Consider the following 141,372-nt stretch of genomic DNA (forward strand, 5'->3'; position numbering starts at 1 on the left):
ACAAAAGCAGAAAAAATGCTTCTGGGATGCATGGAGTTAAAAAAAAGTGAAACTTAACAATATAAAAAGAAATTCTTTTAAAGAAAGGAACTAAAAAGACCTCTGTAGCTAACAGCATTATCTGTTTGGTGTTACAGCTTGGTTGCATCATGCCTCTCAGAACAAAACTCCACACTCACATCTTTGCTGACAATGAACACTGAAGTTGGCAGAAATTTGCTGTGAAACGAGACAAAAGTGTGCAGTTTATGAAAAAAAGAAGTGAGGCAACCTCCGGGCCTCGGGCTTTTGTCAGTGGGCATTTCTATTCAATGACCTATCATACACCAAGTGTAGGCAATGATACGGCTTAGAGATGTTTCACACTGTGTCAGAAGTGTACAAGATTTTTTTTTAATGTGCAGCTGTTACTGGCCGGCCAGACTTGAATCACTGTCGCAACCTGCTTTGGACTGTGATTGTTTCTGAACAGCATACCGCCTAGACAAAGAGACCAAACCCCTAACGTTATGACCCGTTGTTTAATTATACAGTCTGAATGGAGATCAAGGATTAACCGATGCATTGTTCATGATGTGACAATGCGCCCTGTGTGTCATCCCTATCGGTTTAGACATGGGGGTTATTGATCAGGTACCCTGCACTCTTTCTCTGTCCTCTGTAAGTGGGTCATTTATTTTTGCTTGGAATTGGTTGAGTAAAAGTTTGCCAAGGATTTGCAGTAATTATCTCATCCTTCTATAGCTGGGCACAGCATGGGGCCTTGGTAAATTACACATCTCTCTCCTAACTCCTGGATGGTTTATGGCCGTGCATTATGCATAACTGTGCTGGAGCGCCTTAAACATCCCCCAAGTGGATTGAAATAAAGTTGACGCTGCTCTTTGTTTGGAGCTCAACATAGTCTTTATTTGGCAGTGCTGAATCGGAGATTGCTGTAAAAGCGTGCGTCTTAATTATTTTGGAGACTTTTTCCCCCCCTCTCCCCAATGGTTTGTGAACACCTGGAGTGTTTTTAGTGGGATGCCGGATCCAGATGGGCGGATGCGCGGGCAATCCACAGGGAAATGCCGTTTACATTACAGTGGAGTGTGTCGTCACATAAAGGGTTAAGCACAAAAAAGGAGAAAAGAAAGGTGCTGCATCTGATTCATTTGGATGCGTACAACACAGTCTGTTGTACACTGAATGACAAAGGGTGACTGGCTGCTCAAACGTCCCTGACGCCAATTAAACCTCATGTGAGCATTATCGTGCAGTGACAGTGGCATCGAGTGTATTCTTTTCAATCTCTCTCAAAAATGTATCGTGGGGTGAATGTATTTTACACTTCTCCGTTCAACATCATCAAAACAAAAGTATCAGATCATGGATCATGAGAAATTTACAAGATACTCCTCAAAGACTTTATAAAATATACAATCAATCAATATCTATCAATAGATGTAGAAAGGGAGCGAGGTCTTTAAAGTCTAAATGCGGTTAGTTTAGCAAAATATGACGAGGCTCTATGTTCCAATGTGGGATGTGCTGTGTGTACTGATTATTAACATTAAGCACTGACGAGCTCACCACTGATTTTACAGTCATATGAGTATCAAGCACTCATTCAAATATTTAATTGATATTTTCAGAGCATTTAAATCTAACTAGAGAGTCTGTGTGTTATTTTGTAATATTAAAACTACTACTGAAGATAAATTATATATTTTGAAAGGAGTTATACGTAGCTGAGGCAACACTTTCACTGTTGTCGTGTAAACTAATATATCTCCTGATTTTATTTTAAAAATCTGTCTTTGTGTCATGTGTTATCAGCTCAGCAAATGCTCCTTCTATGCCAAGGAGTGAACAGGATGAGAAAAGACGCAGAATCTGTGGTTTGGAATCACCACAAACAAAGTTTCCAAGGTGAGTCACAGACAGTAAATGCTTGTCCACAGCTCATCAAATTAATACTAACTTTCCCTCCAAACCAAGCACCATAAACCATCTATTAAAGGGTCAAAAGATATGTAAATTCACACCAGTTCTCATCTGCATACAGGGACGAAACAAACTACACGTGCAGTTCAACTTCTCTTCGATGCCCTCCGTTTATACAGAAGCCTGGCTTACTGATATGTTTCAAACTGAAAGCGCATGAAGTAAAACACAACACTAGTAGGCTGCAAAGTAAAAAAGACTGCATTTATTCTCGGCCAACTCTGAGAAATGATGCAACTGGGAGTACACATGCCTTAAATTAAATGCTAGGAGAAAAAACAAAGCATGCGTTCAATTAATTTTCCAGGAATCTTTCACTTTGCATTTCAATGAGCAATGTTTTTGTTGTTAAGTTTTCACATCACCTGACATGGACAATTTCACAGGCCTCCCAGCCCCACTCCTTCCAATTAATCAGTTATCCAATCAAAAAGTTTTTTGTTTTGTTTTTTTCCCAGGGAGGAGAACTTATTTTTAGAGGAAAAACATCTGCATAACAAGAGGCTGAAGTCTGTCTGAAGTGTGTGTTGGGGAGGAGGACAGAGCCTGCTGAGGAGTTCAATTGAGTTACAAAGGCATCACCAAGCCCTGCATAAAATGTCACAACGTGTCCCCTCTCGTGGCATTGTAAACATTAATACTCACACATCAAACACATCTGCCTGGTTGTGAATTATAAGCAAGGATTGAGAGTGCATTCACACAACTTCTATGCATCCATTCATACTCGTGTCAGGCTTGCAGATCGGTGATGTGCTGCCTTTCATGCAACAAGTTTTCTATGTGCTTAAAAAGTTAATATAGGCTACTGTAGTTAGGCTATAGCTATAATGTATCTGCAATTAGTCTTGATCTTTGTTTTTCATCCACCGTCTGACGCTTCAGCACAATAACAGTTACGGTCTGAAGCGACTATGCTATTAAACCGTTATGTAGGCTATGCGCAGATGAGAAAGCTCCATTTCGACCATGCACTGACATTAACTGAAAAACCAAACCGCTTAACAAGCACATCCACATGACATACGCTCAACTGACTGCCTGTAGACCTGCGAATAATAAATCTATTAAAGCTTTCATTTTTCAACAAACCCCCGACGGTGATTCGCAGCGTTCTCCATCTATGAAGTCAGCATACCTGCAGGAAATCTGGCTAAAAAAAAAAAAAAATGTCAAAGCCTGCCACATCGACCTGTCCGCTCGGGCCTAATTAAGATGTCGGTCTGTGTGCTGCACGTGTAGGGTCTGTGTGTTGTATGCGACGAAAGGCAACGAAACGACACACCGCTTAAATCGTGGAATATAAATTAGTTCTGAGAATTTCGGTGGGCTGGGTTTAAGGAACTGGTGACGTCGCAGCCTCGACGTCCTGTGACTGTGGACCAAACCAAAAGTTGGGGGGTGGTTGGATCGCTGTGAAACAATTTCCAGCTTTATTTTACAAAATAATTCTTGTTTTTTCACTCATTCAAACCCTGCCTTTACGCCGCGCTCACTGTTAAAGTGAGTATGCTCAATATATGTCAGAAGAACCGATTAGAAAAGAAGTTGTGTTCACCACAGGGTGAAAAAACGTCTCTCCCCTGCCCCGGGAAAGTGGTACGGTCTCAGGCTCAAATTCCGAGAATTGAGCTCGTCTGATTCTTAGAACTGGGGTTCTTAGAAGTGGTGATGCAAGAAGTTTCTAGGAAAGCGCTACCAGGTGATTTTTTAAATTCCTTTTTTCCTTTAATTTGGCGCGAAGTTCTTATGTACTGTGTGTTGCTGGCGTTTTACACATAGCTATTTGTACATTTGTGCTGTTTAAGTGTCTGTGTAGCCGGGGCTGCGTGTGGCTGTGTCTGCTGGCAGTTCGGACAGTGCAGAGTCGAAACTCTTGAGGTGGCTCCTGCAGTGACAGGCAGAGCGCCGGGCTCTTGACAGATCGGCTGCCTCGGCGCTGCGCTGTTAGAGCAGCGGGACGGACAGCAGCCTCCCTCCGCCGTAGCTCCCCATGCCGCACTGGCAGAGTCGTGTTGTGAAAGCTGTAATAACGCCTGTATTAGATAACTACAGTGATGAAAATGAGGATTTTGAGCGGTGTAAAGGCTGTCCAGAGCCCGGGTTGTAGTCGGCGGTTCTCGGGTGGACATAGTTGTCTGTGTTAACAGTGTCAGAGAGCGTTTAAAGCCGAGGCTGCGCTTTAAACGCTCTCTGACTTATTGCTACTTAAACGTTCAAGTGTCAACATAGCGTGGCGGTGGCTCGCGCGCGCTGTCACACGAACTTGTGCTGGCAGCATGGCAGCCTCAGGTTCAGGGTGCTTTTACTTGGCGGTCGCTGCGACGGTAATTTGCTCTAATGGAGCGCAAAAGGCTGCGCCGAAAGAGCCAGTCTGTTACCGTAACATTGTAGCGGAAACGTTGGCGTTGGTGTGTGTGTGTGTGTGTGTGTGTGCGTGTGTGTGTGTGTGTGTGTGTGTGTGTGTTTTCCATGGTAGAGCATAATACAAGACACGTCGTAGCGCCAAGTTGTCTCTTAATGTTTCCACTGTGACACTGCGCTGCATGGACTGTCGCCTTCCAAAGTAACGTTACAACAAGTAGAAAGGTTTTACCGAGATGCGCACAAAGTTGGTTTCAGCTTGACTGCAAAGTGTTGCCTCATTTCTGTCACGGGCTGAGAGTGTCGGTTTGACAGTATTTATGATCAGGAACATACAATTAGACCATGTGCAGGAGCAGTAAAAAAAATCTGTAAATAAAATCAAGAGATGTGTTGTGGACCTACGTTTTGGGCTGACATAAATCTGTGTGCTGTCACTTATACCAACACACTGTGAGAAAGCAGACTGTCAGAAGTGTAGCCTAGTTGTAGTCCTCATAATACATTTTCCCGAAAATGGTTAATTGTGTTTACAGTAGCCGCTGGTTGTTTATCGCCGTTTGGAGGTCATGATTCACCACCTTTTGAACAGATGTCTATTTATTTCGAGTCTGTTCTATTTTCGGACGTGTCCAGTTACAGACTTCAGTCTTGCCATTGAGTTGATCCGCGCGCGTGTTATAAAGCCAAGTCTGGCTTGGGTTAATTAAATGTTAGTTTTCACTCCCATAAAGTAATTGACCTCAGAAAGGCACCAGTCTCTGTCATATTGTCCAAAGCAAAGAGGATACAGAGCGCTGCTGGGCTTCACAGGACCACGCTGTCACACGTTTTATTATAGCAAACATGGAAAAACTGTTACTTGTAGTGTAGCCTGCAACTTCGTCAGCTGTACAAGTTTGTTTTGAACATTCAGTCAGACATCCTGCGGTCGAGATTAAAATTCATAGTTTTGATGTTGTGCTTGTGAGGGGGGGGGGGGGTCAGTAATAAGTGAGCTCCTTGCTTAAACAAATGTCCTTACTCTATCAGCTGGGTCATAGTGAACTGAACGAAAGTCCGACCCCGCCGTGCTGAAGGCAAAGACACTTTTCTCCGCTAGATTTAATGCAGAGAAATAAGTGGCCAACGAGTGCATGCTCATTTTGATATATAGTTAATAAAACCGCATTTTAAAATAATGCTCAGGGCATCTAGTGGTGTTTATTATTTAGAAATGTGCTGTTGTAAATGAATCACTGTGTTCAACTAATTTATTTCCAAAAAATAAAATAACACCTTTATTACAGCATGATATCATGAATACTTTTGTCTGCTCCAGTCAAATTATCATGTGCTATTTTAAATTTTTTCTTTCATCTTCATTTGTTACATTAACTTGTCAAGCAGTGGTTCAGAAAGAGAGAAAGCGAGGGGGGTGAGAAATTATTCCAAAGGTAGAAATTTAAATGTCTAGACAGTGTTTATTTAATAAATGGCGCCGCCTTCTGGAGGAAGGGCTGCATCTGTTTCTGCCACATTGATGAAGACCTTGTGAGGACCATAAATATATTTCATCCCAACTAATTTACTTAAAGGTTAGCTGCGCTTCAGCCTTACAACAGGGGGGTGAATTGTGGCATGGCAGTAAAATAAACTCATGCATTGCTATTTTCTGTGAAATAATCTTTGCTTCTTTTTCTGTTTGCAGAACTTGACAAAATGGCTTGCGCAGCAGACAGCTGCATACAATTCACACGCCATGCGAGTGATGTCCTGCTCAACCTGAACCGACTGCGTAGCAGAGATATTCTCACAGATGTCACTATCCTGGTTAACAGACAGCAGTTTCGTGCACACAAGACCGTTCTCATGGCTTGCAGGTGTGTGTTAGTTGTGTGAGCCAAAATTTTTGCTCCAGTTTGAAGACAAAGCGACTGATCTTTGTACCCTCTGTCTGTGTTCCTTCTTCTTTTACATGGCTGCAGTGGGCTGTTTTACACCATCTTTACAGACTCCCACAAGTGCAACCTTAATGCTATCAGTCTGGACCCAAAGGTGGACCCAGAGGGCTTTGCCATCCTGCTGGAGTTTATGTACACCTCCCGTCTCACACTAAAGGAGAGCCTGATAATGGCGATAATGAACACAGCTATCTACCTGCAGATGGACCATGTTGTGGACACCTGCCACAGATTCATCAAATCCAGGTTGGTGTGACAAGGCTGCGTTACAAATCAGTGAAATTCATCATTATCAGCATCTGTCATGTTTTTTACCTTCTTGTTCTCTTCACAGTGATCCGTCTGCCAAGCTGCCCAGAGATGAGTTTTTGGTCAGTCCCTTGGTTTTACCTCAGGATGTCCATGCTTACCGGCCCCATGATGTTGTTGACAGCTTGCACGGACGCGTGGCTCCATTCAGGGACGGGAGGCCCTACGGCTCAAACATGTTCAGCGGGGTCAGCACCCCCAGCAACTACCATCTCTATGGGCAGTTTCCCATGCCAGGATTCCCCTTCCCTCTCTGCAAGCTGACTGATGCCAAAAATGCTTTTGCTGACTTCTCTAAGAGCGGTATCCACCACAAGCATTGTTCTCCGCATGACAGCGCCAACATCATCAGGGCAGAATACACCAGGGCAGTTGGCACTAGCTCCTCCAGCATTATTCACTCCACCACCTACGCTTCAAGGGAGGTAGGGAGAGACGACGAGATGAGGAAGGAAAGCCACGAGGGGGTCAGCCAGTCTATGTCTCTCGGCACGAGGAAGCGTGCTTTTCCTGTGTTGACCCTCGAGCACCAGAAGGACTCGGGCAAAGATCACGCTCCTCAGGCAGAGGAAGACCTGATCCATCAGCACTACCCTCTTGGAATCTCCTCGGCGGGGCGAAAGAGCCTCATGAGCAGCCCGCAGAGTCCCCTCAAATCAGACTGCCAGCCCAACTCCCCGACAGAGTCCAGCAGCAGCAAGAACGCAAGCCTCTCCCAAGCCATCGGAGTGCAAGCCCCGCAAGGCACGCAGGACCCCAAAGCTCGCAACTGGAAGAAGTACAAGTTCATCGTGCTGAATCAGAGTGCAAAGGAAGACGAGGTGGGGCTGCGGGATCCCGGGCTTCGTTCACCTCAGCGCCTTGGCCTGCCACCCTACCTCCACCCCAGCGACTCAGAGAACCTCGACCCACAAACCACAAGCAAGAGCAACGATCACAGCGAGGACCTACCTGTGCCCCAGGCGAGCCGTCTCAACAACATCATCAACGGGTGAGGTTTTTCTCAAACACATAGCTGCATGTTTGGCTTAAGTGCCACATTAAAATGTCACAGTGACATGTGAAGCAGTTAGTGTGACGCACCGGGAGGTTTTTAAGGTAATGTAGGAAGGTATCATGTGAGCGGAGGATTTTATGGCCAGTGGGGTTTTTTTATGCGTTATTTACACTTCTGTTTTCTATAATCCAGTTTCCCAGCGTGATTGCCCGTATGTCTGATTACTTAAAACAAACCAGGGTTGGATTAGGATTTACAGGTCTGTTTTTCTGGACATTCAACAGGATAATATTAGGAACTTTATATTGAAATTCCGTTTGGTTTGAAGTATCGGCTTACGTCTGGTTTTGATGTAATCACTTATGTCTGACTTGAAGTATTTGTTTTTTGTCTGTAGTGCACTTGAAGGGTCACTGAGGAACGGTGACAGCCACCCTCCACACTACTTGAGCCGCCTGAACTGCTCATCCTGTGGCTCCCCGTCCCCGCAGCACTCAGAAGTCTGTCCCAACACCTCCAGGTCCCGTCTAACAGAGGACATGGCAGAGCTGCACTCTGAATACTCAGACTCCAGTTGTGGTGAGTTTATGTCAAATATTAAATGTCGTGATAAATCAAAAATTATTATGTTATGGGTACCATTAGCTATGATTTCTCCTGAACAGAAAATGGTACATTCTTCTGTAACGAGTGTGACTCCAAGTTCGCTGAAGATGAAGCGCTGAAGCAACATATGCTTCAAGTGCACAGCGACAAGCCATACAAGTGTGACCGCTGCCAGGCTGCTTTCCGCTACAAGGGCAACCTCGCCAGCCACAAGACTGTCCACACAGGTACATCTAAGAGGTTCATGCATTGTGTGTCAAGTCTACGCTCATTTGCTTCTGAAATCTTACGTCTTTATTTTTTTTTCCCTCCCCGCCCCCTCTGGTTTCCTCTTCACAGGAGAGAAGCCGTACCGCTGTAATATCTGTGGCGCTCAGTTTAACAGACCAGCTAACCTCAAGACTCACACTCGCATCCACTCAGGAGAGAAGCCATACAAATGTGAGACGTGTGGAGCTCGTTTTGTACAGGTAATAACACCCTTACATATAAATCTGAATCTATTGAACATTTTCCCTCTCCACTGTGTGTAATAACACTAAGACTCAAGTCTGAACTGTGACTATGTGAGGCTAGAGTTATTTACAGCTTTACCCATAATTACAGTGAAGAACATCCATAAGGTTGTTTTGGCTTTTCTACAATTTTCATAAAAGCGTGTCTGAGTAAAGGGACAATTCCCAAATAATAATTTGCATCAGTTTGAATGCTACTTTCATCAGTTAAATGGTTGGATTGAAGCTGACCGTTGTCCGTTTTTTGTTCACGTTACAGGTTGCTCATCTCCGTGCCCACGTGTTGATCCACACAGGTGAGAAGCCATATCCGTGTGAGATCTGTGGAACTCGCTTCCGTCACCTGCAGACGTTGAAGAGTCACCTGCGTATACACACAGGAGAAAAGCCCTACCATGTAGGTTGACATACTGTACTTCTGCCTCTTAAAAAGTGATAAAATACAATAACATGACCTTCTGAATCAAATTTCAGCTATTACAAGACAGTGAAATGCCTTAAGCTAATGTTGCGCTACTTTCCTTTTTCAGTGTGAGAAATGCAACTTGCACTTCCGCCACAAGAGTCAGCTACGTTTGCATCTTCGACAGAAGCACGGCGCCATCACTAACACAAAGATCCAATACCGTATGTCAACGGTAGACATGCCTACTGACTTGACAAAGGCATGCTGAACTGGAAGACGGGAACAATTTTTTAATGGAGGCAATCTGGACCTTGGCATTTGAAGACCCCAATTTGTACAATCATCCAAAATTGTAGTGCCACACTGTGTTCATTAGACATATAAATTGGCTGTGTACGCCATTCTAAACGGGTTTCCACTACATGTGAACGTAGAGCCACATACGGCATCTTAGTCACTTTATTGTTTCTATATAGATATAAATATATATATGTTGGAAGTGTTTCTAAGCTTTGAAGGTACGTATATAAAGCTTTATTTTGTTGAGAAGAATGGTGTGTAAACAATCAGCTTTTTGAAAATACAGTATTTTATATCAGAGAACTTACTTTTCTGAAAGTATTGAAAATTTTGATTGACGGGTGGTACATATATTTTAAGATAACAAGAATTGCGGCTGTATAGAGTTGTCTATACATTTTTATGTAGATGTACGTACATGTTGCACCATGACAAGTTGCCATTTTCATGTGAAGAGGAAAAACAATGACAGTGTAATTGGATTTAGTCTAAAACATATCAGATGACTGCTGCTGTCTGATGAGGATATGCATGAGGTACTCTTAACCGTTGCCAGTTGTCAGCGCACATGAAGTGGGCAACTGCATAAATATTGTGACATATTGTGTAATTATATTTGTGGGATTGCTCTCTGCGGGCAGAGCCAATCCAAGTGTTGAAATACATTTCAAGGTACTGCTTTGTTACGACCAAGAAAACATTTTGCTTCAAACGTATTTGTAGAGATGTGACTTTTGTTTTTGTTCTTTTGTTTATCATAAGTGAAGGTTTACAGTTTTGGTCATTGTTCTAGATCCTACAGTAAAGTTGTGTAAGTGTTATGGTTTTTGTTTGTAGATACACTGTGTATTCAATGTGCCTTTCTCTATGGTGACTGAATACTTCAACATTCAGCCCAGCTCTGTTAAGGTACAACTCAAGGACACTTGTCCTAGATCCCTGTGCGTGCGTGTGTGTGTGTGCGCGTGTGTGTGTGTGTTTGTATATATTTTTAAATGCTTGTCACCAACCTTAAAACATGCAAATTCATCATTGTAAATCTTCAGGACTTGTTTTTGGATTGGGCTTTTTTAACTGCATTAAAATTATTGTAAAATGTTATAGATGTATGAATGTAAAATAAAAAAATAAAGGTATTGGATTTCTATGTATCAACACCAGATTGAGTTTGTCCTGTTAAAGTGAGAAATTACACTGTACATAGGGGCTCACAGTTTTATAATTTTTCCAGACAAAGCCATTTTAACAAAAAAGATGTGCTGTATTTTTGGCCTATAGTAACTAAAACATAAGATGCAAAATAAGACTGACTACACAACTTAATTTGACTTGATGTTGACCGAAACTGAACCAGTAGAGGCCTGCCATCTTTCACAATCCCCATCTGTCACATATTCCTCCCTTCGCTCTTAAAAAGTGCTGTGAATACTGCAGAAAGGGAAGAAAAACGACCCAGTTCCTATCTAACTTTTACTGTTTACACCGTAGGGAAACATGGATTTTCCTTTATAAGATAAACATGAAATGTAACTTTGGCTGAACAGTCACCGTGACAATTCAAGGATAACTGTAAATGCTAAGACTCTTAAAGTCAAATAAATGAGTCAATAATGCCACATACACAGAAATATCTATCTCAAGTTTGCTGAAATTAGCTGCCGTACGCTACTGGTCACACCAGACCAAGTAAGGCTATTGCAACAAAACTGGATGTACTGAATTGAACAAGGGTGTGTTTTTTTTGCTAATGAATTTGACTTGGTTTGTAAGAGGAAGAATGTTATTTCATCTTTCAAAAGTTACAAAGTCTCGCATTAAAAGACCCTATGGGGAAACTGCAGTTCCAACAGCAGTTAAGATGTCAACAAACTAATTGTAAGAAGATGCTTATACAGAACTGATTTGCATAAACCATGTCACATGTATTAGACTTCTACAGCACACCCACACAGCATAAAAATGGATCTACGCTGTACTGTCATCAAGTCTTCACCATTATCTTGTGTATTTTAAGTTCTCAGTATTCTGATACGGACTACTAGCACAATGGCGCCGTGGGATTTCCACTTTTATTTCCCATAAATGCAGTCATTTACAAAATAGCTCTCTTCCATCACCACAGCATATGGCAATAAAGCTTTCTCCACTAACTTCAAATGCCAAAACTAAGATCTCTATAAATGGCAATAACATGAGCAAAATATAAATAAAATATTTTTTGTTTTATTTTGAAGTGGCATAAAAAAAAAATCCAAAAGTAATATTTATTTTAAAAGATAAGCAACAGTGCTTGTATTAACAACAGAAACACTACAACAGATCTTTGTCTCAAAACTGGATTCAGTTTCCTTTCTTTTAAACAAAAGACAGTATCAAATGCAGCCTCCTATCCGGCCGTGAGGTGAAGACCATTTCCAATAATTATCGTTTTGCATCTTACTGATCACTAATGTAAGGAATGCAATTCAATTCTCTGCATAATTACAAGAGCTGCCCAAACTGTATCACCTTTAAATGAACTTTACTCAAAACTTAAACTACTCATTATTCACCATAAAGCTCCCACCCCACCACCCGCCCCAGTCCAAAACCCCATCCTGCAGGCCGATCACTGCTTCTGCTGCATTGCCTCTTTTCGCGCAGCGTCTTGCAGGAGCTGAGTGTCAACTTCATCTGCAGGTAGCTGAACGTACCGGACCACGGATCCACGGATGAAACAGTTCTTCACAGAGAGCTGGAGCAAATAAAGACAACACATTGCAATAATCATCATCACTCAAAGTGCTGGAGAGGCATGAAATCGGCTTTCAGCGATACAGAATCGGTGAGACATTTCAACACTTCATCAGATAACGGAACTGATGCTTTTGTGCATCCCCCCCCCCCCTTCTCCAAGTTTCGCATTTCATGCAACATAAAAGTCACTAATTATCAAGGTGACGAAACAATGTTAAGTTTAGTTTTTTTGAGCTGACAGGCCCCCGGATGTCCAGGACCACAAAAACAGAACATTAGGGTCAAGACAGAGCTGAAGACCTGAATGGTGGTAGGTGCCAGACAGCTCAACCTACCATGTGGGGATATTTCTCTGGGTCAGTGACACTGATGTCTGTGAGCTTAATGTTCAGGTACTGAAAGACACAAGCAGAAGACATGGGACGTCAAAAGATTAGAAGTGGGCCGTCAGAAAGAAAATGGAAAAGGTTCAGAATAAGGACAAGAAGTCATTGTTCCCAACCTGGTCAACAGAATGAAGTGTCCCACAGATGCTGAAGAGAGAGACGAGGGATACAAATGGTTACAGGCATTTACAGACATCCCATCCTTAACTTACATCAAACATAGGCGGTGGTCAAAAATAACAACGATGCTTTTTGTTACATATTACAATCGAAAACAACACCACGGCGATAAATAAACTTAACTTATATTGTCAGTTTTTGAGTAGAGAGGAGCTCATTAGCATTGTAATTTTTAACCTCTCTTATGTTGCATTTAATTGTAAGTTGTGTGTATTATTTTGTGCGTGCTTACAGCTGTGTCACTTTTTCATTGCCCCATCTATACAACGTTAATCCAAAGCTGAAGTTGGAGCGTGTGTTTTTGAGCCTCCGTCGTTCACATCCTCCCGCCGCCGCTCGCCTAACTAAACAACGGAGGCGAATTCAAACAGTGTTAAAGTTAAAGTGAAAAACAAAACCCAACCTCAAGTCGTTTTTGAGCTCCACCACCACATCCTTCCCCACCAGCGACTTGAAAAACGAGTAGAAGAGCTGAAAAGCAGAGCGACATGGTCAGGCTAACGTTAGCAGCGGGCTAAGTGTCGGTCCAGGCTGCAGACAGGCAGCAAACTGAAGCACACAGAGCGACGCAGTCAGCTGCGACTCATCCCACGTCTCACCGGCTCTTCAGATAACATCTGTAAGCTGGAAAACCACATTTACACATTCAAACTGATTTCTTACCATTATTGCTGTTGATTTCTTGTGGTTAGTGCGTCCGGCTTTGATGATGTATCATACATGCGTGATATTGCTGCGACGGACCGGGGTGCAATTACTGACCAGCCCCACGCGGGGGAGCCAGAGGTGCGCTCAATGTTTACAGGTGTGAAAAGACGTAGAACTTTAGCACCTGGTTTATTGTAGCTTGTTATGTGAACGATGTGGCCACAAAGCATTATATCAGCACTGTGACGCAAAACATCAATATTGTGTCTCATACAGTCCGTGAAATGTCTCTCTCTGTTTATCTGTTGGTGTGGTATCCTTTATTAATGAATTTTTTATTTCCTATCTAATGAAGTGTATGAAATGAATTCTCCTAATGTACTTTATATATAGCTTTGGCGATATTGTTGCTATACATTCATGCCAATAAAGCTATATATATTGAATTTATTAAGTTCTTATGTTTGTCAGGTGTAATCAAAAAGTATAGAGGCCCAAAAGGCCTTTGTACCTATTAGGATTTGCTTGAGCTTCCCAAGTCTTGAGACCCCTTAAAACGAGGCAATGTCAACTTGCCACCCATTGTCAATGGTTATATTTCTATATATAGTCAAATGAAAAGTAAGTTTTAAGTTATTTATAAGCATTAGGAGGTAGAAGTATCCAGTAATATGTTAAACTAACAGCAAAGCTGAGAGGGAGGTCTGAAAATAAAATTTGTGTAGAAAATTTAAATCATCTTTTGTCTCATGATCCCTGAGATGTGTGTTTTGACCCCATGGAGGGTCCGGACCCCAAGTTTGGGAACCACTGTATTAGACAATATCTCACTGGGAAGAGAACTGCTTGGCATGAGCCCTGCTTTGACTGGAGCACCAATAATAAGGGGGGAAACACAGTCATGGTAATTTGATTAAATTTAAAGGAAAAATGTGTACATTTAAGAAAGTGTATGTAAGAAAGGTTTGTTTTAGAGGTCTCCTACCATTATAGCAACCATTACAGAATCTATGAAAGCAAAGTGAGGCTCAGTTTTACTCACATCTGATCAAACAAAATAACATAAAGTGTTGATGACTTGATGATTATATATTATTCTAATATTACCTTCATATATACATATAATACAGACTTAAAGAGGCATTTATTTACAGTTTCACAGGCAATGATAAATCAAAAAATTTATTTAAGCTGATATTTCAATTTATTTGAGCATTTATTGTACATCTACATTATTGCAAACATGTCAATATCTGTGCAATAACACTGTGTGGTAAACATTCACTAGCTACTATATAGTGTAAAACTCTATGAAATGTAACAGAATTATTGATAAGCAGAGTTTAAATTCAAACCTATTTTTAATGCGAGCTTAGCGGAAATTAAGTCTGAAATGTTTCTCTAATGTTTACATCACTTTAAAAGAAACATTTAGAAACAAAAAATGCTTTTTTTCTTTCTTGACGGAAATTAGATGAGAAGATCGATCCCATGCTCATGGTTTGAGCATGAATTATGTAACAACAGCCAGTTAGCTTAGTAAGCATTTTTAGAGCAGCTGGCTGCTGGATTTTTGTTTCCTTTGGAGAAAACCAGGCAAGCTGTTCCCCTTGTTTCCAGATTTCATTCTAAGCTAAGCTAACTGGCTGTAGCATCATATTTCACGTACAAACATGAGAATGGTATTGCTCTTCTCATCTGACTGTCAGCATACAAGGAATTTGGCACATTCCCCAAAATGTACAAACTATTTCTTCATTACAAACAAATCGTCACTCAGGTTGGATACATTTTTGCGGGCGGTGGGGGTGGGGGAGTGACTGGCCTTAACTCTTCCAAAAATGCAGAGGAAGAATCTTAATAGTCACTGCTAGTCTATCTTGGGAACTTCAGGATGCACTAAAGAAAGACAAAGAGTTTGCATCATCATGTTTTATATTTTTTGGGACTAAGACTAATACATCTTGCCATGAAGAGAAACAGAGCTGTCCCTACTACTTGTGAGGCTGTGGCTGCCCAGGTCTTGCTGGCGGCCTGTATTTGCTGGGGAGTTCAGAGCTGTCTCTGTAGTCTCTGGATTTGGGGTTCTGGGGCTCTGGCATGCCCGGCCTGGACTTGGTAGGTAAAGGAGGCCGGTTTTGTGACATCCCTCCTTCTGAGCGCGACGGCACCACTGGCTTCTTCTGCATCGAGGGATGCGAGGAGATGGGGGTTGGAGGCTGAAGTTTGGTCTCAGAGCAGGTAAAGGAGCGGTTGCGTGGGGTTGGTACCGGGGGGCGATCAGGGTCTACGTCTGCTGGTTTTGAGGCTGTAAAGGTAGGATCTGGAGGTATGAGGTGGTCCTTCTGGGGATGGTCTTGGTCCTTGCACCGACCATGTGGTTTTCCCATTGAACCATATAACGGATTGTCAAACATCTCTGACCCCCTGTCACCCTCACCCCTAGGAAACAAGGAATTCAAACCAGTCAGTTGTGTTTCTGTTTTACTTTCTACTGATTAATATCCATAATTAATGTTATGTTATTTTCAGAGTTTTTTCCTGAGATTGAACACTGAGAATCAATGCAACATGTTAGGTCACATTACCCCGGAAACAGGCACTTACATAGGATTTAAAGGTTTTCCTGTAGGACTGCGTGCGCCCACATCAAAACCACCCTTCTTGGATTCTTTATTTCCTTGGCCATGAATGGGAAGACTTTTTGGTGGCATGCTGTAACTCCAACCTTTATCGGTGCCCCGTGAAACTCCCATGTAATTGGGGTTAGAAATATCATGTGCTTGGGTGATGGAAAACCTGTCAACCATAAGACAGAAAATATTACACCCGGAAGTCATGTTTGAGATATTCTGAAGTAACCACAAGAGAAAATATCTCACTTGTTTGGGTCACCGCCTTTTCCTTTTGAGGTGACAGTGTCATCCTTTTCAACTTTGATGAAATCTGAAATCAGAGTAAAAAAAAAAAAAAAAGAATTGATGCTGTAAGAACTGAAGTAGAAATCATTTAATAAGTAAGTACTGGACTGATTTCCAGACTCACCATATAACTTCTCAGTGGGCTGCTTGCCCTCAGAGGTATGTAACTGGATGCCACCTGTCAAGGTGCCTGTCTTCTCTCCGTGGTGAGTCAGTGTGACCTGAAACTCTGTGTAGCAGAACTGGGCCGCTCGCAGCGCAACACATCCCTCTCCTATGGACATTAAAACACCAGCAAACTGTAAGTACTGCTCAGCTCACAATGCATGTGTATCACACACTGTATGTAAGTTCATTACCGTACGACTCGTCGCAGTCTGTCGACTTCACGCAGATGAGGATGTGCTGGTCCAGAAGGTACTCCGGGTCAGAGATGATAGGGGTGAGCTTGAAAAGACAGAAAAGACAACAAATTATGATCGCTTGCCACAACAAGTCATCTTCCACACTGAGAGCTCCTTCCTAATTTTCCTCTATTTACAAAAAAGTAGATCAAAATCTTCATTTGTGCCTCAAGCAATTAAGTTTTTAAACAGGTAAGGCACATTTATAGCCAAATAGGCAGGATGCTCAGCTAGTCTGGTCTGCCTAATCTAATCAGTAGCAAGGTACGGGGCATGTGTATTAGTATGTTTATTAGTATGTCTGCTGGTTATCACTGGTCTAATTTCCCTGCGGGGACAAATAAAGATTGATTAATTGATTCTAATTTTACCTCAACTATGTTGCCAAACCGAACTTTTATTGACCCATCGTGCTCCGCGTTCTCTCCCTCTGAAGTCTTGACTGCTTCTGTAGACATTTAGAGAAATATTTGTTTTGATATCCGTAGTCCATGTTAAAACAGAATCCAATGTGATACGGTCGATTACACAAGCGAAAAACATACTCTCCAAGCAGCTGGAATGGTATTCAATGAAGAACTTGGTCTTTGATTTTGTCAACAACGTTGCCACACAGTTCATGATCTGTATCCCACCTTGAGGTTCACTGTTTAGATCTGAAAAATGTAGAACATCACAACTGGTATTTTGGAGCGGATAACATAAAGTCATCTGCAGTGAGCCATAGCTGGCGATCATACCTTGCTTGGAGACAAATTGTGAGGCTACTCCGACTTCAAATGAGGCGAATACTGGTGAGTGGTCACTTGTCATGATGTCATTAGTGCACCCTGCAAGTTGGAAAGTTTGGCTGAATGAGTTTGTCTCATGAATCATTAAAGTGGCACTTCAGCAATTTTGCATTATACTTTCATTAAGTATGGGGACTCACATGAGACCAATTAAACCAAGAAAGGTCAAAATGTGCAGCAGAGGCTGAGATTTTTACTTTCACTCCCTAGTATGGGTTGTCTCTGTGCCTGGTAAATGCCACGCCTTTCAAACTCCACATTCCATGGATATTTATGGCAGATACCAAAATTGATATTTGAGTTGAGACCAAATACAGTATGTACTGAGTGAGACATTTTACAATTCAGGTGGAAAAAATCAGTGCTTCCTGGTGAACAAACTATGTATTTATTGGCCCTCAATATATCTGCAGTAAGCTAACATAGGCCAATATATCAGCCTGGCAGATTTATCAGTCTAGCTCAACTTTATGCAACTCATCAATTGAAAAATAGTGCTAAAAAGAAAGTGCTACCAAAAATGCTTAGGGGGAATTACTCACCATATGCTTGGCAGACAACATGAACCAGAGGGTATGACTTCCGCAGGACACGATCACACCATGAGGGCAAATTGTATTTAGTCTGTGAAGTTAAATTCATCATGTAAACAGACAGGCAGAAGACAGGGCTTCACTTCACTTTATATCAGTAAGCATTAAAAAGCAGCTGAGAGGTTATGTGTCAGAGGTAATATCATTTCTGGTGCCGGTATGGATTTAAATTCATGGGGTTCAATTTGTCTAAAAGGGAAATCTGTTGAATTTATCCTGGTGCCTGCATATGAATTGAATCATACATTCTCTATGACCTGCCACAGATCTTCACACGGACTTTTTGACATAGACGGCATGAAGCAAAAATACATGTTCTGTTTCAATTGAGATACATTATGTGTTCAAAGCTCCAGTTGCTTTTACTGTTTCTGCGCTCGAGTGACTGACAGGAGCCATACAGGGAAAAGACACCTGACTAAACAAAAGCTTACCCCCGTGGCTTTGGCCTTTGTGTAGGCATACTTCTCTCGCGAGTCTCTTTCAAAGCGGTATGTGGGTGCAAACGTGATTTCCTCTTCATCTACAATCAAAATAAATCAATCAAGAAGACAATTAGACAATCAGGTGATGAACAGAGCAAAGTTGATATAGAAAATCACATACAGCATCAGCTAAGTTACAGTAAGTTACACACTCTTCGCTGTATGTCTGTATTGACCAAAATTCTCCATGTGCCCAAGGCTCACCAAAATGCAAGAAGACCTTTCCATCATTCCTCTCCATGTTGAGCTGGTCTTTACTAAGGAGTTCCTGGTACTGCTGCTGTTTGATCTTTGTCACAATGTACTCAGCTTCCTGTGAAGGGAAACAGTGCAAAGTAGTGACTTTTCCTGCCTAAATGTGTTAGCAGCTGAGAGCTCAGACACCTGACAACCAGCATGTTCTTTTATGCACCGCACACTGAATTATAGCACTGCTAGATCTCCAATTACTTAAGTAAATGTAAAGACTAATTTCCATAATATATTTGTGAATGTGCATGTCGTTATTAGGAACATAGGAGCTCAATTAAAATATTATATCAGTAATTTGGTAGGTACGGTATGTCACATCTGATTACATTTGTTTTTGTGTCATTTCTATAAAGCGAACTGCATTCATTACAACTTACTGTAGATGGGAATTCAACACGGTAGTTCAAATCACCCAGCCAGAAGAGGTGGGTGAACCGATGTGTGATGTCAAATGGATTGAGCTTCTTATCTCCCAGATTCAGAAAACGCAGGATGTTGATGTAGTTTTGATTCCGTCTGCAAAAACAGACGTGTGAATTAATCACACATTTTGCAACATATTCCTGTATGTTATGTCTAAATTAGGTGTGGTTTCAGAAGGGGCTCATAGGCTCTTAAAAATAGATGAACAAATAAAAATTAAAACAATACTTCCTGCATTTATTTACATTTATATCAAGCAGCTAACTCATTATGATGAAATTGGTTGGGCTTAATAATAGTAGTTGAATCAAACTTTTATGTCGATTAGATAATGTTGTATCGCATATTTACTAGAAAGAGCACATACAGCCCTATCTTTGACTGATCTTGATCTTTTTTTTTTAACATAATATTAACTGTTAATTGATTATACATTAAATGCTACCCTCAAAAACATGCAGAGGAGGTGGCGGTATGGTGCCCCAAAAATCTACAAAAGGTTATCAAACTAGTCGAAAAATATTACAGAATAAATCAATAAATAATTTTTTTGCTTAAACAATCTAAACAGCGAGTAAAAATAAAAAATTATACAGCTTTATGTTTTCTTTAACCTCTAATCAGCTGGTAAAAAGCATGGTCTGTGTGACTAACTGTGAACTAGCTTAATTAAAAGCAGTGGTGGTTAAACACTGAGCACCAGGCTGTCAAGCTAGTGTGGGAGGAACAACCCTCAGGCCGGGCCAGGGGCCTTATGGGCCTCCACTCTCACACTCAGTTCTCTTGGATGTAACTGCAACTTTTAAGTCTGAGATGAATTGTAGTCGTTAAATTGTAATAGCATTTTTCAATGAGACAATGACTCCAGTAAATACAGATCAACTCAAGTTTAGTGATAATTTTAAACAAGTGAAAATACAAATACATGTATATCCGAGCTGGTCCCTGGTCTAGCTCTGCATTACACTGATTAATAAATCCTGTTTCGCTTCTCCTCTTGTGGGTCTTAGGGTCAGACCCACCTCCACCTTGGTGTCCACACATATTCAATATTAAAACAACAGCTCTACAACACTTCTACAAAAATAAGAAATAAACTAAAATGTGGCATCAGAAATAGACATCATTTTGACATTAGCAAAAGTGCATGTGCATATAAGACAAGTGAGTTAATATAAACATCTGCACTAACACAGGTTCGTGTGTTGTGTACTGCATCACATGATGACCTTCAGGGCCTTCAGAGTTGTAGCTTTCATGCAAAGGCCCATTGTATTCATGTGTCTAGTGTTGTGTTTTATCAGGCCAGAGTGCACGTGCTTGCAACAATTTGTTAAAATCCATAAGGGCCCCATTGTCCCTCGGCCAGGTATACTATGAAGTCTAAATTATGGCCTGAGCCTGAGCTTCTGATACAGCCTGCTTGCAACACTGTGTGTGTTCTTACAAAAATGTGAAGGCCGCAGTCTGAGAGAAACAGGATGAGCGAGAAAACCGCACCATACTAAATTTCAGTGTATCTGACAACTACACACTTAAACATATTCTAATAAACATGTTTATCGTTATCCTATACAAGCTAGGCATATCAAATATTCACACATCACGGCTTCCTGAAAATATTCAACACTAGCTACCTAGCTGACGCTACTTTTTGTCATGAAATTACACCAGCCAGTGCATGTAAAGTTAATCATACATATATTGCACAGCATAATGCGGTAGCATCGCTGCTCTTGTAACAGTAGCTAAAGCAATTTAGGCCACAAGCTAATGCTAACAAAGACAGTTAATGCTAATAGTTAGATAGTTAATGCAAACAATGTTCTCAGATATCATGCTTTCATCTTTGTTCACTTGTTTGAAATTGTCAATTATTTAACAAAAAAAAAAAAATTATTGGTGTTTTTCATTTTTGATAACCCTTTAGTACATTTTGTCAGTTCTGGGTAGAAGTGTCTGCAGAGCTTCCTTTCGGTCCCTTCTAGCTTTGTATGGCTCCCACAACCTTTACCAATCATAATGCCTAGGGCAATCTATAGCCTGACAGGTTAAACCTGGGGTCCAAAAAGCACTTTCAGTTGCTACTAACGCTCATTGCTGTGAGCAATGAGCACAAACCTCTCTTTTCTCATCTAGATTTTGTCGGCTGAACAGTCAGAGGATAATGTTTAGAGATATTTTAGAGAGTTAATCAAATTGAAACTATAAAAGTGGTGGGGACAAAAATGGGATTTTGAAAAGTGAGAATGCTTTCTAATAATATAGGTTGTATTTATCAGTTAACAAAATGCAAAGTGAGGAAGAAAAATCAAAATCAAATAACTAATTGGTTTGACAATCCCTTGCCTTCAAAACAGCATCAGTTCTTCTAGGTACACCTGCACAGAGGTTTTGAAGGAACATGGCATCTAGGTTGGCCTAAACATCTTAGAGAAATAAACACAGTCATTCTGTGGATTGAAGCAGCCTCAGTTGCTTCTCTCTCTTCATGTAATCCCAGACAGACTTGATGATCAGGGCTCTGTGGAGGCCATACCATCACTTCCAGGACTCCTTGTTCTACTTTACGCTGAAAGTCGTTCTTACTGACTTTCGCTGTAGGTTTGGGGTCGTTGTCATGCTACAGAATAAATATGGGGCCCATCAGATGCCTCCCTGATAGTATTGCATGATGGATAAGTATCTGCCTGTACATGTCAGAATTGAGGAGACCATTAATTCTGACAAAATCCCAAACTCCATTTGCAGAAATGCAGCCTTGGAAGGAACCTCCACCAAGCTTAACTGTTGCCTGCAGACACTCATTCTTGTGCCACTTTCCAGCCCTTCGGCGAATAAACTGCTTTCTGCTACAGACAAATATTTCTATCTATCTATTTTGACTCATCAGTCCAAAGCACCTGCTGCCATTTTTCTGCACCCCAGTTCCTGTGTTTTCATGCACAGTTGAGACCCTTAGCCTTATTTCCATGTCAGCGGGATGGCTTTTTGGCCATGAAAGCCACTTCTGACCAGACATTTCTGGATAGTAGATGGGTGTACCAAGGTCCCACTGTTTTCTGCAACTCTCAACGTGTTAGCTGAGTTTGGCTGTTCCTCACCCAGCTGTATTCCTCCTACACAGCTGTTTCTGTTTCAGGTAATGACGGTGTTTCAACCCACATATTGAATTAGTGCTCATTAGCACCTGTTTGGTATGATTGTTGAATCATACACCTAACGATATGCTTGCAAAATCCCTGACTTTGTGCAAGTGTACCTAGAAGAATTGACGCTGTTTTGAAGGCAAAGCGAAGTCACACCAAATATTGAGTAGATTTAGATTGTTCTTCTGTTCACTCAATTTGCATTTTGTTACTTTCTAAATATAATCTATTAACATGTCTATTTCTGAAAGCATTCTTACTTTACAGCATTTTTCCCAACTACCTGAAGCTTTTGCACAGTGCTGTATGTAATTAATTTAAAGATGACCCTTTTAACAAAGTGTAATCTGTAATAAGTTTTACTGTTGCTTACCTGAGCTTCTTCTCACTTCCAGAGGTCAAGTGACTGTTGACGAAGCCAAAAGATGTACCGTTGAACATAAAGGACACTCCCACTGCTCCCTTGTTTCCTACAGAACAAATATTACAGTAAGTACTGATGGGTTGCTCAATCAACTTTTATGACAGGTTTGTGGAGAAATAGAACTGCATACCCAGAGTGTTGGCGATCCCCGTCTTCACACTGTCCGAAAAAACGTGGGAGATCCTGTTTTCGTGCTCAGGCTTGGCCAGGACAATAATCCGAATGTTCCACAGAGTGTTGATCGCTACCTGGATGTTAGGAGAAGATATCATGCCTTACCGCTCTGCATCCAGTTGTAACTCTGTTACTTTGTCACAGTCACTCACCTGTTTAAAGCTGATGTTTGTGATGTTCCTCAGGGCACCTTTCACCGTGTCTGCCCACTCCCTCTCGCCCAAAGGATCCTCCTGAGTCCCAATGACATAAAAATCATGCGGGATGTGATCTGCGGTGTCATCTCGTGTCTTCCCTTGGCCCTTACACTGAAACCAGGAGTTGATGTTGTGGAGAGGACCAGCATTTCCTGCAGGTTTATGGAGTATTTTAGGTTACTGTTACGTTATCAGTCATGAATTCAAATTCTTTCAAATATTTAAGATGTTAACATTGTTACCCATGTTCCAGGTGCCAACAAACACTGTGATCATGTCTGGTTCAGGCTTTTCAGAGTGTTTGTTCTTCATTTGTTGAAGTAGTTGGCAAAATCCCTCTCTTTTCTGGTGAAACAAAAAAAAGAAGAATGAACACATTCAAACATTGTACCTTGTGAATTACATGTGACTGAAAACTTATTTCCCCTGAAAACTTGGTTTCTCAATCAGCCGACAGTTGTTTGAGACAAATGTTTTCATGTTAAACTACCACAATTTCTGATTTTTGTGTTCTTCTCATTGGTTTGAAGAGGGTAGGATAATTTGTAAAAATACTCCTCAATAAGAATTTAGCAACATTTGTATCAAAACGTGCTGACAGTTTTGGGTACGATGCTAATGAAATCCATTGCAATGTTGCCATGCCACTATATATCAGGGTCTGATCAATGAATATTTAATGTTATTGATTAAATACTTGATTTAAAAACAAGTTTTCAGGGGCCTTAAGCTAAATCAGAAACAAAATTGTCAGATGTTTGTTACCTTTGTGTCATTAAACACAAACTCTTTACGCATAATCTTCTCTTTCTCTGTCTCAGTCACAATGACAAGTTTGGTGGGCATTTTCTGGGCTTTCACCAGCTGCAGGACTGAAAAGTAATCACAGTATTCTTATTAATGAGTAGTGTTGATGGTTTACATTAGAGCCCGACCGATAAATTGGCGTGCCAATATTATCGACCAATATGAGCTAATTGCAGATAAATCACTATCAGTGTTTATAACAGCCGATGAATGACCATTAAAAAAGAAACAGAAAACTGATAATTAATCATGTTTATGAGTGTTCAGCTGACATAATCAGCTGTACTTTTGTACAAAGTACTATTTATAACAATTTAAATTGTTATAAAACATAACAATTTAAATTGTTATAAATAAATAAAAATTAAACTGCAGTATGTCATGTTATCTTGGTGGTCATAACTACACATAACAAATTTTAGGGATAATCTTTGTATATGTTACGTGTTATTGAAACAAATATGAGCAGATAAATCGGCACATCAGATTTTAAAATCCTCAATTATCAAAATCGGCATCTTTCTTAGGCCCCATCCACACTACTCCGTTTTAGTTTACAAACAGAGAGTTAAAACGAATACGATCTCCGTCCACGTCCACACCAGCGTTTTAGCTGCCCATCAGAGTTGATCTCCGTCTACATTAAAACGACTGAAAACGCACATCTATTTGCCGTTCACGTACACTGGGCATGCGAGTGCCGGTGTAAACATGAAGCAGATGGTCTATTCCGTAGTTGCAGAAGATTTGGCCAAAAAATAAATAAATGCAGACATGATGTTTTTTGCATGCACCAATAACGACCTTGGACTGTTAGGTACTGAATGATTGTTGCGGTGGAAAACAAACTGGGAGTCGTTGCAAAGTAAACAGCGCCATGCACAGTAGCCTACAAGTGTAGGCAGGCAGGCCTAAGTGTTATTTGCACGTACAGAATATTTTAATAAAAATACCAACTCAAAAACTCTGTCAGTAGCATCATGTTTCTGCTTTGCATGACCCAATCAGAGAGCAGAACGTGAGCGTCCATGTCATCGTTTCTAAAGTCCTCCGTTTTTGCCCGTCTTCACTAAAACGCCCTCCGGAGTTTCAAAACGCAAAACGGGGTCGGCAGCGTTTTCAAACTTCTCCATTTTAGGTCTTCGTTTTCGCCGTTTTAGTCTGGACAGGAGGTGCAAACGTTTTAATTCCAAAACTCAGTAGTGTGGATGGGGCCTATAAAATCCCATACCGGCTCTAGTTTACAGCAGTACAAACAAGACTAAGAGTCTATAGCCTGCTAGCAGCTCTGTGAAGTTGTACTTTTAACTATCACCAGATTGCTAAAGACAGATTGCCAATGTGCTCATAATGACAATAAGCATGCGGAATGTTTACTATGTTCACCCTCTTGGTTTAGCATGTTAGCATGCATACTTTTGCTAGCGCTAAACATAAAGAACAGAAATCTTCACCTGATGATGACGCTAGATGAAAGTTAAGTTAGTTAAGGGATCACCAAAGTCATTCATCCTGAGGTGGAAATGAATTCTAATTCTCATAATCGTTGACATTTCACTAAAAACAAAAATGTCAACCTCATGGTGCTCTAGAGGAAACGTCCGTCAGTCTGGACTAAAGCGGTGGACCGACCGACTGACCATCGCTACAGCAACATTGCTACCATGGCTAAAAATAAAAAGGAATGAGGCTACAGAGTAATGTGATTTCTTACTTTTGTTGTGCACAAAGTATTTGTCTTCAGGCCCATCTTTCGACTTCTTGAAGAAGAGTTTCCCACTTTCAACATCCACTTTCAGGAACATCTTCATGGGAATACCCAGAGATTCTTGCTTGACCTGCGAGTGAAAGAGAAAATTGATTAGATAAACCACAAACATCCAGAAATTTTAAATCATTTCATTTTCCTTCAGTATAATACAATAACTACTTTAGAGAAGCACCTCAAATGTAACAATGGGAATGAGAGATTTCCGGTGACCTCCTTCATATCCAGCAGACTCCAACACAGAACCTTTAGTCTAAAAAAGAAACAAAAGTGCTGTGTCATCTGTAACTGACATTATCTGTTGGTATGTTAATTACCAAGATTGTTCACAGTCAAAAAAATGAGTCACGGTACCTTACCTTATCTTCTATTGAGTAGAGCAGTTTTGTCAATTGCTCAAGTCTAAAGGATACAGATTGACCTGATTCGACAGAAATCTGAAAATAAAGGAAATGATACATGATGATGAGGACTTTTTTGTGTGAGCTGATAATGCTGCAGAGGATCAAGGGTGCAACCCACTTGTTTTGGAAACTGTCCAATCCCTGGGGAGAGCTGTTGGTCCAACGCTCTATGAAAGACCTCCAGAGCTGGCAGAATGCGGGAAATTTCACTGTCTCACAAAAAAGGGCAGAGTATGGTTAAATCAGCCCCATACATTGTGGTCTATATAACATATTCAGCTGACTGGTAGCTATACCTGTTTAGATTCTTGCAGATTGCCATTGTTAGCTTATTTAGCCCGGGGAGGTTGGGGTAACCGTTCTGTATTTGTTCAGCATCCAAGCAAATTGAGGTCCTGAAGTATTCTTGAATTGCAATTTGGTGATCCTCTGGTATTCTGGAAATATGCAACACAGGAGCTCTTTAAAACACTCACTGATTCAAATCACTGCCCATAATTGTAGGAATGATCACACTGTGCATACTGTACACTGGCAGTGTTTTATCATAAACTTTGCATGACGAATTATCCTACTGAGGACAGTTATAATTGTGCAGCATCAGTGCATATTTTGCAAATTTTGCAAATGTGACCATACGCAGACAAGTCCATATGCTGCAGTCTCATTAGGTAGGTGTCTGATAAGGACTTGCAGGCCTGTTCAGAAGACTTGGGGTCACTGTCTTTCACATCGTTTGCTCCAAAGTTCCTGGGTGGAAGCTGTGGTGGAAGATTATTGGACTCTGTAGGACAAAGACGTATAGGATGTTTAGAAATGCTTAAATCTTTGACAGTCACATATTTACATTGTAGCCAGTAGCCACTATTCAGATGAGGTGAAGTTGGGTAACCTTGTTCCTCGTCTACCTCCTCCTCCCTCTGGACAGGGTACTGCAGATGTGTGACCAAACCCATGTTGGGACTGTAATATGCCTCCACCAGCTCAGGCAGCATAGAGAAGAACCTGATAGGAACTCCTTCAGATGCCTGAAGAGCAGATCATAGCAAACACATAATTCTCCTTAAACCTCAGCAGAACTGAAATGTCATGTAATGTTGTTCTGGAAGAACATTGTTTTACTTTTATTATTAAATCAGGTGACACAATCCTCTGGGGTTTTACTTCCCATGTTATGTCAGATTGGTCTACTTGCACTGTTTGTGGTTTCTTCCTGCTGACTAGATGCATTCATGTCATCAGCTAAGTTCCTAAAGGTGCAGAAGTGAGACTAAAAAGCCCCCCAAATAGGGGCTAGCATAGGGGAGGGGAAGGGCGAAAGTACCATTTTTCCAAAAAACCTGATTTTAAGAGATAATGTTTCAGACAGAGATATATTTTTGCTGTGGTCACTAACTCACAGGTGTGGTCTATCAATATCAGGTGGTATTTTGCACAAATATAGAACGACTTCCGTATAATTTCACTTTAAACATAAGTGGCACATTACTTTACGTTACTTTCGACCCCGTCAGCTGGGACAAAAGTAAAACAACAATACAAGCTAGATTTACTTAGAAGTTACCCTTGTATTTAATAAATAAACATGCCTGTGACCTTGTTAATGTGTAACTGCAAAGATCTTTTGTCCTTTATCATAAAAAAACAAATTAAATTACATTTTTATTTTAAATATTCAGTCTCAAAAGTAACCTGACAGCCCAAACTTGAATTGTTTAGAAGATTTCATATTATATTATATTATCATATATATATTAAAATATATATAAATATGCAAATGTATGCACCTAAAATGGGGGGAAATGGTAAGATGGAGATTGTTTTTGAACCTGACATGATAAAAATAAAATAAGACTTTACTGATCCTGCACTGTGGATATTTGCATGTTGTAGCAGTTTCAGAAACAGTGAAAAAATGAAACATAATTTAGAAAGATAAGACAAAAATGATAAAATTAAGATAAAAATTAAAAAGCTATTTACAGAATAGGCCTATAGAAATTTCACATTTTGAAATTAATTTAAATTTGTTTTAGTTAGAACAGTATGAGTGATCTGCATTTTGAGTGCTATTTACTGACACGTACTATACTGACCTCCTTAGGAGACAGGCCAAAATAAATATCTGCCTTAATATAAGCATGCAGCTTCCCCTCCTAGTCCAAGGAGAAGACTTACTAATGTAATCTGTACCTGTGGTCTAGTCTTCTTCCCAATTATCTCTGCCCTCCTCCTGCATTCTCTGACCAAAGCGCATGGCATATGGCATGAGACTTTATCAGCTGACCTGAGACTAGAAGACGGCCGCAGGAAAAGATGACAAAATCATGCGATATTTGGCAGCTCCATCAAGGGTTGTGTGCTGAAGGTGCTGTCACAGCTTGGACTGGAAATGTAGTCAGGGCTCTAAGAAAATAGCCTTGTTACTTGCCCCGGTTTACCCCTACTATTATAGAATCCCGCCATTCCAATTTTTGGTGTTGTGCATTAGGTTTATGTAGCTACTGCTCAAAACCATAACAGTTAACATAAATTTCTCTCATTTTACATAAATTAATTAATTAATTATACATTTGATAATGTTAGATGTAACAACACTGTAATAAAAATTTTATTACACTGGATATTTTAACCTTACGCTTTGTTATCCCACCCTGCAGAGTGCATGCTTATATTTTAAACACATTGTTCTTCCATTAAGAGGATGAACTGAAACTGAAAATCTTTCCATGGTTCATCAAAGAAAAGGGCATTTCCATTTGATGGTACTGACGATGAATAAGGATTTAATAGTTAGGAAAACAATCAGTTGCTGGAAATCCTGCAAGAAAGGTGAAAGTGATTGTGACGATGAGGAACGCAGAACGCAGATGAGGAAAAGAGTGAGGATTAAAGTGCAGTTACAGGTATGAGTATAAGATATAGAGGAAACCTATTTAATGGCCTCTTTTCACTTATTGATTATGTGATAGATTTTGTTGACTTTCTATGCTTTGTCAACTTCAGTAAGTATTGAGCCAAAGACGGCTGCAAGGTAACACAGATCTGAAATGGTAGTAGCATAAATCAAACATTCTGGTACTCCATACCAGTGAGTAGTAGCCCAGTTCTAGCCCATCTTACCACTATAGGCCAGATGTTTGTGCGGTTGTTGCTTATGAAGTTTTATGCTTGTCCATTTCCCAAAACAGAAATCATTTATTATTAATGTCGTTTTTTGTGGTAAAGGCATATTTTCCCATATGATTACGCTTTCTCTACCTTCAATTCTATGCTGATGATACTATTTTATATCTGCCTATAATAACATCTAGTTCTAATGGAGACATTTGCGACATTAAGGCTTTTTTCATTTGAAAGTGGGTTGGACGTGTGCATGACAGAATTGTCTCATTTAGTGAGCGAAGAAAGTTTTACACATTCAGAGACATAGCTTTGTTAGTAGTAGTTTTGTCAGCCAGTGGTATTTACTGAATATGAATCTATATAAATAGATTATACTACATCCACAAGAGTTCAATGTTAAATTTGATTTAAAAGTTGTCTCAGCTCTGTTTTGATGAAAGTGATCGAGACAAAAGCCACATTTCAACCAAAGGAACCATACCCCGGAAGAAGAAACTTGGTGGAACTCACTGCGTTTCCACCGGAGGGACCAGGGTCTAAATTTATTTCTAGGGTCTTTATTTGACCTCCAAAAAAATCCCTGCTCGGGGGGTAGTACTTTCCAAAAGTACTGTTACTTTGGGGGTTGGGGCTGCCTTGCAGTGAATTTCTGAATGGGCGAGTAGAGGCTACTGGCTTTAGCTCAAGCATGTTGGGTGTTTTTCTGCTACTGCTCCTTTCTTTTCCACCGTTGTTTGCAAACCAGTAAATCACAATCAACAGTCAAATAGCACACAAGTCTCACCAATGTCCGCCTGAGATCAAACGTCAGCATTAAAGGTATTGGTCGGAAATAGCAGCCAGCGTGCAGTGGTGTGTTTACAGCGAACATCTGATGGAGTTACGATAAATACTGGGTCCAAAGTTGTTGTTTGAAGTTAGTAACTTTTAAGTTGTTTTAAGTTAAGAGGAACAGATGATTACAACATCCTGTTCCTCAGGCGGACACAGATGTGATGCTGCAGCTGATCTGTAGCTCTTGTTGGCTGGAAATGTTTTAATAACCTTCCAAACTGCCGCAATTTTATTTTTGTGTTTCTTTCTCTGTGCTGGAGTTAGTTTAAGAACTTGATGGCTTTACCCAGTTTGTTATTAAATTTGTAACAATCTTTATCATGTGTCTCTTCATAATACTCCCACACAAAAAAAGCTGTTTTTAATGGTCAAGCACAGCCTATAGTTTTTCATTATATCAAATCAAATCAAATATTAATTTATAAATTTTGCTCATGGATAGCAGTTACTAAATAATGATGCTTGTGCATCGCTGTGTACAGCGTATAGGCCTACAGCCCACGTCAGCTGGTTAATTTGCCTTATTTTTGCATGTCTTTAGACCGCGGTGGAAAGACACAACAATGGGCTGAAAGAACCTTTTAGTTCCTTGAAAAGAGATCCGGTCACTCAAAAGTCCCAGGTACTTTTGGTCGAAACACAGCTTAAGAGTCCAAAACCATGCTAGCGCCTCTGTGAGGCTGCTGTACTACTGACAGTTGGTCCATTGAGCTAAATGCTAATATCAGCATGCTAATATGCTCACAATGAAAATTTTAACATGTTGATGCTCAGCAGGTTTACTATTTACCATGTTTCCCATTTTAATTAATAAACCATAAACCATAGTATTAAACAAAGTGAATTTTTGATCTGATGATATAAAAGGTCAAGAGATCACCAAAAAGACTGCAATTCATCCTGAAGGGCGCATCGCTGAAGCAATGCTGTTAGGATGACTACAAGCTAATGAGCAGTTGTTAACAAGTATTAGTTTTGGTATTAGAAAAGAAATAGTCCTTTATCTTCGGATAGGCTGTAAAAACTTACAACCATAATAATTCATCTGACTTAAGACCACAATAATGGTGGCTTGTGTCAAACTGTCAACCTACCTGGACAGAGAGCTTCTTATCCTCATTTGGCAGGATTCTGTATGTGTACACACAGTTCTGGTATCTGTGGTTAAAATAATAAAATGCAAATGTCTGTCACTGGAATATGAAATGTATGTAGGGTAAAGAAACATGCTGGCTGGTTTATTCAATTTGTTTATCATACAATCAGAATAGTTTGGCTAACATTGTAAATGAAAGTTGCTCCAACACATATGAGTTTTAGAGGGCAAAGGGTGTAGCTTTTGTGGTAGCACAGTATGCAAATAAAGGGGAACTAGTCTTGCGTTGTGGTGCCTATGCTATGCCAATGCAAAAAATATGATATGGCACATTGAAATACATCAGGAGAAATTTTGCCTTTTTATGTTATATTAAATATGCCCAAATGACGATGTTTAGAGTGTTTTTCTTAAACCTGATGCCAAAAGCATTCTGTAGAACTGCCATGTCATGTCAGTTCTTTCTCCATTAATTAGGGATCATACACAGCTCACATTGCCAGTTATGAAGGGTTTTTGAACAAGGAACAAGAATCATTGTCCACTCTATGCATCAAAATAAACAAGTCAGTGCAATAGTTAGAAACATATAATGTCTACTTACAAAACACAGAGGGCATACGCTCCCTGTATGGACTCACTGTCCCGGATAAGGAAGCTTCCATCTCTTGCTGCTTTGGAAAGTAGATCCTCAGCTTTGGATCGAGTTATATTACCATGGCACCAAGGTTGATAACTTGGCATCCTGTCTCTCACCCCAAGAGTCTGAGCTCAAGAGTTTTGCATCTGCTCTCAAACTATATTCCAGCAAACCAAAGTAAACTCAGTTTTTCTTTCTGGCTATTTTCATCTTTTCATGGTGCGTACTCACTACTTAATGTTCTTTCTTTCACTTGTTCATCCACTGCCTCCGAAAGCTGTAAAAGGAAGCTGCTACTACCTCGGTTCTGAACTTCCTCATTTGAGAAGTTGAGAGAGGACGGCCCTGGTGCCTCTGCTCTGCCTGTTATATGACAGATCCACAGAGCTGTAAATAGAAATATAGACTTTCACTGGCTAAGTAGAAGTCTTTGTCACATTATTTAAATCATTAACCAGCAAACCACGTTAGTTTATGTGCCTGCTTGTTAATGTGAACTGTCCAGGAAATAGTTAAACTATTTATAAAAACTTGAGTTGAAAGAAGTGAAAAAGGGAAGTAACAAAAAAAGGCAAAGATGACTTGTTATAGTCAAAGTATTTACAGATAAATCAACTTGTAAATAATATGTAGATTGTTATGTGTATAACAAGCCTTATTTGGTTCCCAGATGTATTTTTAATTCTCAGATAATATTTTCCCTTTGATCTATAATAAAACAAGCACTCATATTCACCCAGAAGATCCGACCTGAGTCAGATTGTTAACTGTATAATCATCTACTATGAATTAGGAGAGCTAAGTGTTTTCTAAAATCTATACATTCAGAAAACACAAGTTTAGAATGGCTTGCAATGTTCATGTGATGGACAGGAAGTTGCAGAATTAAGAGGAGGAAAATAAGCTGCTCACAAACCACAACATGGGTCACATGATACAAAAAGAGAACTACACAGTGACAAGTCACTGCAGCCTCGGAGGTTTCTGTCCTTCACTTGAAATAGGTTCTTCACTTTCACGGAGAGCATGTCAAAGTCTCAGACATGCAGTGGCAATGTAGACCAGAGGATGTGAATTCATACATTTGCTTTCAAGTGACAACAATTGAAATGCAGAGTTAGCACACACTTTTTATATAACAGCATTGAAAAGCAGGTGGTATTGATACAAAAAAGAAATAAAGAAGGAAATGTGAGTTAGTTGTTAACATATAGCCTAAGTAAGCTGGTGTAGCAGCCATACAGTTTTTATGAGAGCTTTTTTTAGACTTAACATTTCCTCTGTAGACGACTTTGTAATAATTACTACAAGTTTATTATTAAGTCATAAGGATTATTTATAACTCACATCTTACTAATCTGTGTGAATCATGTCTTTCTGTTTAAAACATCACTTTTTTTGCAGATGATAAGTAGTCAAACTGACTCACGGTAGGGCTCATAGTTTGTCATGCAATAGTACAATATCATAAATGTGGACAAAGCAGTAAATGCATATCTGGATAATAATAAATGAATACAATGAAGATTTGTCTAGCACAAGCAAAGTAAACAATGAACTGGTGTCTTCAAGTAATTTCTAAAGGCCATGGAAAATATATTTGTAAGTGCGTTTAAAAATACATTTTATATTAAAAACAAGACTAAGAGTCTATACTCATGCTAGCAGCTCTCTGAGGCTGTAACTAGGCACAGTGGTGCTTTGAGCTAAATGCTAACGTCAGCATGCTCACAACAATGCTAACATGCTGATCTTTGTAAACTTACCATCTTAGCTTGGGTTGATGGCTTGCTAACATTCGCTAATTAGAGCTAAAAACAAAGCACAGCCGAGGCTGTTGGGAATGTAATTAATTTAGCAGGTATTGGTTAAACATTTACAATTCATTCTGAGGGGAACACGAATGTTGGTACCAAGAGATATTTCTGTCTGTACCAAAGTGGTAAACCAACGACCACCAAACAAACTCTGACCTACTGGTGATGCTACACAAAATGAGAGATCACCAAAGTTATTACAGTTCATCCTCTATAGATTATCTGATCATGTGGATATCTGTCATTTCATGGCAATTAATGCCACCCTGCTAGCATAGCTAAAAACAGCTTAAATTAAAAAATGTACATAAGCTAACTAATAAGTATTTATCACATTTGGCATACAAAACATTAACAGGAAATACATAAAAAGTTGACTATCTACATATTTAATCATTTGGTGTTTGGCACAAAAATAATTTTCCAACAACAGCAGGAAGCTTGTGGAAACAATTTGACCAACTTAATTCTTGTTGGGGTCACAGGTGGCTAGAGCCTCTCCCACCATGCACTGGATACCAGAAAGATGTTGCTAATACTATACATTATATGACATAGCAGAGGCAGTTATAATCTAATATAATAATATAATATTCAATTAGTGTTTTGTCCAAATTTCTGTCTCATGTCTAGGACAAATGTTTTGTGTCTTTTTAGGGCAGCAAGTGGCAAGTGGAACCAGTCTCAGACTTTGATGTCGGGGGCTAGTATTTAAGGGTTCTCTGGTTGACTTTCTGAGCTCTGTATGCACACTTTCCGTGAGTTTGCAATTCTGCAGACTTTGCTCATAGGAAATTTTGGAACCACAAAAACGAAACATAAGCAAAATATGGAAGGAGTTGGTATAAACATGTGTCACTAACGGGCACTACTTGTTTGTCTTCTGGTGGTATGACGGTGACTTTCAAATATGTTAATTTGGTCCAATAGTACCATTTTGGAGGAGAGCAAACAACATTCTCTCTAATTCATTACACATGGAATAAGAGTCTCAAACTTTACTGGACACAGGATGCCCCTGTCCAGGTAACATGACTTCACAAAGCGCTGTCCCAATCCTCATATGTCAACAGTCAGTTGATAGTCAGACCAATTTTTGTTTGTTTTTGTTTGCATCTGTACCAAACAGTGCTCCAGACACATTTCTCTTCCTCAAAACTCCGACTTGGCACTCACAGAGCTCTCATGTGTTACCTTTAACTCTCCACTAGTGGCTCCTGACATCCCAGCCTTATCTTTGCAAAACAATGTCATTAGAGTGCCACGGAACTTCTCTGCCCCAAAAAGGTAGATTAGCGGATCCATGGCGCCATTCAGACAGGTGAGAGAGGAGGTGAGGCGGTTGGCCAGGCTCAGGCCTCTGCGTGTCTGGCAGGAGACGTCAGGATGGCTGTAGCCCAGGATGAAAGTGGCTCTGCTCACATGATAAGGCAGAAAACAGACTACATAGATGAGCATGACCAGACCGATGGTGCGCAGGGCCCTCAGCTTGAGGGTCGGCTCTAACCTGGAGCCCCGACGCAGGCTGAGAATGATGAGCAGGTAACAAGACAGTGTGGCGAGGAAAGGTGGGGTAAAGGCCACAGCCAGTGAGATCAGTGCATTGCGCGAGGCCTTCTCTCTGTAGAGCTGCAAACACACGGTCATGCCGTCCACCTCTGCAGTCTGGTGGGTGATTAGCAGTGGCGCCATGGAGACAGTAACCAGGGCCCATAGAGAGAAGCTGATGATGTGAGCGTAGCGAGCACGACGAACCTTCAGTGACCTTACAGCGTGAACAACAGCCAGGTAGCGATCCCCAGCCACGCAGGCCAGGAAGTACAGGCTGGCGTACATGTTGACATAAAACAAAAAGCCTGCCACTCTGCAGGGCACCTCGCCAAAGGGCCAGTGGCCTCCAGTGAGGTGGTAGGTGGCCCTCAGTGGGAGGATAATCACGTACGATAAGTCTGCCACAGCCAGATGGATCAAGAAAATGTTAGCTGGAGAGGAAGAGCCACGCTGGTGAGAGAAGATCCAGAGAGCCAGGCTGTTACCGTTCAGCGCCAGAAAGAAAACAAGGATGTAGAAGCATCCAAACAACATGTTCTCAGCTGTTGTGTCCACCGCCGCACAGCTCTCTGATGACTGATTGGAGAGCAGGGAGGACAGCTCCATTGTAGCAGACTCCATTTTGGTAGCTGAGGAGACATAAAAGATGATTTTTATCCTAAAAGCTATTTTCAGGTATGAATAGAAACATTTCTCCTCTTATTTAAGTAATGCATGTATGTTTGCAGGATATATAGAAAATGATGATCAGGTCTGATTTCTGACCAGCATTTGGGTCATGACTTTTCTAAACAAGAGCTTTTGATTTCCAAAATGGTTCATTGTTAGTATTCAGACAGCAAACTAGCCCAGTAACAGGAAGCCATACGAACTCAACCCCTGTCCACAGTTCTCTCCACCCACCCACACACACACACACACACATGCACACACACACACACACAATACAATAGGCAGGGAAAGTGTTTGTCACAGTGCCAGTCTCACAAGGTAACAATAGATGTCAATGTCCCTGTCTAATGTGCACATTCCCTCATAGCGGATGATTACTTCATTCTGACCACTACAAGTAATAGACTTCCTCCACACACCCTTAAGTCCAGGAAGTCCACGTCATTAAATCTTCGCTCATCTTTTTTACAGCTTGTCTTGCCTCAGTCTGATTTGTCAGCAAGAATTCTTTCAGCCTTTCAGTTAGTTAAATGGCAAACTCTCAAGGGCATAAAGGGTTTTGCATGAAACTTTAGCTCATCACGGTAAACATGGGGATGTCAAGATGATACTGTGCTGTAACTATACACTAAGTAATGTTAAGGTGTAACATTCAATGTGAAGGGTAACAACTAAAAATATAAAAAGAGTTCAATTTTTAACCTACGTGGAAATATGTTTATTCACCTTCTTGTCGATAATTTGATGAGAAGATTGACACCACTCTCAGTTTTGTATACTAAATATCAAGCAGCCAGCAGAAAGGTTAGCTTAGCCAGGAAACAAAACATCCGCCTACCTAGCCTATCCTGCTAATCCAAGCTAGCCAGCTGCTGGCTCCAGTTTCATATTGAGCGGACAGATACGAGAGTGTATCTACATATGTGAGATATTAAAGGCAGCATGCCCAAAGTCAAAGAAACTTTTTCTTTAAAAAATCTTTACATGATTTCTGGTTAATGTACATTTGAGTCTCACTTCCTCAGTGACATTTTAAACATTGAGTATGAACTCGACTGAGAGAATTTCCAACATTCCTCATTGGACTGCTCACTTGTTTTTTCCAATCTAAGAGAACTATTTAGACACACCTCAAAATAATGACCACCCACTCCTCTGTCCCTGCTGCAACTCTGGCAAGCTCCAACTGTCCACTCCTCTCATTTTGTTGTTTGTTCTCCTGCTTCAGCCTAACATCTACACAAACATCCCTGGGGCGCGAACAGCAGTTCAGCATTCATCTCAGAAAAGGCTTCTCTCAAACTTTAACTTTGGTATTTGTGGAGGATCCAGGAACAATATCAAAACGTGTGTTGCAGAGATGAACTTGTCACCCTGCAGATATTTCTCTAGCTAAAGGGAGGTTCCCAAATATACAATGCAGATAGCTCACCAAACAGTGAAATGTGATTAAGTAATGCCGCACCATTGCATGGCCCCTTAACAAAAAAGGAAAGGGATGTCTGTCTCTCTTTATGTGACTGGGCTAAATCTCTGTTTCACCAGATCACTGTCCAGACTTTTGGCCCATTAAGAACCATCCAGATGTAGCTGCGTGACTCTTTTCAGTGTGTGTGCTATGCTCCTGCACTGACTGGAGCTGTGAGACCCACAACGAAGGGCATTTCTCAGCAAAGGCTCAGACTCAGAGCATTAAGGAGCACAAGTCGCCCCAAAGAAAAGGGTTGTATTCCTGGCAGGGATAACAAAACAGGAGCAGCACAGCTGAATGGAAAAGCTTTCATAAATACGGATCCCCGAGGGATAATCCTTAAGAGAGGCAATCCTGAAATATGCCTTCATCACAATAATCTGGGTAAGCAGATCTGTGCAGCCGTTCACATGTAAAGAGTGCTGGCAGAGAGGAGACTGAGCATCCTGGCATTGGTCTTTTCCAAAGATTAGTACGTAACGGTGTGTTGTGATAAAACTGTGACAGCTGTAATGCGTACAATGTGCTATTGTTAAAACTAGTCACGGTAAAACCCAAGTACAATAAAGCAAAAGTGAAATTTGATTATTGGATTAAATGCAAGTGCACTTGATATTCATCCTTCCAATCTTAAAAAGCAGATGACAGATTGTCATCACTGCATGTTTCAAAAAATCATTAAAAATGCTCATCTGTTTTAGGAATCAAATGACAAAAGTGACATATACAGAATAAATACTTACTACTATTGTTCAGTGAACTTTACAGTTCTAGTATAAAGGATATATTGTTTTACTGCAACAGTTTGAGCCACTTAAAAGAAGTGTACGCAAAGAAAACAACAGTGGGAATCACTCTTGTGAAGACAGACCGTAAAAGAATTATTAAAAAAACAATGATAAAATACATCTCTATTTCAACATCTCAGGTAAAATAAAAAGACTTACTTCAGAGAGTTGGGAAAGGGTTGTCTGCTGAAGGAACAATTCAGCTGGACTACAATCAGTGCAGGAGCAGATTGGAGCAAAGTGAAGACTTGGAGTTCAACTGCCGAGCTGTGAAAGAACTGTAGCGCTGACACAAAGAAAGCTGTCCTATAGCCCCCTCTTCTCTCCCTCAAGATGTTCTTGGGAATGAGACTGTTGCTCTTTTTGTGTCTCAACAAATTTGATAACAGAAAGGGAGTCCCAATGGGAGCCTTTCGTTTGAACCTTGACCCCACCCTTTCTTTCTCCATCCCCTTCTCCTCAGAGAGCCACTTGTGCGCTCCACAATAGCCTGAGTCAGAATAAGCAGCGCATTTTAGCAGCAGGGAGAAGAATGGCATGCCTTACTACCAATGAGTCGGGTATGACTCCATGGAAACGAGGCCTTGTGGTGCACCAAGTGCCTTTAACATGAACTCACTGATAGATAGAAGATGGACTGTGCTGTTAATTGAGAAGTTTATGACTGAAGTCTCAGAGATGATCTTTTGTAAATGGTCTGTTAAGTTCTACAGAGGGCCCCATTCCCTATAGGAGAGTAAGTGAAAAACAAGAGGGGGGGACGCTTGGGGGAAATAGACAGACGCCATTGTTGATCTCTTGCCTCCTGGGGGCATCCTGAAATGGAATGCCCGAAATAATCAGTCACATAGCCATCAGACAGATGTGGAGAGAGGTCCCACTGGCTGAGGGGGGATAATATTTCTTTCATACAAGATGACACAGCTGTGTGTCAGATACATCGGCTCTTTCTCTTCTCAGTTTCATCGATATGCAAATGGTATTCTGTAGACCTGAATGAAGCCACTATCTGTGCGGGACTGTGGAGAAGCTTTGACACCACTATCCCTGTTAATCTACTGCTAACTGCTAATTGGGACGGCCCCCGCTTTTGTTCGGCTTCTCAGCTCTGTCTGTTGTGCGTCTCGTAACCCTGAAGCAAAAACATTGCCTTGTGTAAGTGTTTACTATCATAAATACATGATTTTTCTTACTGCTATGAAGGAGCAGCTCCAGCTGCCTAAGGAGTTTTGATAGAAAATAAGAAGCTCTCAGCAACAGTTACACCCACCAACAGGCTTCCACTGGGAAAATGTTTTATTTGACAATTTTTGCAGAAACATTTTCTCAACAATAAATGTTTTATTCATGACCATAATCATTTTAAGCACTTTTTCTAAAGATTAGCTTATTTAAAAGGTACTCTGTGGAGTTTTTGACCACTATTCATAGTTTTCAGTCACGTGTCATGTGCAGTGACCTGGAGGGCAAAACAACAGACCGAAATGCGTTCAACATGTTAGGACTCCACCAGGCACCTTTAAAGTTTTTAAGGTAGGCAGATTAATATGGAGAGGTATTAATCTCAATAGTAGTGATTAATGCAACAAAACTAATATTTTTAGACATTTATCTATACAGGAAGTATTTCAAAAGAAAATGTTGTTAGATTAAATAAATTGAAACTGGAAATATGAATGAAGCTATGTCTATTTGTAAATTTGTTTTACAATTATTAAACTTAGGTGTTTTTTATGAATATGGAGATGCATTTAGAGAAACCATCATTTATTCACAAATTGTAAATCATGTTTTTAATTTGTGGATAATGAACCACATATATTTTTTATATATGTTTTTCATTTCATCTGACTATTTCTCTCCATAAATTAGAGGCTGGTGAAATTGTGTGCACTGACTTAGTATTACCTAGAACAGGGGTTCTTCACTTAGGATTATGTTACTCACATACATGCCAAAGATACATTTGCTTTAAATAAAAAGATCTACAACTGCTTTCTTTCATGCAATACATCAGTGTATTTTTTCACAGGGCATAAATAAAGCTGATTGCACTTTCAAAAACAAAGACCTGTTCCTGCATTGCCTCTTTGTGTGTGCATGAACTACACGTTGAGTGTGCTGGTTTAAATCTGCAGCTACAGGCACGTGTTGCGTCACACTCGTGCTACTGAGGCTCAGATGTTGAAGCGCTTGTTCCTGGTTTGCACTGCCCTCCTCTCTCTGTGGTACATGTTGACATACGAGGTTATAAGATCGTCCATCTTGTAGCCCTTTTAAAAGAAGACACAGAGGTAAAAAAGGAAATGAAAAGGAGTTTACTGACAGTTTGCCATTTGAAGCTCACGTGTCTACTGATAGATCTTACCAGTGAAGTTTCACACAGGAATTTGCTCCCCTTCACTAAACTGCCAATAGTCATGTGAAAGTAAGTGCTTCCACTGCACCAGTTAGCGATGCGGTTGAATGGGTGATTTGCCAGCACATCCTTTACATGAGAAAGTAATTGTTAATGGTAAAAAATAGTAGCAAGATGTTAAAGGCAATACTGTTAATGATGATTTTTTACCTTGGTTTTAGGGTGGATGATGGTGAGTCCTTGCTTGCTGACAGCTATTCGCACAATATCTGGGAAATTGGGTTCCGACGTTTGCTTAAAGGAAGTTAGAAAGGCAAATGAGAAAACTGTTCTTTACTGTGGTCATGACTATTTGCTTTCTGCAGACTTACAATTAGTATACCATGGTGACAGAGGGTGAGAGGGACAGAGAGCATCAGATAAACAAGCCACCCACCCAACCAAATGGACTATAGATAGCAAGATAAAGCATGCATTCACCGCAGCCCTTACCTTCACTTCAAAGAATGCACAGCCAAACGTCGGCCAGCGATGAACCACCTTCAGAAAGGCCACCTTAGCTTCTTCAACAGTCATACCAGCTTGTTTGTTAAAAGAGGCGACAATACTCTGAAAATTAAATATATGTATATATATTATATATATATATATATATATATATATATATATATATATCACAGTATGATACAACACTCACACTTGTTTTGTAAAAGTAGTGAGGTTAATGATTTCCCGACACCCCCACAGCCTTCAGGCAATATGCTCAGAGAACTGAGATGTTATCACAGGAATGGGATAATGGTGACATTGTTCATATGGGCAATTTAAAAGGACGAGGCTGGTTCTGTTCTATATTTTCCTTGTTGTCAACACATAAACTGGTAAGACACAAAGAAACAATAAAATGATCCTACAAGTGATATACCTCGATATACGTTCTGCCTCAGTGCCATAGAGTTCTGTTGTTGTCCAAAAATGAGAACAATCACATCAGTGAATCCTTCTTTTCAATGAACAGTGGAGTTAATTTTGAGTCAATCCCGCATACACCGTCTATCAACTGTCTATCAATCTGTGGCCAAAAATAGTCCCCACAAATGCACTATTTACCCTAGTTTGAGTAATGTTTGCAAAAAACTACAGTGCCCAGCTGTTTTGGGAAATGACCAAGCATTATCTGAAAGTTAAACTAGATATTTAAGAATTTTTTTAGCCATGCTAGCTGCTTGGCTCCTGGAAAAGCAACATCAGTCTGTCGGTCAGACATTCAAGTACACCAGAGGATGTGTCCTGATAACTTTGGTGATTCCCTGACATTTTCTCTAGCGCTCAAGAGGTTCACATTTTATGGTACTGAATGAAATATTTCAACAAATGCAGGATGGATCTGGACTAACATTGGTGATCCCCTGACTTTTAATCTAGCCCCATCATTAGCTCAAAATGTAACTTCGTCCAAAAGTTATGACCAAGACCTGCAAAACTAAAGACATACCCATCAGCCTCAGCTGTACTTTGGGCTTAGTGGTGATTAGCAAATGTTTGGGTGCTAAAATGCTGAACTAAGACAGTGAACTTGGTGAGCATTACCTGCTGATCATCAGCATGTTAACACTGTACTTATGTTAGCGTGCTGATGTAAGCATTTCACTCAATACACGTACTACTACAGCCTCACTGAGCTGCTAGCGTGGCTGTGTAGATTCCTGCTAAAGATTTACTTCTTCAAGAGGAGCGAATGCCATCGGAGCGTCACAGATGCATTGTGGCTTTTGGTCTTTTCATGAGATGTGATGACAATAAGAAAAACAAAGTGTAACACCAGCATTATCTTTTAAGCTATGCAATAGATAAAGGGACTCTTGAGATGAAATTAATGAAATGACAGCCCCTCATACCTTCTTCCACTCATTTTCAGACATGGCCTTCAGTTGGTCCGCGGGCACGAGCTCCTTCAGCATCTTGGGAATCATGACCAACTGGCTCTTGTCATTGCTGACCTTTACCCTAAAGAGCAGAGCCGCAATGTTGACCATGTCCTCTTTGGTGCAAGCATGATATCCTCTCAGATACTTAGGTAGCTCCTGGAAGACAGAAAGATATTTTATAAAGTCTACTGTTTTGGTAATTCACCAGCAGATTCATGTGAATCCTTCAAACTGAGTTGCTACTGACTTGTTCATTAGGGGAAAACTTTCTAATCTTTAACAATCCCACTGGTTGTAATGAAATCAGAAGGAGCGATCCTGGAACTAGTATTGATACTATCTCATTTAAATGTCAGGTAGAATTATGTTTAATGGAAAGTTTTAAATTTAATATCATGAGGAAAAACTAATCAGCCTTGAAATGTGATGATAGCTGAGCTGCATCATTCAAATGTACCTGAGGGAAATGAAAGATAAGATCTGCCTCTGTGTCTCTGCCTGGGACCACATTGAACCACAACTTCCTCATGAAGAACACAAGGTAGGGGATGTTGACCGGGCCGCCTGCAGAACACACACACACACACCAAAGAGGTTTTTGCAGGTAAGTACAAGATCAAAAGTCCAATTGGCCCTACAATCAGATAATGTTTGTACCGTCTTTAATCCTCTTGGCTGTCTTGGACCAGTCAGTGATTTGTCTCAGACTATCAAAGAAGTAGTCTGTGTCATTCAAACTGAGAACCTGAAATAAACATAATTACTGAATGTTTTTTTTGTTGTTGTTTTTTTTACAACCAATGTGGTGAAAGTTCAAGAAAGAGGGCTTAGAATTTATGAAAGTACACCAATTGTACAATTCGAGATCGAAATATAATATTCAATGCTGAGAAATGTCAAATAAACCTTGTCATGTGTTTTGACAAAAATGCTGAAGCCGTCTGCTGAAGCCAGGCTGAGCTTGTTGGTAATGTTCTGGATGAGATCCCTGATCCTGGTGCCTGTCGTGACCTCAAATACCTGAAGGGGGACGAGAGGATTCACTGGATCACTGTTACTAGTGTTTACTAGTTTTTATGTAGCTTTACATAAACAAGAAGTCTGTTTGTACCTCATCTGTGTCATTGGGGAAGTGGATTTTGTGGAAGATCTGGGTGCTGTTCTGTTGGATAGCATCTACCTCAACCTGGTGTGGTGGGAGCTTCCTGGGCTCCATCCTACACAAGGACAGCAAATGCTTTGTCATTTATTTTACTTTCATTTACTACTTGTTTTGATGCAAAGCCACAGATTCAGTGCAGATAAAGAAAAGAGGACACTCTACCACTAAAATGGCAAAACACAATACAACACCATGCACCAACTGTGCAAATCAAAAATAAGTATCTTAGAGCCTGTTGTCTTCGTATTAATTATACTGAATTTAAATCTAATGTATTTATAGAATGGGCCATGCAAATACAATTTGGTCAGAGTGAAGCTGAGGCAACATATTTATTTAAAGAGTTCTGCTGTCACTGTGAGCATAGCTGCAAGCATGTGCTGCCTTAAACTGTACAACTTATCCTCATCAAGTCTAGAATAAGAAGCCCATATACCTCAGTTTTCTTAGTTTAGTTTTAGAGAGCTTTTGCATATTCAGGGATTTAAAACACAAAGCATCACAGCTTGACATTTCCGTTTTTCACTATACCAGCTGTGGTGTCGTGTCATTCTCACTATTAACCAGTGGTTGAGTTTTGAAACTGCCCTGCACTTTTCTACAAATTTCATCTCTTTAAATCATTCTGTTGGTGTTTGCACAAACCCTGTAATTGGTACTATTAAATCAGGGAGGAGCAGCACACACTATCTGCTTTGTGTATCTTGGAGATGTACATCTTTGTACGTCTTGATTGTATCTACACATACATTCTTTGAAATGCGCGCTGTGTGTTGCTGACATAATATAATAATGCACATTGGGCTAACCTCAGAGAGCTCTGCAGCCGCTGCAGACAGTCTGAGGCGAGGGGTTCTCTGCGGCGCGACTCCAGAAATCGCTGAGTGTGTCTCAGAAGAGACTGACTGGGAGGAAACAGGCCGCAGCAGAGCCACAGCAGCTGCCAGCCCTGCTCCATGCTGAACCTGGGTGATGGACAAAAAATATAGTTAAAACACTATTAAGCACATGATAAAACTGAGTCTTTGTGTCTTGATTTGTATTTGAAACCATTCTTGGACACTGAAATGTGGGGGGTTGTTACAGTTCAGTTCCACTTCTGGAAAAATTAAAAAAAACCTTCTCTTATTTTTACTCTTTGTACTTTCTATCAAAATAAAGAAAAATAGAAAAAGGAATAGCAGTTGTAGATACTTAAATTCACCAGATTTAGCTTAAAATTGTTACATTATCTTTTAATAATTTTCAAGGGCTACAACTAAAAATTATTTTCATCATAAATTAATGTGTCAAACATTTTCTTGATTAATCAATCAACCATTTTACTTTATTTATTTTATTATAGGCAGTTGTTTTTTTCCCTGTTTGATGAAATAGGGAAAAAACTATGTAGTTCTACATTCTACATTGACATCTTTGCATGTCTTGTTTTGTCTGACCAATATTCCAAAAGTCTGAATATTTTGATTTTACAAAGAAAATTTGTAATGTGTCTTATCACTGGAGAAGCTGGAACCAGAGAATATTACAATTTTAATTGATACTCAAAAATTGTTTTCTGTCAATCAACTTATTGTTGCAGCACTTTACTATCTACAATAACAAAACAAAGTATCATTCTATAATAACAGTAACAGAATGGGCCCATACCTTTTAGCAACTGCCTTATTATCATTCTGTCATAAATAGAAATATTACTAAAGCATTTATAACAGCAGTGATGGGAAAATACTGTTTTCAATTTTTGGATGCATAAACTAAGAAAATTTTGTGTCATACAAAGTCCATCTCCAGCTTTTAATCTAAGAACAGGTGGTAGTGAAATAATTCAACCGTACCGGTTGTTATTGCTGCTCATCTGCTTCATGATCTGGCAATAGATCTCATCTCTGAGCGCCTCATTCTGAGTGGCAGGGCCGAAGATCTGGTCGGTGAGCTCAAGAGGACTCTGCATCTGCTTGGTGGGGTAATCTCCCATATATTTCAGGATCGGTGCACAACAGTCAAGGACGAATAACCATGCTGGTTTCATAAAAAAATACAAGCTTGGACTGATATTGAACTGTATTCTTCCATCGATGGCAACCCGCTTGTTAGCTTAGCATGTTAATTAGCGCAGCTAGGTTAGTTATCCTGGCCTTATTAATTAGGTTACTGAGCCACGTCTTTTAACATGCTCATGGCTATGTGGCTAAAGTGTTTGGTGGTGTTGGCTATAATGAAAATGGGGAGGCCTTTTGCTGGCACAGGTAGAACGCATCTCAAAGAGTGATGTAGCCAAGCAGTGTGAGCATGATGTGGTTGGCTGTGTTGAGTGTACGTGTGCAGGCAACAAGGGTGGTTGTTCTCACAGCTGTGGGCCTTCTGACAGGTAAAAACACAATTTATGTTACCTGGCTTCCATATGAATGTTCCTACAGCAAAGCATCCCCATCACTGCACTGGGATTTTTTACTAGGATCAGAGGAGAAGACACCAATTCCAACAGCAAATTAGTTTCCCCAGGAGGTCTCCCATCTTAGCATTAGCCAAGCCCAAACCTGCCTAGTTTCAGTCATTCAGTAGAAACAGGGTACATGTTGGTACGGCTGCTGGCCCATTCCACCATGTGTTAAAATAAATAAATATTTGTTGCAGCCAGTAGAAAACTAAACCCCTGAAATAAATAGTAAGTAGTAAATGTATATGTTTAACTACCATGCCAAAGGTTCACTGTTAAACACAAAACAAAAATACATAGTAAGAAATGTTACTTTTTCACATAACTCTGGTGTACAGGATATCAGTGAAGGCCAGACAGGCTTTGTGGCTGAGCTCTGAGTTGCCCAACAGTTTCTTGAGGAGGGGCTGTCTGATTGGCTCTCTGGAGTTGGCCCACAGCCTCTCAGGAGCAACATTCCTGGAAATCACCTGACGGTTCACATCCTTAGTGGGCTGTCTGTAGAATCAAGTAAAAAAAATTGGGTTTTCCTGCTGTCAGTACTGTTCCATTGAGCATTTTCCTGCTGATCAGCTGGTGAAAACAAGCAGAATGTAGTAAAGATACCTGAAGTACTCGAGGGAGAATTCTTTGAGCGTGGCAGGAGCTAATCTCTCCACTGTTCCTGTTTCTTTCTGGTTGGCCTGTATGATGTCCTTCCTCTGGTTAGGAGACAAATTGAGGAGGCTCTGAAATAAAGAAACATGCATCACATTTATTACTCCACACATTCTGAGCACAATAACTCACCTGAGAAGAACGTGTCATTGACTTCTCCGTACCATGACCTCCTTGGAGGGTTTGCTGAGTGTTGGCAGGATTAGGATGGCCTCAATGGGCACAGCTCCGGTCTGTCTTGTTCTCTCATTTTCACCCTTTATCCAGCCACGCTGCTGAGAGAACTCATCATCTTTGATTATTATAATGAGCTCTCCTTTCTTGAAGCTGAGTAATGTGGGGTCATCTGTAGAGAAATGGAAGACAACACAGTTAGCAGTTGGCAGGAATGATTCTATTGTAGATCATTCAGCTGTGACAACATTAGAAAGGAAAAAAAAGTCCTCTCACCTTGCCTGTCAGCATCTTTCAGGGTAACAGCATACTGAGATCTCTCTGTCAGTCCACTGAGGAACATTGTAACCAGCTCTGCCATGTCATGAGCTGTCTCTCCACTCAGAGTGAAGTCTCCTTTCAGTGTCAGCATGCTCACCGCCTGGCCAGACGCTTTACCTTCCCTGGATGGGCATCAAGGGAGAATCATAACGCAGGAGTCATGCACAGCTGGCATGGTAACACCACACTGTTAAAGCAAACTTGACTCGTCCTCGTTGTAAACTGGCACACTCCTCTGTCTCTACCTTATGCTGTTGACTCCGGTGACTTCAGGAAAGGAGAGCTCCAGCAGCCTCTTCTCTCTCTCATCCAGGAAGGTGATACCAGTCCAGTTTATGGCCACAATGAACTTGCTCTTTGGCAGCGGAGGACCTAAAAAACCCAAACACGGACGACAAGGAACAAGCCAAATAAATCACGACTCATGGGGGATATAACGACATATCCCTGTCCAGCAGTAAAGTGTTGCTTGCACTTTCTATGTGAACCATTTCAGCATCCGTTGAGTGCAGCATTCATGTGTACAGCAGCAGAGGCCCTATCATCAAACTTCAGATAAGAGGCTTTCATTCATCATTTAATTCATCTGTTTGTTTATTTTTTGATTTATCATTTATTCTGTAAATGAAAAAAAGAAGCAAATCCTCACACTGGAAAAGCTAGACACAAGGAAAGTTTGGCATTTTTCTTAACTGCTGATAATAGTTTTTTTGTCAATCAACTAATGATTTCATCACCATATTCCTTTACAAAATGGACAATAAGATAAGATTTGAAAGGCCACGTGGTATATTATATGGGCAATGTTATTTATGTAAGAAGAAATAAAACCTGATTCGATGGTTTATCCAGTACTTTCTGAAAGGAGGTCATGGCTTCAGGGATAACACATGGGTCGGTTTAGGTTAAAATAAAGCACAAACATCTATACATTGTTCACTGGATTGTTACTAATCTTACCAGCATGTTGCCAATTATGAAATATCACACCGTAAAAAAAGAAATTTGATAAGGAAAATATGTTAAGGAAAATATCTACTGTGTCAGTGAGTCAGAGCTCACTCCTAAACAAGAGTAAATCTGAAATCCAAGGAAGGAAGAAATGTTTTTCCTGGCCCAATTATTATTATTAAATTATTCCCTCATAATAAACTACTTTACTCGAGTCTCAAACTATAAATAGCCTTGTATATTCCAGTGTGACATGGATACAAAAAGCAGCGGCAACAACTAAATTCACAAAAGGGGCTGGCTGAACAGCTTCACTACTGGTTGTTAATATCTAAAAGCTCATCTGTTCTACATGTTCCTGCGGTGATACAAAAAATAAACTACAGGTCAATAAAATCTATTGACAATTCTGTACTGTTTCTGCAAATGTTTAATATTCACCATTAGAGAAAGGAAAATAATCCAATTTGGATTTAATTCTTTAACAGTAACTGTGATAGCTCAAAATACTGTATGGCCTCATCCATTCCATCTAAAGTAATCAGTTTGTGAACACATGCTTAATTTGTCCATCAATCCTGTGAGACCAAGAAGCTACTGATTCATCCATAATAATGGAGTGCATGCCTTGTCAACACTGTAAACAAAGTTGCTTAATGAATTGAAATAAATGAAATTGTCAGAATTTGTTGAACTATAAATGATTAAATACATAACATAACAGAGAAGCTGGAAATATTATTTGCTAACAGATGCCTACCTGACAGTTTCAAAACTTCAAAGAACCTAGAGAAGAAAATGGGCCACTTCTCTCGGGCGTAGTCGACCATCTCTCCCCTCACTGAATCTGCTTTTTGTCTTGAACTCAGATACGGACCCTTGTTGTGTGTGGTTGAAGAAAAATAGACAGAAACATTAAATCTACTCTGGGCCATTTTATAGATTTTTTTTTCCTGTGCCATTCTGTTCATTTCTGTTCATGCTGCAATTTCTGATATGTAGTGTGACTGACCTGAGCATGAGCAGCGCTGACCATTTGAGCCCATTTGGCCTCTGACTTGGCCTCCAGCAGAGAGCTGTTGACGCATTCCTGAATAGCTTCCTGCACGTTTTCCGGACTGCTGTCTGAGCCATGCTGGATGTATAAATGTTTTGCAGCAAGCTGAACAAAATCATCCTCCTGTGGCAGTGAAATGGGGGAGGGGGGGGGTTAAATTATACCTGAGAATACGACAGGAACACTGTAAGATATCCATCCAAACATTCCCACCTTTTCACACTGGTACTCTCCAAACTTCAGACCATGGATGATCTGTTTGTAGATGAGGTCTGTGCTGATTTTGTCCTCTTTGCAGTCATGCCAGGGGGTGAAGATCTCCTTGCGAAAGAAGAGACGCCAGGGAGCGTGCTGCTCCTGTCCTCCTCTCCTCTTTACTTCCTGCTCACACTGGGAGATGGCGTCCATCACGTGCTCCCGGCCGCTGCCCAAAGCCCACACCTACAGGACAGGTCAACATTTGAAATTATGGGTGAATAGACTTAATACACATATATATTTTCAGATTGCACCCTCTAGTCCTAGTTTGTCACAGAATTCAAGTACTGTTCACTAAAACAGACATTATACCACTTTTGATTCGTTCTTAATATAAAGTTCTTAAACCCCCCCCCTGAAAACATCTAATGTTGGTGTGGTTTCAAAACTTAGCTAATTATTTTCTACGTGTCTCTGTTGTAAAAGTTTATCTGCATGTTGTAAGGTGATTAGCAGTACTGTATGCTGACAGAGGCCTACTTTGGACATAGCACAGCACAGACCCCCGGGAACTCTGAGAAAGTACAAAGAATCTGTGTGAGAAATCTGTGATCTACTCATCACCTGCTGTACTATAGGAACACACCAAGCGGATGTAACAGTGTACCTTTTCATACAGGGCGACATAGAGAGAAAAGCCGAAGGCGTCCTTGAGTTTGACTTTGTTAGAGAGGAGCTGGCAGATCTCTTTGGAGGTAGATGCTGAGTCAACAGGCAGGTTAATGGAGCGTCCATCCATCAGCATCACAGACACAATCATGGGCTTTTTTGTCTTGGTGGCCTATCACAGTTCAAACAAAAATGACCATGTTGATTAAACAGTAATGAGAACCACTGTCCATGGAAGTTCATAAGTGTTGAAGGGTCGGTTCACTCAAGTGACAGAAAAAATATGTTCTCACTTGCCGCTACTGGCATCGAGCCATACACACAGTTTGGGTTTAATCCGTCCAGGTTTTGAGATTTCAGCTACCACCTCAATACAGCTGAGGTCAACAGAATTATGTTTGTGGCGCTCACAGCATGGGAAAAAAAAATAATTAAAAATTCACATTTCTTTTCCTGAACTCTGGATAATCCACAAACCTCACCATTAACAGTTTTCAGTGAGGTCTGTGGATTATTCCAGATGACAAAGACACTGTTTCTTGAAATAGATGTTTTTAAATGGGTGCTGTCAAAAATCTCAGAGACAGATATCTCAAAACCTTGACATATTAAATAAACCATAATCTGCTTGGCAGGATACAACTACATACCGAGGGGGACAAATACTTTTTCCTGATTTGGGTAAAGTGGGAATGCTTTTTTTAAAATGATTTATCTCTACAGTACAATGCCCATGAATCAGTTTTAAATATTTGCAGGAGCATCTTATGCCATGTCTTAGTACCTGCAGCTCCAGCCAGGCTGGAGGCTCCCCTCGCACTCCATTCATTCCTGTGCGTCGCAGCCTTTCAGCACAGTAGGAAGCATAGCCTCCTGGAGCGAAACGGATGAAGCTTTGCAGGTACTGCCAAGACAAGAGATAGGAAGAGATGAGCAAAACATCACAGCATGTGACTCACTGTTCCTGAGACTGAAGCAGCCAATACAACTGATGTGCTTACCCTCATAAAGCGCTCACTTGGAGGGAAAATGCCCAGACAGAGGGAGAGCAGGATCCAACCACGGAAGTAGCTGTTGCGATTGTTGTTATCCTGCAGCTGCTTGCAGATCTGACAGTAAATCTCATCCCTGGACAGACAAATATTGTATTAGTAGAGAATTATATATTACTATATTATTATAATTATTATTATTAATTATTAACAACAGACACTTGGATGTATGTGATTTTAAATTGAGCTTCTGTTACCTGAGGTCACATCTGACAATGGCATATCCCACAATTATGTGGAGTTTTTCGAGGGATGTCAGCGGCCGGTCCAGTGTGGGTTCTTCTCCAATCATGGCGTCACTGTCCTCCTTCACAGTCTGCAGGGTGGGAGGCTTGGACACCTCAGTCTGATCCTCAGACTGTAAGAAGAAACATGACATTTTATTTTATTGTACCTTAAAAAAATATGACAACACTAGGTCAAGATATTATTTAGGCTTACACCTCACCTCCTCCATGATGATCGAGGGTTTCCTTAAGTTTGAAGTGGATTTTGGGATTCCATTTTCTTGGACAGTGGATGCTTTTCTGTTTCTGGACAGTAGGTCAGTGAATGTGGATCCTTTCCTTGTTCGAGGGTTTCCTTCAGGCACAGTGTACACCTTTGGGTTTTGAGCTGTCTCATTGGGCACAGCAGAAGCCTTCCTGTTTCTTGTCAGAAGGTCTGTGAAAATGGAGCCCTTTCTGTTTTGTGTTGGCTCCTCGGGTACCGTGGAAGGCTTGCGTTCTTTTTTATTCCTTAGTACCCTCTAAAACAGTCAGAAATTATATTTTAAAATCCACGATAAATTGTTTGTGATAAATCTACAAAATTAGGCAATATTCAACATTCATAAAGTCCTTGCTTTGTGAGGAGATTTACCTGATCCAGGCCAACCATGTGGCTCAGACGCCTGTCTTTTCTGGAGAGCACGTCCTGTGGCAGAAAGCGTTCCTGCGTGGCGGTTCCTTTGACCTGGACTTGCTTCTTTGGCTCAGGGAGGTCTCCCATGAACCTTAAGATAACCCACCACACTGTCAGCGAAGCCTGGTGATAACACAACAGACCGCATGGTAAGTAAATGAAAGACATTCATCATATAAGGATAACTGGAATGATTAAAGTGGTCTAAGAGGAGCACCAGGACATCTCCTTCATCTTCATGGTACAGCAGGGGTTGCCGAAGCCTCTGGCGGATGTGGGTGGGGGTGGCTGCACCCTGGAAGTACATGGAGGCAAATTTGGAGAAGGAGTACTCATCCAGGTCATCGTAGTCTTCTTTGGGAAGATCTTCCTCCATGGGAAGGTCGTCGATGTCTATCTCCTCGATAACTGTCCTTTTCCCCTCAAATTTCTGAAAACAGACACAGACATGCAGCGACTGACTTTAAAATGAATACAGAATGTGCAAAACCTTAGGTTCCCGAACCTCGAATCCCACAGGTGCTTGTCCCTCCTGCCCTCCAACCATAATGGGCAGGAAGTCAAAGATGCTGTCCACCATCTCCTGGTCTGTGATGGTTTCGGCCTGAGCTTTGGCCTCCATCTCTTTCTTCTGTCTCAGCACTTCCTCCAAGTATTTCTGTCTCTCCAAAATGGCCCGCTGTTCTTCTTCTTTCTCTTTGGCAGAGAGGTACATCTGAAAGAACACAAAAGAAGATCAGGAAAAAAACATTGTCCTGAATAACAACTGCCTGCAAAATGTCTTTTACTACCTAATTAACCTGCAATGCAAATAACACATTTTTCATTATTCATAGCATGGCTTTGGGGGAAGCATTAGAGCTGTTAGGGGTTCAGGTTCTTGCTCATAAACAACTTTACTAGTTACTGAAGCAGGGGCTTCTGACACACAATCCTCTACCACAGTGATGCCTAACCACAGGGATATGTGGGCAGATTGTGGTGTACCTCAAATACTGTAAAAATATAGAAATTATGACTTGATTAGAAAAGGTATCCACATATTTGTGTTAAGGAGGAAAATAACCATCCAAATATAATATAAAATTGGTGTGATACTGACATTTATCCATCACAATAGCCAGTAAGCTACAAGCTACAATAACGTAAATTCACAGTACACACCTTCCACTAATATGAGTGAGAGTCACTGAGAGTGTATTAAAACTAACAGAGGAGTCAAAAGGTTAGCCAAAATTTATGGATAAATGCTTTAGACAGAACTAGATTAGTTAGCTAATAGAGGATAAACATTGGAAATAGTTAAAAAGTAATGCACACCACTTTAAATAATTATCTACAATTAATAGTTAAAAAGTGAATAAGATAGCTAAAGTAATGGGTAAATGGTTGAAATAGTTAGATAAAAGCAATGGATAACAGTTTAAATAATTAGCCTAAAGAAATGCATAAACAGTTTCAAAAATAAGCTGAAACAAATGGATAAATGGTTAAATGGTTATGGGGGGGGCCGAAGGAGGCCTTGAGCAAGCCCCTGATCCCCCAACTGCTCGGGGCGACCTCTCACTCTGACATCTCTCCGTGTGTTGCTATGGGTCCTGTTTGTGCATGTACATGTGTGTGTCTTTCGGACCTGTGTGTAAATACTAACATAATAATAATAACAAAGTGAAAACATAGAGTTTTCCCTCGTGGGATTAATAAAGTATATCTTCTTCTTCTTAAATTGTTAGCTAAAGGTAACAGTTAAACTGTTGAAATAATACCTTGAAATGAATGGATAAACTGGTGAAATAGTTAGCTAAACATTAGTGCACACTGTTGAAATAATTAGCTGAAAGTAATCAAAAAGTTCAAAAAGTTGGAGAAGTAATAGACATTTGGAACATAATCAGTATTGTCGATGAAGGGGTACTTGAGTTTATCTGATAGGGATTTGGGGTAGCGTTAGTTAGACAAAAGGGGTTGGCAACCACTGCTGTACCAGAAATGGTTCTTCAAAGTTCTTAAAGTTGAACTTACATCTCTTTTGATCTTTTTGAGAGCTTTTCTTGCCAGCACACCCCTGGTGTGTGCCTGCAGGAGGATCACAGCATCTCTCTTGCGCTTAATTTCCTTCCTGACCAGGTACCCTCTGGTTCTGGCCTGCAGCACGATAGCTGCCTCCCGCTTCTTCTTATACTGGAAGTGGAGTTGTCGAGAGCGAACCTGTGCCCGCAGTCTGGCAAAGCCCAGCTGAACCTAGAATTAGAACATAATTGAAGGTTTAATGCAAGCCAGGTATTCTCACACTGGCAAATTCTGAGATGTTAAAAAGTGACTCACCACTTTGTACAGCTTTCTGCCTTTGTGTCCTCTCCAGTATTTCTGTATGACAAGAGCACCTGCCTTTTGCCTCAGGAATTGTCTCCTTTAGAAGGCATGAATTATACAGACATGAAGTTGCAAGTCACATGAGCAAAAAAAAAATTTAATTTATATCTTTTTCTTTTTGTGTTATACCTGTATTTGTAGCCTCTCAGGACTTTCTGGATCAGGAGTGCTTTCTCATTTAGTTCTTTCATTCGCTTCAGTTCAAGCATGGTGTCATGGAAGTCCTGAGAAAAAAACAGTATTATAGTATTTTTCTTATTTTGGTGGAAACATCCACATCCAATATATGTGTTATAAGCAACTGAATATCTAAATGGGAAAATAAACCAACAAACCAAATTATGTGGTTTGAATTTCCCTCTGAAAGGCCCAGTTGGTATGTGGTACTCATTAAAAAAAATATGATTTCAATTAACTTTTTTAGGGTTTATAAATTCTAATAGTAAATTTGGGTGTCCAATACTCAAACAAGAGGCTTTGTGAGGCTGTACCCTCTAACCCACTAAAGCACAGTGGTGCTTTGACCTAAATGCTAACATCAACATGTTCACAATGATAATGCTAACATGCTGTCCTATGTTGACCACTTTCACCATATTAGTATTATTACGTATTCAGCAATGTTTAAATTTCACAATTACGTATTGTGTTGCTTATAACGTTCACATTATTTTGGCTATTGTACCTTCTACACATCACTAACTACAGATTGTAAATAAAGAAGCACCTTGAGGAATATCTTTGTCTTGCCAGTCTTCCAGTCACCCTCTTCATCAAGCACATTTTCACAAATGCTTTCACAGCATTTCACTTTACTTTCCTGTTAGAGCAAAATAATCATCACACAAACACAGCAAGAGAAGATGAGAAAAGGCGTGAGGATGTCATGATCAAAATGATCACGTTAAAACCTCCAACTTACTGTTTTGGGATTACAGAGGGAAGTTTTTAGAAGGACACGGTAACGACCTAGAAACTCATCGAATGTGTAGCGTACGGGATATCCAGCTTTCCGGATCCTGATGGTCTCCATCATACCAGAGTAGCGCAGCTGACGCATGCACAGCTCTCTGTCAAACAGCTGAGACACAGAGACATCCAGTCTGACTTATTTACACCAAATGGTTCCTTTCTTTTTTGGTACAGATGTAAATACGTTTTATTTGGTTGAGTGAATGCAGCTTCTTTCCTCACCATGGGCTTCTTGAAGTCATTGGGTTTAATGCAGCGTATGAAATAGGGCTGGCACACAGTCAGTGTTTTCATCAGGGAATCCAGAGACTTACGGAACTGGCCAGTCAGAGTTGGCACACGCTTCTTGCCGTCACTCGCTTGCTGTCAGACACAAACATGTCCCACAGTGTAAGCAATAATTGTAGTTTTATTTTCCAATTGATCATAGCTGTGTGATGCTGAAGCTAAAGACTGCACTGACCCGGAGGCTGTTGTTGGTCGTGGTGATGATCATCCTGGGGTTGACAGTGCTCTTGATCGTAATGGAGGACAGCTCATTATGAAATGCCTGTTTGAGGAGTTTATTGGAGGAGGTCTCCACCAGCTGAATCAGATCTGAGCTGAGGGCGTCACGGTTTTTCTCAAGGAAACCTCAAAAGAAAACAGACACAATGAGAACACCACAGAGGACTCACACAAGAATGGTTTGTTGCTTTTAAAAACTTTAAAAGTACCTTTTGAATCATAGAAGACCTCTCCAGCAAAATGTTTGATTCCAAACTGTGTCTCATAGTTGTTCTTGGGGGGAATGTAGATGTCTCCTTTCCCATGGACATGATTCATCTTAAGGAGCATGGTGGTATCCGTGCCCTGAAAATCAGCAAAAGAAGAGAGTTAAAATCCGCTTTGCTTTGTTACAACAGAATTTCATGAGGTGCAAAGAGTATTTAGACCTTGGGGAAGTTGCTCTCCTCGTCAATGAGTGCAAGAATGTTCAGAGGTTTGTTGGCCAAAACGTCCAGGGTGCTCTGGTTGTCTTTGTAGTCAATGCGCTTCCAAATGATGTTTTCACGGGTGTACTCCTCCTGCTCCAGCTTGAAAACATGCTTGACAAAGAACTGCTGCAACTGCTCATTGGCAAAGTTGATGCACAGCTGCTCAAAGCTACAAAAGTTCGACAACAGCAGAAGAGGTGAAGACAAATGGATAGAGTTTAGTCAACTTAACAATATGTTCTTTCTCTAGAATCAGCAGTGATAAAGCTCAAATGTCATGAGAGATGTTGTAAACGCCAACCTGTTTATTTTGAAGTTCTCGAAGCCGAAAATGTCAAGCAAACCTATTGACTGTGGGACCTCTGAGGAATCCTTAGGTGGCTTGTAAATGGCAGCGTTGATTTTGTCCACGATCCAAAGGAAAAGTCTTCCATAAATAGCCTGGACAAATAATACAGCGATTAGCTTACCTCTTATTCAGCTGAAGCTAAACCTGCAGAAATATGCTTAAGCTGATGGATGTGGAGCTAAGCCGGACGAACAAAAGCTGTTCTCAAGCTTTTTAGCGTATAACCCCTTTAAACAAATCAGTGTTGCTACATCCATCCATCGTCAACCGCTTATCCTGCATACAGGGTCGCGGGGGGGCTGGAGCCAATCCCAGCTGACACTGGGCAAAAGGCAGGGTACACCCTGGACAGGTCACCAGTCCATCGCAGGGCCACACATAGATAGACAACCACTCACAGTCACATCCACACCTAAGGACAATTTCGGAGACACCAATTAATCTAGCCTGCATGTCTTTGGACGGTGGGAGGAAGCCGGAGCACCCGGAGAGAACCCACGCAGACACGGGGAGAACATGCAAACTCCACACAGTAAGGCCGGGGCAACCGGGGTTTGAAACCACAACCTTCTTGCTGTGAGGCGACAGTGCCAACCACTGCACCACCGCGCCGCTCTGTGTTGCTACATTTCTGAAATAAATGTTTGCCTTTGAAAAACTCAGATCAACTGTGACTGCTGTTACTTTGACAAAGGCGTCCCTGCCGTCCACAGCCTGGGCAGAGGTCAGAGGTTTGGTCACACTCTCTCTGGCTGTCATGAAAGAGCGCTCAGTCAGGCTCTTCTCCAGCGCTTTGGGAGCCACCTGAGGGAATGGGACAAACACAGTCAGACACGATCTTTCAGCTCCTTTTATTATGAATTTGTAAAAAAAAGAAAAAACTTCATATACCTCCAAAAGTTGGCTGGCCGTGTTGAAATGGGATGATGCATGGATGTCACAGGCCTCCATGTTATTTACTATGGTGCCTGAAAATATGCAAGAAAAACATGTTCAGTGGCTCAAAAGATTAAAAACAATTATTTTATCTATATGAGAACAATATCTACAATCCATGTATTCCATTGTGTGGTGCTGTCCTCACCATTAAAGACCACGTTGCCCAGGTGAAGGATCGCAGCGAGCAGTTTTAAGATTTCCCAGGAGTCATTATCTGAGAACATGAGGATCTTCAGAGCTGAACGGAAGTGGGCGTATTCCTTCACATCATCACGTCCTTCACAGCTGGTGCAGTTACCCTGGTGATACGATCACATGGTTTAAAGCTAAATATGAATTCTTATCTGGTTATCTGTGATTCACAATATATGAATTTCTCTTCTAAATCCATCAGTAAAGAAAGGTTTTTCAAATGTCACAGTTGCTGAATAGTTTCAGTACCATGGTCAGATAGTTGTACTCAGCAGCGTTCCCAAGGGAAAGAATCTTTTTCTGGTCAGCTGGCATGCCCATCAGCATGTAGTAAAAGATGTGGTAGTTTCTTTCCTCGGGCGCCTGCCATTAAAAGCACGTGTTCTTTACCACAAGAAAATTTGACTTGTACCATGTCACTACTCTTATTATATAAAATATTTAGCAAACCTATCTTCCCACCTGACGACAGACTCTGGACTTCTCCAGCAGGTACTGCTCAATGCGGGCCCCTTCAATGGCCCCACCCTTGGTGAAGTTGACATCAATGTACTTCCCAAAACGACTGGAGTTATCATTTCGAATGGTTTTGGCATTACCAAAGGCTGAGAAGAAAACGTATGTTTTATCAAAGTGGAAGTGAAAAGGGGGATTCAGCTGATAGTTTATGTAGGTGTTTTGCTCATACCCTCCAAGATAGGGTTCGCTTCAAGAATCTGCTGCTCGATCCAGGAGTGCTGGCCACTCACTGCAGCCAAGAACTGCAGCATGAGCTTGGTGCTCTCAGTTTTCCCTGCTCCTGACTCTCCACTGATGGGGAAAACAAAGAAGAAAGCTTGTAGAATGCATTTAATAATATCCTTTGTGTTGCATGAAAAAAAATTGCTTTATAATTTATTATCTAAACTATTTCCTGCCTTACAAAGATTATTGTGTTTCTCACCTAAACCTCTGCTTTAAATCACTTGCAATCTGGTTTCAGACCTAGGCAAATCAACAATCAACATTGCTGCTCTGTTTATAGGCCTGTCTTAGGCCTTTGATATGTTATTGAAGAGCCTTACTAATTTTGTTTTTGACAACACTATCGCTGGTTAAGAAATTACTTACATAACATATGTTGAGGCTTATGAGATGCAACACAAACCCAACATTAACAAAGGTGTTCCACAAGGATCAGTTTAGGTCCTGCTCTTTTTACTATTTATAATAATAACCTAGGTTCCATATGTATGCAGATGACACTATTGTATATGTAGACACAACTGAGCATTAATTTAATAGATGTGTTGATAGATCATTTTGTCCTTGATATAATTTGTTTGTCTCTTATAGTGCTGCGTTTCTTCATATTTTAACCTTAATTTGAATGTTTCAATTTATATTTTTGCCCTTGGTGTGTGTTGTAGCTTTTTGATTAACCTGTTAATTGTTTTCTCTAAAAATCAATCAATTGTTTGATTTATAGAATTTTGGAAAATGTTTTTTAGAAAAGCCCATCACAGTTTCCCTAAACCCAAGTTTATATTTTCATAAGTCTTGTTCTGTCTAAAACACAAAGGTATTCAGTTTACTAACAAAGAAGACTGAGAAAACCAGCATACTCTATATATATCTTTTAAAGCTGTAACGAAAGAATTTCTGCCACTAAAAAGACTCATTACTTGTATATTACTGTAAAGGGCAATCTCAGTGAGCTCCCCCTGTATAAATAAGGGTTTCAATCAATCAATCAATCAGTTATTTGACACAGTCTACATAACAAATCTGGAGTCAGCCTCAGTCTCCTGTAATTAGACAAAAGCAGACCTGATGACACAGCATTGGTTCTTTTGGTTGCGGCGCATGTTGAAGAAGCAGCTGTCTGCGATGGCAAATACGTGCGGTGGCAGTTCACCCAGCCGTCTGTCTGTGTACATGTGCACTTGCTCAGTGGTGTAGATGGGCAGCAGCTGGTATGGGTTGACTGCAACCAGAATGGAGCCTGTGTATGTCTTAAAACAGAGAGGGATGTTAGCTTACTGTGTATGTGAGTGAGTGAGTGTGTGTGTGTGTGTACATGAGCTTTAACAAGTTATTTTGGTGTAAGCACATTGTCAAACCAGTGACCCCAGTGACCCCAGTGACCCCTGTGACTCCCTGTTTGGTCACGGCTGCAATGTGTGACATGCATGTCGTAAATATGATTCATTGGATTTAAAAATGTCATGGATGGATTATAATCATGAAAGGTTGCGGTTTATAATATGAATAGCAAGTCCTAGAAAAGGGAATATTATCCTTAGTCAATTTTGCCCCCAGTGTTTAGCAGTAGTATTTTTAAACAACAAAATGGCCTGATTCATAATTGAACACACACTGCTGAGCTTTGATGCAGTGACATAGAAATACTGGGATGTTCTCTTTCAACAGAGGCTCATTTGTCTCTATGGAGACAAACAGCACAGTGATAAACTCCAGGGCAAAGTCTAAGATAGAAAGCCATTCACAGCAAGGGAGGACACGGTGTAAAAGAAATCATTTCCACAGCAGGTTATGGACATCATAAAACTAAGTGGTTCAGAGTGAAAGAATGGGAATAGAAACCTACATAGATGATGCCTTCTTTGTGTCGCACCAGGAGGTTCCTGAGGAGCCCAGCCTCATTGAGATCACCGAGCCTTATCATGTCATCCACACCCTTCACAGACGTGGGGTGCATGGGCCGGATGGTGCCCTCTGTCTTCTTGTTGATCTTGTGCTCCTGTATGTATGTTGTGAAAGAGTTGACATTATATAGAAGGCCTACACTCAATTTTCCTGGACCTGAAACTTCTGTGGGGTTTTGTACCTTTCCTTCGTCATCGATCAGCTGAAGCTGTCCGGTGTCTGTCACCTTGACCTCCGCCCCAATCGGCACCGCGACACCGGAGTCCACCCATACAAAATCCCCCTAGTTGGGGAAGCAAGAAGTTGTGATTAAAAAAAAAGTCATGCTGAAAATGCCTTCTTGAGATATCTGTGCATCACGAATTTTAGAATTATGTGTACATATTACAGAAATACTCATTCTTACCTTACTCAAGTGCAGCATAGCAGAAACGTGGATCAAGCCTGTAAAGAAAATGAAAAGAAATATCATCTTAATTCAGATTCTGCCCAGTTACAGTAATTCTAATTAACAAATACCTGCTCGCAAACCAATATTAGTGTCAGTAGTGTGGGCCACACCACCTTAATATTTATGTTATTATAGCAACACACAGTAGATAAGATATAAACCCATCTTGAAAGGTAAATATTTAAATGTTACAGAAGCCGATCTTGTGAGGCAATAAAAAAAACAACTTAAAATAGTAACGCAATATTTTCTTACTTGAACTGATTTTTCATTTTGACTGGACACTTCATTTAAAAAATCATAGCATGACATCACTGATTTTATGACAAAACTCAATGTAAGATCACAATGGACTAGTCATAAAAAATACACAAAACATAATTCACCTCTTTGTAAAAAATAAGAAACTGAGTAAGATCACAGATTTGAAGACACTCTCACCTGAGAATACTTGTTTCTTTGGTGGAAGCCCCTGCTGCTGCTGAGGGAACTTTTCCTTGACTGACTATGAAGCAGGAAGTAGGGCGTTTCCCCACCATCACCCCTTTATGGCCCTTGACTTTGCTCCTGCAGAAGTAAGGCCAGCGTCACCAACCACCAGACTCCAGGCATACACTTGATATCATAAGAAAGCATCAGTTTCAAATTGCTGTTAAACATCTGACGTTAATTTACGTGATTAAACACGAACCGTTTCCCTTTAAATGAACAGAAGTCTGACTATTGAAAATTCGTGATTGGCTTCATAATGGTTGACAAGAAGAGAGGTTATAGTAGTACTGTTATCTACTGTAAACTATATAAACACATTTTATTAATTATATGGCAAACAACATTTTGAGTAAGCTTTTTTCATAAAATACGGAAAAGAGTAAAATTTATTTCTTTGTTAATTTGCTTCTTGAATTGACAGACAAAAACAGCGTTCTTTGGCAACAGATAGGTCAGCTGGTGTCAGAAATCCTGCTAAAAGGGGGAAGTTGACTACCCCAATTCCAGTAACTCAATGATCCCTAATCAGTCGTCCCCAGGTCAAGTACAGCCAACGTGTTGTGCTGTACTTCAAGGCAATTATGTTGTAAAAAGCAGATAGTGAAGAGGCATGACTGGGCTCACTCTGGGGATGGGAGAATGTGATCTTGCTGGATAAAACAGCTCATACCATCCATACAATCTGTGACAATATCAACAGGTCAGACGGAGCCATGAAGATACAGACTTCCAGCAGTGGAGTGTAGACCTGGTTAACATACTGTCAAATGAATCTATATCTGAGGATAAAAACAGGGTTGCACAGCAGGTATCATCTGTTGGGTTAAACTGTAGGTTCCTCATATGTAATGACAGGTAAATATAATCACACGCAAAGACTGATGAGGATCCATGAGAATACTATAAATCAATAATCTTGCACTCTTACCAGCTGTCCTCGGGTGTGGTCTGTTTAACCAGTTTGCTTCCAGACTGCTTTCATTTTTTTAACTATATACACACAATATGCAAAGTTAAAAATGGACATCAGAATGAGAAACCAAATTGAAAAAAAGTACACTACAAACGGTGTATCTGGTATTGTTTAAGTATCTTTACTATAATAACACAGACAGAAAGCAATGTACAGTAGCTGGATGTTTCAGGCTCACTTCATCTCATAGTGTACACTCTCTAAAATGAAGCGGCACACATCACACAGCAAAAAAAGTATCGAGTACAAAACTTGAAAAGAACCAGGTCAATGGAAAACCTAAAGCACATTTACAGTGATTTACATCAATTCAGTCCACCAGTCACACGAGCATACTCGCTCTCTTTCTTTCAAGCAATCTACTGTCTGAAACCAAATGAAAATATTGTTTTTTTACTACCAGGACATCCATTTACTTTGGATTAAGTAGATGATTCATAGCAGTTTTAAATGTAAAGTTAACTTGGCATTACACATATGCACTAAACCCTCACTTCCAGATAACCATCTAATGACACTATTAATCCTTTAAGAGCTTTTTTGTATATTAAATCAATTAAATGTGGCACATTTAGGTTCCTTCTCTCACTTTTTTTTTTTTTTTTACCTCAACCCATGTAAGTATTCCTTTATCTTTTAGATGACACCTAAACTTGTGGCTGATAGGCAACTGTTTACCCATACTAGATGAACAAATGTGAACTAAAAAAAAATTCCAGGTGCAGGATGTTCGGAGTAAAAGGGGAAGCAGTGAAATTGACGCTTTCCTTTGAATGATGAAGAGCTTTCACACGTCCGTCCATTTCATGTACACCGACAAAATGAAGGCACAGATTCATGAAAAGAGCACGACTGAGATTAGTCTGTATACGCACCGCTTACTAAAAGGACTCTTTTTAAATGATTTTTTCAGTAACTCTCCTTAACTGAAATACTTACATGTATTCACTGCACCTGCATTTAGTGCCAAATATCAAAGATACACAATGCGCCAGGTCAAACATGGTCTTAAAAGAAGTGGGAGAAATTAAGTTAGTACAAATGGTCTCTTCAAAAATGAACAAGTGGTGGTGGTGGTGGGGGCTCTAATGCAAACTACAATGCTCCTATTCCTGATTTCTGCCCTTCTGTCACTTCTCTGTCCGCTCTCAGGCAGATAGGGAGGGTGCGTGCGATTGTATGCAGCAAATCATAGCACCAACTTTTGAGCAGTTCCTTCACCCCTTTAGAGGAGACGGTGGCAGTTGTCGACAGAGTGAATAGCTCCCCACCACCACCGCCGCCCCGCTCATGCCCGTTCTTTACGCTTCAGTTTGGAGGATTTCTTGACGCCGCCGTTCTTGTTGAGCAGCTTCAGCACTTTCTCCTTGTGGTCGAGCACTTTCATCATGGTGTCTCTGGCCTCTGTCACCTGGTCCATCACCAGCTTACAGCGCTGCATGTTACCCTGTGGACAAACACACAAATGACTTGTTGGTAAAGCCGATGACTTGGGAGCAGCCCTCATAAGCCTTATTAATGCAGATGAGTTTCACCAAATAACTGACATTTTTGTCAGTTGTAAAATTAAGCCAACATCATGCTCCTTCACGGTTCAGTTGCGATGTTTCTGCAGTTTTGGCATCAGGAAGGGCTGCTTATCTCACAATATTATATATCCACTCACTCTGAAGATGTAGTCAAACAGTGAGAAATGCCGTAACAACCTTACCTGTATAAGCTCGTTGATTCGGTGAAGGTCATCATCAGCTCCTGCTCTCTTCTTAGGAATCAGGCCCTCTTGAAGGGTGGAGAGGCGGCTGTACACATCATGCTCCAAACTTGACTGTAGATCAAGTAACATAAACACTGTGTTTACAGAAGTCCACTAAAAAAAAATTAAAGACAGTGTACCAGAATGTTTTTCTCTCTGCACAGTTTTGCTGAAAGACATCAGTTCCAAACGCTGCCTGCGCTCACCTCGCTTTGGTCTGTAAATATGGTCATGTTGTTATAACATTTTAATTTGAACCAACATTTGTCTTATATTATCATAGTTATCATGTTGCAAGGAGTTCAAGGGGATTTTCTCTCTAACACATGGACAAGCAGAAGTATTTGGGATAATATATAACCTGTCTGTCTGTCTTATATCACTGAACGTCCAAGAGTCCTACAGAGTTATATTTTTGCTGTCTGGGGGCCGGCACTCACCAGCTGCCTTAACTGTGCAGCACACAGGTGAATCTTCCAGCCTTGAGCTCTGCATGCCACTCCCCTCTGGTTGGCCATATCCTGTAAACTGCCCTTCTTCTCCTCTGAGAGAAAAGCAAAGGATTGTTGTAAGAAATAAAAAGCCCCTATTGTCCATCCTTGTTAGCTGTATGTAAAGTATTTTTGGCTTTGAGCAGGAAGCTACTGACCTTTGACCCGGATGTCGCTGTACCTCTGGAAGTGGTGGTAAGCAGCTTTCCAGGGGTTCCTGTAGTGCCGCAGAAGAGTAACAGGTGGTCGAGGCCTGACTGGTACATAACGCACTCCTTCTTCATCTGGAAGACAAAAGCCAGTGTTGAAGTGATTGTGCTGATAACACGCAATATCACCACTGACACTGAATGGCATTACATTACATACCAACATATTCCCTTGGTGGAGATTCGCGCCTCTCAGCCCTGCCGGTGATGGGCCTGCCCGGGGCCTTCTCCTCATCCGTGCTGTTGGTCTCGACCATCTCGCTCTCCTCTGTAGAAATAACATGCTGCTGCTTGCGGGGCTTCTTCCTCGGGGAGGCCCCAGGGATCAGATCTCCTGTGGCAGGAGTGTTCAGGGTGGAGGTCTGAGTGGTGAGGGCTGGGCCTGAAGACAAGTTCACATTTGGATCTCAGGGGAAGAGATAAAAACAGTGTTAACTTACCTGTATATTCCAGCTTCCTTATATCACTTTCCTATAATTTCACATTAATAAATGTCACTGGTGACTGACAGGCTCCTCACCTGGCTGGGAGGTGTCCATGGTCTCCACCTCCTGCTTAATTTTCAAATCTGGGCAGGCAGAGCTGGCAGCACAGGCTGCAGTGCTACTGGCTGCTGGCTGAGTGGGGGAGGCCACGGTGTTGGCCATTGAAGCTGGAACAGGGGGAGTTACAGCCATGGATGCAGGCAGGGCGGAGAGGACAGTGGAGGCCTGGGAGGGAGGTACAGGCCCCGGCGTGGCGAGCATGGTGGGGATTGCTTGGGCAAGGTGCTGGGCGTTTGAGGACATGGCCTGCTGCTCTCCTCCCTGAGAAGGCAGTGCTTCTACTGTAGCCATGACAGGAGGCGCCACCGCCATGTGCATCTCAGCTTTGGGTTTCACGCTGAGGGAGGAATCCCAAGTGTCAGGTTACAGACTCATATCGTAACAGGACATGAACATGGATGCAAGTGATGTGATGAGTGATTATAGGCTCACCCCGCAGGTCGGGGAGATCCTGCTCCTCTCATGGCACTCTCAATTCTGCCACTACTGGGTTCACTGGGCTGGGCGGGGATCAGGTTCTTACGAACACAGCTGAAACACAAAAACGAAAAATAAAAAATTAAATATTTAGCTAGTCAGGTGATGCATTACTGTACAGAGCAGTCGAAAACCCAGTTTCCAGACTAGGTGTAATTTTAGGGCTGAGCAATGGTTTAAAAATTAGGTTACCACAACATGTAATGATTCAGAAAATAAGCAGGAGATACTCTCTAGAAATGTCATTTGTTTTTTTACATTCATTTTGTGCATTACAGTAGTCTATAGTCCATAAAAAGCCAACTGACCTCAAGCAAGTATACACAGATTTGTTGTTAGATTGAGCATACAAGTAAAATACGATAGCTTGTAAATTTACTGAGACATCAATTACTGTATTATATTCTCTATCTCCATGACTTTGATCTCCTCACATCTAGGTCAGCTTTAGAAAGACTTTCTCATCAAACAATCCTTCTTTATTGTGATTACGCTAATGATCGAATCTCACAGACATGCATCTACTGGTGGTATTAAATCAGGCTGAAACAAGCTATTTAAGACACATTCGTGCTGTTAAAAGAAAGTTTGGTGAATCTGACTTGGAGCACTCGTACAAGCAAACCATACAGAAAGATGTGAGAGAGGTTTAGGAGACAAATACAAAAATATTCTTGCACAAGGTTCACTGTCTCACGTGCTGGTAATGTACTCACCCTTCATTAGCAGGCTTCTTTCGGAGGATGCTGGGTCTAGGGGAGGAGACCAGGGTAGGAGTCCCTCCTACTCCTCCCTGGGGATGTGCCTGCACCATTGTGGCTACTGGCTGGGTGGTGCTGAATGTGCTGCTGATTGGGCTAGCTACAAAGCCATCAGCCAGAACAACCCCTGAATGAAATAAACACATGTTACAAAGAGCCCACACAACTCAGTGAGGCACGCAAACACCGTGTTGTTTTTACTGAGGTAGGTAATTACCGGGTTTTGCTTCAGACTGCGCTTGCTGCTGCTGCTGAGTGACTATTGGTGCCTGCTGTAGTCCTTGTGTGGTGATTGGTGCAGACGTATGCAGGCCCTGCACGCCTATCGGTGCAGGCTGAATGCCCTGTGCGGCGATTGGCGCGGGCTGGATCCCCTGGGTGCTGATTTGTGCAGATGGGAGGCCAATCCGATCGACTGCCATCAGCTGCATGTGGTTTAGATGGACAGTGGTTGCCACGCCTACTCCTGCTTGGGTGGGCAGTGCTGAACTCGGAGCTTGAGGAGTAACTTATTGAGGCGGAAAATAAAGTTAAAATGAGATCTTAATGCTGTCATGTTTAATCAAATTCACTATATCTGTCAACACCTCACAGCTCAAACTTTTATTTTTTAGTCAAATAAAAAAAGGGTATGTTGCACTTTTCACCAGTCACTACAGTAGTTAGCTGTGGCTGCCAGTAAAACAACACTGGTAAGTGGTGCTTACCAGGATACTGGCGGATGGCAGAAACAGAGCTGCTGATGGGGGTGTAGGTGTGTGTCAGAGGGTATGACGAGGAGTACGCCGGCAGGAAATACTGGAACTGCACAGGCACAGAAGACCTTCAAAAGAAAATATACAAGATTAAACAATCGTTATCTGAATAAATGTATCAGTACATAAGATAATTTCCTACTTATCACATGATATGGCTCTAATCATTTCATAATCGTTTTATAAATTCTCCATATCTATACATTTATACAGAAGTTATAATTACAAAACAACCTCTCTATTATTTTCCACAATGAGGAGGTTGAAATCCGCTTCCATAAACATATTAATATCGGCTGGTAAAACAATATATTCTATCCAGGAGGACAGTTTTATCCTTTTATCATCAATAGGTCTTTCCCTAGTTTTAGCCACACTGGCGGCATGAGGGTCGGTTGGTTGATCATGTTGGTCCAGAGTCAGACTGAAATAACTCACTAACTACTAGATGGACTGCCATCACATTTTCTCAAGATGAATTACAAATATTTTGGTGATTCCCCGACTTCTCATCCACTGCCATCATCAGGTCAATATTTTAAATGCTAAACTAAAATAGTGAACATTGTAAACGTTTAATAAATAGTCTTCAGCCCTGGGACTCATTTCCTATCATGTTTCAGTGCCCATCCTGAGTATTCTTATTCGGCGCGTTTCAAGCGGTCTTTTGCGATGTGTTTATCGCAATTTTCATATCGCGGTGACAATGAAAATACGAGTTATCGGTCAGCACAAAGCTATGTATATTAGGGTTGGGCCGATAGACGGTGCCATCGTCCATAGCAGACAGACATCATGATTTTGAGCCGGCATCGTGATTGTCATTGACATCGTGACATTGTCCGATGGAAATTTTGTAGACATCGCCCAACCCTAATGTATACAACTTGACTGTTTCGGTTTGCCCAAAGCGACCTTATTTGTGTAGATGAGCAAATATAAACTGAGAGCAAGCAGGCAGTACGACAGAGCTCTTTGCAGGAATATAACTCTCTAGTGTTTGTGGTAGGTAAAAGACACAGAAGTAGATAGCTACTGTAGACATATCAGTTGAGAATACAGATTCCCCTCAGATGTCTCTGTCACCTTATCACTAAAACATGGAAGAACCGTGTAAATTGTGCGCTCACCTGTTGTCACTTCTTGCTTCCACGGTGATGGGGTTAGGAGATGACCGATGGCCTGGGATCGGGATGAGGTTGGCTCTCTCTCCAGGATAGTCAGCCTGCACGCGGGATGAAGAGTGGGCAATGGGCTGAGGGACCACCTTTGCTGTGAACAACACCAGGGAATGGTTAAGAGAAAGACTTACTGAAACACACCGAATTGATTTAGATTATGTAATGGGAATTCCAAACTTATTGCATGTAACGCTGGACTTAGGGAGACTCATCTGTGTTGTGGTACTGAATCTGTGTAAACGTAACAGTCAAAATATCTCTGTTCTCTGTGTTATCCAGACTTCAGGGACAAAACGTGTCTCTGTGGGATGATATGATTGACCCTAAAGCTGGATAAATAACAGGCTCACGGAGCTCTCCTCACTCATCCGAGCATACGTGTATAAAGCAGTGTGTTGCTGTGAGTCCTTCTGCAGAAGACTTGAATAAAATTCAAAAGTGTTTGCCTGAGCTGTTTATCTGAACACTTGAATTGCCATCACAATTAACACCCCGTGCTTATGTAGCACACAGCAGTGTTCTTACCAAAGAGACAAAATGGCTAACTTACCAACAGGGATGGCGGACGTGGTCACTGCTGTAGCATGAGAGGAGTGTGAGGCCATCGTCATGGTGACAATAGTGTTACTGGTCATCTGGGTATGTGGCACAGTGCCTTGACATGAAGACAACAAGGTGATCAATATTTGTGTGAGAATACCTGCTCAATTTGCAGTTTAGTTTTTTCTTCAAGTGGTGTGACTAGCTTGTGGAATAAACAAAAAGCCAATACCCATTGTGGTGGTGGATGGAACAGTGTTAGTGGCAACAATTGGTGCCACAGTTGCTGCAGCTACTGGTGTGACAGGACTGAAGATGGGCTTCTGTGGGGAACAAAAAATAAGAGCAAATATTTCAGTCACTGTATAAAATGACTATTCATTATTTTTGTAGGCAGCCATCAAGAGGCAGTGACCTGTGTCATGGTGTGCGGAGGCTGAGGCTTTTGAGCCCCAATTGCAGGGTGAGACGGCAGCGTGATCCGTGTGGCGGTGTCACGGGATGTCTGAGACCTCTGAATACTGACAGTGGCTGGAGGGGGGTGAATGGTCAGCCCTGGACGCCTGAAAGAAAAAAAAATCATGTCCCTTTAGTGCATTAAATCAGGCACAGGCAAGGTTTGACAAAGTCCAAAGGGAATAGTCTGTGCAGAAATCTTCCCCATGTTACACAAAGGACATTTTTCTTTTTACTGAAATTTCTCTTTTTGCTATATATTAAAAACTCTACCCTCTTCAGGCCCATCAAATGAAACAATATGAGACAGAAAAAACACTCTTCAGTTGAACTATCAAGCCTAACGTCGTAACCTCTGATGACAGTTTGCAAGTAGACACTGCTTTGCTTTAAGGGGTCACAAGCCAAAAAGGTTTGGAACCACTGCTATCTTTTATGAAAACTGGATGTTTGCTTAAGAAGCAGATTTTGTCCTTAAATTTAGACAAATATCTATAGACCAGAGGAACAAAAATAGGTAAACCGTATACAGAAACTGAGCCTAACTTAAGATTTTTTCTTTCCTTCAAAATGTGGTCCAGTACACATCACTCTATAGTAGAGCCCGAGCAATTTATTGTTATCAATATATCTGCATCGGCTTTTCTAATAGCCGATAGAGTACATTTATAATATGTACACAATTATTTGCTTATGTAGGAGAGCCCCGTTTATCATTATTACGATAGCAATGACATGAGAGATGATATATGATATTAGTTTTAGAAATAGTACTATATTGGTATTTTTTATAGTTTCTGTCAACACATACACTATTTAATTTAATGTTCTAGTAGTAGTACTAGTAATAATTTATAATAAATCAGATATTTTTAAAATGTTTTCTGTAGTTTTATATGTTTGACTCTTATTTATCAAAACTAATATATTTTGTTGTACTTTTGTTCAAAGTGCTATTTCTAACGATAACAAAGTTTATTTTTAAACTGCATTATGTCATGGTATCTTGGTGAGGTCTCAACATAACAAATGTTAGGCATAATCTTTGTTTATGTTATGTGTTTCTTAAAATAAGGGGGAAAAGAATATCGGCTGATTTATCAGCATATCAGATTTAAAAATCCTCAAAATATATCGGTATCGGACTTAAAAATACCATATCGGTCGGGCTCTACTCTACGGTGTCTCCGAGGATAGTAAGTTGCCACTATTACATCTATGATGGTCAGTTTACAAATGCCTGTTGGAAAATTAAGGATACCATAACGTTTTGTAAAAAGCCAAAAATGTCAAACACCCAAAAATATTCAGACTTAGAAAACCTTCCCTTAGTTCCCTTAATAAATCACAATCAAGTTGAAATGTGGCACATCTGAGGGAGTTCCATGTCCGACCCTTCAAACGCCCATAGTTACCAAATGGTCAGTGAAACGCCCCTCATTAATATTAATACATCCTGACTGCATGAAGAAAAGGAGGCAAAATCTGACAGAAAAGCTACAAAATGAAATTTTACTCAGTGTGACACTGACGTTCCTTTTGGTGAAGCAAGTTTGGTGGGTAAAAAAAAAAAAAACGTACTTTCACGCTCCGTTTGTGTTTATTATCCTAAATCTGGATCTTTTTCTGCTGCAAATGATCTTAAATTGTGTGTTTTTTTGCGCACTTCAGGGAAAGTCAAACTGGTGTTTGTTTTTTCAGAAAGGCATTAAGCCTATAATACTCTTTGACACAATAGTAGGCCTATTCATTTAAAACCGTTTCATCCTTCTGCCATGAGTCGCTGTTTCTCTTTACTCCTCTTTATGCGCGTACGCATGGCTCAATGTTTACTTACAGGGCTGCACATTTTCTCATCAAGTTTGTTTTTTTATAGATCACAACCTTTGCTTTAGAAATGGCATACGCACGTCTCAAGCCCTGTTTTGTAAGTATGCATCGTTTATAAATGAGACCCGCCGGCTTGCTCCGCCTCTTTCTGTCTCTCTCTCCCTGTATGGCTGACTTTCTCCATCAGCAGTACATTTCATTAAGTCGGCGTGTTTAATAAACTCTTCCGTGACTCAGCATGTGGGTTGAAACCGAAACTAATGTTAGTGAGTGACATCTGCAGTGGTGCGTTCACTGTCGCTCTGTAATGTAAAATTTCAACCATGTCCGCCCAAGTAAAGTATATGTCAAAATGACTTTGAGTCAGTGCAAGGCCTGTTTTTAGTAAATATTACGCCTCAGACCATTTTTACTGTCCTCCAACAGCGTTTGTCACGTGATTATTTTGGTCCAGTCATGAATGGGTGATAATAATGATAATAAGTCAATAAATTCTTAGACTGCTACGTACCCATGTGCCACCTCTGCAGAGTGTGTTACTGTTGGACTGATAACTGGGGACTGAGTTCTCGTTGCAGAAATGGGGGCCACCACAGTTGGAAGCACGGCTGTAGACGTTGTTACAGCAGGGCGGGACTGTGGACAGAGAGTTATGGCACCGTTACACACAATGTTTTTAAATGTCCAACACAATATCAACACAGATGAAAGTACACCTGAGCACCTGAATAGTCTGGTGGATTATGTGCTGCACTGTGGGCTGGCCGGGACCCGCGCTTGCTCCAGTGGCTGGCCGCAGGACAGTTTTGGAGCTGGACATAACAGCTGCTGCAGCAGCCCCTACAGGGAACAAATAGGACTGATCTAGACAAATGCACTGCTACAAATGAGTGGTAAATGGATTACTGTTTCAAGGACAAGCAAACTTCAGACTGGGATCCTGTTCGTCAACATACCTCGGGGTAAATGGGATGTAAAGGTCTGGGGAGGGACCGCAGGGGTTCCAATCTGCAGTGCAGGGGCACTGCCCCTGATGATCTGAATGTTAGCTGGCATCAGGTGGTGTAAGTTGCTGGAGTGACCCTGAAACACAATGAAAGCAGCCAGCAACTTGAGTCATCAGCAAGAATGGAACAATAACATAGAGTAACAGTTAACACACAGTTCACTCACCTGCTGACCACTGATAGTTGCCACAGGAATAGATGGGGTTGGGGCAATACTGCTCTCTATGGTGACAGTAATGTGACCAGGCACCTTGGGAGGTATAGGGATATGACCCTGGTTGGAAGCTGGTGCTGGGGCAATAAGACGACTTGGCATAGGTGACTTCAGGACAGCCTAAAGAAAGGCATGATAGGTGTTAGGAGCAGTGCTATAAAAAAAAGTTGTTTACTAAATCCAACAAATTGCAATATGAAACTGTGCACATCCACCTCCCAACAGTATACTTTAACTACACAATCCATGCACACATTCAACCACATGTTGCAGTACAATACTGTTGAATAAAAAAAAAAAATAAAAAAAAGTTAGACTGTTTCCACATGGCCTCTCTCTTAATGAAGTTGCCACTTCAAGATCAAGCACGTCTTTGTTCCAGATGCATTACTAATTGAGCAGAAGGTCTATTCAAACAAAAAAATTATCTAAATATAAAAATTAGAAACTTAGGCTCTTAACATGTCTACTAGAAACGCTCCAGTCCAGTTGAATTAAGTAACCTGCATGTTTAAAAATATATAACAAAGCAGGTCATTCGGAAGTTATATTGTAAGAGAAATATCTTCAGTCACAGGTTTCATCCCTCCAAAAGAAATTACATAACAAGAACTACATGAAGATGGACAATCTCTACCAAGTTAGACTGAAAACAGAACTGGAAGTTTTACTTTTCCTGTTCATTACATTGTCGTTCCTCTTGAGCTAATCTGCCATTGGCTGCTGCCAAGTTTGATCTCAAATGTCATTGTCAGACCAGCTGACACGAAACAAGCCCAAACAGACCAAGCGTTGTGATATTAAGCAAATGAAACCTGTCCAACTCTGACTGTTGTTACTTGCTGAATCCTTTCAAAATTCAAGATCACCAGTACAGAATGTTGGTCCCTCATTAGCCCCGACTCCTCCTGACAATCGGTCCAACCAATCTTCCAACTCCAATAAGGTTATCTTACATGGACTTTGAGTTAATAAATCAACCTTAGGGATTGACAGTTTATTGTTGTCTAATCACAGAACGCATTATATCTTTGCCAAATTATGTATGATTAAACTGTGTTCACTTCACACTTAAGATGGTAAAGACACTGTATATTTTACTATCAATAAGTTTACAAAAGCTTCTGCAAGATTTAAAAGTTACAGACGTAATCATCACCTTCATCTGTCCCTCTGTGAGGATTGGAGGCTGGCCCTGTGGGAGGTGGACTGAGGGGGCAGGTACAGTCACAGGTGTGCCAGGCTGGATGGCCATGGTTTGGGGAGTAGCTTGTGGCTGGCCATGCGTCTGAACTTGTGGGTAAGGTCTGACCACCATAGTCTCCTGCTTTTCATCTCTGAAGGCCAAGGTTCCCCCGCCCCCAGCAGGTGGATGATCGTGCTGCCCATGATCAGCATCCCGGCTGCTGTCCGCTTCTCCACCCCCTTAAGGAAAAATAATTTGATGAACCATTTACTTACATGTGCCTTCCTCACCATATATGTAGTATATATTGCAAGTCATTTCAGTGACAATAAGTTACCTGCTGTATTTGACGGCTGATTGACAGACACTAGGTTTCCAGCAGCAGGGATCTGAGGAGCTCCCCCGCTGGAAGCAGGCAGCCCGTGTCGGGGGAATTGCTGGGAGCTCATTTTAACTCTTTATGACCTAAAATAGTGGCAAGATTGTACAAGATGGTCAATTAGAGTATAATACATATTGAATACATCATTAAGGTTGAAAGTTAGTGAATAAATGCATTCGGTATAACACGTACGACGGCTACAAGAATAAAAGCCTACCAGTTTAACCCTTAACAGGCGGTGCGGGGACGAAAACAGGCTAAGCGCTGCGGAATATTGTGGTTACCAACAAGCAAAGTAGCAAGTCGATAACATTAACCTTCAGCAACTGGTGTTGATAAAAATGGACACCGTCGTAAATACATTTTACTTTGAAAAACAAGACAATAACCTCTTTGTGGACCTTTGTTTACCGTTACATGGGCAATAACATATGACAAAACTGCCCGACAACAGCTGTATCGTTGCTTATCAAATATCAAATGTGTGCAGGTACAAAAACGACTTTTCGACTGCCTACATCAAAATGACCAATCGAGATATCTGCTCAATCAGATAATGCTCAATGTGGTCACTGGTTTTGGTTCGGTAACCTTAAAACTAAAAAACTACCTTGTTAGCCAGCTATATTAGCTAGCAGCGGGCTAACGTTAGAATCGCTAACCCTGGTGCCGCTTGCTTTTCATGCAAAATCCTGAACTCTCTACAGTGTACAACGTCTTAAACTTCGTAGGGCTAAATAAACAAACACGTTTCAACATGTGTGCAGTTGTTACCGTACCGCGGAGTTACTAAGCAATGGTCGTTTCGTGGATTACAATTTTTTCCATTCGTCTTTTCTTTTTTCCAACATGTAAGCCGGAAGAACGCTGAGCAAGGACCGGACCTCCCTGTTTCATTCCACCAATCAGAGAAGAGACTCCCAGGTCGCTGGCCAATCAAAGCTCCGGAGATATTCTGACCAACCTGCACCAGGAAAGAAAGAGGGGGGCGGTCGAGGACTGGTACGACCTGCAGCAAGAGTCACATACGGAGGCAGCCGAGTTAGCACTCATGCTAATCTGCTAGTAGTAGCACTGGCAGCTGTCCATAATATGATAATTGGCTACCACTGGAGAAACATCTCTTCGGAGTGTTATAATATTTTACATTATTTGTAACATTATATGACATTATCAATATTGATGCACAACATATGAGGAGCATTTTAAATGGTGGAGCTGGTGGATGTACAGTAGATGTACATGTTGGGATTTCAGTCTTTACTATCGTATGTATTATGTTATGTTTGCAGTAAATAAGTACAGTTTTGACAATGAACTATAACTCAAAGTTGGTTTTTAATTTGGCTATATGGCTATACATAGGTTGTTTATTAATGTACTTTCCACTACTGCCATTGGCTGTGTATTTGACATTGATTATTCATGTTCCAAACAGTAAAGAGTAAAATCTATGGTGCAGAGCAGCTAGCTGCTGCCTTCGGCTATCTCCGTCTGTCACGTGACTGTCTGTAGCCGTCCCTCCAGAGTCTCCCGCTCAGAGAGAAGAAACTGATTGGTGCTGGCTGCTTGGCTCCTACGAGTGAACCAATTGAGCCCTCCTACTGCGCTGGTAGGTGCTACCGCAATACTTTCATTGAAACACTGGAGGGCAGTAGCCAACTACAGAAACGTCCCCATTGTATGGTTCTATGAATTTTTGCATACATGTTAAATGTGTGTGTGAAGGAAACTTTTTGCGCTGAGCAGAAAATAATTCGTTCATGGGCATTTTTTTCACAGAAGACAGTTCGACAAGTGACAGAAGGAAAATATGAACCTAAATAATGAAATTAATGATGGCTAAATTCCATCTAGCTGCTTCAGTTGCAGGGTCCTGGAATTGTGCATGCTGGTTTACTGCACTTGAATAGAACAGAGCCATCCTTAATTGTAACAGTGGGCTTTTCAGAAAGTCCGTTGTCACTTTCTGGGAACATTTTGCAGTTCAGAGTTCACTTTCAGAAACTACATTGTCACACTATCAGTAACAGTGGGTTTGCATTACTTGTGTAAATCTAAAGGAATTTCTGCTACATGTCTTGGTGAGACGGTGTCAAGAGTCATCAGTGGTCAAACAGTGTATGACTGTCAGCATGACCCTGTGCTTTATTAGATTCCCTGTCGGGGGATTCCCTGTTTTTCGGGGGGTTGCTTTAATTATGAAAATTACTGTATATTTGACTGTCTTCACATCTACAGGCCTCAGCTACGTTCACTTTAGGTCTAGAAAACATAACCTTTATTTTGGTTCTGCACCACTGTGCTTTGTATATTCATTAAGAAGAAAATTAAAAAATAGACTGCTCGGCCCCTCTCAAAATCTGTGACAGTGATTCATGATTATCTTAAAATCACAGACCTTTGAGCACCCGAGTGCGCACTATTCACTCCACAATCCCAAGAGTCAAGTATCTCATCATTTACACCTGGGCCCATAAAGTGTTGTATAAAACATTCCTGTATGCTGAGGCATGACCACAAAATTCCCCAGCTGTGCTCGCTCACTCCCTCACATACACCTGTTGGTATGTTGCTTTAACTGAGAATTTGTAAAACCCTCATGACAAGCATTCTTTGGATACTATTGCTGACTAGTTACGAAAATGGTGTGGGTTGTTGTGGAAAGGAATTTTTAGAGGAATTTATTTTCACAGAGAAGAAATAAGCAGATATAGGGAACTGTAAATAATACTAAGAAGACATACTTTATTAATCCCACAAGGGGAAATTCAATGCTTTTTCACTCTGTTATTAATTAATTAGTATTGTATGCACACATGTCTGAAATACACACACATGCACATATGGACATATGGAGAGATGTCAGAGCGAGATGGCTCCCTTACAAAAGAGGGTATGAGTTGCACAGAGTCAGGCAAACTGAGACTAAACTAGTGTGACATCTGCATATTAGTATGTATAAAACATACAGCCTATGGCTTTCACAGCTGACCTATCTATCCAATAACTCATGTTTTCAGTATGAATTATTTAACCTCTCTCTGCCATTTCACATACTAATTTGTCACTTACTCATTCTTCTACATTGTTAATTACTCATTGACATTGTAGACTGAAAGAAACCAACTTTTCATAGGTAACTCGCTTGTGCCTGGCAATGCAGTGTCTGATCTTTACTACTGACTCAGGTGCCATTGTCTTCGTGCCACTGCAGCATTTCTCTCTGGGTTGCTTCAGACACAGAACATTTTGACTCATGCATCCATTTCTTTCTTATGGTGAATCAGTCTTTCTGGATTGTGCAGCTCACTTGATTCACTGGAAACCACTGGCAGTCCGAGACTGGAACCAGCTAAACGGCCATGGTTCGAGGCACAATGTTCACATTGTGTTCACAGTGCGTGTTTCATGAAGAACAAGTATTTTTGGGCATGGGGGCTAGGAGCTAGTCTAAGGACAGGGTTACGGGTTACATAGTCTACATGTGAAACAAATAAGTGCTACTATCTAGTAACTACTATCAGGGCTGTATTTAAGAGTTTTGGGGCAAGTCCAAGTCAAGTTTCAAGTCATTCGAGACAAGTGCAAGTCAAATGTCTGTCATAGTTACATCTCAAGTCAAGTTTCAAGTCCTTGAAGTCCTCATCAAAAGGACATGGCTTTTTACAGCAACATTTTCCTTTGAAAACTGTGTAAATATTGTTTTTTTACATAGCAGATGCCAAGTCAATTCAGTGCTTACAGTAAATGATAATTAAATATTGAAGTTAAAGGCATGTGAAGCCAGCCTAGCCCTGTCTGATATATTTTTTAATTGTTCTGGCATTTAACCTCATCAAAACCTGAGACTTTATTGTATAAGTCTCAAGTCAAGTCTTTCGGGAGTCAAGTCTGAAGTAAATCAAGTCAAAACTCAAGTCTATTTCGAGACTTACACCTTGAGTCCAAGTTGCAAATCTACAACTCTGCCTGATAGTTCCACCTGATGAATTTATGGCCAAAAATCACTCTCTTTTTAGTTCTTGTCTCCATCAACTCCTGAAAATATCTCTCTCTTTAGCTGCTAAATGCTCTGCTATGTTCACCAGCTAGTTGCTAGCTTTGACACAGTACTTTTCGCAGTACATTGTCAATTGTTTCATTAAAAACAGCTCCCTGCTGCTGTTGGAAAGGAGGTTGATGACAATGAACCAAAACAGTAAAGGTCATAAAACCAAAACAATAAGCTGAAAGAAGCTAAATCACTCCGTAGAGGTTAAGGGAACTGCAGAATCGGATGAAATTTCCTGTGGGTTCAACACTAGGAATGACCCCTCTCTCATTACACTTTGCAGCTTTACTTATCAAGTCTAAATACTATACTATACAAATTATTATTCTAAAAGAAAATATTTTTAACATGCTCTGTCTTTCACTGGACACATGTCAATAGTGGCAAAGGAGCAGCATGAAGTGATTTAAGGAGAAGTGGATGGGAGATCAGTGGGCAGCGGAGGAGCAGAGCAGGTGTGGTGCTCTTGCTGCTGCTTGGCCACAGTCAACATCTAAAGCTAAACACCTTCATACCTTCAGCTTACCAGCCACACAATGTTGCAATTGACACACCTAAAAAATTGCTGCAAGTGGCCTGATATCTCAGAGGTTTGCTTCATCTCAGTAACAGCCCTAAAATTAGAGAACGGTGCCCTGATTTATGTGGAAAAGTTAAGGGGGTGGGGGCACATTCCATGACTGCTGAAGGCAGGAAGTTTTGGAATCTCCATGGAAATTAAGGCAAAACACAGAGCTCCACTGTTATTTTTCCAAGTATTTTGCACAGGCTCTTATTGCAAAATGTGTTCAAAAGCCTCCAAAAGAAGACACTTGATTTGTTACCAAATGTCCCCTCTGTGGCTGCCAGATGCCTTGATTTACTCACATTATGATACAAATAGTGCATGACTTTAAAAGTGCAGTAACTGTAGAGGCAAAGTAAATCTAAGCAGGCACACGTGTACATACAGCATATGAAGAATGCACATTATTTCACATGACTCTACAGTTTTTTGAGCATGTTAAACAAACACCAAAGGTCATCATTATCTTGGAACAAGCTTACTTTGTTGTACATCTGTTCTTGATCCATTATTGCTGTGGTTAGTTGAGAACCATTCAGGGTTCCTGGGAGTCAAAGTGGTGAAATCATGGGGATAAATGCAACAGACCTGACAACAATAACAGTAATTTCTGCAGTACTCCAGATGTGTGTGGATTGGAATGCATACACGTATTTAAGATTGATTTTGTTTTTCATCCCGGCTGAATGACGATGAGTTTATGACACTTGAGCGTCCCCAGGAATGAGTCTCCTTGTGTGAAGCTGTTCAAACTTGGCACTGCCTGGAGTTATGTAATCATAACCTTTTAACAGAAGCCCCTAACACTCACAGTTTGGTGGGGGGCTCTTGTCTTTTATGTACGGATGTTAGAGGCAGGATGAAATATCTGAAAAACCTGTCTGAGCACAAATGGGACCAAAATAATGGTAAATCAGAGAGTCCTACATGTGCACCACCTAAAAAAGGTGTTCAGCAGATGGAGATAGATTTATTATTGAAGACTTTCTGAGCTGAGAAAAGTGGCACTCGGCTACAACAAGTAAAGGCAGCAGGAGGAAAATGTGCGGCATCTATGGAATGCCATCCCAAGCCCACCAGGGGGAACAAGGAAGGCAAAATATTTACATTGAAAGTCAAAGTTTACAGAGAAACTTTTGCATGTAAAGTACATGGACTTCTTGGAAATCTACTAGAGAGGTCATACACTGAGAAAATAGCCTTCCTTAAAAGCAATACAATCAGTAACATAGAATTCAATATACTTGTATCGAGATAATACTTTTAAAACACACAGTTACAAAGTTCTTCACACATAGGATAGAATACACATACATACAACCATACTCAAATTCATCCTCAGCACTGCTCCACCGAATATAGTTTAGTTCTGTTAACTATTTTTATGCATTAAGGCATATAGTTGTTACTGTTGTTATAAACTCAATTTCACTCTATAACCTGTTATATTGTAACAAAACTACAAAGTATTACTATTACTACTAAGTACTACTATTGTAACAATACTAAAGGCAAACAGAGAGTGTTTATAAAAAGGCTAACCTGTAGAGATGAGTTTTCATCAGCCGCATAAAGCAACCCACAGTCTCAGCAGATCTGATGAGAGGCTTGGGAAGGCTATTCCACAGTTTAGGAGCTACAACTGAATAAGCACGGTCACCTCTGGATTTAAAACAGGTATGGGGAACAGATTAAAGGACTTGATCAGATGATTGGAGCGACCAAGAGCTTGAATAGGGGATCAACAACTCTGCTAAATATATTGGGGGGCATCCTAGGCCTTGTCGGTCATTTGTAGGAAATTGATTCTGTGTTTTACTGATAGCCAATGAAGGCTGCATTTTGCACTAATTGAAGATGGGCTAGAGAGGACTGAGTAATGCAAGTAAAGAGGGAGTTACAGTAGGCTTAGGGTATCTACTAGAAGTTCAATTTTTTAAGCTTATAATATAGGTTTGATTTTTGCAACTGAAACAAACAAGATTGAATAAAGTTCAGTGTTGTGGGGTTCAAAGTTCATGTTGGTCAAAAAGAATACCAAGATTTTTTGAGGTGGTCTTGATGTTGCTAGCAAGGGGGGCAATATAGTTAAGACTGACCTCCTACTTTGAGACATCCAGTTGGAAATATAGGCTAGGCAGTCATGAAGGGTGGTAAGGTCATTGAGGTTTTCAAGTTTAACTGAGATGTAAAGGTGTGTGTCATCAGCAATGGTAAGAAACACTACTGGAGAAGTTAAGCAGCTGACACCCAGAGGTAGCATATACAGTGAAAACAGAATAGGTCCAATGATTGACCCTTGTGGGACTCCACATAAGAGAGGAGCAAAAGAAGACATGTAATTATTAATGTGAATGACTATGGATTTACATAGTTGAATCAGAATTTTCGAGGATTGCCTATAGTCCACTGAAGCTGCAGAGCTGTTGTCCCTATTCATTATTCACTGTAACGTACACATCGGTCTTATTGTTGAACATTTTCTCTCTGCTCTGCTCGTCTGCCATTCACTGCTCTTGTGCAGAGTTGTGCCCACCGACTCACCGACAGTGTCGTAGTTCCTAGCTGGTCTATTCCCATTATTGTTTAAAAAAAATATGATATTCCTTGTGTGGTTCATCAATGCTGATAAATGACTCAAACGTCCCGCAAAGTTGAATTAATTCACGCAAAAGCTTCTTTCTAATAACATGTTTATTTACAACATTATATGTTGACATTTATATCATATATATTTATATCAAATAGGCTGTATATTAATTTATTGGGAGAAAAAAAATGTTAGTTCTATGTAAAATCAGACATTGAACAGCCCCATATAGCCAAAATGGTATGATCCTTGTTTCTTAACGCCTCTGCAAAGATTCGACTATGAGACTGGGAACTAATATAGAATATTCCCCTTAATCTGCATGCATGAGAATATAATTTGTTACTAGAGCAGTGCTGTTTCACTGTGTTTTTGACGGAAGCCCAATTGACATTTATCAAAGATATTATGTCTCTCAACCAGTTGGAGAAGCTGGTGAGCCACAATCTGTTTTGGAACTTTAGAACTGAAAGGAAATTTGGAAATGGACCTGCAGTCAGCTACAGTGGTACAGTGGCTATAGTGGTCTCTAGGGAGGGTTTTGTAAGGAAGGGCAGACAATGGCTGTCATATATATATATATAGGCTTAGTCGTAGTCCGGTAGACATCCAGAGGAGAGAGACTATTTGTCAATAGAGAGAAGACGGGGACAATGACAGGCAGGAACTCTGTCAGAAATTTAGTAGGAATTATATCAGTAGGGCAGGATGATTAATGCATATGAGAAACTATATCTGAGAGCTCTTAAATGGAAATAGGCTGAACTCAGATAGCAGAACAGGGCAGGTGACATGATCGGAATGATAAATGTCATGGTTGAAATGTGATCTGAGACCAGTGATCTTGCCAACAAGGAAATGTAGAAACGTATCACAGTCATCAGAGGAGCTGGCAGGAAAACCAGAATGGGCAGGATTCAGAAGTTGGTTAATAGTGTTTAACTCAAACCTAGGATTATGCTTAGGCCTATTTCTTCATATTCCTTAGGATATGAATGTACAGAACACACAAGTATAGCTTACAGCACAATGCTGCTGACATTTGTCTGTCAGAGTCCATCCCCCTGAAGAAATACTGTAGTTGCAATTTATGATTCCTCAAATGTGGTAATGTGAAATGTTATCAGAAATGGTGCCAAGGTTATGTCTCACCAATATAAAACCTTAAAGTTCTCCACTTGCAAGAGGCTTTAAAGATGTAGATAAAGATAACAGGTTCCCCACAAACCTGAGTTTCATACTATCAACTTACTTTCAGTTATCAGTCATGAATTGTTTCATTATCCTGAGGAATGCTATGGGCACTTCTCATTCATTTTCACTCTAGCTTTGTTTGAATGCAATTTACACAAAACTGCCAAACTCCAAGGGATGTGGCCCTTCACAAAGGTGATCTAAAGAAGTGCTAATAGATCCCCCCCCCCCCCCCCCCCAGTTGGGGGCAGCATAACAAGCAGTAAAAAAAAGACATACCATCACCTTAAAGTTGTTAGCATTTATTTGTTGCAAATATATTCACCCTCCTTTTAGCAGTGTTTTGGTATCCACTAATTCCTGAGTAAAGTATCTCCCTCTTTAGCTATGTTTGATGTTCCTCTGTTAATTGCTAACTTTTTTGGTGCCGGGCGGGGTTTACAGCTTTTTTCGCTACAAACGGCTGCCTGTTGGAATGGAAATGAGGTTGATGAAACTAGTGAGAGTGAACTAAAAGGACAATACCACTCTCCAGATGCACGCAGTATATTTAGCCATATCCAACTGTTTGGAACACACTGAGCATACATGCGAGGCAGTGAAATGCATTGCTGTCAGGAGTGGTTTAAGGACTGTATGTGGAAACTTTGATACATTTTGTCCCTTGTAAAAACTGGTCACCATTGGAATCCATCATGACTAGTATGAATTCAAGCTGACCACAGCCTGCATATTCTCCAGCAAGGACAGAAATTCATAGCACCTCTCAAGCCTACAATGAGTGAGATTTTGATACTCTGAAGATGGATGGACTTAAATAGAAATACCACACACCTCTCTTAAAAAAGAAAAGCTGAATTCCTAAGCAATCAAGCACACCCTTAAACACAACCCTAATTCAATTCTCTCAGGGGCTTTGGTGGTACAGCCTTACTTGGTCTGGTATGACCAGTAGCTTATAGTGGCTAATGTTAGCAAACTTTAGACAGCTGTGTGTTTCTTTACCCTGTGTGACTTTATTCAACCAACAAAATAGTTTTTAGATCAACCTGAAGTACCTGAAGTAACGGATATTGTCGTTGATATTCCAACAGATCCCTAAAATGTTAGCTGTAAAATAGCAAACATTTTGTAATCCTTTGAGGAACACGCAATAGTGAGAGGTTGTTGTTGAGCATGTCACTAGAGGTACAATAGCTGAACACTGAAGGTAATGAGTGGGGGTCTTTAAAAATTACAACATCTGTCTGCCAGCCTTCACTGACATGTCAGATGTGCAGTAAGGTTTTTGCAGAGTTGGAAGAAGTATTCAGATCCTTTGCAGAAGTAAATGTAGCAAAACCAGACCTCAAAATACTCCACTACAAGTAAGTAGTATAAGCAGCAAAATGTATTTAAGGTAAAAGTCAAAGTACTCATGTGTTCTGCTATTATAGTATATGAGCCGTGCACATCCCATGCCAGTCTATGATGTTTCCAGTCAGGATGCATTCTATTGCTCCTCTGTAAAAGCTGACAAGAACTTGGCCTCAAGAAATACAGTCGTTTCTGAACTTTCTTCATCAGCATGGAGATGTGAGACGACCATGTCAGGTTCTCTGAGATGCTGATTCCCAGGAACCTGAAACTGTTCACCTGCTCCACCTCAGCACTGCAGATATAGACAGGAGTGTGTGTCTTCATCTCTTTCTTCCTAAAATCAACGATCACCTCCTTGGTTTTGCTGTCGTTGAGCTATAGGTTGTTCTCTGAGCACTACTCTACAAGATTATGAATTTTCTCCCGATATTAAGTCTCTTGGTTGTTTACTTGTAGTTGTTTGAAGTTGGGCTAATTTTAACGACTTGAGTTACTGTTGGGTAGTTTAATCTACAGCAAAGCAACATAGTCTATAAAATCATCACGTTTGTAGTGTTGCTGTACTGTGAGAACCATGTATCTCATGAGCTCAGAAAAACAGCTGTTTTCAGCTTTGTGATGATGCATTAACTTAAGAAATAGGATGATTTTCTCAACCTATAAAAGGAACTGCTAATCCTTTAGTGCAAAAGAAAAAAATCTAATTCAAATCACTCAATTTGGAGATTCATGGTTTTTGTGATTTTGTGACTCCAATGCATGTTCTGTATTTAACCAGTGTGACAAATGAAAACAGGAAGCCTTTTATGAGACATATATTAGAATTTTAATCTATTAAAGTGAAATGTTATGGCATACATACAAATGTTTCCTTTACCAAAGTTCACAGCAACATCAAAATGGGTCAACCAGCTGAAGCAAGGCACCTTAACAGAACCTTTTGTATTTGTTGTCGGTTATAACTTAAAAGTAGAGTACATCTTTGGCACCAGAAAACAAAACAAAGTATAAAATGAAAACAACTACAAAATATATTAACTTTTCTCACTTCAAATAGCCATTCATGTAAACACATTCCAAACAAAGTGAAGGGCATTTCCTCAAACGGACAGATTGCATTGACCAGCAAACGCATTGTGACGGGAAACATGATGAAAAAGCTTGAAGGGGAATACCAGTCAAATTGGAGATTTCACATGTCATTTGTTGGACTTCAAACAATACGCCTATTGATGATGTTGTCATGGTGGAACCTGACAGTTAACTAGAGTTTGTGACCCATACATTAGCCTTTTCTCAAATCCACTGATGTTGAATTTTAGCGGTATTCCCCTCAAAAGAGTAAAACTAATCTGAATTCTGGCACATTCCAGTTAAATACAAAACACATTCCTGGAAAACAGGGGTCTACATTCAGCAGTGTTCAGTGATCCTACACTATACAGGGAGAAATAAATAGAAGATTCCACATTAAGGATATAGTCCACTCAGAAATGTGAGATACTTGAGAAAACACAGCTGAATATAACACAGTGATGGGGACAACAAATAGAGTAGCAAATGCAGGCCAATTTTAGTTGACCATTTCAATGCCCGTGGTAGAACCAGCTACCACGGCTCAGAAGAAATAGCCAGCTCTCAGAAAGGAGTCATGTGGAGAATGCGTGTCATTTTAACAAGGGAGAGGGGTCAGACTTTAGATAGCCTTTTTCTTTAACGGGAGCATTCCCTCAGCGAGGGAATGTGAAAAGATTATCTCCAGCGTGACAGTGGAAGGGAGCGAAATGCTGGGCAGTCGCCATCTGAGGTCCCAAACATTAACCTGGGATCTGGAAAATTAGCCCCCGTGAAAGAGTGAATCAATCTTCGCAGGCTTTTTTAAGAGAGAAACGAGCAGGCATTCTGTGGGCTCCGCATTCAAGGGAAGTTTCCAAATCCTCAGCTGAGCTGTGAGCAAGGACCCAAATGTATATTAAAGTGAGAAGCAACTGTTAATTTAGGTTTGAGTAGTTCTGTTAAACAGAATAATCCTCAAACACGGCATGGGAACATAGAGGATGCTTATACTGAGTCATTTCATAAATATTCCCATTACTTTCAGAGGATGGTAATAGGCTTGCTACTAGAAATTCAAAATAAACCAAACAAAACATAGATGCACATAATCGAGAAAAGTGAGTATGTTTGTATATAACTTAAGTGGAGCAGAGCACGACGAGCAGCCCTTGTTCTTCTCCCCTCTCAAACATAAAAGTAACATCATAATATGAGCAGCATTTACAAATATAAATACAATACATAACAAAAAAAGTAACATGCGCAACATATTTATATGCACAACCAGGAGCCCAATTCCTCTCATAATGCAGAATACTATCCAGGTACCATGAAGAATTCTGATTCGTGGGACAAATGTGAGAGTTTGTGAATTGTGCAGTAGAAGGAAAGCTCAGCTCTCCTTTCCAAATGGTGCCATATTCTGGACTCTGCATGTTAATTCAGATTGCCATCAGACGGTCATCCTTTCTTTACTTGTGGCCAGACATCGAGGAAAGCCTTTTAACACCTTGGCCAAAAGTCTCGTCGTCATCGTTGGCTGTCACTGTTTTCACTTATGTCAGCTGTAGTGAGCACTCAAATGAGGATTTCAACCACCTCTGCATCTGAGCTGCTGATGCTCTTGAATGTCTTGAGTGGTGCCATTGGCTCCTCTGATGTGTCTACAGTGAAGATAAAATTAGCAGATTAGAAAAACAACTTTGGTATGCTAAAGTAAATACAACTGCAATGCTTGGTATTTGCAAAGCCCACAACCTTGTTTAATTTTACTAACAAGGTCTTAACTTGTTTCAACAGTACGTCTGTAGTCTGTCCTGATCCAGAATCTGGTTACACTTTAAACAGTGGTCAATTAGGTTAAGGATCAAAGGACCGTAGCTTTTGTGTTGGTGATTGAGTGTCAAGTGCTTAACAATGCAATAAACTCACCAGTGGTAGCTGCTGAGATCGCCTCAGAGGTCTTTAGCTTGCTAGGCTCCGCTGTGAGCTCAGGCTCCTGCGGGGCCTCGTCACTTTGGGTGCTGCAGTCTCGGCTCGGGCCCCTGGGCACCATGCGGGGTTGCCGTTGCAGCGCAGCAGCACCTGTCTGGTCATCTGAGAGGCTCTTTCCTACAAACGCAGACAAAGAGAGGAGGCTGCTTAATTGCCCGCTTTCATCCACATTTACACACTCCTTAACATCTGCCCTGCGGAGTTCTTCCCATGACTATTCTGGATCAGGCTATTCTGGAGCGAGAGATGATATGCATTCCGGTTTAAAAACATGTTGTCTATTTGAGGGACACGAAAGGGTTGTCACCTACTCCCTGCTTTTTTATAGAAAGTGTACATTCTGTCTGGCGACGCTGACTAGTCTGCCAGTTGTCGCTTGATAGCATGTGTCAATAAAGACTCAAAATTCCTCTATGTTGAAGCCTGAAGTATGGTGGAAAACATCTTGCGCTCACCTTTACTCTCCGTGCTGCTGGTAACAGTGTTGATAGAGGGGACAGACCTCGCGAGACGAAGCCCCTGTCTTTCCAGCTTGCCCTGCTCCCATCTGGAGCGCTGATGGAGGACTTTTATCATAGCGTCCTTCTCCAGGAGCTGAGCATGAAGTGCACGGATCCTGATAACATGGAATACACCATTAGATCAGAAAACCCCCGAGAAGCAGGCATAAACTAGTATCTGAAAAGGGCGCGGAAAGATGCATACCTGTTCTCCATCTCCTGATGTCTATGACTCGACAAAGGAAGGTCTTCATTAAAACTGCTGTTTGGTGAATGTCGAGGTGAATGATTGATGATGGTTGTATCTCTGCAAAGAAAATAGAGGTCTGTTAAAAAACGTCCCTAAACTTGAATAATAAGATGTTTTTATCTTAGTTTTTTTTTCACTGTATTATCGTACCTCTGTGCTGCAGCAGTGGCAGCCGCATCCATTGCAAACTGCCTCATGGTGCTCTCCTCCAGGTACTTTTGCTCCCACTTGGTGATGTCTGCCTCCAGGGCCAGAATACGCTCCTCTTTCTCCCTCAGCTGCTGATGCAACGTGGAGGAACTCAGTTCTGGAGCTGTGAGGTCAGCTGCCTGGTGCTGAGACTGAGATAATAGACAACAGTTGTTAGAATTAGGCTTCCAGGGAAACAAACACCTTTAATAGTTTGACATTTTAGTCGCTTTCTTTGCCTGAGTCAGGTTTAAAAGATTGATACCTCTCTCATACCTGTATGCTAGCTACAAAGCAGTAGCCAATCAGCTTAGCATAAAGTAGGGAAAATCTGTCTTGCCCTGCCCACAAACAAAAAAAAATTCTGCCTACCATCACTTCAAATTGTTTTTGTATGGACTAAACAAACAAGATTAATGACCTGCTTATTATTCCCCCTGCTTCCAGCCCTTATGCTAAGCTAATCAACCCCCGGTTCTAGCTTCACATTTAGCGTTCAGACCTGAGAGTGGTATCTTCTCGTCTAACTCTCGACTAGAAAGCAAACAAGCATTTTTTCCAAAATGTTGAACTCTTCCTATAAATTACAGACATAAAACACAAGTCACTGTAATGACGCTTCACCTGTTGTGCCCTGAGGCTTTTCAGTTCCTGCTCCAGTCGTGTGCGCAGGCGCAACTCGAGCGTCTCCCTCTTCTCGCACGCTGCCTGCAGCTGAGCCAGTGCGCTCTGCAGCCTTTCCACTTTCTCCACATAAGCTCTTTTCCTCTGCAGTTCTTCCTCCAGCTGCCGGTTGCGGGCCTGCGCCGAGGCCAGGGCCTGCTCAAGCAGTTCCCGCCTCCGCTGGCACTCCTCCCCGGAGATGCGCAGATGCTGTATCTGCCTCTCCAGTTGTTCTCGCTCCCTCTGCTGCTCTTCATCTAAGATAGAGAAAGGGGAAAACAGAGGTGAATGGCGGTAAGAGTAACAGTGACATGATCCTGGAAGATAAGAGCTTGGGAATATATCATCTCATTTTGTCCTGGGAATATAGCAGCCTAGTAGAAGAAGTCAAATTAATGCTAAAGAAGGGATGCTCTATATCAAGAATATTCATTGGCCTTTGATCGAGTCAGTCCAGTGGCTAGGTAAGCTCTGGTAGTTCTGTTTTGAATGGAATGTGACCCACCAAGAAACATTTACATACTGCCATCAAGGCATGTGGTTCAACCACAGACCAGTTGACACCATATTACGTAAATAAAATTGAATCAGAGTTACAGCTAGATTGCTGTACAGTGAATTTGTTGAATATTTCTCATTTACCAATTAAAAAGCTAGTCCATGTTTTAATGAAAACTTTTAGACAAAACAGACAATGTTGTGCCATTTTAAAAGTGGGGTTGATTACACAACAGGAGTGCATGCCTGTGGAGGGAATGCAGACTTCTTCTCTTATCCACTTATGCACACAGGCATAGCTTTGTACTGGGAAAAGCTCTGGAATGCTTCTACGGACTTGAAGTAAACAAGCAGCTCAAAATATAATTCAAGTGGTCTTTGTAACACAATAAATAAATAAACTACACATGCCAGTTTCAATGTGGTTTTGCTCCTGTTTTCAGGAAAAGCAAATGCTTATGACTTAAAACAAATGTAGCTGTTTAAAATACCCAGCAAAGTGCAATTGTCATTCCAGCCATTACTTATTGGCAAATAAAAAGACAAGCAAACTGAGGTTTGCTGGGTTTATGCTACAGCATATCCCTGCACAAAACAGAAAAGGAGGAAATAAAATATTCACATTAAACCATGAGGTATGCCCAAACAAGGAGAGTGAAGTAGCCAGGGGTCATGTTGAGTTGGGCCTGGACGCCCTGAAGTCCTAGACTTATTAGTTCCCCTTGAGGAGGGAAGTCAGCACAGACGCAAAACTGAGCAGAGGGGGCTAGAACAGCCTGAAATACCTAAAATAAATTCCTGGAATCCAGGCCACATTTACTACAGCTACAAAAAATGGCTGGCATCTAAGTGCCAAGAGTAACTCAAAGATCGAACCATCTGTGTCCCAACATGCAGGGCCACAGTATTTAAAACACGCCACCTCTCTGAGGAAACCAATCCCTCCTAAACTATGTTCTGCCATTGTTAAGAGATTCACAGGGCGGTCTGATTTGTCAAATCTGATTTTTTTTTTTTTTTTTTTTTAAAGCAGATCTTGAATGTCTTCCTACTTTTGTCAATTCAATTCAGCTTTATTGACATGAATGTGTAGCAAAAATATTGCCAAAGCTATAAATAAATTACATAAGAACAATTAATTTCACTCTTTTCTGTCATGAACCAAGCTATGAGAAGACAGTTTCTCTAATATTTCTCTGATGCAGACATAAACTTACTTTGCTCCAGCAGTTTAACAAAGACATGCTGCCTCTGGTCTGTACACTCTGCCTCCTTGGCCGCTCGCTGTTTGGTAGCTGTGTCAAGTCGTTCTGTAATGAGGATAACAAACAAAACACGACGATTACACACACTGGTTACGTTTAAAAGCAAGCTGTCCATTACCTGGACAGTTTTGGTCACAACAGAATGAACAGGCACATACCTCTCAGGTCTCTGTTAAAGTCATGCATCCTCTTAATCTCTGCCTCTAGTTTATTCCTCATTGTTTTCTCCAGAGTCTCCCGCTTGGCAGAGCCTTTCATCAGAGTCTCATAAGCTTCAGAGATCCTTTGAATCTCCAACTCCAACTGTGAAGAAAATATGAGACAATGATCAGTCTCTGGGAGAGGCATTCCCATTGATTGTCTGGACTGTGGTTTATGTTTCAGTTGTTAATATCAAAGAGGCTAATTAGTCATCTCTACAAAAAGCTGCCCTTTGTGTTTTTCACTGCCTGCAGACAAATGGCCTTTTAACACTATGCGCAACTGAAAAGTGGGAATCAACATTCCTGAGTGAACACTTGTGGGTCCCAGGTGTCGAGGCATTTACCTCCTTTCATGGCAATATGCCAGCATGTTTGAAAGACAAAGGGGCTAGGATGTGTTGGAAGCATTCCAGAGGCTGGAATGAGGAGAAAACTCTCAACACCTAACTGGTAGATCGCATTTTTGAAAAGTCACATACCATGAAATAAATCTAATAAACCAATCACCGGGATCTCTCTCCTGTGCATATTCATTTACTGCCATACGGCATATGACCCTGACATGTACTATCAAGAAATAACTGTTTTTTTACAACTTCCATGCCTTCTATGAGCCAACAGCTAAATTCATCGCACCACCTTCTTCTCTCACCTTCTGCAGCCTGGCGGCCTTCTCGACGTAGACCTCCAGCTCCTTCCTGAGTCGCTCATTCTCCCGCATCAACACGTCAGTCTGAGTTGAGTTATTGCTGGAGGCTGCGGTGATGCTGTTGTGAGCCATCTGAGACTGGGTAGACACATATCTGCTGAGGGGAGACATGAGTAATTCATTACAACACTGCTCAAACCACACCATCCTGGAAATACTGAGCGAAAGAATAGTTAAATAAATTAAATCATAATTCCATTGTGTCCTTCATCTGTTGTGATTACCTGTGATGCTGTGAGTAGAAGGGGGGAGGTGGGTCTCTGTAGTACTGTCCATGCTCCTGTGAGTGGCTGAGCATATATCCAGGAAGTCTGGCAAAGACAGGATAGTCCGGGGGTGGCCCTCGCTGGTCTACACACTGCTGGGCCCCTTGCCTCTCAGGTGCCACAGTGTTTGTAACATTATTATTATATAGCTGTGGATAGCTGTGGGAAGAGCTCATAGCCAGACTGTGTCTAGGTCCGTTCCGCTCCAGAGAAAGCTGCATGAGCCTCTCACTGAGAGAGCGAGCGTGCTCCCTCTTCAAATCCCACTGTCCCTCACTGCGACCCCCCATTATGTCCATGCTGGGCCCTTCCTGCTCCGCCTGCTGAGAGATCAGGTACTGGGAGTGAACCTTGGCCTCCTCATAAGTGGGTAGCTCCTCTCCATGGAGCTGGTACAGATGGCACACCTGGCTCTCTGAGTGCAGGCAGTCCCCCTGGTGCTCCTGGCCTTGAGGGTCCTGTCGTTTTAACATCTGGATGCACTGGGACTCCTCCTGAGTCAGGCTCTCCAGAGAGGAGCGAGGACTGCCTGTGCCCCCGCCGCTGCTGCCTCCACGCAGGGCCTGCTGCTGGATAGCAAGAAGTGTGCGAGTGTCCGTCAGGTTCCCGTAGCGGAGCTGCTCTTGGATGAGACGGTGTAGGACCGTTCCAGATGAATCTTCAGCAGTTTTCATTTCAGTCAGTGGGAAATGAGCAAAAAAAACCAACAGTTTGGGCACTTCACGAATCACAAATCTGAAGGAAAAATAAGATTCTTGATCAGACTTAGCACTGCACAACACGTTACATTTGATCTCATCAGCTCACTATTTGAGGTTCCTCAACCCTATTGTTATCTTCACAATCGTTCAATGATCAATGGTACTATTTCACTTGTGAGCTACAAGCAAATGCCAATGAATTCTTCCCAATTAATTTACAAACTTCTATTGACTGACTTCTGTTGTAAGTGCATGAGCTGTTGCTGGAAATACCCCAGACAGTGATGTCAGTGCAGATCCAGTTTTATTGGCCATGCACTCTAAAGCATAACTTTCCCCAGTCAGACAGAAGTGTAATACTAAACAGTTGCTATAAACATCACAGACTTCCCACAAACTCAACGAATGGAATAGATTTCCCAAAGTTGACATAAACTACAATGATGTAAGTTACAGCTCCAACATATGATCCTACAGGAAACACACTGAGACATGTAACATGCTCAACTTACAAAAAAGCCCGCTGTGGGAATTAATGTGATAAAATCCTAATGAGAGGCTTTAAAGGCAAAAACTGCACTTTGTGAGATTAATTTAATTTCACTCATTGGATATGTGTACTTGTTGTACTATTTACCATTTTTAATGGCACTTTATAAAGTAAACACATGAAATACAGTTCACTAGATAAAATTTATAAATAAACCAGTTCCACCAGGACTCAGTTTTAAACAAAACATGACAACTCCCATTGAAAACTCACATAATGAATCAAATATTATTACTGCGCCATGCAAACAAAAAATAAATAAATCCGTGCCACAGGGATTTCTAGTTAACCAAGCATCCAAACACAACCCTGCCGAGATACACTTTGGGAAAACAAAGCGTGAAACTTACCAAATTATAGTCTCATCACACACGAAACAGTTAACGGTGGCGTAGTCTCACAGTTTTCTGCGCTCAATTCAACACAAGTTTACCGATTTTCTTCCTCTGAGCTCCTCCACGCGTGTGTGCGCACCGGCGGCCAGCAGCAGACTGAGCAGAGCGAAGCTGCGAGCTGCACGAATAAATAACTGAGGGTTGATTGTTCGCTGCGGCTGGAATGACTGGAATGTAAAGGCTCCAAGTCCCTGTGGGATCAAAAGCAGAGCACGGGGGAGGAGGAGGACGAGAGGGAGAGAGGTGAGGCGGGGCGAGAGGGGGGCTGCTCAAAAATTGGATTCAGAGCAAGCAGCAAGACCTCAGCTGGCTGCTTGTGTCATGTAAACGAGCATGTTGTTGTTGTTGTTGTTGTTTCGTGGTTTGCGGAATGTTAAGTTCCTGCTGCTCTTGAAGTTATAGGAGTCCTTACAGTTTTAGGAGCAACACAGGAATGCTATTGCGAGACTGCAGGAGATAAAAAGAACATAACATACAGTAAAACATTACAACCTCACTGTCATAAAGTATTTGTTGAAATACTCTGGGAATGTAATATTCAGAAATATGATGATATATAGGGAGTTCTGTGTGTGTTTGGGGGGGAGGGTAGTCAAGATGATGATGATATTTAACTAAACACACACACAGTCTCAAGCTCTCATTTAGTGGTAAAAAATAATAGGCTGCAGCTAACTGCTGTTTCACTTAACCATTAATCTTTTAAATTTGATCTTTTAGCCTATAAAATGTCAGAAAATTGTGAAAAAGCTAATCTTAAATTCCCAGAACTCTTTCTTTTGTCCAACCAGCAGTCCAAAACCCAAAGGTTATTTGGTAAACAGTGAAAGAGCAAAGCTGAAAACAAAGCATGGTTGACATTTTTGCTTGATTGAACAACTAATCAAATAATCGACTGATAATCGATAATCCTAAACATAAATATGGGATATTGAGTCCTCATTATAATTTGTGTTAATTAAAGCAGAACAGTAGGGCATGGTGGATTTTAAATGTGCTTTGCATGATAGAAATGACAGTGATGAAAAAAGTGCTGTCATATAATTGAGACACGGATTAATCGTTATTTTCTTGAACAGCATGTTTGCATGTGCCTGGTAAATATTTAAGCCGTGGCCCGTGCCAGTTAATTGCAGAGTGTGTGTCTGTGTGTGGACACAGAGGGAGAGGGGCGGGTGTGAAGCATGCTGCCTGCCAGCTGTCCGTGGACTAAAATCCCCTTCCCCTCCTTTAATAAGAGCTCTGAGAGATCCATTGTTCTCCCCAAAAAGCAGACATGACGGGGGCAGCCCTGCCATCTGCTGTTCTCCCCTCCACCACTAGCCTATACACTTCATACACATGTAGATGGAGACCCTGGGATCAGCTAGCAGTGGGGGTTGGGTTGTAGTATTGGATAGTATTGTCATTGAGTGCAGCCTTTTTTGCATAGAAAGGATCATCTTAATGTGGTGGTGGAGGTTGTGGGGTGTAAACAAGTGTTCTCTTGTTAAAGCGGTGCAGGCGCTCAGGTTACTTTATCTCAAAACACTCACAGGCAAGCATCCACCTGCTGATTTGCATGGCAGTTGAAGGCCAACAGTCGCTCAAGAATGCTGATTACCTCAACAACTGATAAAAATCAGCAGGTTTTGCCTTTTCCATGATTCATCTGGGTCAACAAGATAAGCAAGAGGTTTATAACACCTTGCTGTACTATGAACCATTTTAATGGCACTATAATGTACAGTGCTGCAGCTCACTTAAAGATTGGTTTGACATTTTGCATTCACATTGTTGAAAGTTTGATACAGTACAAATGCACACTGTCTCATGTTTTTTTAATCTATACAAATAAGTTGTGTTTGACAGGGGGTTATTCTGTTCCTTGGCCAGTCTCTTCCTGGAGACTCATCACAAGAGTGCCAGGCAACTAGCAAGAAGTTGCGGTCGTTTTTGCACGTATCAAACAAACAAGATGTAACGTGTTACTTGTCTCAACCTTTGGACAGAGCCTGGTTAGCTGCTTCCTGTCTGTATGCTGAACGAAGCCAAACTTCATATTTAGTGTACAGAAAAGACAGCAGTATCAATCTGTGTCGAACTATTCTTTTTTAAGATGTCATATAAGTGAAGAATGTGAAACTATATATTAGCAACAATGGGCCACATTCATCAGCCCTGCATTGTGTCATTCAGTCCAGTTTAGTGGACCTCGCGAAGCATTTCTGTTGAGCGGTGTCATCTCCAGCCAAAGTGAGAAGCTACACAGAGAGCGACATGACACAGACATTTCATTTGTTCAGTGGAAAACTGTGCATTATTATCAATATATAGAATCTGTATGGTTATTGCCAAGAGGTAAGATGACTGGTAGGTTGATTAGAAAATCTACAAAGTGATATACAGGGTGTCATTAGTGTTGCATTTTCTGATACAGTATACAAGTGTCATGTTATTTGGAAAATCTTTTTCTGAAACTCTGAAGTCTTTTTGAACATACACAGCAAAGTCTGCACTGATAGACAAAATTAATCAGTGCTAAACCTGCTGAACAAGTCGACATTATTCTTTTTTATGACTCCACTCAATGTCAACCACATCAGGTTTATATTTAAATGAATGACTGTGTGATTCCATTACCTGGAAATTCAATCTGTATCTCATTTAGTGAGAACCTATTACGTTCTGTCAACACGTCATTTTAAATCAGAGGTGAATTACAGATATTAAGACTGGAAGAGACTGAATCAGACTGACATCACACACAACAAGAGTCACTTCCTTATATAATCTCACAAATTAGCAAACAGAAAAGAACAGAAACAAATCTACTTCTAAAGGAATAGTAAAAAAAAAAAGTGATTTCTATGATTTTTAGCAATGTTATTGGCTGTTAAGTCTCACTGATTCTAAAATTATGTGTATCATGTCTCTGTGTTTGGATTTGTCTGAGATATGACCCAAAGAAAGATTATGATTACAGCATTTGGGCGCAATGCATTTTAAAGTACCTTACTTGTCCCCATGAGCTGTGTGTCACGGCCACTGTTGCTGATGTTGTTGCTGTCCAAGATGGTGAGCTGGCCAAACTACAATACCTAACTTCCAGTTGTTTTTAGAAAACTGTTATAACCCTGTCCTTTTCACCTCAGCCAGTATCTTTGCCTCACGTCTCCCCAACTTCAACTCTCACGCACCCCGATCAGGAGGTGCAGCTCACAGTTTAAACATGATCTTAGTTGTTTGTTACCTAGTAAAACAAAAGTATTAAAACACTTTGTGGCGATATTTTGTACCATTGGATTGGCTAGCTGATTCCCTTTGTTTCAGATATCAAGCTAAGGTAAGCTAGCTGGCAGCAGCTTCATATTTAGTATACAGACATGAAATTGGCATCAATCTTTTCATTTAACTCTGAACAAGCAAGTGAGTCATATTTCCCAAAATCTAGAGGCATGTAGGTTGGTACAGTACACACTTTCCCAAGGGATGTAAGGTTTAACTGAAGACATATTATACACCATGTTTGTCATTTCAGCTTTATCAAACAGACTTTAACTTTTTTTCCAAACACATTTGCCGACAAGAGTGACATTTAAAATCAGCCATTTGAACCTGTTAATGGGGTGGACTATGCTGACTGGGTTAACACAATACAGACTGGGATCTGGGAGCGGCAGCCTTGTTATGTGAGGTGGGACAAGCTAGGCGCTTCAGCAGCTCCTTTTGTTTTCCTGCAATGGAGGAAATGGCCGCATTCCTCACATTACCATGTCCATGGGGTCTGACCAACCTCCAGTCTGCTCCTTTACTGGGGACGACAGGAGGGCAACCAGCAGCCACTGACATTTTCATTTTAACGGGGGGGTTCTCTAATGAATAATACTGCTGTCCTAAATCATAAGCACAACTTTGCTTTGTAGACAATAGCTATGAAGAATGACTTCTAGAAATAAAGTGAGTTGATTAGACTTAATTCTGATTTTTTGGGGACTTTCTTTTGCTGAAGTTATTGGTCTCTTATAAGTTTCTATTGGTCAGACAATTTAAAAACGGATTAACAGACATGATATGTTTGCTTCCTATCACAAACTGAGTGTTTCAACAAACCTCAGCAGCCATTTTTGGGGACTGTGAAAAGACCGGAGGTGAACAACATTTACACAAGTCTGGCTTGTTGCAGGTCTCACACCTGGTGACACAAGAAATTCCTCACTTAACCATAAAAGCAAACAAGCCACACTGAACCAGTGAGGAACTCTGAACAGGACTACGCCTGTGGGTGATGCTGTTTAAAGATAAGGCAACAACGCATATTTTTCATGACTGTCCTGTGGGGTCATCGTTTCAGTGGTTCTACTCTGGTCAGCTCAACTAAATTTAACTAGATTTGATTCACTGAATTCAGCACAGTTTGATCTACATGATTGTCTTTCATGTTATAGTACAACAATGTAGTGACAATTTGGGATTCAAGTGTTGCAGTTTCTTCAACTGTTTGGTGAACACAACCTACAAATTAATAAGAAAATAATGAATTTAACAATCTGATGGAGCAATGTTATTTTGCTATGCTATTTGCTTCCACTATATCATGTACCTTTTTCCACATATGGACACAAAACAGATCAAAGCAGGTGGCATTTGAGATGGTGGTTGACAAAAAAAAAGAAGCAGTGTTTCACATCACCAGCACATTTTAAAAATAAGCTACATAGCTCTTACTGTAGTTTAGTTCATTATGACTCTGTTTTGGACAACAGGTGTACAACAATTAATAAATACTTAATAGCACAATGTTGTAAAGATATTATGTTTTCAACAAATTTACTTAAAAAATGTAATCAATTACTCATCACTTAGTACTCATTTAAAAAGTCAACAGCAAAATTAGTAACTTGTAACTTTACCTGGCTGGGTGGCTGTGGCTCAGGAGGAAGAGTGGGCCATCTGCTAAACAGAAGATCTGCGGGTCGATCATTGACTTGTCCAGTCTGCATGTTGAAGAGTCCTTGGGCAAGTACTATACTGAACCCAAAATTGTGAATTTGTGTGTGAATGTATTAGTTTCTGTTTCAGATGAGCACCTTGCATGGTAGCCACTTCCATCAGTGTGTGAATGGGTGAACGCGCTATACAAGTACAGTCCATTTACTTTTGATACTCAGCCCGTATGTGTCAAAGGTGCCTTTAAACAACTCCAAAGATTCCACACCCACACATCACATCTTCTGCATTTAACATGTCTAGAAGTAGAAAAAAAAGACATTGTGGTTTAACAAGCAGCCTCATTAAGCAAGTATTTTATGATCACCAACAGCTAATGTTAGCTATCAACCAAATGTAGACACAGCAACAGGTGACTAGCTACAGGCTAAAAAGACACAAAATGTGAATAAGATAACCTTTACATTTACTTTCTGGGGGGCAAATTTCTCCTCTTTTAGCGGAAGATAACCACTTTCCCACACCTCTAGCCAAGCTACAACATCCCACAGTGTTCTGTCTACTAAAGGTACACAGATAGGAAAGTGATATCAACCCTTCAACATCTCAAACACATTACTGGATTTAAGAACTGCAATGAAATGACTGAATTTCAAATTGTCTTACACTACTTGTTATTGAAACAAAAGATCACATCACTAAGCAATGCATTAGCCTGCCCTGTTTAAAAAGTTTAAAAAGCACAACTAAATATTTGTAGTTAATTGAACAGTTATTAAATTTTTTATAACACACTGTAAGGATTTGTTCATGTGTTTAATAATCTATGTTATCAAGTAATAATCTTAGCTAAAAGAGTGCCCTTACTGCTTACAGCTAAATTATAGTGCATTATTATGTGGTATTCGGTATTGCATTAATGTTAAATTATACATGTATTGATCTATCTAATAAGTCCAGTGCTGACCTGTAAGCGGTTGACAGGAGGCTGCTGGCCATTTGCTTTAGCCAGGGGTCAGAGAGCAACTGCTGTGGTGGTAGTCATCTCTGCAGCTACACCAACATCCTGCTGCCTCATTTGCCTAAACAAATCTGTTCTAGCCAGTCCAGAATTGATTAAGATAATCTCCTGACGGCCACACCAACATACATGTAACCACATGTCACATCGGATTTTTGCTCTTCTGGATCAATTTAGGAGTTTCTGTTGAAAATACACTTAAATAAACCAATTTAGGAACAATGAGTGAAACTGGTTTTAATATGTCTTAATCTTATACTAACCCACCCTGTATCTATTTATAGATCAATGTAAAAGATGAACAAAAATTCCTAATGAAAATGATTAAGGGTTCTTATTCAACATTTTAGCCAAAGTGTCCTGGCAGCAAACCTTCAAATGCAGGTAAGGGTCATCTCTTCTGCTGCATTAAACACAATAGCAGCTTTTGAACCAATCAGCGCTTCACATCTACACAGTGAACAAAGACTCGCTCTGTGGAGGAGGTGTGAACCAAATCAACACATTCAAATGCTGCTACTATTATTTACATTCACATGTCCACAAGATCATGTTTGGCTTCTTCTTATAATGGTTTTGTTTGTGGAGCAATATTAAACACCCACACGCAAAATTTAACACCGGGGAAATGCTGAATGTGTGATACTCATACTGTATAATGGAGAATGCTGTTGTAATAATAAATTACTTATAAAATGACAAGCCAAAATAAGATTTACAGGCCTTCTAAATCCCAAAATATTCACGTGATAACACATATCACAGCTTTAATGAAACTAAATGGACAAATGCGAGATTTGTGTTGTGTAAATACTCAGAACAGTTGATGTCCAAACATTCCTTACCGTCACTGTTGCGGAACCCTTTGGAAGGTGTTTAGCTCAATTTAGCCATTTCAGGAAAACCAGCAACTTGTGCTTGGCTCACAACACAGACCTTGTGTCAACAGACAACATGAGCATTATTTTGAATGCTGCCTAATGTTTATTGAAAAAATAGTGCATCTGAAAGAAGGTTTAGGCAACAAGAAGTGGTATAAACAAAGTTTAAATCAGCCTGCAAGCCATTGTTATATGTTTATTCATGTATATGTTGTACGTTGTCACTGCTGCTGACTAAGCTTCAGAATAAAAGAGTAAAGCTAGAAATATAAATTTTGTGAAAAATTGTTACTTTTTGAACCAAAGGATGGTTATAGAGTAGAATATCACAGGGCCTCGGGCTGAGGGGCAGATGTTTAGTGGAAACAAAGCACAGCGCAAACTATCTCCTGCCCTCCAGCTAACAGGCAGATGCACCTGTCAGCCCCCCACCATATGGACTTCTGTGACAAGAATGCAGTGTAAGCAAAACAAAAAGCAGACCAAGCATACAGCCAACAATTTCAAATACAAAGAGAGAGACCTCAAATATATAGTTACATTCTGTACAAAATAAATCTACCACCTGTTTTCCTAACTGAGACGACCTATTCAAGTGTAATCCTCCCATTTCTCTTGTTCAAATTCTTAAAGCCATTATGTTGAGAGCAGGTGGAAGAACCATTTAATGTCACATCAGCTGCAGTTCACTTACAGTTGTCAAGCAAATGTTTAACAGGCCAGCTGTTCATCAGCTCATCTCAAAAACTTGCCATTTCAATCCGCACTATCATTTGTGGATCAAAAATGACGGTCACAACTAGTGTGAACAATGAATTTCAGGTTACAAACATGCTTGAAGGCGCTCGCGCATTTAAGCTTAGCCTGCCCCCTCCCCAGCTATGCAGGCCTGGTGCAGTCCCTGTGGAAGCAGATGGCTGGGTAAAGCCATCACTTCCACGCCAGATAAAGATGTCTCCTATGGCCAAGCTGAGTGCATTGCCCCCAATCTGCTCATCAGCCACTGAGCTGAGATGGATGCCTGTGTTGCTTGAAGCCTAGAAACGACCCTGTGTCAGACAGAGAGCAGGTGGTGGACCTCTGCGACAGGGGCTAATTATCCCACAGCCATGATAGTAGAAGGCAAGGGTTAAACACAGGGAGAGAAGGGGAGAAGATTGACAATTAAGACAAGGAAGGACCAAAAGTAAGAAGAAAATGTGAGATTTGTATCAGTCCAGAGTGCAGACCATATTTAACATTTAATCAATTTAAGGACTGAATTGATGTTGCAATTGGATTACTCCTAAATCTTAATGTAAAGGGCAAATAATAACACTTAGTATTTTTTTTTTCACAATAAATTACAAGTATATCATTACACATATATAATTGGGGTTTGAAAAGTTAGCATGTGGAGTATCTCTTAAAGGGTAACTTCTGTATTTTTCAGCCTGGTTATACAAGTGTCTGACAACATAATAGAAAGAATACCTAGACCTTTTTTTAAAGAGCAACACCCTTTTTCTTTAACCAGAATCAGTTGTTATAATTCTCTGTTCAAAGCCACCAGACTCCATTGACAAAAACAGTAAACTCTATGTTTGCTATCATGTATATTAATATGTATATAAGCACACAATAAAGAGTTCTCTCACTCAGTTTTACTCAATTATTTAGCACGGAATAGACTTTTCTTTTTTGTGTCTAATAAAGTACCAATCAGAGTGTAAAGATGAATGTACCCCAAGAGGGATTAATAAAGTAATTCTTCTTATACATTTGTTTTTCATGATAATAGATTCTCTACAACATATATTTATAATGTTTGCACAACCTGTTCCCACCACATCACATTCACCCATCACATGATCTGACTTGTGACACAAATGTCATTCCATATGTAATTTTAATACATATATTATTAGACTCAATCAATATTTGTTTACATTTGGGTAACTCATTAACACAAGACAACTAATAGCTGCAACGCTGATGAGGCCATTCTAAATAGGGGTCCATCCCCAGAATATTTGGCTATTTAGTTTATCCTTGGATATAATTATTCTTGAATCGTAGTGTGCTAGCAGAGGTTATTGTCTGAAAGCAGCGCCTGACACAGTTTCCTCTGTCTGCCCCCACCTCTGTCCCAAATGTCTGACTTTGTGTTTCTGGCAATTTGCTCCCATTGTGCGGCACTTCCTGATAGGAGGCACTCTGCAAGACTGGGCTCAGTCAACTGCAAAGGAATGTGACATTCCTTTCTAAAATTACGGATGTTTCTTTGGATTTCTGGGGCAGATTTCTGCTATTTTCACTGTGGTGTCTGGAGAAAGTGTGACACGCGAGTGAACTCAGAGCATTCTAAACTTTATTCATCGCTGACAGTTGAACCCCAACAAAGTATTTACCTTCACTGGTAACACAGCAGTGCTAGTTTTTATTGTTCTTTTGTGCACATTTAACAAAATTAAATATATGGGTTAAAAATGAATTATTTTAACTCTAAAACTACTGAACCTGGAACAGAGAGTTACAATGAGTACACCAGTGTAACTAAAAACAGTGGTTCCCAACTTTTTTTTGGCTTTGAGACCGCTAATTACAGGTTATAAATAAAATGGGAACCTGAGATGTGAGCAGTTAAACCATCTCGAATGTTAGCTGTAATTTTTTTTAAACCGCAATACCTAGGCCCTTGGCCACTTGGTGGGAGTAGCAACAAGCTGTGAAAACACTAATATAGTATCAAGTTTTAAGTTAATGTGGCAAACCTGCCTGTTTACACATTCAGCAGATATAGGGAGTGACATTAGCATTCATTTGAAGCTGTGTTTGTGTCCACCTGTTGACAGTAAGTCCAATATTTGCTCTTCTTTTTAACTATGTTTTGGTCTCTACCAACCCCTGAAGGAAATATCTGGCTCTTTAGCTGCTAAATGTTCCAATGTGTTCACCAGCTTGTTGCTAACTTTGTCTGTCTGCCGTTTGGCGTTGGGCGTTGGACTGTAAACCAAAACAGTAATGCTGCAGACTGTAAAATCAAAGCAATGACCTAAAAGCTGCTATACAAGCAGTCATGTGATTGATTGTTAATATTAAAATTATAATTACAGCAACTTTGATCACATTCTGACCCTTGGGACACATTCAGAACCACTGCTTTTAAACATAAATATGCATCTTTATATATAACCATAATTAATACATGAAAATAAAATCTCAGCTTGACTCTTACAATGATTTAAAAGGAGAAAAGTGCTGTTTGTCATTTGAGAATTTACTGAAGTGATTCCAATCTAAAATCTAACTGGGCAGAAAGAATAATACAATCTTTTTTACTTTATTTTTTACTTTGATGATAAAAAAACTCTGCCAGTATTTAGATAAACACCATCAACTAACAGTAAAGTCAGTAACCACAATGATGACTTTAGTTTTGAACAATTCATGCCAAAATGTAATGTGCTCCTTTTACTTCTCTTTGAAATGCTGTTATATTGTAGCTGTGTCCACTCTTGTTATTAAGGATATCTACCTGTTCATATTTATTAAAGAACAGCTTTGGTAGAACAGCTAAATACATGTCAAACTGAACAAGCTTGGAGACCACAGGCTTGCTGTGATAACCTGTCTCTCCAGATGGTAAACTGGAGTTAAAGGGAGAAAGGAGACAGAGGAGTAGCGGGGTCAGACGTCAGGAATGAGGAAATCCCACCCTGGCCCCAGTAGATAGAGGACAGGAAGTACTTCCATTTGCATACAAATTCACCCTCAGTAATGCAACATGTGCAGCTCAGGGTGAGTGTGTTAAAAGCGTGGGAGGAGACCTGCAGACCACTGATAGGGCATTGTCCTACGTGCCTGATTACATCCCCAGGCCCTGACTGTGGAGATCAAGAGGAACCATTTCTGTCAGATCCAGGAGTCCCATTCATCAACAGAAGATCAGAACCAGTGACCGGCTGAGCGAAAAGTACATTAGCTTACTCATAGAAAGTAAGCCTAAAAAATTGTATATATAGATAATCCCTCCAAACCCTTTGCATATTATGCTGACAGCATTGTACACAACAGCATCAAATAAATCTTATAAATAATGGCTTATATTAAACAACTTTAACCACCTCCAACAATCACAACTCAAATCCTTCTTTGTGTAATGAATGGAAGCCACACACTCTTCGCCTCTCTTTTCTTATTTTAAAGCTTTGTGTCTTCTTCTAAATATGCACAGTGTCTGACAAAGACATTTTGTCAATATAATTCTGAAAATGTGTATTTAAAAAGACTCACCATGTCTGATTAAAAGTCTGTTTCATGTTGGCTGAATCAACACTTTAAAAGCAGCCGCGAGAACCAACTGATTTATGACGCAGTCACCCAGCAGAGTGAACACCACAGGTGATGACAATTTTCTCTGTGATCTCCAACAACACTGACAATTTTATGGCTCGTGTAATTAAGACTTAAACACACAGGAGCACCCGAGTTGACTCAAGCATGAAAGGAAGGGATACTTTTAAGAGTCTATAATGTTTTAGTCTGACTGTGGAGGCATTTAAATTGGCTCTGGAGAATTTGAAGTATGCAATGTCATGCTGCTGTACATTAACAGAAACCACTACTTTCTTAAAAGTCATTAAATGTGAAGTTTAAAATGAGGTAAGGTGAAGTCAGAGACATTAGATAAGAGGATTAGTGAGTGGTACAGGGTTGGGTACAGTGTGATGATTTCACCCGTCTGCATAGGAGGTGGGTGTTCTTGGAATGGAAAGATATAGACTAAATTTCTGAGTGTGAATAATCTTGATAACACTGTTGTTATCTACCAGCACCTCCTTGTCAAGTGACAACAGCTGCCTGAAAGTAATGAAGCGTGAAACGGCTCCCTCTCAAGACACAGGAGTGTACACATTTTTACTACACTATCAGCATCTTTGTTAACAAATACATACATTGATGGTACATGAGGCAACTGGGCATGATTAGAAGGATAAATACTGAAGGAGGCACTTTCTGTCTGTCTTTCTCAGTCATCAGTGATTGCTCACAGCAAAACCAATACTGCAGGATTTGGACATGAAACAAAGAGTGAAATGCTGAAAGCCAATTATATAATTCTAGGGAAAGCCACTGATCTAGACCACTGGTGCTCAACCTTTTGTCCACTGAAGATCCCTCATCACATGTTGCATTTAAGCAGTTTAGCCAAAGAGTGATGTTCCCTTCTCAATTCAAAAGTTGCTTGGCTGGGGTGGAAACATTGATGTGTCACACTTTTTGCCAACAATGGCGTGGAGTGTGGACTGATGAGGAGAATGTGACCTTCCTTATATTAGTGCATGGTACAAACATAATGCAATTTTTCCAACACATTTCTCCATCATCATGGCACTAGATGAAAAGTTTAGTATCAGCAAAGTCAGCAGGATTCATCCTCTGGGCACCTTGAATGTTCAGTCCTCGGCAATCCATCCAATAGTCGCTGAGCTTTTTCACTCTGGACTAATGTGGTGAACCAACCAACAGACCAACATTGCCGTTCGTGGAGCAAAGCTGTTTGCCAAAAAACAAAGATTTACAACAACAAATTAAGAAAATAATTTTGTGTTGCAGAAATGTTTTTTATTCTTTTCTCCTATTTTTTTATTATGTTGTGACCCCATTAGGGGTCTCAACCCGTGGGTTGGGAACTGCTGATCAGGCAATGAGACCGGCAGCATAAACCAGGATCTAACCAGTCTGTAACCTCTGCGAGACACCTGAAAATGGAAAATGTGTCTAAGTGAATTTGTGACAAAGCATGGAGGATAATTTTAGATGTTGTTGCAGGTAAGTGTCACTCATGTCACTTCTACAGGATCATGGAAAGATAAGAAAGTTTTTGAAAACTACAAACGAGGAAGGGCGTCACTTCCTCAGGCATTTCTCAGACCCACAAATCAAAACATGTTCAGCTGTTTATGTCACTATGACTGAAAGAATGTAAACTGACTCTTCCTCTCACCAATTCATCAGCATATCCCAGGATGCTTGTGTGGCGTAGATTATATTCAGTTGTTGTACATTGTCCTCCCCCCCCCCCCCCCTTATTTCGCTGTAGTTTCTTTTTCAGGCACAGCCTCATCAAGCATGTCACAATTTTCACAGACTGAATGGCTACCAAAACATTTCTTATCTTTTAATTTGGGATGTGAAGGTTGTGTCTGGTTCACACTGTTTTATACATTTAATATTTTGTCACAGCTCACACCTCAGTCCTGAAGCACAAGACACTGCACAATGGTCACACTCAATCAACCTTGCGCATGTCATTGCGTAAGACGGCGAGAGAGAAAATGAGGCTAAAGCCTGGGATGTTTGTGGTTGCAGGGGAAATCTGAAAACTAATTACACGCGACGATCCAAATGGTTGCCCTCATTAGCCATGAATGAACAAGGAATGCTCTAAATAGTTTTTACATAACAGAACCCAACATCAAAGTGTACACGTAGAAACTGTTCTGAAGGGGTTGAATATCGACAAGGCAATGTTCCATTTTTCAAGAATGTATATTATTTGGGACTGACAAAGCTATGGCTTTAGGGCTATCTGAGAATGGTGGGGGACTTTTAAACATACTGTACAGAGAGTTCGTCCCATCTCATTAAAAGGTACAACCCATGCTCATAATTTAAACAAACGGGCTGCCCCAGCACCAAAAATTAAAAACACTGGTTTGGATCCTGACTCTTAGATTGATTAATGGGTCATATAACAGTTTACATCAGCAATACATGCAAACACAGAAGTAAAACATGCCCTCACTTTCAATTCAAACAACAGAGGTTTTTGTTATTTATCTTTAAGTCAAATTATGAAATTATTATATTAAAATTATATGCAGTCTAAATGGTCAAAAAACAAAAATGACAGATTGGGCCTTTAATTTGAAGTTTGCAGCTACCTCTGGACAAGGGGAAGCCAAAGAGTTTAGATCTCACCAGTCATTCACCAGCGATTTTATATCAAGACACAAAGTCACTTGCTGTTCAAAGTATTGTGCCCCTCACCAATGTAAACCAAGATAAGAAAAATACTGTATATGATGTTTTTGGATTCATATAACTGCTGTTTATTACTGTTTGCAGTTTATTTAACTTAAGGAGTAGGAGGATTTTCTCAATACAAAACACTTCATCCTTCAGTTTATCAGAAAATTCAAAAGACAATATCACCAAATTTGGAGATACATGGTTTTCTCTGGACAGGCAGGCTATGAAAAATTGTTATCTGAAATGTAATTAGTAACAAACGCTGTCAGACAAATACAGTGGAATAAAACATACAATATTTCCCTCTGAGATGTAGTGAAGCAGCAGCATAAAGTTGCATAAATTGGAAATACTCAAGTAAAGTACATGTACCTGGAAAGTACACATAAAAGCACATACATACTAATTTCCACTTCATTAAAAAAATTCTCTAGGTTGGGTTTAGTGAAAAATAGTACAAAGAAAAACCTTTTGACATTTTGACAGTGTACAAAAACATTAGATACATGGCTTAAATATTTCTCATCGGAACAAATCAGCCTCAATAAATGAGACTTGCACAGACCAATACAAATATTTTTTAAAACATATTTGTATTTGTTAAAAAATAGCCTGTGAATCACATGTCCTCAGGGTGTGTTATAATGCCGGTGTCAGCCTTGGACTGTATCACCTTCTTTTAATTTAGGCATGAAAGTAATTAAACGACCCAAAATGTCATACACATTCGCTCTCAGTCACTGTGTGGCAATGGCCCATATGGTAAGGTCAAGTTTAAGTATCATTCTGAAGAACTTACTCTTAGTTATATCCACCACATACAGCTTGTATGTGACATTACATCATTCAGCGCATTGCAAAATGCTGCATGTTTTGTTTTTCTGAGGGAAATCTAAGGAGAACAAGAGCCATGGGTTGAAAGGGTTACTACAGTAAGCCAGAGGTGGATTCAGTGATTTGGGGACCCTAATCAAAACCAGGCATGGGGCCGCCCTCGTGTTGGTTCCCACTCTTTCTATGCCACAATCATTTACTTAGCGTTTCCTCGGGCTTCATACACTAAAATAGTTGTCTGCACATTCACAAAACCTCAGTGGGATAAGCGCTGACAGGATCTGCTCACTTGACCAGCCAGGGGTGGAAAGTAACTGAGTGCATTTACTCAAGTACTGGGTTTTAGTACAATTTTCTGTTTAATACCACTATACTTATACTCCATGACATTTTACAGGGAAATATTTAGATTTTACTCCACTTTAATTTAACAGCTGCATATAAAATAAAGAGTTGTTTTTCTATTATCTAAACATTATCGCTAATAGGCGCCCTGTGTTCATGTATATATGGAGAAGCATGACCAAGGTTGCACTCGGGGCCAACGGGTACAAAGAGTGGAATCCATATTTAGACCAGGTGATGACCAACATAATCACCAATAACACCTGAGACAACTCATAAAGCTGAGGCAGGCCAAGAGGTTTAAAGCTTTGGAAACACAGGGAGTTGATACATTTTTCAAAGTCAAAAAATTATTTCTATGTTATGGTACTCCTACTTTTACGGGAAAAAGGCCTAAACGCTTCTGTTACCACTGTTTACATGCAACAGCATGCAAGCAGACAAACTGTAAGTGGGACACTTATGTGCATGCACGCACTTATTGTGTGTTAGAGGAATTAGTGTTTTCCTCTTGGCCTCTCTGGCACAGTTCCCTTGGCACGTAGCACCAAGCGCGCTGATAAGATTGCGCCCCTCTGTCTCTGCAGCATTTCAAATATCCTGCAGTGAACCCCCCCACCCTCCACGAGCACGCTCAGACTCAAGAACAATGAGACGTTCCCATCACACAAGGGACATGGCTGGGACATGGACACACGTGAAGCACAACAGGCATGTTCTCCGAGGCCCCACCATGGAATGTGCAACAAAGAAGGCATGCAGGCTGCAACAATTCTGGGAAAAGTCATCTTATCTTGTAAAGGAAGTTTGGCAATTCATAGAAAGACATTTTTTATCACATCTGTAAAGGTGCAACGGCCTGTGAGTAAGCAGGCGCACCATGACATTTCTCAATTTTGTGTAACTAAGTTAAAATCTTTTGCACACAAAGACAAACTGTGGGCCAAATGTGTTACTTGTCGATACCGGGTAATGGTTTGAATCGGTTATCACTCAGAGAATCAGAGATATTCCCCCTCCTCTTGCTCATTGATCTCCTGCCAGTCCAGGGTTTAATGACAAGTTATGATCTCACAGATAAGGGAAATTCCTCAAATGCCTCCGATACCGCCCTCCCTCGAGATGGGTTGATAATGTGAACCAATTTCCCCACCGAGCACTCACTTATTTGTTAATTTCACTTCATGTAACCTCGGAGAAGTCTGGCTCATGGCATAAGGCATTCAGTGCGGTGTTGGACTGTAGAGGCATTCCTGCAGCAGGAAAGTAGCTTTCTAGTTGCAAACACAGACACAAGCCTCTGAATTACTGGTTGATTTAAGTATCTGATTGAGTCTTTGACTAGGCAGATCCATTACTGTTGACCAGTGTGACAACAGAACACTTAAATTGCACCCTCTGCTGCTTCTTTGTGGTAGAGCAAGAGAAGCTATGACATTAATGCTTGAATGAGAAAGTTAAGTTAGTGGAATGGTTTTTACACAAAACTGTATTTACTAAATTTTACATTGGGTGTTACACTAGCCTTAATTTAAACTGTTTCAAGCTGGGGGCGTGGACTTTGGAAGACATGAGCATTTACTACACAGAGAGGGTCTAACGAAAGACACTGATTTGTTGCATTATGGGAAATGTAGGATTCAGTGTTTTGCGGGCTTGACCAATATTTGAGGCTAAAAGTCAGAATGTCTTGGCTTCTGCAGCTTCAATTTTAACCATTTCTTTTTTTAATATGTCTCTTGTAAGTCAACCAAGATTATATAAGTGCAATAATAAATTGCCCTGTAAAATAATACCCTTTTCATAACGTAATCAGTAAAAGCAAAACATAATAATCCAGGGGTGATGAATAACCAAGAGAATTCCTTAAGATGGACGTGTGCATTGTAAGATTTGTCCTGATAGGGTTAGGAGTCTAATTCAGGCAATTCAATTCATTAATCAGTTAAGCATTTACTCAATCACCTTGTAGCCTATAGCAAATTGTTCCAGTGAATCATTATGTAAATAATAAGGCAGTCCAAACTCCCCCTGGAACTAAATCCGCCTCCCTCCTCCTCCCTTTTACTAGGCCCCTTCAAAGAATCTCCTCATATAAAAACCTTTTCACCTCCCTCCAGTGAGCGCCAGAGGAATGCCTGCCTTACCAAATTCCTCAGAGCTGTTTATTGGGGCTTACAGTGCTAGCAACACAGACTACCAAATACCAAAGTGAGAAGTCATTGGACTCAGACACAGAGGAGCAGAACGTCTGCATTGTTGTTATAGCAGCATGACAGCAAAAACAAAAAACACATTTCTTGAAATTTTTCCACTTTATTTCCATCACACAGTGTGTCCTTCATTAGGAAAGCTGTAAAATATAACTATTCCCTCCTGGCCCTTCAGTGTTGTTGAGGTTGAGTGCCCCACATGGTTGATATTAACATTCCATCAGCTTTCTAATGATGAAGACAAAGTAGGCCGCAGGGGAAGGTTCATGACAGCATTGGCATGGTGCACACATTCCTGTATTTGACAAGCCAGAGGGCCTCTGCAGGGTGGGTGGTGGTGGTGGGGGGCTGGTACTTGTAACTGGGGGGGAAAGAGAAGAGCTACAGTGCACACTGCTCTCCCTACTGTCAAGGATGTCTGGACAGACATGTACATATGTAGTATTTCCCCAGTTATGACAGACGTTCAGGGAGGATGGATGCTCCTTTGGCTCACAGCAACATTCTTTTCTCAGGATGTAAATGCAAAGCTCGGATCATTGCTGCATTCCAGGCAACTTGAAAAATTGGACTGTGCAGCATCCTCCGAGGAGAAGCGCAAAAGGTCTCCACTTAATGTCAGAATTCCAACAAGTAACACAGGTGCAATTCAGCAACCGAAAGCCAGTTATGTGAGGTCACACAGAAAGCCAACAATTTCCTATGGCCATTTTAATCTATTAAAAGCACATAGCATAAAATATACTGGGCATCTCTTTGCATTACGTCGGATATAGCGATGACTTTCTGAAACAATTTGCAAACAATTTGGATGAACTCGTAGCAGTAAATACATGTTGGGGCTTTGACCGTTTCAGATGCCAAACACCATGACTCAAAGTTAAGGTGGTGTGTCTCACCCGCTCAGACAGCTAAGCGTGTTGTAGTCGGTGAGACCTAGTTCACAGAACTGTGAGGATTTGCCGCTTTTTCTTGTCTTAAATTATAGTAAACCGGGTTTTAGATTATCTGTGACATTGTAGAAGGCATTTTGTTTTACTGATTTCTGACAAAAATTGTAAGGTGCAGCCCTAAGGCTAACAATTCTAGTGCAAAGTAAAGCAAATCCTTACAGTGCGAGTAGTAACTTTTTCTCGGACACATGTATGAACATATTCTGGAGCCCGTTTTTAAACAGACTAATAGTGGTGTAAAATGGTAGTGTAGTTTGTTTGCCTTAGAACATGAACAGTCAGCTAAAGTCTTTGGGCTGTGTTTAAATGCAGCTTTTATCACAAGACGCGAGGTGATGCAAAGCCTTTAATCAGTCAGCCTTTGTCAGCACTCGCTCTTTGAGAAAAGCCCAACGTGATGGGACAAAAGCGTTCCCCTAGCGGAAACATAAATGCTGGAACACTTCTTTGAGCTTCTGCACAGATAAAATAAACACATGATGAACAGAATCAGAAGAATCACAGGTGACAATCTGAGCTGCTGTCATACGTGTAACCTCATACAACTTGTCCTTCACAGTGGGGATGGAATTTATAAATTACAATCACTTCTTTTGACAGTTCTTATGAAACTCAAAGCTCTGCGCTGAACTTAAATTTGCAAACTGTGTAAAAATGTAAATATATGTTACTTAAATTCAGTCACGTGAAGCACACCCCACACACAAATGTCACTCTCCAATAAAAACAGTCTAATAAAGTACAAGAACGTAGTCTTCGGCACTGCTGTTTAAGGCACCTTTTTCCACATTTATTCCACCTTACTCTGTCACTGACCCTTCTGTACTGAAGTCTGGGCAGGCTCGGGCGCTGAGCCACTTGGCAGGTATTTGGACACGGTCTTGACATTGTCCTCGCTCATACCCTGGATGTGGGTGTCCAGTCTCTGGAGCAGCTCCGTGGACCGTAAGCGTTCTTCCTCCAGGAAACGAGAGACCATGCTGTCTGCAGGTGACACTGGCGAAGGCTCCTGTGAGAGAAGAAAAACACACAACTGTGGGATTCTTTGCTAAAAAGAGGACGGCAGAAGGTTTTACCACAACTGCGGACTTGTTTGATTATCTGTGACGAGCCTCACCAGTAGAGAGGGAGAGGATATGATGTTTTCTCTGGACAATAAGGTCAGAGAGTCTTCGGAGCTGGAGCTTTGTCCCTCAGCAGTGGATTCATTTGAACTTATGGTTTGCACAGAGTTAATCCTGGTGAGTCTTATGCTACCAGAGGAGGAGGATGCTGATGAATGAGGCCTGCTGTCTCGGGCCTGACTGCAGGGGTGCTCTCCGGGGGACTGGGACAGGGTGTGCAGCTGTTTAAAGAGCCTATGGATCTTCCCTTCGTAGAGAGTGGCGTTCCCCTGCAGCTTAGCTTTCGTCGCCTGCACCTCCTGCCTGTGTTTGCGATGTCTGGCATCTTCATTGCTACAGAAAGAAAAACCCCAAGAAGTTTCATGAAGGCTCCGTTTCTTGATCTTTTGTGCATGTGTGCATGTGTGCGTGCCCGGTACCTGTCCTGAGCAGGCTGTGGTTGGTCAGTCATGGCGTGGCTGAGCAGAGCTTGTTCATATTTGTCTTGACACGTCAGGTTGGAGACCTCAAGTCGGGAGCGCATCTCAGCAAGTGCCTGCCTTAGCTGCCGATTCTCTTGTTCCAGGCGGCTCAGAGATGACACATAACTCTCCCTCAGGGATGCAAGCGAGTAATCACCCCCCTGTGGAGAGCAAAGTGAGTCAGGGAGTGAAAAGCAGTGAGAAGAGATTAGTCAGATTTAGAAACAATACTGAAGTCAAATAAACCGTCTGCTGTGGTCTGTAAAACTGCGTAATGACTACATAACTATGTCAAAGAAAACAAACCTTAGGTGACTGAGACTCCAGCCTCTGCTGCAGACCCCTCAGGTGCTGGTTCTCACTTTGTAGAGTCTCGACCTGTGCCTGGGTCATCTGAAGAAAGTCGGGGGAAGAACAAAAATGTAGGCGCATGATGCAGTTTTCCTCAAACCTTCAAGACAAGGAGTTAATACCAAGAAAATCAGAGGTATTCTCAGGAACTTCAGAAGTCTAAAAAGGTCTCTTGCCATACAACTATTAGATTAAATGAGTGCTGTAGAAAATGTATCACTTAAAATAAGGTATTTGCACAGGGCTACACCTGATTTCTTGCTTACTTTCAGCTCAGCTGCCTTCTGTTCTGCTCGCCCCACCTCATCACGAAGCTGCTGCTTGATGCTGGACGAAGAGCCGTTCAGTGTGGCGACGGCGATGTCACGTTGGTGCAGCTCAGTGGTCAGCTTTGACACCTCCTTCCTCATTCCTTCCACCTCACCACTGTGAGTCTGCTTGGCCCTTTGGAGCTCTTCTCTGAGCTGTAGAATGAACCCGGAGGAGTGAGAATATAAATGTTTATAGGGCACTACTTCACACAAATACAGCATATAGCTCAAAAACTCCCACGACATAACAGCCAGAGACACTTCCTGACCTTTTTTATTTCAGCAACAGAGGAATTATATTCCGCTTTAATGCTCTTCAGTTCCTCCACCTTAGATTGGTCAGCTCTCTGTAGGCTCACTCTCTCCAGTCTGAGCAAATCACAAAAACACCAAAAAGGTAAAGCGAAAAAAATTTCAAGACACACAGAAGCACAAATAATAACAGTGTGGGTGTTTAAAGAGGCAAGCATTCACCTCTCTTTGAGACATGCCAGTTCAGCCTTGAGATGAACCTCACATGCTTGGGCGCAGTGGAGCTTGGTTGCAGTCTTCTCCAGATCTTGTCTGAGGGTTTCCACGCCAGCACAGCCCTGAGCCGCCAGACAGTCCTCCAGAGAGCTGAATAAACAGGAGAGTTGGGCTGTATTGACTTCTATAAAATCTCTTTTCATACAGCACAAAGGCACTGAAACTGTGCAGCCTTCCTACAACATCAGTATAGCACGCCCTCGTGTGTGTTGTTGCTGTATTACATCATTGCGTGACGGCTGAAAACGCATTGTTTACAAGGAGAAATCCACCTACCGAATGACTTGATCTTTAGCTTGTAGTACTTGGTTGAGTCTGGCAGCTTCATTGCGGAGCCTCTGCCGCTCAAGACTGGCTCTTCGCACAAATGTATCCCGGGACTCTATCGTGGTGTGGAGCTCCTCCCTTTCCTCTGAAAGGACCTGTGGAACAGCAGAGACGCTCAGCTGAAAAAATCATATTATAACCTCCTACAAGGCGGCACAAATCTACTGTTAAACAAGGTCGTTGTTAGCTTTTGTGAGCTCTTCTCCACATTATGCCAGTTTCCATGATGTTGCTGAATAGTCTTGGAAAACACGAGATCCTCTATTTTCATCACTATTTATTTAAAGCTACCAGGACAGAGTAACACACAGCCTGATCAGGGATGCACTCTTATAAGGGTGTGCACATGTGCAGCGGCCGCTGATTGGAAAGATTGTTAAAATTATTTTTTTTTGGTGCATTAATGCAAAAAAGAAGTGTCTCATATCTGATGGTGCAATGGGGAAGGCCCTCAGTAAAGCAAATAAACTTTTACCTTATCTTTCTATACATGTGTTAAAACAAAGGGAAAAAATGGTACCCAAAATATGGGATGGTAAGGGACCTCAAACTGATCACCCATTATGACTGTTGAGATGCTTAGGAAGATGATTTGGCCTCCCTAACTGTCAAAGACTAAAAATATTATCCGTGCAAGTTGGTGGAAACAATCTTCATGTGTCATTCTGCTAACCTGCTGCTCTCTCTGGTACTGTCCCAGGCACATCTCGAGGGGTCGGAGGCGTTCCAGTTCTAGCTCCTGTGAGTGCAGGCTGCCCTGAGCCTTCTCCAGCTGAGTACACAGACGCTGCACCTCTAAGCAACACTCCCTGTGCTCCCTCTCCTTTTGCAATGATGCCCACTGGGCCTGGGGGAAAAATGACAGAAAATATGTGTGAGAAATAGTCTGACTCCACTTTCCTTCAGCATTAAACTGTCTGACTTGATCTTACATGTTAAAGTTATTAATCTGCTTTTACTTTTATGTGTGCGAGCTCATCAGTTAGGCTCTCTTTCTGGGCCTCCAGGGCCGTCAGTTGTTTTTGGTACTGGATGCGCTGCTGCTCCCACTCTACAGAGCGCTGGTGATATTCCTGCAGGAAGAGACAAGGGTGCTTTTACTCCACATAAACAGTGGGTGGCAGTAAAATATAATCTGTAAATGACTGGTTTAATATAAGGAATAGAATATAAGGGGAATTTGACTAATATTGTTGTACCTCAATCTTTTCATTTAGTCGGGTCACCTCTGAATGGTCCGTGTCTTCAGTATTTGCTACTCCACTGGTCTCCTTGAGCTGTTTGCGCTGAAGTTTGTGGTAACTTCTCTTTAATTTATCTAACTGCAGGAGAAAATGTTGGTGAGAGAGGACTCTAAAATTAAAGTTCAAATTCAAATTCAAGACTTAAAGGGAGAGTAAGTGATTCTGCAGAGGGATTGTTGATATTTGAATTTTACAACTTACAATCACTTACTATCGCTTTAAAGTAAACCTTGATACTGCAAATCTGTTAAGTACCAATTTACACCGGGATTTCAAGACACGTTGAGGAACTGAAAAGATTTTTTACAAAATGTATACCTTAATCCACTGATGAGTAATTTGAAAGGCTGTTTAACAACTGTTCTTAATTGTGTAACTGACAAGTATCTCACCTCTTCACGGACTTTCTGCAGTTGTTGCTCGTACTTGGTAACTAACTCTTGTCGACCAGGCTGGGCTTCTTCCAGCTGCTTGCGAAGCAATCCGATCTATGATCAGGCGTCATGACAGTAATGGTATTTTAAAAATGTGGTGTAAAACAACAAAAGAGTATATTCCAAGTGAATGACTGCAAATGTATTTCCATTGCTCTCTCTGGTAAAAATGAAAAAGAAATGCCATCCTAGCTCTTCGATAACCCTCACTGGTGTATCTGCATCAAAACCTGTACAGTATAACTGTAGGGAGGGTCTGGTACTGTACCTCCAGGTCCCTCCGTTCAATGAGATTCCTGGAAGTCAACAGCTCCTCTTCTCCACTTTTCAGTTTGAGCTTCATGGTCTGAATCTCAGCCTCCCACTGCTGCTTCTGATGATTGATCATAATGTCAATCTGTCTCATCAGCTCCTGAAGCTCTGGCTCACATGATGACAGGACAGAGCTGGACCACAGATACAAAATATCAAAACATGGCGATGTTTGGATCCATTAAAATACCACATCACCGAGAGGTTGCCATCTCTGCAAGACCTCACCACCACTGGTTGTCTGTGTATTTAGCACAGGTTAGTTAGCTAGACACTGGCTTTAACCACAGTTTACATTAACTTAACGTTACCTTAAATCAGGATTCTGCAGACATCCCAGAGAAGCCTCCATCTGGCTGGAAGAGATGCTCTCAGTGTTTATCAAGTCTTTTTAATAACTTACTGGCTTTGTGGATACTTTGAACTTGCCTCAAGTGAGCTACCCGCTAATTTACTAACCTAGCAACCTCTGTGGCAGAATTAACGTTACCAGCGTTAGCTAACGTTAACCCTAACCAAGCTGATCAGAAATGACGTCAGCGTGACTTGAAATTAAATAACTGACGTTACATCAATTTAGTCTGGATTAACGTTATAGCAAGGCTAAGTGAGGGTTAACGTTTCTAACAAGGTTAGCACACGTTAACGTTGGTAGCTAACGTTGGCTAGTTTCAGTGCGTCTAACTACTTTTGTTTACATCAGTAACTGATTTCCTTAGGCGGTAACTCCACCTCCAACCTGTGACCTCAGCACGCTGTACGTCCACAGTGGCAGGTCAGATGGCGCTGTCCTCTGCATCATGGTGTTGGTTGAAGTTATCTCTTCCAAGAAGACCAAATTAGAATATTCATCCAAGCACATAACAATTAAAGTTACACGATGCTGCAGTGACGTTAACGTTACATCCTTTTTACATTTCGCATCGCATGCTGTAATGAAGCTTGTTTCCACTGTTATATCGATGGTCTGGGGCCAAATTAGCACTGTGCTTGCGTTGATTTGTGAAACGATATATAATCCAGATAATAATACAGTATAGGCATGCAAAACATTGATTTACAGGCTTCAAACAGATTAGTGTAATTCTTTATTAATTCTTATATCGCCCAGCTTGAACACGTGGCTCGTTGGTCTAGGGGTATGATTCTCGCTTCGGGTGCGAGAGGTCCCGGGTTCAAATCCCGGACGAGCCCATATTTTGGATTCATGAATGTAAAATCCATTAAAATTTCCCTATAATTTGGTTTTATTGCAGTGGGGCGGCTGCCCTGGAGCTGCAGGTTGCTGCGTGACTGAATTAAAAGATTCGATGTTGTTTTTAAAGCATAGCGTGACCATCCGGTCTTTACCTTCACGTTGGGGCTAACGTTAGCTAACAGCAGGTAGGTAGGATTAGTAACAGCATATAACCTAAGAGTGCTATGAATTTTTACACATGGAGTCATATATCACAAACATAAACAAAATAAAGACAAAAAGAAAAAATCCAACCGACTAAGTATTAAAATCCAACAATATGCTCCATCCAATATGGCTCGTTGGTCTAGGGGTATGATTCTCGCTTTGGGTGCGAGAGGTCCCGGGTTCAAATCCCGGACGAGCCCTGTTTTTTTTTTCTTTCCGGAAAAGAATCTGCTTGTCCAAACATCTAAATTTTTATTTTAATATGTTACATCCAAATTTATGATAATGTGCTTCACGTTTTCTATAAGGGAGCAGCAAGCTAGGTTCGTTCTCACTGTTTTCCTTTATCACCGCTCTCAACCTTTCTTCAACCTCGCACACCCCGTTCCTCCACCTGCCCTCTCTCAAACACTGAACAAAGAGCGTCCCCCCACGGCTCTGCTTCCCCAGCTGTTGGGAGGGGTTGAGCTGTGAGGACCGAGGGAGACGTTTCTGTCCCGCCCCCACAAAATATAACAGACACTCCTAACAGGCGGCAGACGAGCCGGCTCTCCCTCCCCATTCACTGCAGTGTGGCTGTGCTGTTCACTCCAAAGGGACAATACTCTCAAACAGGTCTGAAGGAGAACTGAGTCTATACTGTAAGTAGGCTTTACAGACACGTATTTATTAGTATTATTTAAACTTTTTCATTCAAATATAATGTTTAGTATATTGCATATTTTGTGTTATGGTCATCGATTTCAGTGTTATTTAACTCTCATGTTCTTAAGCTTTCTTTATTGTCATCAGACAGCTCGGTTATATTCAAAATATACACCTGACAGTTAGGCCTAAATAACAACATAACTAAAGTATCATCTGAGAGGTATCTACGAAAATTAAAATAAGCAAGATAAGTAATGTATTTTCAATTTATTTAGATATAAAAATTTTGCTTTTCAAATATTAGTGATGTGAAAAGGTTTAAATTGTTATCCGGCAACAAATCTAATAACCATTTGCAAAACCAATTTTTATTTAACAGAGAGAGAAGCAAACTGCAAACTTGGGACTTGCAGCAACCATCTACTTCAACAGCCCTTATCAGTTGCTAGATAGTGAAGTGGTTTTCATTGGGACCTAAAGGATCTAGATCATCCAGAAAGACTTGCTTGACCATGGTGCTGTGTGAGGACAGCGAGTGCAGCGTCTGCTTCTCGCCCTACTCACGGATGGACAGGATCCCCCGGGTGCTCCACTGCAGGCACACCTTCTGCGAGCCGTGCCTGGAGACTATGTCGCAGGCCAGGAGCGGGCTTGTCACCGTGGGCTGCCCTTTGTGTCGTCGGGTCACCTGCATAGGACGCGGCCTCAGCCTGCAGGAAGCTCTGTGGGTCAACAGCAGGCTGTGGGAGATGATACCAGAGGACGAGGAGGCAGAGGAGGAAGAGGAAGATGCACTGAAACAAGAAGCTGAGGAGGAGAGGATGGAGACTAAACAACAATCCTCCTTACAAGCAGAATGGTAGGTTTAACAGTGTGAACAGACACATAGGTAGGCATTGATACAAGGAAAAACATATACTGGATTACGGGTCAGTTTCTTTGTTGTTTATGGGCATTTTCAGGACTATTTTCATAAGCAGATGACATCTGCAAACAGAAAACTTTTTTTTCTTTACAAACTTTTTTTTAAACAGTGTGACACTGCTGTTGTAGTGCAGTGTGTGGACTGAAAATGTTAAAAAAAACAACAACAAACAAATAAATTGATAAGTGTCTCTTTAAAACCAGTGCTGAATTTGAAGAACTGGAACCTGCATTCAAGAAATTCCAGCCATACCTATCCATTCACACACCAACGTTAACCAGTGCATTTGTCCACAGAGCTTCTCATTAGCACCTCAGCTCTGCAGTGCCACGTTTTGTCTAACACAGGAACTTTTCCTTTCCAGTGTTTCCTCCAGGTCCGCCAGAACAAAGCTCAAATTGCCCTCATTCTTCAGAAGGTTCAGTTTGACAAAGCAACACCAAGAGACGATTGTGCCGGGCAGTAATGTGTAAGTTCTGACTTTGTGGTAAATGGCTAATAATAACAAGGAGAAATTTAGTGAGAATGTGGACTAACATTATTTTTACTTGTCTTTTTGAAGGGAAATGAAATCCTGGCGCAGGCTTTCAACTGAGGAGACTATTTAAGACGGATCAAGGACGATATGACAAGTGACAGCTCCTCTCAGGATGTTACTCTGGGATGGCAGGCGCCACTAGAATACTGGACTCCACCCGATCAGTGGAGGGAAAGTTGAGGCCGTTTGAATCCATTTGTGTTCCTGTCAAGACATTGTTTTGTCCTCAGCCAAAGATGCCCTGTCGCCCCATTATTTATTCTAGGCTTAATTCTCCCAGCTGGTGCTGTGGGATTTGGTTCAGCTGTCCCAGTGGGACTTGCACCCAAAGACCCCCTTGTAACAGATGGTCTCCTGAGGACGTTCCCTTTTTGCGTAGCCACTGCTGATCACTGAACATAACGTATTGTTTTTTTTTTCTGTATTTATGATAGCTAGTTGGCAAAGTATTTAATAAAACTATTTTTGAAAGAATGTTCCTTTGTCTGTGTTTTATTTACTAATTAATGCTGATCATGCCATGTGGCTTTGGGAGATGACTGTCATCTGAAAGAATCATGAGCTCAAAGCAAAGACATTTTCTACTTGACTGTGTAAATCATTTATGATACATTAACTATTTAAGTACCGAAGCCAGTCGGAGATTTGTGAAAAGCATAATGTGAGTATTACTTTTTGTGGGAAATGATAGACAACAAAAAAATATGTCACAAAAGACTCGTTCAACCATGAAAGCAGATTATAAACTCCTTTCAATGAGCATCTGGCAAGTATTCCATGTTCGATGATATTAGGACACTGGATCATTACTTTCATGGAAATGGCCTTTGTTCTATTGTGTTACCTTATGTGCACATATCTGTTCAAAAATATCCAGCACACACCATTCTGAGATGAGATGAGTGAAATCTCACTTCAAGGTCACTGTTGAGCATTAATGTGCTTGGCGTCTCAGTCATATTAAGGTCGTTTGCTAATAATTTGCTTGTTGGGAGAAACGCTGGCTGGAGCAAGAAATCCGTTAGTTGTCGGGCTGGTTTGGTAGCCAACTAGCTGTAACAAGCTGTCTCAGCTGTATGTCTGTGAAATACACTTGGTCATATTTTGATAGACGGGGCGTCAGTTTGCCTTTCAGCACCACTTATGTGTTCCCACGGCCCCCAGGTATTATCACAGTGACTGACATCACCTCCTCCATAATGCCAAACACTGAGTGTCCAAATGAACTGGCATCAGCAGTGCTGGCTGTCACAGCTGCAGTCTGGACTACAGCAGGAAGACAGAAACCCAGCAGAGAGCAAACAAACAACACAGGATTGTGAAAATGGCAACGTAACAGTTTCAGTTTCGCAATGTATTTACTGGCTCGCAATGTGGTCCTGGTAGTGCAGCTCAATTGGGATTAGGGTTAACAGAACAGGAAACAACTCCCAGGGCAGGTTGGCAGTGGTGGAAGTAGTACTCTTATTTACTTAAAAGTAGCAATACTAGGATATAAAAATAATCAATTACAAATTACAGTCTTGTTTTCAAAAGTTTACCTAAATAAAAGTATTTTCAAAAAAATGTATTAAAAGTAAAAGTACTTTACTATTATGCAGCAAAATGGCCCCTGTAAATGTCATGTTTTGTATATAAATATAAATCTGCAATAGTAACAGTTGTCAGATAAATGTACTGGAGTGAATAAATGCAGTGTTTCTCTCTGTACTTTAGGTCAGTACTTGAGTAAATGTAGTGAGTTACATTACACCACTGCAGATCGGCCTGGTAAGACTGACTAATGAGTCAGTTATCAGGTCAGGTGGCACAACATGTAAACATATTTTATGGGTGGAAGTTTAGTGGGGAGCAACAAAAACATGGCGCAAGACAGTTTCCACATTGCTGCCCATTACACCAAACAACAGTACATTCCTTTTTGAGTATGTGTATGTGTATAACAGGTGTTTTGAGAGTTTAATTAATGCGTTTTTGCAATATAGCAAATCTGCGACTTATCTAGGACAGATCAGGACAGAACTTTAATAGAGTGCCAATATTCACCATTAAAACACACTTTGTTAGTCAAGGCCTTAAAGTGACACTTTACCTTTTTTTTTGCTAATAGCAGTCACTGTGGCCACACGTGGCAATTACAATGGGAAATGCTAAAACATCCTGTACCAGTAACAGAGTGGAGAATAGTCATAATAAGCAAACTGACTCAGTTATGTCAGTTAATGTCTACGTGGTGTTAGCTAACATCGGCTAACATTAGGCACTGTAAGCTAGTGCACATATCAGACCAAGTAACATTGTATCAGCATCAGCCTGAATGTGTTGAATTAAGCAACACTGTGTTTTATTGTTTATGAATTCAACTTTCAATTTGTAAGATTAAGAATTTCTATTCTTTTTTTCAAATTCTTTATAGTCTTGCTATATTAAGGCCTTGTCTGTAGTGGGGGTCCAGTGTCAACGTGTAGTTTTAAAATTTTAATATTTCCGTAGATATTATTCGTTCATACTGTGTAATCTTCAACAAAGAAGCATTTACCAAACATTTCAAACAGGTAATTCCAATGACAGGTATTGCCATTAGTCATCGACAGGAACTGGGGATATTTGTTGTGTCAAACTAGAAACCATGCATGCCACAACATGTACAAACACTGACACAGCTATTGCTTCATACCTGATTATTAGTGGTTCCCGTAATATTGAATTGTTATTGTTTTGCTTGGTTCGATCACGTCTGTAATCTTACCTCGACCGATTGCTGTGGCAACATTTTGCATAGCTTTATCAATGTCATGTTACTTAGTATGTGATTTTACTATCTTTTCAGGGTTTAATCAAACTATTCTCTGAATCTGTGCCTTGTGAAAAAAAGTCAATAAAGACAACAGAGTAGTGAAGTTAGAGTAAAAGAGACTCTTGGTGTGAAACAAAACAATAGGTGGACAGGTAGAAGGATGAACGATTGATACCTCAGATACTCACCCCGTTAAAGAAATGTTCAAGAAAAATGAAAGGACTTCTGCTTGACTTTGGTAATAAGACATCTTTATTAATCATTTGGAGAGACATGCTAGATCTCTGTACAGTGTGAATGGAGAGCCAGCTCTGGACTGATCAGGTCTGCTGCACAGAGCTGTGACAGAACATACACCCACCCCCACCCCACCCCGAAATGACCATGGCCTCCATCCTCAAATGCAGACCCCTGACATGCAGACATTCGTTGCATTACTTGGTCCATTTCCAGGGAATGTTTAAACAGGGCTTAAGGAAACAAAGGTGTACTCTACTTTAATATATAAGGGGAATAAATACAAAGGAACGTCTAACTGATTAATCATTTGTCCTCATTTAAAAATACAAACCCAGCTGAAAAAGTGCTCTCTTTACAAGGCTGTGTGGTTGGTAATGAGAGCAGTACATTCCTGTTTCCAGATAATAAATAGACAGCAACACAGAGGGTTGATACAATATTACTTTTTTTTGCATTTCGAGGGATTATAACTTGAAAGGGCAACCTGTCTTTGTCATTCCCAAACCCAGAAAAGGGTGCGTTCCAGTCATGATCTCCTGTAATATCTAAACCAACTCTGTCTCTTAGTATTTTATTATTATTATTATTATTTGGCTCATTATGTGGGTTAGAAAGGTTCACTAGCTTTCACAAGAGTGCTCACCTTTTTGGGCATGTGTGAACGATTCCTAAATGTTCTAATCTACTCTACGACACAGAACTCCAAATGTTTTGGAGATAAAGTTGTTGTTTTTTTAATCATGTTTCTAAGACTTACATCGTCACTCTAACTCTAAAATATGTTCTTAAAAAGTGCAGAACGATTTCACTTCAAAGACGAGTCAAATCAAAGTAGTGTTCTCAACACTGGCTGACCTCACCACCAGTACGTTATGATACCTGGCTCAAAAAAAAATAATAAAGAGAGAAAAAAAGAGCAAATTTTAACAACACTGCAACATTGCATAACGCCAACGTCAGTAGTCTGTTTAAACAAAAGCAGCAAAGAAAACCTCATCTCAGTGGGGACACGTTACGTGACAGTTTCTATGACAATCAGAAAGGTCTTGAATTAAGTGGCTGTACATTTACAATGAAGCTTTTCATAACTTCATATTAACCTGAAAGGTCTACATGTGCAAATTAGTCGTTTGTCAGGAATGAAACAATGCACTGATTTACAAAGTTAAAGGTCTGTTTTGGTCACAGAACCTGCATTAAAGTCTACAGATCACCGCACAGGGAACTTTGTGTTTATGTCCCGCTGTGACACAAGGCAAGGGCTTTGACTCGCCACTGCTCACTTACAGCATATGTGCAGACTACCGTAATCACAAACTACCAAGATATCACACAACGCAACAGCAGATGTCATATTGTTGTGAGTGGGGAGAGTCTATGACAGCAACAAAATGGTGATCTAAATGGTGCCGCAATGTGGCAAGAACAACACGACTTGGCAGTGGCCCTCTATATGACTGCATTCTAACGTTGCCTATACAGAAAGCATACATTTACACACACGCACGATATTCTGATGTCAAGTATACAAATCCAGTTCAACAGTTTTCATAAACCAAAAAGACTGGGACTAGTCATTATCAGAGTGCATTAAGTCACTGGTGTAATGTTACCATTTACATATTCAAACTTGTGTACACTGGTAGACAGTACCTATGTTGGAAAACTAGGCATGCATTACATACTCAAGATGTTACTGTTCAGTTTTTCCTGTAACATCTGGAACACAAAATTATGGATCCCACAGGGGTTATGGGCAGGAGGGCTGTGATTGGCCCGCTGAATCAGAAGGCTGCGTTTAGGCTTAAGATAAAAAAATGGTTATATTTAGGTAATAAGCTTTGAGATGGTAAAGTCAAAAATGGTTATGTTAGAGAAGTGTTCCATGTGGTTAATATTTGGGTATAATGTGGGGGAGGACCTCCATTTTTGCCTGTAACAAGAGTGGGATCCATAAAAATACCTCTGAAACCATCTGTTCAAATCAAGCTCTCAAATACAGAGCTTAGATGTTTGCATCTTTTAAAAAAACAACCTTTCCAGAGAGACTTCCCTGAATTTACAAAAATATACAAAAAAGAAACTGGGGAAACTTCCTATACTACTTAAAAAAAATGTTTCCACATATGCAACTTATGGGATTTTTTTTCACATCTTTCTTTTTTTTTTTTGCAAGTTCTAAGACTTTTTGGCAGTTTCATTAACAAAGTAGGCTACGCTACTTTAGAACCAAATTCACATATTGCTAGTTCCAACTGATGACCAGTAGTCAGGTGAGGAGGCCAGATTCTCAACGTGCAAAGTCAACTGCAGGTTAACCAATAGGAAGCAACATAACAAGCATGTGGTGTAAATGATCTTTTTCCAGGACGGTGCTGAGTATTAACAGGAACAGCCGCCTTCAGTAGTCTGGGTCTCCTGCGGTTTGTCCAACTTGATGTCGATCACTGGAGAAGAATGTTAAGGAAGCTTTGGAAACATTTTTCATATATTCATCTTATTCAGTTACATTCTGAATGGACCAATTGGCTGATATGAATATTCTGAAAAAGCAAATGCAGAGGACAGTGATGGGCTGTCGTATTTCTACCATATTTCCACTCATGTCAGAACCAAAACTACATTAAGTATTTTTAACAAAGGATTGTAGTACGACCATACTACCACTAGATGCTGCTATTTCCCATGAATCTACTTATTTTCAATAAGGCATTACCACTTCTAACAACCACAATACAGTCAACACTAAATAACTGTCTAATTTATCAATGAAATTTAGCTTAATATACTGCTAAAATATAATCAGTTTATTACAGGTGAGTGGTTGCTGGGAGTAAGTATCCTAAAAATCCTCCTCTGACAAGTTATTCAGCTCAACAGGAAATTTTCTCCTCCATTGTTAGCAGGTTAATAAACTGAGAATGGATGTTGGCTGAAGTCGTTGGCACTGCTGTGCTGCAATTAAAGCTGATGCACAATGGTGTGTTAATGAGTTGCTGCTGTAAGTCAGAATGCTTTTGCACTTTTTTTTCACAATTCAGATAAGGTGTTATTCCCAGTCAGTCCTCCAGAGCATTTCTTTTATATTTTGCAAGCAGACCTCCTATGCTTTAAGGAGACCAGAAATATACCATGACTGTGTGCTTGCGAATGCTTCCATATTCTACTGCTGGTGAGTGTGGCAGCACAGCAGCAGCAGGCTCTTACTTATAATTCATTTTTCTGTTGAACATTATGCATGTATAAGGAGCGGGCCTACAAAAGCTGTGGCCTACATATTGTATGCAAGTGAGTCTGGAAACAGTCCCACTGTGGCTTTCAAATGCCCATCCCACACTTGCTGGTGCTAAGTGTTAAATTCAGCATTTGATGTGGGTGTTTTCATATTATATAGTAGCATGTCGTCGTGATGGGGTAACATTTGAAGGACAGCAAACAGATATACTTGAGCGTTCCCATCTGGAATGTGGAGGCCATATCTCAGCAGCCAACATTACCAAACCAAATGAGCCTTAGTCCTGAATGCGTTAGTACTCTGGTACCATCTCCTGAACAGTGAGTATTATTACTGTGCCACTAATAGATGTATTTTGAGTCATGTTCTTCATGACGTGAAGAGCTTGTAATGGCTTTTAAACAATAGATGGGTGGCTTAAAGCTGCAATGAATCTCCCGAACATTGTTCCAAATGACCTCAATAACCAGAAATCACATGTAAATAAAACTACATCAACCTTATAAAGCTGACATGGCAAATGTGTTAGCAGTTGTCTATTCAAACATCCAGCAGATGCGGAGAAACATCCGCTTTCATGTTTCTTTCCAACAAATGAGTCCAATATTCATTCTAGCTCTGTTTTGGTTTCCACTAATTCCTGAGGGAAACATGTAGGTGTCTAGGAATGCTGATGAGAGGGTGAGACTGACCCAAAGCAGTAAAGTCAAAATAATGAGCTACAGGGTGCTACAACGCTCTGTAGACCTTAGGTAAAACTGCAGTTTGGTACTAATTCTCTGTAAAATAAAAACAGTGATTGAGTGAAACAGCTTTAAAAATCAAATCTTAAAAGATACCACTTGGATAAGAAAGCCAAAGACGTAATATTGGTGAGTCCAACTTGCTCCGGGAAGAGCAGGCTAAGTCATTGTTATTTCTTCAAGGGACAGCACAAGAACAGCATATACCTGACAGCACGTCTTAGGGTGATTCTATGGGGTCTCAACTGTTTTATGATTTATACTGAAAACATGTAATGTTCACTTGTCAACTTTAACTTTAACTGCTTCACCAGAACACAACACAGTGATAAACATGAGATCAATCTCACTTAAAAGACATAATAATCTAAACCACAAAGCTGAATGGGACAACATTGTTTGAAATTGTATTGAGCGAGCGTGCCGCAGCTGGCTGCAAGTAATCCTTGCGGGCAATTGTGCCCCGTCAAAGTATGTTCAAAAGTGCTCGTTTCTGCCGCTGACAGGCTCAGATTGCTACTACAAGCGCCTGACAACATTATGGAAAGGATCCTTTTTTGACAGACCTTTTTTGAAAGAGTAAGATCAAACCCACTTGTCAAACCCACCAGACTCCCATAGTAATTTTACCTCTGGTCTACCACTGCCCCGGTGGTTAGTTTGTGTTATTGTGTGACTTTGGTGTTTTTCACCCCTTAAAGCACCAAAGTCACACAATAATATAAAGTAACAAAAACAATAAAGTCATTCAATAACACAAACAAATTATTTTACCGAGGCAACAGTAGACCAGCAACTCCCATGTTCTGTGAGGTAAAATTACTGTTTTTATCAATGGAGTCTGGTGATTTTCATGAGTGCTATAGCAACTGTTTGTGGTTAAACAAAAAATATGTTACTCTAAAATACATCTAGCTCGGTAAGGATCCTTTTAATTACAATCTGAGGCTGTCAGCATGCACGCTTCCTCAATACTGAAACAATTAAGAAAAATGTTGTCACATAGAGAAACACATGGGCAAAAGGGTCAAGGTTGAAAAATACTGAAGTTGCTCTTTAATGAAACCAACCCTGATTGATAAAACTTATTCTAAACACAATTTATTAACAAAATCATGGAGTGGCACATTTCTTTGGCTACCTTTTTCAAATCAACATGAGTATGGTTTGATTAAATTTGCTTTATGACTCTGTCATATTAATGTAAATGCCCAGCATTTGATCTAGGTCAAGAACCCTCTTCACATTCTCTCTCTGCAGACCTGCAGTGGTAATAACACTCAGTGACTGCAGGAAATTGTTCTCAGAGAGAGCAGAGGACTGTGATCTGTAGGCTCTGACATCCACCATAAATACTTTCCTAACCTGTCCGTCCTTAATTTAAAACTGCCAATTAAAGGGAGCAGAGAGTCTAATGTGAATGCTGTTTCACCTACAGAAATTAACAAATGTAGGACCTTTCCTCTGAAAGAAACACACATTGAACCATAGTGAGAAAACTTAAACTTGTTCCTTTGTTGGTTTTCTGTCTAGAAATACATTTCAGTATACAGTCCATGAATGCTTGCTTAACTTGAAGAAGTTATATAATATTCTGTGCACCATGCTTATTAAAAGTGCAGGTACACTTTCAGGCTATCTGACGCGTGTATGTAACCTAAGCCTGTCTCTGTCGTTCCTTCAGTAAAATCAATAGTATTCACAATGCAATAACAGAGGAGCTGCACCATTAAGTGACAATGTCAGCAGAGGCACAGAGCTGCTGAGGAACTGTCATCACCTGCCATCCATCACCACACCTCCACCATACACAGCTCACTCCCACATCCATTATGCCTCATTAAAGACAGAGATTAGAAACAGGAAGAGAGATAAGGGTAATTGGCTGAATGCGGGTGATGCATTATAACCAGGACATATGGCTGACTGCAATAAAAAGCAAAGGGGTGATCTCATCAGTTCAGAGGGCTGTTGGATTACTGAGTTTATTACTGAGGCCGTGCAGTTTGCAAAGGCTGGACAGTAAATGCTGGGTGGGCTATAATCAGAGAAGCACAGGGAGACAAATGGAGGCATTCCACCACTACACCAAGGTCAGCATCTGATTTATGTTTAAGTTAGAGCAGATTAATGCTGCCGTGTTGATCTGGACACCCTGTGAGACAGCTTCACACTGAAGGAGTAACGACAGCGCTTTATGCACATGGCAAAATCAAAGGCAATTTCATAGTTCACCCACTGTTACCATAGAGATGGCATCCTGCTTTGTGTGTTGAGGAGAATGTGAAGGGCTGGTGCTGTCAGAGGAGCAACAGTGATAACATCAAACGTCGCTGATTTACTGTATATACACAAGAAACATGTCTTCAGACTTAGTTTTAGTTGTAGCAACATTCAGGAACAAGCAATTGTGATTGATGACAGCAGAAGTATTGTATACCTAGGTCTATTTAAGTGACAGGTCTTGTTTACCTAGGATTTCTCTCTAACGAGTTTAATTTCAGCTGCCAGATCATATTTTGAAAATGAAAAAGTCAAGTACAGAACGGGTTATTTTACAGGAGGGATTCACATTTTTTCATTCTTAAAACAATCAGGTGCCTATATACCCATTTCTAATGCGATTTGTCCCCCATCACTCACATTGGCAGTAGGAAGGGAGTCTCTGAATTGTCAGTATGAACAGAAGGAATTATTACAGCATGTAAAAACATTTTAAATGTACATATGAGTGTTGTTTTAAGACATACTTGAAAAAATGTGAACCTATCCTTTAATGACAGATATAGCATCATTTGAACCAGAGGTTTTTGAAATGTGAGCCCCCCCCACCCCCCAAGGAGAGGCAAAGATATTGCATGAGGTAACGGGGACAGGTGCATCCTGGGACAGGAAGTATCGGAGTCATAAAACAGTGACATGATTCACATATTTTTAGATGGAGTGCAATTTCCCGAGAACTTCATTAGAACATCCCAGATGTCCATCGCAAATAAACATCCACATCCATAAACATCCATAAGTTAGAAACCACAGGGAAAAGACTTTCCTTATAACTCCAGAGCTTGCCTAATAATAATTCCATTTTTACGTTGTCTTCAGTATCAAAGTAATCCAGTGACACCTGTGTGTACATTCATCAGTGCATTACAAACAGGATCTGCTAATAGCTAATTCTGCATACTAATTTACTTTTAATCACATTTTCCAAACTGTAAACAAGTATTGGCAAAAAAAAAAAGCAGTTGTGTGGGAGCCAGTGTCAAACTTCAAAAACATTTGATTTGAACTAATGATTTCCAAGTTTTTTTGTCTTTTATTAACATTTTATTAGGATCTTAGGATTATTTTCTCTCTACGTATCATATAATATATACATAGTCTTTGTATGCATGGGCTGGGATAGTCTCTGTTGTTAGGTTCTTTATATATGTGTTTTATCTGCATTTATTTTTGTATTCTTTCCCTTTAAAAGAAATAAAATCGATAAAAACTTTAATAACAAGAGGATAACTGTAGGGGTTTAAATCAAAAGAGCTAAAAAGCCTTATTTGAGAATGAAAACAATCAAAGTACAGTGCAGACATATTATGCTTGGAATGCCTCTTAAAACTGAAGACTATAAAAATCATCTAAAAGAGTGAGTGTGAAGTGTAGCCGCATCATTGTTAACCACACTGGATATTTTTACAGATGTAAAAGTCAATGCGAGGAGCCCAGACAGCCTGAGGGCTCTCTTTAGTTACTGATGAAAATTACAACTAAAATCTGTCTCAGCTGCTGTACTTATCTCCTTTGACATCAGGGATAAACATGTGCCTCTCTGTGTTAGCAATTAATCTACAGAGAGCACACTGAGTCAAATCACTCCTTAAATGTAATCAAAACAAATAAATTCTACACTGTGCGTGTGTTTAATTCTAATTTGTAAGACTGAAAAACGATCTAGGATACTCTCAGTAGCTGGGGGATATTTCAATTATTTAGCAGTATTAAATGCTACTTCCTGAAGAATACAATGTTAGAGGCTGCAGCTCCTGGCAAATCTTCCACAGGTGGAGCTGTGACATGCTCAGGCGACAGCAGCAGATATGAGGTGCCAGTTAGCAGAGTTGTTTGCAGCCGCATCACAGGCTAACAGATAGCTGGATGTTGACATTCCTGTCGCTGCTGTAAATGAGCAAATCTGACTAACCACCATAGACAAAATTGCAGGCGCCTACAGTCTAACTGGCCTCCTGCACTTCTCAGCCGCCAGGGCTGCAAAACAGCAAGAGTGTCGTGCTAAAAACACATTTAATTGGAAAGGGAAGTGACTGCTGTTTAAATAGGTGCCAGTGTGCAGAGTTCACTTCTGGAACTCCTTTCATTTAAAAGCAAGCAGTGAATGATGCTATCACATCAAGATTAAAATGAGTAGTCTGTTCACATATCATTAATAAGATCTGTTTTTCATATGATGAAAAGGGGATTTTCATATAATGTAAATGAGTCAAAGGATACTCCCTTCTTTGCTTGTTTCTTGCATACTTTCCATTCCTGGAAGAGCAGCTGCCACACGCCGAAACAGCTGGAAAGAAAGAAACAAAATGAAGGCACTCTGTTTGTAGACTGAATCAGGGTTACATAACATGAACACTTTCTTTGTGTGATTTATCTAACAACTGGCCTCGGATACACAGTTAATTTCTGGTGACAATAGTATCCAGTGATTTATTATCCAGATAATACCCAAACACTGCAAAACACTTTTATCCATGCAGCCATTTATTACTATTTGTTTTACTTGTATATCAACTAGGAATATACAAGAGTTGAAAATAAAAACTAAATTGATGTAATTTTTTTAAAACAATAAAAATGTCATGTTAACAGGATGATTTGGCTCATCAACAGGTAGTCTTACATTACATTAGTAATAAGTTGATAATGAAAGAGTGTGTTGTGATGACACAGCTCAACAGCATGAACACTGCAGCCTTTGGAGGCAGTACTGTGACCTTTGTTTTGCAGGTTTCACACAACCATGTTCCATCCTGTCCACAGTCCTGAAGAAAGGTGAAGAATAGCCTCGTCTGTTTGCAATGCTACGGGCTGCGAGAGGCGGCTGCAAGCAACACCATTCACTGACAGACACAATCCAGCTTGCCTTCATCTCACTATTTATTAACTTAACAGACAGTCGTTGTTTTCGACCACAAGCATCTGTTCAGAGACAAATCACTGTCGTTCAGCCGGACTGTGCTTTTCTTTGTATCTGCGACCCACAAATCTCTCTGAACCTCAGTTACTAATTCAATGTCACTAAAAAGGAATGAATACATGCACAATTCAGTCTTGGCGAGATGCTAATAGTGTCAGCATGGCCTCACACAGGAAGGCAGTCTCACCTGTGTTTACCTGTGCTTCTCTGAGGGGTATTTGTATGAAAAACAAGAGACCTGTCCCTGTTTTGTTTGAATTGTGTGCACGCACATGTGGGGATAAAGGCACAAAATTTCAGACAGTCTCTCCTGGAAGGCATTCACGGTGTTGCACTCACATGAAAAGTGTCAAAAATAGCAGTGTAAATAATTAAAGAAAGAGAGCTCGAGAGAGAAATTCAGACCCTGCCTACTCTCTCACTTCTGCACACCTGGCCAATTGCCTAAAGGCTGCCAGTTAGCAAACATGGATGTAAAGCATGCATGTTTCAAATAAATAAATACATAATCAGCTTTACGAGGAAAGTGATGACATAATTGTTTCAAGAAAATCTGTGACCAAGAAACCTGTTATGTAAAAACATGAAGCTTCTGTCATGAAGAATGTTTCTTCATAAACCATGAAGTCAAAACAGCGATCAGTGGGACATTAAAATGAATACTATCATCATTTATGGTTATATGTCCGTAATTGCAACAGTCACTCATAGGCGGGGGGAGGGGAGGGGGGGTGATTCTAAATCAAAGACTTACCATATCTAAGTACCAAACTTACTCTGAACTCACCTGTTTGACGTTGTAACCCGTCTTGGCGCTGGTCTCTATGAACATGACACTCAGCTCTTTAGCCCTCTGTTCACCTTCTTCAATTGTGATTTGCCTGTGAAAAGAGGGGATTATCATCAGAACATTTCAGATTAATGCATTAGAGATCGTAATGAACTGTTTACAGAATGCAGTCACAAAACAGAGGCCGGTTATCTCATATTAACGTTTAACAAAGACAAGTAGACACTACACAAAGACTCAGCTGAAGCTCCTGTTATTCTAGGCTAGTGAGGCTACACCAGACTTAATTAGCTAATGATGGAGAATGATTAATTACATTGTCCGGCAAGAAATTAATAACAGCCAATTTGCATTACATTTTAATGAATCTGGCAGTGATTGTTTGGCTCTCGCTGCGAGACTGTGTCAGGTGTCCATTAACACAAACAGAGTTCTGCTGACTCCACAGCCTCCGCACAGCCAGCAGGTTCGCTCAGACGACTGGCTTAAATCAACCTGCCACTGGTCTTCTGGGAAAACCATGACATCACCAGTCTGTCTTCTTTATTCCTCTCAACACAAAGGGAATCTTAGCTGTGTGCTTACTCAAAAACACCACTCTTTACTTTCAACTTACATCTGTTTGGTGTTACATCTATTGAAACATACACACCGACAAGTTATCCTGTTGTGCAAAGCACCAAACAGGGCGACAACTGATCCTCATCTCTTTAAATAGCTCCCCCTTTGCATCACAGCACAGAAGAAAGACAAATTCAGTCTTTGTGAGATAGAACAAGTAGTTTCTGCAGTGAGAACAAAAACACTGCACTGAAGATGTATTTACATAATAACACCACCTGACAGAGTTGCACCAGTACTGCTGTGGCTATTTCTGGATGCATGCATCTCAGTTCCAACTTAAACAACAACGAGGGTTATTCATCTTCAGACAGGCAGTTGGCAAAAAAGAAATGTGGCAGCCTAGCAACATTCATGCACGCTAGCGGGCGTTTGGAGTTCTCTCCTAAACATGACGTCAGCTCTTACCACTGGTGATCACATCTCTTCAACAGGGTATGCAATTAAGGGAGCAGTGCCATTTGTATCCATGATCATTACAAACTCAAGTAAAACAAAGCTTGCTTCTTTTCCTTTGCATTGTTTTGTACTGTATCCACTACAAATCTTGAGTGTTTATATTCAAGTTTATGCAGGTTTAATATAAGCTTCAACACAGCACTGTATTATTTGGGTTATCTGTTTGTCTACGTTATGACTTCTTGAAATCATTTTCATATCTGATCACATCAGCCCCCTGTGAAGGCTCCAAATCGTTAAGGCTGATTGTATTAAGTGAAAGTACAATAACTTAAACGTAAATGTAACCAGTACAGTTTAAGTCCCAGAGCTGACACCTGTCGGTCTACAGCATATCAGGCTCCACTTGGCTGATGCTGCCTGGTACATTAGGTTTCCCTTATGCAGGGCTTCAGGGACTCTGCAGCACCTAAACTGTGCATACTTTAACTCCCCTTAGCACTGAGCGTTGTGAAAAGCTCAGCCACGCATGAATGAATAAACCAACAAACACCTCCGGAGCAAATGATAATCAAAATGCACCATATCACAGTAATATACATAAGTCTCTGCTTCTTCTCAGCTATGTCAAAGGTAGGGCACCAGTGCAGATAAAGTGAAAGACAATGTAACAAAATTGCAGCATTGACTTATTTTAAGATGTTTTTTAAAGGTCCAGCCACACTCACATCCACCTAGAAACAGATTTAAGATGTCACAGAGAAAAACACTCCCTTCCAGACCTTTATCTCTACCTCATTTTGAAGGAAGAGATAAAGGTCTAAAATGCACAAGCACTACTTATTCTTTTTCAGTTGATGCATATTTCTACATTGTCACATAGTGAATCCAAATAAAATTGACTATTTAAACCTCCATCTCCTGTAGCATCACTGGAGCCAGTGAACACAAATAACAGTACATTCACTGGCATGTCCAAACACATTTGCATGACGAGTGTCAAAATGATCAATCTCAATGTCCTTTTCCTGCAATAAATGAAAAAAATAGGTAGAAAAAGTGAACTCATTTATAAGATTCACAATGATGGGTCAAGACAATGCAGTTGGAAATTGGAGTACTATAGTTAAAAATAGCCATTTTATTTTTCCGTACTGATTTGTGCAAAAAGCTGTCAGGCTCAAACAAACAGCAAAACAGCTGATTTACCTGTAACAAGAAGCCAACTAGCAGAGGACGCTGAGGTGACGTTAATATCCTTTACTTCTTTGTCATGGAACATTTTCTGGAACTTTAACTTCCGGATCCCATTATGACTGAACTAAATTGCAGTTGCAAGATAAATGACCCAGAAGTTAAAAGGTTCAGTAGTTTTCAGTTCACTGTTTTTCCTGGAGGCTAACATTTTCAAAATCATTTCTCTCAGCACCACACGTTCTTTTGACTAGCTCAGCTCGCAGGATGCATTTAGACATAACAGAAGATAAAACCTGAATTTCAGGCAACAAGCCAGCTAGTTTACAGTTCATTGGTGAGTCTTAGGTTGATAGCATCTTAAATATTCTCCTTACTACATTGTGGAAACAGATGGGACATTGTATACTGGTCCAGTCTTACTATGCCTTTGCAATCCCAATCTCAAAATCGAAAGCTTTTGCCTTTGATCTGCTGCCATGGCAGCCATGAACCTTTACTGACAGATCCAGTGAGATTCATCCTGGAAACTGCCATCCCCAGCAGTTTTCCTGCTTTCCCTTCAGTCAGTTACGGATTGAATCTAAGACACCAGTATGCCAGTGGGAATCTCTTTCTGCAGCTCCAAGTTTATCCTCGACATGTTAATGCAGTAAAAGTTATTGTTACTGAATGGGCAAATAATATGGACAATAACAATTAAATCGGTGCATATGTGCACATATGGTTACTCACCACATAAATATCAAAGAGAAAGAAAGTAATAATAATAATAATTTTATTTATGGAGCAGCCATCTGATGCTAAGCTAAAGGACACCCCCAATCACACAACACCAAGTTAGGAAGTCTCAGAGCAGTGTCATTACTTAAGATGACAGAACAGCAACAATATGGTCATATTAATGGACCACATGAAGTGTGGTTAGCTCAGAAATCTGCTACTAATGACAACTAATGAGTGATCTTCATGTATATACTGAGAAGTAAAGCATGTATACTCAGATATGATATTTCCTAAAATACATAACTCATGTGAGATAAAAGGTAAATATATAATAATGTGTTTAATTATAACTAATTATTTAAAACAAGACCAAGAGTCTATAGCCATGCTAGAAGCTCTGTGAGAATGTACTTAGGTACATTGGTGTATTGACATAAATCATCAGCATGCTAACATGCTAATGTTACTTTGCTAGTTAATGTTGTGCAGTGTAAACCTCACCAGACACTGTTACAGTTGTTCAGTGCTTCAACAGCCACTGCACATTTCTGCACTGACACATGAATAAAGCGAATTCATTTAGCATGTTTTTATGTATGTGTTAACTCTCTCTGATAAAAGGTATAATGCATCTCAAAAGACTTTGTGGTCAAATAGAGCTCTAAGAGAATCAATAAAAAAACACACAAACACCACATTAGGTGATAACAGAGGAACAGGACTTTTACATGAAAAAAGGAGGCGATATAAGAACTGACAACATTACGATTCAATTCTTCCTTTAATTTCTGCTTTTCTTCCTCTGCTGTTATGTTTCTGCTTCACGTCATTTCATTTGTACCCTGTTCCTCTAAGCATTCTCTTTTCAAAGTAATCTATCTTTCCTTCTCAGCTTTCAACAGCATTTTCTCACTGTTTCCTGATGAACGATAGTTAGATCAGCTCTATACGTACTGTATATGTATATATGAAAAATATTCCCTTGTGAACACCATTCTTGATTGCTCAAGTGTCACCAGGGGCTAAATCACTGAATAACGTCCCCAGGCAAGCTGTCATTTTCTCATTTCGAAGCAGTCAGAGCAGTATAATTGCCTAATGTCCGCTAAAAATAACCAGTTCGGCTGTATGTATTCATTTAGATATTTGATATATCATGCCTGTCTTCATGTAACATTGTGGTAGGTGGTATTAATATTAAATTCATATGGTAAAGTATTAAGGAGTTGGTCTCAAGGTAATCAGTTCTGTCTCATTAACATACAGATTTATTCGGCAAGACGATGTGACAGCTAATCAAACCATCTACTCTGCAGGGGAGCCTGTGGAGTCAGCCTGATGTTTTGATCGTGTTTTGTTATTGAGGTATTGTGCTCAACTAAATGTTCCTACAGACTGACAGACACCGACTGACACTTTGCACATCACAGTTGCCATGGCGTTGAGACATAAAAGAAAACGCTGACTAAAAAGACAAAAGGTGACTGACGTAATGCCGTTAGAAGGCAGGTTCAGTAATAACTACATACCTCTTATCTGCCAGGTCTGTTTTATTGCCGACAAGCATAATGATGACATCACTTCCTCTCTCTGTTCGCACGTCCTCAATCCATTTCGACGTCTGCTGGAATGAATTAACATCTGTTGAGGAAAGGGAAGAAATAACGTCTTTGACAACATTTGCGTATTCATCACAGCTGGCAGGAAGTAATTTGAAATCTGCTGACATAAAATGAATCAAAGAGTTTTGCATTTTATGATATGTATAAATTATTAATCAATGAAGAAGATCCAGATAAACCTCATGCAGCAGATCATATTAATAATATCATGATCTGAAGATATTAGCTGATGGATGATGCTGTATGATGGAATTACACAATAAATCCTTATACTTATTATACTGCACATGCTCTGACATATGTTAAAGTTCTAAATAAATCCCTTTGACCTTGCCAGGTCCATTGAGACTGCGCGCTTGCTGGCATGTAGACTGATGGTCGTATTGTATTCTTGGACTGGGGATTTGATGAGACAGACCCCAAGACATTTTCAGGTTGAAAAAGAGCCACCCCAGACAGACCTGTTTGGGGGGATGGTAACCCTAACGCCCCACAAAATAAGGAATTAAATTCACTTCCTGAGGGCAGCCATGTTGTGCTGTGTTTTGGTCTTTGCTTTTTCAATTAAGCAGAAGCCACTGACAGATTTGAGAGAGAAAAACGTCACTTTTTGTCATGGAAAACAATAAATATCCTTATAAAACCAACTGAAAATAAATGACATGGTTTTACAGGGTATTACTTCTTTGTATGAGCAAGGGCCACCTTATAAATACTACTGCTGAATACTGCTGTTTCACTGCACTACTACTGATAAGCAGAATATAACAGCAAGGTGATACAAAGAAACATGACGTTAGCAGTGCACTTTTTCATGGTGAACGTTTGTTTGATGGGTTGTTCAACAAGCTCAGGGGCAGAAAGGCGAGTGTTCAAGTTTTTTAGTTGTATAAGAAGGACACTTAAGCAAAGTTAAGAAAGTTAATGTGGGTTGATATTCAAACTCTGTGGCTCTTGTGTTGTGTAGCAGGCTGCTGTCTGGCTCAGCGTGACCGTCTGCTCTCACTACTGCTTTATGCAAGATTTGACTGGCTGTAAGGAAACAAGCTATTCATCAATGTAGATGGAGAACAAACTGTATTTTGACCAATTAACGCAAAGATAAAGGGCGCCGCCATGAAACAAAATGTAATGTATACATTTCCACCTTTCGGTTTTCGATTTTTTTCTCCAAGGAGAACACAGGACATGTGGTTTACAGAGCACATATGTATGCTGTCAGAAATGTAAATGCAATTTAATTTCAGTTGGACTTGAAGAGAATTTGAATGGATGGGAGGTTAATGCAAAATGTCTCATCTGGATCCAATTTGCTTTAGGGAAATTTTAAGGAGATGGCTGATATTTGTGAAATCTCAAATAAGATTTTGCTACTCCATCCATCAGTCACACATGTTTCACAATTAGAGACAGTGAAGTTTGTGACCTCTGGTTACTTGTGTTGACAGTAAGCAGGTGAAATAGGACAACTTAGGTATGATTAAAGGTGAATACTTGCAGATGTAACAGATATAATATTTTTACGAGGGACACTGACTTGTAATGTCGTAGACCACCACAGCCACAGTGGAGTCCCGTATATAACTGGGAATGAGGCTCCTGAAGCGCTCTTGTCCCGCCGTGTCCCAGAGCTGCAACCTCACCTGGGGTTCAGAGAGAGAAAGCTGAGGAGGCTGAGATTATTCAGATAGTCAGAGAGCCTGGAATCAGTAGGCTCACTCCACGCACACATACAAGCTTACACGTCATGTACACCGTCATAAACATGCACAATAAGTTATGTGTCTGAGCGTACACAAGATTCACACATTATATATATGAGCACAAGAGCAAGAGATTCCAAGATAAACAGACACGCAGACAGATTTGATTTTATTCATCTACATATCACAAGCTACAAACAAGCTGTTCATCTGGGTTTCAATGCATGCATTACTGTAGTGAGGAACAGTTCTACAGTACGTGCAGGAGGTACTGCACTACTGACACATTACAGACATTTAACATCTTGACAACATCATCACATTATATAGCTGTAAATGAGGTTCTTACCGTTCGATCTTCCAAGTACATCGTTTTCGACAGGAAGTCAATTCCAATTGTGGCCTAGTTTAGGGAAAGAAGACATCCATGGATCAACATCACGATAAATACCTTGTATTTACTGAGAAACTGACTAAAGCAAGTTAAAGAGGCAAAAGGTGACGGAGAGTGCAGATTACTGTACGATCCATGGTTGATTAGAGTCCACATCACCCTCACATCGCCCCATGTATGTGTGTAATAAATACCCCTACAATATAATGCAAGCTTATAACATTCAATTTTAATAGACTGTTGATTTAACTATGTGATTAATTTTGAGTCTGTAATATCCATTGACTGATCATCAAATGCAGTCAGTTTTTAAATTGGAGCAGGTTACAGTCAGCTATCACTGTGCAAATATTCCACTTCAATAATCAGAACAGCTTTATTTTTTCAATATGTTGTGTATTTTGTATGTGTTTTTATACTCAATGGGCTACTTGAAATCATGGCTCTCATCATCCCACATTATCCATTTATAATAGCAATCTAATCATTCCCTTATTGTATCACGAGGCAGATGGCACTGTGTTGCCTCTTCAAGGGATGTTTACTTTCCACAGCCAAGCCCTCGGCTTTCAGCTTTACTGACTGCTATGATATCATCAGGTGCTCTGGCTTGGGGCGACACAAAGCCTACAAATCAATGTTAAACTGCAGATCTGGGTTTGTTTGTTTTACTGGATTTTTCTGCCAGAACAGTTTGGTTTTGGACATGTGACAATAAACTTTCAGATCTCATGCTTCTTTTCATTATGAAATTCAGTATTAGCAGTAACTCTTCTATTAGTGTTGGAAATGTTCCGTATATTCTGTTAGACAGTAGGAGCTTTAAATATTTGTATTAATAAGAACAATAGCTGCATTATGAAAGACAGAAGAGTTTGGAGTGGGAGACTTTTAATGACAGCTGGTTAAGGCAGATGTGGTTCATGACCATTTTATGCAGCACCTCCAGATGTTTGGTGTCTCAGTGTACATGTGAGGGGGCGAAGGTGTAAAGGGCTTGTCAGCAGCTTGTGTAGGACTGACCTAGGATTACGCAGCAGTGCCCAGCTGCCTATTTAAAGCCTGTGTGACCCCAGCCCGCAAACTCCAGCACTGGCCAGATGGAGCACGTACTGTAGATGGCTGACGGGTCTGATAGGCTAACAGGGAATGACACTGAATTTCTACTTGTATTTAACAGCCAAGTTTATTGTTGATAAATTTTATTTGTCCTAAAATACATTTGATACATTTTTTCCCATCCATGACTAAGCAGGTGGTCCGTTGTGTTTGTCTATGTTAGGCAGTCCAGCAGGGAGCCCACTGCCCACTTTGACAGAACTGGGCATCAGCAGCTTGATCACGCACTCGTTTCCCTGGCAATGCTAGCTACCACAGTGGAATAACTCAGAGAGTCTGGCATGAAGACAGGAAGTCATTAATACACTTCCTTTACACTCATTCAGATGAAGCACAGCCAGTGCTTTGACTTTCTAAAAGTAAAATAAATTTTGTCTAATTTATATGTATGCTTTTTATTATCAGCACCAAAACTGACAGGTGGATTACATGAACTTCCAGAATAAATCCTCTGTTTATTCTGGCAGGATATGGTTTATAAGTGCTTAACAACTTTCTGTCTGTCTGTCACTGGAATGCATAACAGACCTCCACAACAGCCCAAAGAATGAAGATACAATTAAAGAATTTTTGGGCAAGCTAAGAAAACTTGATT

The 141,372-nt window shown here is 40.7% G+C and overlaps 10 protein-coding genes, 1 long non-coding RNA gene and 2 other non-coding genes across 18 annotated transcripts in view; 5 read left to right on the forward strand and 8 right to left on the reverse strand.

Annotated features, from left to right (window-relative positions):
- The first annotated feature begins 1,588 nt into the window (after positions 1-1,588).
- bcl6aa (BCL6A transcription repressor a) lies at positions 1,589-10,586 on the forward strand. 3 transcript variants are annotated; one of them, XM_038716679.1, is made up of 9 exons: positions 1,589-1,911; positions 6,041-6,212; positions 6,318-6,539; positions 6,628-7,593; positions 7,997-8,178; positions 8,265-8,432; positions 8,545-8,675; positions 8,980-9,117; positions 9,251-10,586. In XM_038716679.1, exons 1-9 carry the CDS (start codon positions 1,827-1,829, stop codon positions 9,392-9,394), a joined length of 2,208 nt encoding a protein of 735 aa, XP_038572607.1. In that variant the 5' UTR covers positions 1,589-1,826; the 3' UTR covers positions 9,395-10,586. The 3 variants fall into 3 exon arrangements, with proteins under 3 accessions (XP_038572607.1, XP_038572609.1, XP_038572610.1); XM_038716681.1 differs by lacking the exon at positions 1,589-1,911 and adding an exon at positions 3,537-3,688 and having other exon boundaries at positions 9,251-9,394; XM_038716682.1 differs by lacking the exon at positions 1,589-1,911 and adding an exon at positions 5,415-5,927 and having other exon boundaries at positions 9,251-9,394.
- An 892-nt stretch (positions 10,587-11,478) lies between these two features.
- smx5 lies at positions 11,479-13,524 on the reverse strand. Its single transcript, XM_038716683.1, has 5 exons — positions 13,392-13,524; positions 13,132-13,199; positions 12,665-12,695; positions 12,498-12,557; positions 11,479-12,160 (listed from the first exon to the last, which is right to left on the reverse strand). The coding sequence occupies exons 1-5, from the start codon at positions 13,392-13,394 to the stop codon at positions 12,035-12,037; spliced, it is 288 nt and encodes a 95-aa protein (XP_038572611.1). The 5' UTR covers positions 13,395-13,524; the 3' UTR covers positions 11,479-12,034.
- Positions 13,525-14,542: 1,018 nt separating this feature from the next.
- On the reverse strand, positions 14,543-32,173 carry inpp5d (inositol polyphosphate-5-phosphatase D). Its single transcript, XM_038716684.1, has 27 exons — positions 31,829-32,173; positions 31,223-31,286; positions 27,061-27,196; positions 26,808-26,952; positions 26,465-26,605; positions 26,287-26,377; positions 26,124-26,201; positions 25,940-26,017; positions 25,711-25,834; positions 23,955-24,061; positions 23,432-23,534; positions 23,145-23,341; positions 22,949-23,066; positions 22,768-22,864; positions 19,200-19,338; positions 18,775-18,883; positions 18,520-18,608; positions 18,035-18,116; positions 17,442-17,531; positions 17,247-17,357; positions 17,073-17,149; positions 16,657-16,744; positions 16,422-16,571; positions 16,259-16,322; positions 15,984-16,175; positions 15,372-15,818; positions 14,543-15,275 (listed from the first exon to the last, which is right to left on the reverse strand). The coding sequence occupies exons 1-27, from the start codon at positions 31,966-31,968 to the stop codon at positions 15,266-15,268; spliced, it is 3,267 nt and encodes a 1,088-aa protein (XP_038572612.1). The 5' UTR covers positions 31,969-32,173; the 3' UTR covers positions 14,543-15,265.
- An 803-nt stretch (positions 32,174-32,976) lies between these two features.
- Positions 32,977-38,508, reverse strand: gpr17 (G protein-coupled receptor 17). The gene is made up of 2 exons (XM_038716685.1): positions 38,323-38,508; positions 32,977-35,861 (listed from the first exon to the last, which is right to left on the reverse strand). Exon 2 carries the CDS (start codon positions 35,851-35,853, stop codon positions 34,834-34,836), a length of 1,020 nt encoding a protein of 339 aa, XP_038572613.1. The 5' UTR covers positions 35,854-35,861; positions 38,323-38,508; the 3' UTR covers positions 32,977-34,833.
- Positions 38,509-39,455: 947 nt separating this feature from the next.
- LOC119901164 (unconventional myosin-VIIa) lies at positions 39,456-60,926 on the reverse strand. The gene is made up of 47 exons (XM_038716686.1): positions 60,892-60,926; positions 60,667-60,768; positions 60,427-60,579; positions 59,646-59,830; positions 58,525-58,646; positions 58,299-58,441; positions 58,086-58,199; positions 57,790-57,943; positions 57,597-57,673; positions 57,390-57,509; positions 56,658-56,797; positions 56,315-56,525; positions 56,096-56,231; positions 55,843-56,012; positions 55,602-55,742; positions 55,330-55,488; positions 55,135-55,227; positions 54,537-54,631; positions 54,360-54,444; positions 54,057-54,275; positions 52,540-52,749; positions 52,252-52,464; positions 51,993-52,157; positions 51,580-51,879; positions 51,329-51,489; positions 51,081-51,207; positions 50,864-50,983; positions 50,078-50,251; positions 49,426-49,653; positions 49,168-49,335; positions 48,916-49,033; positions 47,450-47,576; positions 47,160-47,326; positions 46,874-47,055; positions 46,659-46,780; positions 46,396-46,550; positions 45,451-45,604; positions 44,422-44,577; positions 43,562-43,667; positions 43,357-43,470; positions 43,108-43,195; positions 42,908-43,014; positions 42,421-42,606; positions 41,015-41,131; positions 40,733-40,816; positions 40,532-40,651; positions 39,456-40,436 (listed from the first exon to the last, which is right to left on the reverse strand). The coding sequence occupies exons 1-47, from the start codon at positions 60,907-60,909 to the stop codon at positions 40,341-40,343; spliced, it is 6,702 nt and encodes a 2,233-aa protein (XP_038572614.1). The 5' UTR covers positions 60,910-60,926; the 3' UTR covers positions 39,456-40,340.
- A 1,575-nt stretch (positions 60,927-62,501) lies between these two features.
- Positions 62,502-75,095, reverse strand: sap130a (Sin3A-associated protein a). Of its 2 annotated transcripts, none has more exons than XM_038716687.1 (21): positions 74,968-75,095; positions 74,144-74,271; positions 73,780-74,045; positions 72,573-72,740; positions 72,356-72,482; positions 72,124-72,239; positions 71,911-72,035; positions 69,529-69,676; positions 69,346-69,436; positions 69,124-69,228; positions 68,523-68,664; positions 67,345-67,460; positions 66,855-67,145; positions 66,593-66,764; positions 65,832-65,930; positions 65,375-65,736; positions 65,015-65,260; positions 64,804-64,929; positions 64,595-64,698; positions 64,113-64,226; positions 62,502-63,848 (listed from the first exon to the last, which is right to left on the reverse strand). In XM_038716687.1, the coding sequence occupies exons 2-21, from the start codon at positions 74,253-74,255 to the stop codon at positions 63,690-63,692; spliced, it is 3,189 nt and encodes a 1,062-aa protein (XP_038572615.1). In that variant the 5' UTR covers positions 74,256-74,271; positions 74,968-75,095; the 3' UTR covers positions 62,502-63,689. The 2 variants fall into 2 exon arrangements, with proteins under 2 accessions (XP_038572615.1, XP_038572617.1); XM_038716689.1 differs by having other exon boundaries at positions 63,690-63,848; positions 65,015-65,236.
- A 9,657-nt stretch (positions 75,096-84,752) lies between these two features.
- Positions 84,753-93,328, reverse strand: amotl2a (angiomotin like 2a). 2 transcript variants are annotated; one of them, XM_038716691.1, is made up of 11 exons: positions 93,146-93,328; positions 91,503-92,279; positions 91,222-91,372; positions 90,525-90,669; positions 90,319-90,411; positions 88,565-88,860; positions 87,902-88,092; positions 87,707-87,808; positions 87,457-87,617; positions 86,939-87,118; positions 84,753-86,670 (listed from the first exon to the last, which is right to left on the reverse strand). In XM_038716691.1, the coding sequence occupies exons 2-11, from the start codon at positions 92,216-92,218 to the stop codon at positions 86,585-86,587; spliced, it is 2,121 nt and encodes a 706-aa protein (XP_038572619.1). In that variant the 5' UTR covers positions 92,219-92,279; positions 93,146-93,328; the 3' UTR covers positions 84,753-86,584. The 2 variants fall into 2 exon arrangements, with proteins under 2 accessions (XP_038572619.1, XP_038572618.1); XM_038716690.1 differs by having other exon boundaries at positions 91,222-91,375.
- LOC119901167 lies at positions 88,833-91,476 on the forward strand. The gene is made up of 2 exons (XR_005444144.1): positions 88,833-88,897; positions 91,231-91,476. It is a non-coding gene; the product is annotated as an uncharacterized LOC119901167 (long non-coding RNA).
- An 18,643-nt stretch (positions 93,329-111,971) lies between the features above and the next one.
- cep63 (centrosomal protein 63) lies at positions 111,972-116,925 on the reverse strand. Its single transcript, XM_038716692.1, has 14 exons — positions 116,787-116,925; positions 116,432-116,609; positions 116,122-116,217; positions 115,685-115,807; positions 115,445-115,558; positions 115,159-115,332; positions 114,435-114,580; positions 114,105-114,248; positions 113,900-113,999; positions 113,586-113,783; positions 113,275-113,361; positions 112,927-113,129; positions 112,501-112,840; positions 111,972-112,392 (listed from the first exon to the last, which is right to left on the reverse strand). The coding sequence occupies exons 1-14, from the start codon at positions 116,825-116,827 to the stop codon at positions 112,192-112,194; spliced, it is 2,145 nt and encodes a 714-aa protein (XP_038572620.1). The 5' UTR covers positions 116,828-116,925; the 3' UTR covers positions 111,972-112,191.
- Positions 116,926-117,597: 672 nt separating this feature from the next.
- Positions 117,598-117,669, forward strand: trnap-cgg. The gene has a single exon. It is a non-coding gene; the product is annotated as a tRNA-Pro (tRNA).
- Positions 117,670-118,008: 339 nt separating this feature from the next.
- Positions 118,009-118,080, forward strand: trnap-ugg. Its single transcript has one exon. It is a non-coding gene; the product is annotated as a tRNA-Pro (tRNA).
- Positions 118,081-118,393: 313 nt separating this feature from the next.
- im:7152348 (uncharacterized protein LOC559250 homolog) lies at positions 118,394-120,457 on the forward strand. The gene is made up of 4 exons (XM_038716693.1): positions 118,394-118,521; positions 118,908-119,387; positions 119,818-119,922; positions 120,016-120,457. The coding sequence occupies exons 2-4, from the start codon at positions 119,041-119,043 to the stop codon at positions 120,059-120,061; spliced, it is 498 nt and encodes a 165-aa protein (XP_038572621.1). The 5' UTR covers positions 118,394-118,521; positions 118,908-119,040; the 3' UTR covers positions 120,062-120,457.
- A 2,565-nt stretch (positions 120,458-123,022) lies between these two features.
- rab6ba (RAB6B, member RAS oncogene family a) overlaps positions 123,023-141,372 on the reverse strand; it is a 49,933-nt gene continuing 31,583 nt past the window's right edge. The window contains exons 3-8 of one of the 2 annotated variants that reach the window (XM_038716695.1): positions 139,614-139,667; positions 139,099-139,225; positions 137,469-137,580; positions 132,997-133,090; positions 131,510-131,576; positions 123,023-125,475 (exon numbers count right to left, since the gene is read on the reverse strand). In XM_038716695.1, coding sequence (XP_038572623.1) covers positions 125,411-125,475; positions 131,510-131,576; positions 132,997-133,090; positions 137,469-137,580; positions 139,099-139,225; positions 139,614-139,667 — 519 coding nt within the window. In that variant the 3' untranslated portion in view covers positions 123,023-125,410. The remainder of the gene's footprint in view (positions 125,476-131,509; positions 131,577-132,996; positions 133,091-137,468; positions 137,581-139,098; positions 139,226-139,613; positions 139,668-141,372) is intronic. The other variant, XM_038716697.1, reaches the window with a different exon arrangement.

This window comes from Micropterus salmoides, unplaced genomic scaffold (genome assembly GCF_014851395.1).
Source record: "Micropterus salmoides isolate LMB-PRFRI ecotype aquatic unplaced genomic scaffold, ASM1485139v1 Ms_hic_scaffold_13, whole genome shotgun sequence".
In the NCBI taxonomy this organism is placed as follows: Eukaryota; Metazoa; Chordata; class Actinopteri; order Centrarchiformes; family Centrarchidae; genus Micropterus; species Micropterus salmoides.

Excerpts from the sequence above, each read along its gene's own strand:
- bcl6aa (XM_038716679.1), top strand. The coding sequence starts at position 1,827 with ATGCTCCTTCTATGCCAAGGAGTGAACAGGATGAGAAAAGACGCAGAA. Across the intron at positions 6,213-6,317 it reads ACCGTTCTCATGGCTTGCAG|TGGGCTGTTTTACACCATCT; the intron begins GTGTGTGTTAGT and ends ACATGGCTGCAG. Across the intron at positions 6,540-6,627 it reads CACAGATTCATCAAATCCAG|TGATCCGTCTGCCAAGCTGC; the intron begins GTTGGTGTGACA and ends TTCTCTTCACAG.
- smx5 (XM_038716683.1), bottom strand. Across the intron at positions 12,696-13,131 it reads GAGCTCAAAAACGACTTGAG|CATCTGTGGGACACTTCATT; the intron begins GTTGGGTTTTGT and ends CTCTCTCTTCAG. Across the intron at positions 12,558-12,664 it reads CACTTCATTCTGTTGACCAG|TACCTGAACATTAAGCTCAC; the intron begins GTTGGGAACAAT and ends TGTGTCTTTCAG.
- inpp5d (XM_038716684.1), bottom strand. The coding sequence starts at position 31,968 with ATGCCAAGTTATCAACCTTGGTGCCATGGTAATATAACTCGATCCAAA. Across the intron at positions 26,606-26,807 it reads CAGCATATGGACTTGTCTGC|AATACCAGAGGATCACCAAA; the intron begins GTATGGTCACAT and ends GCATATTTCCAG. Across the intron at positions 16,572-16,656 it reads AGACTGCGACGAGTCGTACG|GAGAGGGATGTGTTGCGCTG; the intron begins GTAATGAACTTA and ends TAATGTCCATAG.
- gpr17 (XM_038716685.1), bottom strand. The coding sequence starts at position 35,853 with ATGGAGTCTGCTACAATGGAGCTGTCCTCCCTGCTCTCCAATCAGTCA.
- LOC119901164 (XM_038716686.1), bottom strand. Across the intron at positions 46,781-46,873 it reads AACCCTCCAAGGAGGTCATG|AGCCTCCTCAATTTGTCTCC; the intron begins GTACGGAGAAGT and ends TCTTTATTTCAG. Across the intron at positions 43,471-43,561 it reads TCCCCAATGACACAGATGAG|GTATTTGAGGTCACGACAGG; the intron begins GTACAAACAGAC and ends GTCCCCCTTCAG.
- sap130a (XM_038716687.1), bottom strand. The coding sequence starts at position 74,255 with ATGAGCTCCCAGCAATTCCCCCGACACGGGCTGCCTGCTTCCAGCGGG. Across the intron at positions 72,240-72,355 it reads TACATCCCATTTACCCCGAG|GGGCTGCTGCAGCAGCTGTT; the intron begins GTATGTTGACGA and ends TGTTCCCTGTAG. Across the intron at positions 65,261-65,374 it reads CATGGACACCTCCCAGCCAG|ATCCAAATGTGAACTTGTCT; the intron begins GTGAGGAGCCTG and ends TCTTCCCCTGAG.
- amotl2a (XM_038716690.1), bottom strand. The coding sequence starts at position 92,218 with ATGAAAACTGCTGAAGATTCATCTGGAACGGTCCTACACCGTCTCATC. Across the intron at positions 88,861-90,318 it reads TGTTAAACTGCTGGAGCAAA|ATGAAGAGCAGCAGAGGGAG; the intron begins GTAAGTTTATGT and ends TCTCTATCTTAG. Across the intron at positions 86,671-86,938 it reads GATCTCAGCAGCTACCACTG|ACACATCAGAGGAGCCAATG; the intron begins GTGAGTTTATTG and ends TCTTCACTGTAG.
- cep63 (XM_038716692.1), bottom strand. The coding sequence starts at position 116,827 with ATGGAGGCTTCTCTGGGATGTCTGCAGAATCCTGATTTAAG. Across the intron at positions 114,000-114,104 it reads CTGGCATGTCTCAAAGAGAG|ACTGGAGAGAGTGAGCCTAC; the intron begins GTGAATGCTTGC and ends TGATTTGCTCAG. Across the intron at positions 113,362-113,585 it reads AGAAGGCAGCTGAGCTGAAA|ATGACCCAGGCACAGGTCGA; the intron begins GTAAGCAAGAAA and ends GACTTTCTTCAG.
- im:7152348 (XM_038716693.1), top strand. The coding sequence starts at position 119,041 with ATGGTGCTGTGTGAGGACAGCGAGTGCAGCGTCTGCTTCTCGCCCTAC. Across the intron at positions 119,388-119,817 it reads TCCTCCTTACAAGCAGAATG|TGTTTCCTCCAGGTCCGCCA; the intron begins GTAGGTTTAACA and ends TTTCCTTTCCAG. Across the intron at positions 119,923-120,015 it reads ATTGTGCCGGGCAGTAATGT|GGAAATGAAATCCTGGCGCA; the intron begins GTAAGTTCTGAC and ends GTCTTTTTGAAG.